This window comes from Hyaena hyaena, unplaced genomic scaffold (genome assembly GCF_003009895.1).
Source record: "Hyaena hyaena isolate Hyena2069 unplaced genomic scaffold, ASM300989v1 scaffold_5, whole genome shotgun sequence".
In the NCBI taxonomy this organism is placed as follows: domain Eukaryota; kingdom Metazoa; phylum Chordata; class Mammalia; order Carnivora; family Hyaenidae; genus Hyaena; species Hyaena hyaena.
Genome location: NW_024080637.1, coordinates 8,478,668 through 8,622,846, shown reverse-complemented (window position 1 = coordinate 8,622,846; position 144,179 = coordinate 8,478,668). Strand labels below are relative to the sequence as shown.

The 144,179-nt window shown below is 40.6% G+C and overlaps 2 protein-coding genes across 3 annotated transcripts in view; both read right to left on the bottom strand.

Annotated features, from left to right (window-relative positions):
• NRDC (nardilysin convertase) overlaps positions 1–33,689 on the bottom strand; it is a 118,394-nt gene extending 84,705 nt beyond the window's left edge. The window contains exon 1 of one of the 2 annotated variants that reach the window (XM_039238568.1): positions 33,193–33,689. In XM_039238568.1, the coding sequence (XP_039094499.1) occupies positions 33,193–33,536 (344 nt within the window). In that variant the 5' untranslated portion in view covers positions 33,537–33,689. The remainder of the gene's footprint in view (positions 1–33,192) is intronic. The other variant, XM_039238577.1, reaches the window with a different exon arrangement.
• Positions 33,690–68,215: 34,526 nt separating this feature from the next.
• Positions 68,216–140,012, bottom strand: RAB3B (RAB3B, member RAS oncogene family). The gene is made up of 5 exons (XM_039237964.1): positions 139,897–140,012; positions 130,666–130,893; positions 86,791–86,909; positions 82,957–83,081; positions 68,216–71,783 (listed from the first exon to the last, which is right to left on the bottom strand). Exons 2-5 carry the CDS (start codon positions 130,891–130,893, stop codon positions 71,596–71,598), a joined length of 660 nt encoding a protein of 219 aa, XP_039093895.1. The 5' UTR covers positions 139,897–140,012; the 3' UTR covers positions 68,216–71,595.
• Between the last annotated feature and the right edge of the window lie 4,167 nt (positions 140,013–144,179).

Genomic DNA, 144,179 nt, shown 5'->3' with positions numbered 1-144,179 from the left:
CAAAAGACTTTGAATAGACAAAGCAATCCTGAGAAAAAAGAACAAAGGCAGATGTATCATACTTCTGGATTTCAAACTATACTACAAAGCCATAGTAATAAAAAATAGTATAATACTGGCACAGAAATAGACACATCAACCAGTAGAACAGAATAGAGAGCCCAGAATTAAATCCCTGAATATATGGTCAACAACACTCAACAAAGGAGCCAAAAATACCCAATGGGGAAAGGATAGTCTCTTCAGCAAATGATGCTATAAAAACTGAAGAAACATGCAGAGCAGTGAAATTGGACCCCTACCTCAACACCACTCACAGAAATTGAAATCAAAGACTTAAATGTAAGACCTGATAACATAAAATTCCTAGAAAAAAGGTAGGAAAGAATTTCACCAATACTGGTCTTGGCAATGGTTTTTCTTCTTCTTCTTCTTTTTTTACATCTATTTATTTATTTAAGTAATCTCTACACACAACATGGAGCTCAAACTCATGACCCCGAGATCAAGAGTTGCACATTCCACTGACTAAGCCAGCCAGAAGCCTCCCTGGCAATGATTTTTCTAAGACAACGCCAATGCACAAACAACAAAAGCAAACAACAAATGGGACAAAAACAAACCCAAAACATTCTGCACAGCCCAAGAAACAATTAACAATTAACCTACAGGAGAAAATTTTTACAAACCATATACTGAATAAGGGGTTAATATCCAAATATACAAAGAACAGGGTCAACTTAATAACAAAAACAATTCCATTTAAAAATGGGAAGAAGAACTAAAGAGATACTTTTCCAAACAGAACATCAAAATGGCCAACAAATACATGAAAAGATGCTCAACATCATAGTTATCAGGGAAGTACAAATAAAAACCACAATAAGTTATTACCTCGCACCTGTTTGAATAGTGATCATTAAGAAGACAAAATACAAATGGTGGAGAGAATATGGTGAAAAGAAAACCCTTAACATTGTTGGTAGGAATACAAATTGGCCCAACTACTATGAAAAACAATATGGAGGTTCCTCTACCATGAAATCCAGCAATTCTACTTTTGGGTATATAACCAAAGGAAACAAAAGGAGGAATTCAACAAGATACATCCACTGCCATGTTTACTGCAGCATTATTCATAACAGCCAAGATATGGAAATAATCCAAATGTCCATCAAGGGATGAATGAATAAAGGAGATGTGATATGTACACAGAATGGAATATTCAGCCATGAGAAAGGACAAAATGGATAGACGTTGAGTACATTATACTAAATGAGGTAAGTCAGAGGAAAAAAACAAGTACTGTACGATATCACTTATATGTGGTATCTAAATAGGTTAAACCTGTAAAAAAGAGAATAATGGTGGTTGTCAGAGGATGGGGGTTAGAGATGGCAAGTAAGAGTTACAGCGTTTAAGGGAACAACGTTATAATGAGTAGCAAATAAGCCACAGTGATTTTACTCACAGTATAATGAATATAGACAAAAAATACTGTACTATAATTATGTAATGCGCCAAATCTCACTATATTAGCAATCATATTACAATACAAAAATGTATCAAAGTAACATGCTATATGCCTTAAACTTACACAATGTTACATACCAAGTTTATTCAATAAAAAAAGAAACAGTCAATCTAGCAGAAACTGGAAAGAATAATGTGCAAAGAAAGATGACTTAAGATGAAAGACTGAACATATAGATTTATCTACTTTCATACCAAAAATCATATTTAAAAAACAAAAAAAGTTGTAGTTATATTTCATTTTGGTTTTGAGAATAAAATCATGACAGACTCAGAAAATAGAAAAGGACACTGTTAGCAGATCAGAAATTTTTAGAAATTATTAGAAGATAATATGTAAATTTAAGTAGACTAATGGAAAAAACAGTAAAGAGAACTGCAGGCCTACCTAAATATAAGTGAGAAGACATTAGTTCTTCCCAAGAAGCTCTGGAAGAACCCTAAACTCCAGACCAAACAATGAAAGTAGGGAGAGTCTCAGGGCAAGAAGCTCAATTATCCATTGAAATGGAAACAACCTAAATGTCTACTGACAGCAGAATGGAAAAACTGTGGTATGTTCACAGAATGTATTTCTTTTTCACATAATGGAATATTATAATACAGGAAAATACATAATCCAACAAAAAGCTACAAATGTGGTAAATCTTAAAAATATATTAAGTGTACAGGTACCTGGGTGGCTCAATCGGTTAAGCGTCCAACTCTCAGTTTCAGATCAGGTCATGGGATTCTCTCTCTCTCCCTCTCTCTGCCCCTTACCCTCCACACTCTCTTGATCTCTCTCTCTCTCCAAATACATAAGCAAGCTTAAAAAAAAAAAAAATAGAGGCATGTGGGTGGCTCTATCAGTTAAGCATCTGACATCAGCTCAGATCATGATCTCACGGTTGGTGAGTTCGAGCCCCACATAGGGGCTCTGTGCTGACAGCTCAGAGCCTGGAGCCTGCTTCAGATTTGGTGTCTCCCTCTCTCTCTGCCCCTCCCCTGTTCATGCTCTCTCTCTCAAAAATAAAACATTTTTTAAAAATTAAAAAAATATATGAGTGTAAAAAGCAGATCACAAAGGACTATATACCATATGAATATCATTTATAGAAAAAACAAAGGAAAAGTAAAGACTATATTGTTTAGCTATACACATACATGCGATAAAACTTCTTTTTAAACAAAAGAATGATAAACACAAAATTCAAAATAGTCATGAGGGCAAACAACATGGGAGGGTAGAGGAAGAGCATGGGGTGGAAAAATGAAGTAGATCTTAGGGGTTTTTTTGTACTTTTAATTCTTTTAACCTTTATTTTTGAGAGACAGAGAGACAGAGCATGAGCTGGGGAGGGACAGACAGAGAAGGAGACACAGAATCTGATGCAGGTGCCAGGCTCTGAGCTGTCAGCACAGAACCTGATGCAGGGATTGAACTCCCAAACTGTGAGATCATAACCTGAGCTGAAGCAGGATGCTTAACAGGCTCTGAGCCACTCAGGTGCCCCTGAATTCAGTAGATCCTAGTCTTCAATTGAGTAATAGGTTATTCATTTTTGGGTTTATTATGTACCATAAAAGCTGCATGTTCTCTTTTATATATATTAAATATTACAGTCTTATAAATTTCTTAAGTGACAAAGGAATTTCATTCAGTAATAACTAGGCCAATCAGATCATGCTCCTCTGTGCCAAATAATCAACCCAACAGCAGTAGGATATATTAAAATCAAAGAGCTATTTTCTAAGAATGTGAACAATCTGTCAAGAAATGAATCCTAGGATAAATCTTAAGAGACACAATCTTCGAAAAGCAGACAAAGGCATGTTAAAAAAAAAAAAATCGGAGGCGAGGGGGATGGGACACCCTGAATAGCCTTTGTAAAGTGCTTTTTTTTTTTTCTGGCTTAAAATTTTCAAAACCAGAAAAAGGGTGGGAGTATTCTACTTTCAAAATAATCCTAAGCATTCCACTTTCAAGACAGATCACAGGAAGCCTGGGTAGCTCAGTGGGTTAAGCATCCAACTCTTTGATTTCGGCTCAAGTCACGGTCTCCCAGTTCCTGAAATTGAGCCCTACATCAGGCTCCACACTAACAGCATGGAGCCTGCCTGAGATACCTTTGCTCCCTCTCTGTCCCTCCCCTCGTGCACATGCTCTTTCTCTGTCTCAAAATAAACAAACTTAAAAATCTATCCTCAGCAGCCTGAAAAAGCAGATCAGGTGTGTTATGGGCTAAATTATGTTCTCCCAAAGTCATATGTTGAGGTCCTAACCTCTAGTACCTCAGACTGCAACTATATTTAGAAATAGGACATATAAAGGGACATAACTAAGTTAAAATGAGGTCTTTGGGGTGAACCCTAAACCAATTGGACTTATAAAACATTATACTTATAATATTTATAAGATAAAGACATTTGGACACAAAGACACCAGATGTATGTACACAGATGAAAGGTCACATGAGGACAGAACAAGAAGGCAGCCACCTGTAAGTCATAGAGCCTCAGAAGACACCAAACTACTGACACTCTAATCTTGGGACTTCTAGCTTCCAAAATTGTAAGAAAGTAAATTTCTGTTGTTTAAGGTACCCAGTCTGTGGTACTTTGTCAGAGCAACCCTAATAACTGACACAAGGCACTTCCCTTTTCAAAAAACCCATCAATGGATTTCTTGTCAGACTTGCAATAAAATCCAAAATCCTTACCAGAACCTAGAAAGCTCCACATAATCTGTCTACCCACTACCTCTCCAACCTGCTTTCCCACCATCCTTCCTTCATCTTTTTTGCTCTAACCAAATGACTCTTATTTCAAGAACATTCCAAACAAGGCTCTCATACTAGGGCCTTTGGGCTTGCTACTCCCTCAGTCCTAAGGCTCTAACCCAAGCATAGTATTTGCATGGCTGTTCCACAGCAAGTCTTTGCTGAAATGTCCCCTTTTCAGAAACTTTCTCTGACCACACTATCTAAAATAGCACCCCAATCTCTATGCTCTTTTATCCTGCTTTACTTTTTTCTCAACAGTTGGTTCTCTCTTTTCTTCCTTCCTACCTTTTATCCCTCCCTTCTTCTTCCCTTCCTTCCTTCCTTTCTATTGTCCACACTTTTAGAATGTTAGTTCTGAGGGCAGAGCTCTTCTTTTTCTTCACAGCCATATCCCCAGCACCAGAGACATTGCTTGGCACTTAGGAACCATTTAAAGATTTGTTGAATGAACAGAAGAAGGTTAATGCCCGATACATGGTAGGTACTAAATATCTGCTAAATGAAACAAAATATCAGAAAAAAATCTAACATCTAGTTTTATAGAAACAAATAAAAGCATGTGTACAGGGGGCACCTGGGGTGGCTCAGCTAGTTAAGCCTCCAACTCTCGATTTCAGCTCATGTCAGGATCTCACAATTTGTGGAATCAAGCACCATGTCAGGCTCTGCACTGAGCATGGAGCCTACTTGGTCTCTCTCCCTCTTTCTCTAACCCTTTCCCTTTTACTCTCTCTAAATAAAAAAAAAAAGTATACACCTGTACACATTAAATGTATATAAAGGTATAACAAAAGAATTAAAAGAATAGAAACCAAATGTAACATACATATGTAAGGAGAGGAATAAAAGTAGAGCAGAATACAAAGAATTTCCATGCTTTATAATTTCTCTATAGTCTATCACTTCTGTACTTTTTCAATCTTTTGTAATAAAAGTATGTTCAATTATTATTTATAAATAAAAATAAATTAATAAAATTCCAAAACCCTCGAGTCAACAAATTAAGAACACATATACACACAAAGCTCTTAGCTTTATAAAGGGTTATCTTTCATAAATCAACATCAAATCCATTTAATGAGCCATGGGGAAAATAATGCTCTTTATCATCACTTTTATTCAACACTGTATTGGAAGTTCTAATCAATGAAAAAAGATCCATTAAATAAATAAATAAATAGGAATTATGAGGCAAAAATATTGAAAGCTAAAATAATTCACTGCAAAATATATGATTACCTAGAGAACGCAAGAATTTAGAAAAACAAAACAAGGAGCACTAGGTGGCTCACTGGCTTAAGCATCCAACTATTGATTTCATCTCAGGTCATGATCTCAAGGTCCTGAGACTGAGCCCTGCATCCGGCTACACAGTGGGCATGGAGCCTGCTTGAGATTCTCTCTCTCCCTCCCCCTATACCTCTGCCTCTCTCTCTCTCTCTCTCTCAAAAGAAAAAAATGTATATATTAGTATGAAACAGAGTTGCACAAAGTATCCAAATCAAGAACCATGAACAAAAAAATCGTGAATTTTCCTGTTTATCAAATGTAACCAATTAAAATGAGATTTAAATATAAGACTCCATTCACAAAAACAACAGAAACTATAAATACCTAAATATATACTTATTAACAATAGTTAACATATTGTGTTGACTTACAGGTCTTAACAATGTAATCTTCACAATAACTCTAATGAGTTGTTATTATTCCCATGTTATATATGGATGAAGAAACTAAAGTATTAAAAGGAGTTTTTATTTGCCCAAGCTTAGCACACACTGAACCCAAATAACCTGGCACTAGTATTCATTCTTTTCACTACTACTCAACACAATTAACATGAAGAAAAGTAGAAAACTGCAGAAGAAAATAAAAGACATGACTAGTCATACCATGCTGGTGAATGAGAACACCCAATATTGTAAAGATATAAATTCTTTCCCATATGAAATCTATAAATTCAAGGCAATTCCAGTAAGAAAAATCCCAAGATTTTTTGTGGAACATGACATACATGCTGATTCTAAAACTCATGGGGACAAGAGTCATAAAAAAGGCAAGAACAGTCTGAAAAGGGAAAATGAGAGGGAACAGCCTTACCAATTATAAAAATATAAATTTTTAAATGAATTAAAATCAAACAGTCTACTGGTACAGGAACACTTACAGATCAATGAAAAGACATTCTAGAAACAGCAGTGTTTATAAGACTGCTGCAACACCCTGTTTTGTGATTCATAAATGATGCTAAAACAATTAATTCATTTAACGAGGGGAAAAAAAAAACATATCTACCTCCTTACACTCAACACATAAATTTCAGAGATTATAGAACTAAACGGAAAAAATGTTCTAAAAGTATCTTCTTTTTTTTAATGTTTACATTTGAAAGCACACATGCATGCAGGGGAGGGGCAAAGAGACAGGGAGCAGATCCGAAGCGGACTCTGCCCTGTCAGCACAGAGCCAGATGCAGGGCTCAAACTCAGAAATCATGAGAACAAACCCTGAGCCAAAGCCAGATGCTAAACCGACTGAACCACCCAGGTACCCCTAAAAATATTTTTTTAATGTTTATTCATTTTGAGATAGAGAGAGAGAAAGAGGCAAAGAGGAGAGACACAGGGACAGAGAGAGACAGAGAATCCCAAGCAGGCTCTTCACTGGCTCAATCTCACACACTGTGAAATCATGACCTGAGCCAAAGTCAGATGCTTAACCGACACTTAACCAACTGAGCCACACAGGCGCCCCTAATTTAAAACTTTTTCAAACAAAGCATCATAAACAAAACAAAGAGCAAACTGCATACAGGCATACCTTGGAGATACAGGCTCAGTTCCAGATCCCATAATAAAGCAAGTATTACAATAAAGCGAGACAAATAAATTTTGTTTCCCTATACATGTAGGCTATGTTTACTGCTATCACCTATTAAGTGTGCAACAGCATTGTCTAAAAATATGTATATACCTTAATTTAAAAAGACTTCAAGGCTAAAAAATAATCATCACCCAAGCTTTCAGGGAGTCGTAATCTTTTTGCTGGTCTTGCTTCAATGTTCATGGCTGCTGACTGATCATGATGGTGGCTGTTAAAGGATGGGTTGGCTGTGGCAGTTTCTTAAGACAACAATAAAGTTGATTCTGCATCAAATGACTCTTCCTTTCACAAAAAATTTCTCTGCAGCATGCAATGTTTGACAATATTTTACCCACAGAACCTTTTTTTTTTAAATTTTAATGTTTATTTTTATTTTTGAGAGAAACAGAGACAGTCCAAGTAGGGGATGGTCAGAGAGAGAGAGAGACACAGAATCGGAAGCAGGTTCCCTCTGAGTTGTCAGCACAGAGCCTGACGCAGGGCTTGAACCCATGAACCATGAGATCATGACCTGAGCCAAAGTCAGATGCTTAACCAACTAAGCCACCCAGAAGCCCCTATCCACAGAACTTCTTTAAATTAGAATTAATCTTCTCAAACCCAACTACTGCTTTATCAACAAAGTTTATATAATAATCTAAATCCTTTGTTGTCTTTTCAATAATCTTCATAGCATCTTTACCAGGAATAGATTCCATCTCAAGAAACCACTTTCTTTGCTCATCCATAAGCAGCTCCTCATTCATTCAAGTTTTATGATAAAGTTGCAGCAATTCAGTCACACTTTAGCCTCCACTTCTAATTCTCTTGCTCTTTCTACCACATCTGCAGTTATTTCCTCCACAGAAGTCTTAAACCCCTCAAAGTCATCCATGAGTGCTGGAATCAACTTCTTCCAAAATCCTGTTCATGTATTTGCAGTTACTTTGACCTCTTCCCATGAATCACAAATGTTCTCAATGGCATCTAGATGGTGAATCCTTTCTAGCAGGTTTATTTACTTTTTGCCCATATCCAAAGGAGGAATCACTATCTATGGCAGATATAGCCTTACAAAATGTATTTGTTAAATAATAAGACAAGTCAAAATTACTCTTTGATCCATGAGCTGCAGAATGGATGCTGTGATATCAACGCGTGAAAACAACATTGATCTCACTGTACATCTCCATCACAGCTCTTGGTGACTAAGCGCATTGACAACGAGCAATAATATTTTTATTTTTTTACTGTATGTTTATTTTTGAGAAAGAGAGAATGCAAGTGCACACAACCAGGGGAGGAGCAGAGAGAGAGGGAGACAGAGAATCCCAAGCAGGCTCGCACTGTTAGTGCAAAGCCCAACAGGGAACTCTAACTCACGAAATAGGATATCATGACCTGGGCCAAAGTCGTATGCTCAATCAACTGAGCCACCCAGGCACCCCAGTAATATTTTTTAAAAATAATAATAAAATTAAATGAGAAGTAATTTTTTGAAAGAAATCTTTTCTTTTTTCCCCCTGAGCAGGTCTCAAAAGTAAGCTTAAATATTCAGTAAGCCATGTTGTAAATAGATGTGTTATCATCCAGGCTTTGCTGTTCCATTTATAGAGCAGAGGCAGAGTGGATTAAGCACAATTCTTAAGGGCCCTAGGATTTTCAGAATGGTAACTGAGAACTGGCTTCAATTTAGAAATCACCAGCTGCATTAGCGCCTAATATGAGAGTCAGCTTGTCCTTTGAAGCCAGGCACTGACTTCTCTATAGCTATTAAAGTCCTAGATGGCATCATCTTCATCTATATTGAAAATATTTAATGTAGGCACTTTCATTAATTATTTTAGTTAGATCTTCTGGATAACTTGTTGCAGTTTCTACATCTTGCTACTTCACCTTGCACTTTTATCTTATGGAAACAGCTTCTTTCTTTAAACTTCATAAGCTAACCCTCTCCTAGCTTCAAAATTTTCTTTTGCAGCTTCCTCACTCCCCTCAGCCTTTATAAAATTGAAGAAAATCAAGACCTTGTTTTGGATTAGGCTTTGATTTAAGGAAATAGTCTATCCAAACCATTCAAACTTTCTCCCTTATCAGGCTGTTTTGCTTCCTAAAGTAGTACTTTTAACTGCATTCACAATTTGGCTAACTGGCTTAAGAGATCTAGCTTTCAGTCTATCTCAGTTTTTAAATTTTTTTAATGTTTATTTTTGAGAGAGAAAAAGACAGAGTGAGAGCAGGGGAGGGGCAGAGAGAAAGGGAGAAAGAATCTGAAGCAGGCACCAGGCTCTGAGCTGTCAGCACAGAGCCCAACACAGGGCTCAAACTCATGAGCCGTAAGACCATGACCTGGCCCGAAGTTAGCTGCTTGACCGAGCCACCCAGGTGCCCCAGTCCGTTTTTGACATGACTTCCTCAATAAGCTTAATCACTTCTAGCATTTGACTTAAAGTAAGAGATACAAGGCTCTTCCTTTCACTTGTACACTTAACTGTAGAGTTATGAATTGGCCTAATGTTCATACTGTTACATCTCAGGGAACAGGAAGCCCAAGGAAGAGAGAGGCAGGTGAAAGACCAGTCAGTGGACTAGTCAGAACATACAACATTTACCAACTAAGCTTGCCATCTGATATGGCCACACTTTGTGGCATCCCAAAGCAATTACAACAGTAAAGATAACTGATCACAGATCATCATAATGTAATAATAATAAAAGTCTGAAATACCATGAGAATTACTGAAATGGGGCACAGAGACACAAAGTGAGCGAATGCTGCTAGAAAATGGTGCTGAAAGACTTGATTGACAAAGGGTTGCCACAATCTTTCAATTTGTAAAAAAAAAAAAGCAGTATCTATAAGGTACAAAAGCACATTAAAATGAGGTATGCCGGGGCACCCGGGTGGCTTAGTTGGTTAAGCGTCCGACTTTCACTTGGGTCATGATCTCGCGGTTCGTGGGTTTGAGCCCCGCGTCGGGCTCTGCGCTGACTGCCAGCTCAGAGCCTGGAGCCTGTTTCAGTCTGTGACTCCCTCTCTCTCTGACCCTCCCCTGCTCACGCTGTCTCTCTCTCTCTCTCTCCTAGAAATAAATAAAAAAAAAACATTAAAAAAAAAAATTTAAAAAAAATAAAAAAATAAAATGAGGTATGCCTGTGCTGAAAGAAAATGTCAACAATATATAAAAGTTCCTTCACATCAATGAGCAAAGAAACAAAACTACGGAAAACAGGTCTTATTTTTTATTTTTTTTTTTATTTATTTTTTGGTGAGAGAGTGAGCATGAGCAGGGGCAGAGAAAGGGAAAGAGAGAATCCCAGGCAGGCCCGATGCAGGGCTCAAACTCACAAACCATGAGATCATGACCTGAGCCAAAATCAAGAGTTGGATGCTCAACTGACAGCCACCCAGGTGCCCAAGGAAAACATGTTTTACAAAGATATACAAATATTTCAAGAAGAACTACAAGACATCCAATAAAATGATGCTGAAACTCACTAGAAATCAAAGATAACCAAATTAAAACAAAAATAAATTTTTTGTCTAGCAAATTAGCTAAATAAATAAAAATTACTGCTATCTAATAGCAGTAATGACAAGGGGAGAGAATATTCTCACCTTGTGGCAACCCTGTTTGTGGGAAATGGGTTCTGCTTACATAAATGGGTTACAAAAAAGCGCCCAAGGTTAGGTAGCAAGATACTGTAATGGAATCACGAGTGAAATTACTTTCCATCTAACGTCAATATACTATTGTACTTTGATCACAAATTCCACTTGCCCCCCCACCCAGACCCTTTGCTTCTTACATATCCAAGTTAATGATTACTGATTGTTTTCCCCACATTTACGTATGTAAATCTTGTTTTCTTTACATTCACCACATGAGTAATAATCTTGTAAGCTCAATAAATACAGATAAAACCCCTGTTCACCACTCTTGTCTTCTCCCAGACATTTGTCTCTCTCATATTCAATTCTGCCTCCACTCTCTTGCTGGACTCCTAGTCTGCAACATTGTTTATAAATCTCAATTGGTATAGTGTTTTTATAGGGAAATATGGCTATACCTATTTTCTTAAAAGGTGAGCTCTATATACTTCTAATCTTGTAATTTTGTTTCAAGGTATCTTATGAAAACATTCATATACTTCATAAAGATATGTCAACAGTGTTCACCAAAGCAACATTTGATAGAGAAAAACTGGAAATTACCCAAATGTCTACAGATAAATGAATGTGAAAATAAATTATCCTAAAGCCATAAAATAGCATATTACTTAGCCCTCAAGATCTCATTTTCTCATATAGAGAGAAAACAGTGATGCACGTTCTAGCCTAAATTGCTATGTTTAGGCCTAGATAGTGCTAAATCCTTTTAGGTCAAAAAGGATACTTGGAGGGCTAACTGTGTAGTTACATTAACTTGTCATTACTTCCCCCCAAACAATAGTCTCAAATACTTACATGTATATAAGATGTCACCTATCTCTAAGAAAACTTCTCCTCCTCTAGCTTATTCAATTTGTTTTCCTTTGATTTCATTCTCCCACTGCTCCTGTACTGACACTGAAGACTGAAGTAGATGATATTATTTTCTCCTTCATAAAGTATCCAGCCACTCACTTTTATTTGTTCCATAACAAGCTAACCTTTTGTTAGGAAGCCCACTTTCACTCACTAAAATTACCAGTTAAGAGCTTACATATTTAAATCCAAAAATACTTGAGACCACATGGTGAAGATAGGGAGGGTGGTGACGAGTTACATAGTTGCAAAGTAAGCCCTCCCAAATACCCTTTTTTTTATTTTTTAAGTTTATTTATTTATTTTGAGAGAGAAAGAGACAGAATAAAAGGGGGAGAGGCAGAGGAGAGAGAGAGAGAGAGAGAGAGAGAGAGAATCTCAAGCAGGCTCTGCACTGTCAGCACAAAGCCCAATGCAGGGCTCAAACTCATGAACTGTGAGATCATGCATGACCTGGGCTGAAACCAAGAGTCAGACACTTAGCCAACTGAGCCACCCAAGTGTCTGTCCCACAAATATCCTCTTTTAACCTAAAGAGATTTAGCACTGTCTGTTTAGACCTAGAATTAACAATTTGAGGTTAGAGCCTTTATCATTAATTACAGCATATTTGGAATTTTAGACATCTTTGCAGTTGAAAACTACATGCTTGGTCTAAGAAATCAATAAAAGCACTAAAAAAGTTTTAAAAAAATCAAATCCCTGTTTACCCTCGCCTATAATTCTAGGCCAGCTGTAACTTTTGAGTTATAACAGCCCACATACTAAAACTGATATGACTGGCCTGAGTCAACTAAAGCCTTCTTACCCAAGCAGCATTAGTTTAAAGCTAACCATACAACTGTTGTTGTTGTTGTTGTTTTTAAGGGAGGTAGGGGCGTGGGGAGAGACCTACATGGTACAATACAGTTCTTGCAAATAACCGAGCTCAAAAACCTCATGTCTCTTTACTTGTTAAAACACAATACCAAGCTACTCTATTTAGGATGCATCAGAGGTACATTTTGCTCCCCAAATGGCAGTCCTTCCCCATTTCTCAAGGTTCCTCATCAACTGAAGAGCTGTTAGGTTATTAGTTGTGACTGATTATTTTTAAAATGGCCCCAATTATTGACATAGCTAATATTCCCACAAGAGTCAGAGACTATTTCTCCCGATCCCTTAAATCTAGGCTAGTTTTGTAAATTTTGTTCTATATGTTGTGGTGAAATTGATGTGTAAGTCCTGGAACCTAGGCCTCAAGATGTCCTGCAGCTTCTGCCTTTACTCTCTTGGGACTCAGATGCCATGTAAAGTAGTACAAGCCAGATTGAATACTGAAAGATTTTGTGCAGAGAGAAGGTCCACTTTCTCGTTGTCTTCACTAAGGCCCCAAATATGTGACTGAAGCCATCTTAGATACTCTAGCTCCACTCAACCTACTGAATGAATGCAGCACACAAGTGACCCCAGGCACAAAAGAGGGCCTAGCTATCCCACAGAATTTTAAGAAATAATAAATCATTGTTGCCCTGAGCCACTTAAATTGTGAGGTAGATTGTTACACAACAATACCAATATAGTGGGAGAAAAATGGTTGAGCAACACCACTTCTGGATATAAAGCAGGGACTCAAACAGGATTTGTAAATCAATGTTCAGAGCAGCATTATTCACAAAAGCTAAAAGGTGCAAACAACGCAATGTCTGTCATTGGATGAACAGATAAACAAAATGTGGTAAATGCATACAATGGAATATTATTCAGCTTTAAAAAAGAAAGAAATTCTGGGGCACCTGGGTGGTTCAGTTGGTTAAGCGTCCCACTTGGGCTCAGGTCATGATCTCATGGTTCATGGGTTCATGGGTTCAACCCCCATGCTGGGCTCTGTACTGACAGCTCAGAGCTTGGACCTGCTTCAGATTTGGTGTCTCCCTTTTTCTCTGCCCCTCCCCCATTCAAATTTTTTTTTCTCTCTCTCTCTCCCCCTTTTTCTCAAAAATGAATAAACCTTAAAAAAAATTTTAATAATACAAAAAAGGAAAGAAATTCTTACACAGGCTACAACATGGATGAATTCTGAAGATATGCTAAGTGATATAAGGCAGATAGAAAAGAACAAATATTGTATAATTTCACTTACATGATGTACCTAGAGTAGCCAAATTCACCACAAGAAAGTAGAATGGTAGCTAACAGGGTTTGGGAGGGAGGAGGAAATGGGGAGTTATTGTTTAATGAGTTCGGAGTTTCAGCCTGCAAAGAGGAAAAGTCCTGGAGATGAATGGTAGTGATCGCTACACAACAATATAAATGTACTTAATGCTACTTAACTATACACTTAAAAATGGTTAAAATGGTAAATTTTGCTATGTATAGTTTACCAGGTTTTTAAAAAGCACCTCTCTTCCCCACTTGATTTCATAATCAAACAAGAGAAAGATACAGAGAATAGATAAATGAAGAAGAAAATGTCAGCTTTATCTTTGATAAAAAGGTAGGATGGAGAATGTGGCTTAAGAGTGGTTCAGAAATGGCTTGCTAACACTATGAATTAAAGTTATCCACCAGAATAGAACTATTTCCCCCCAAAAACAGAGCTTGTCCTGCACTGGGTTTACTTTACTAGAAAAGAATATACCAAAGTACTGGCTGGCCGCAGGCTGGAAAGAGGTGAGAGATGAACAGGTTAAATCACACATGCCCCAAGTAATTCTATTGCACTCATTAATCAGGTAAATCACTCCACCAGTGAAGAGGAGAAAGAGGTAAAGATAGAAGTTAAGAGTTTTTTGTACCCTGAGGGAGGGGAAGAAAGGCTCCACATGGGTCCACTGCAGAATCCTTGGCTGCAAACCCCTTGCTTGTGTCCCCAGCCCATCCTGGCTCTTGGATTTTCCCATAGCAAAGTCCCTGCATACTTAACTAGTATTATATTATATAATAGTTTCAAAAAAAAAAAAAAAGAAGAAGAAGAAGAAGAGAATTAGAAAAAAAATTTTTTTTGAGAAAATTTCCTGGCTGGAGTGTCTGGGCAGCTCAGTCAGTCGAGCTTCTGACTCTTGATATCAGCTCAGGTTGTGATTGCGTAGTGGTGAGATTGAGCTCCACACTGTGTATGGAACCTGCTTGGGATTCTCTCCCAATCTCACTCTCTCTCACTGCCCCTTTCCTGCTCACATGCACGTATGTGTGTGTGTGTGCATGTGTTCACACATGCACACATTGTCTCCCTCTCTCTCTCAAAATAAACAAACATTAAAAAAGAAAAGGAAAGAAAAGAAAAGAAAAATTTCCTGGAACTGAAGAGCATACATTCTAGACTGACTGAGGAATAAAGGTACAACAAAACAAATGAATTAATCGTTACCTGATAATGACTGACCACAGTTGGAGAAGCTTTATTTTTTTTATTTTTTTTTTCACAGTTGGAAAAGTTTTAAAGCTCTGGCAGGAAAGTAGGGAAGAATTCATGTTAGATCACAAAGAGCACTAAACAAAAATAGTAAGGCATCTTCAATATAATACCAAAAGTATACACAGCAAGAGAAAAAAATAAAACCTCATCAAAATTGAAAACTTTGAAAAACTTTGCAAATCATTTATCTAATGAGACGCATAACTAAAACACAAAAAGAACTATTACTACTCAATTAAAACAAAAAATAAAGATGAGCAAAGGATCTGAATAGACATTCTCCAAATAAGATACACATAGTATAAGAGAATAAGATGACCAAAGTGTACATGAAAAGATGTTCAACATCAGTCATCAAAGAAATGCAAATCACAATGAGATACCACTTTACACCTACCATGATAACTGTAATCAAAACTACAATGAGCTATCACCTCACACCTGTCTGAATGGCTAAAATTAGCAACACAGGAAACAAAGAGGTGAAGGCCAGGATGAGGAGAAAGGGAAACCCTACTAAACTGTTAGTGGGAATGCAAACTGGTGCAGTCACACTGGAAAACAGTATGAAGTTTCCACAAAAAGGTAAAAATAGCAATTTTATGATCCAGCAATTACACTACTAGGTATTTACCGAAAATACTGATTTGAAGGGATACATGCACCCTGATGTTTAAAGTATTATCTACAATAACCAGATTATGGAAAGAGCCCAAATGCCCACCAACTAATGAATGGATAAAGATGTGTGTGTGTGTGTGTGTGTGTACACATTTATATATATATGTATATATATATTATATATACGTATATATACTGGAATATTACTCAACTATACAAATGAATGAAATCTTCTCATATGCAATTACATGATGGAGATAGAGAGTGTTATGCTAAGTGAAATAAGAGAAAGACAAACACCATATGATTTTACACGTATGTACAATTTAAGAAACAAAACAGATGAACATGGAAGGGAGGGGCAGACAAGAGAGAGGCAAACCATAAAAAAGACTCTCAACTACAGAGAACAAACTGAAGGTTGCAAGAGGGGAGGTGAGCAGAGAGATAGGTTAAATGGGTGATGGGTATTAAAATGGACACTTGTGGGGCGCCTGGGTGGCTCAGTCGGTTAAACGTCCGACTTTGGCTCAGGTCACAATCTCACGGTTTGTGGGTTCGAGCCCCGTGTCGGGCTCTGTGCTGACATCCAGCTCAGAGCCTGGAGTCTGTTTCAGATTCTGTGTCTCCCTCTCTCTCTGACCCTCATCTGCTCATGCTCTCTCTCTCAGAAATAAATAAAACATTAAAAAAATAAGATAAAATGGACACTTGTGATAAGCACTGGGTGTTGTTGTGATAAGCACTGGGTGTTGTTGTGATAAGCAACGGGTGTTGTCATGTAAGTGATGAATCACTAAATTCTACACCTGAAACTAATATTGCACTTACGTCAAATAACTGGAATTTAAATAAAAACCTGAAACTTAAAAAAAAAGTTACAAGTATTGGTGAAGATGCAAAGAAATTGGAATTCTTTTACACTGCTAAAGAAAAGTATAAAATGGTAGAGCCACTTTGAAAAATAGTCTGAAAAATCCTCAAACAGATAAACAGTTTCCATCTGGTCCAGCAATTATACCCCTATTTATTATATACCCCAAATAAACGAAAACATAAGTTCACACAAAAGCTCATATATGTGTGTGTGTGTGTGTGTGTGTATATATATATATATATGTTCATAGCAGCCTTACTCATATAACCAAAAAGTGTCCACCAACTGATGAAATAAATAAAATGTGGCATATTCATACAATGGAATATTACTCAGAAATAAAAGAAATGAGGTTCTAACACATGGTACAACACAGATGAACTTTAAAAACACACTAAATGAAAGTAGCCAATCACAAAGGATGAAATATTATATGATTCCATTTATATAAAATGTCTAGAATAAGTAAATCTAGAGAGAAAGAAAGCAGATGAGTGTTTGCCTAGGCCTATGGAGATGGGGGACTAGGGAGACTGACAGGTAAGGGGTGAGGGATTCCCTTTTGAGGTATAAGAATGTAGTTATGGATGCACAACTGCAAATACACTAAAAGCTATTAAGTTGTATTGTGTGGTGCGTGACTTATTATCTCAATAGGCTGTTCTTAAAAATAAGGCAGTTAGGGGCGCCTGTGTGGCTCAGTCGGTTAAGCAGCTGACTTCGGCTCAGGTCATGATCTCATAGTTCATGGGCCCTGACAGTTTAGAGTCTGGAGCCTGCTTCAGATTCTGTGTCTCCCTCTCTCTCTGCCCCTCCCCCACTCACTTGCACAGGCATGCGCGCGCTCTCTCTCAAAAATAAACATTTAAAAAATTTTTAATAAATTAAATAAGGCAATTAAATAGAAAACAGCTGTTCAAGAAAGAAAATATAACTATAGTAGACTACATGTCTCAGGGGCGCCTGGGTGGCTTAGTCGGTTGGGCGTCCGACTTTCGCTTAGGTCATGATCTCGCGGTTCGTGGGTTCGAGCCCCGCGTCGGGCTCTGTGCTGACTGCCAGCTCAGAGCCTGGAGCCTGTTTCAGTCTGTGACTCCCTCTCTCTCTGACCCTCCCCTGCTCACGCTGTCTCTCTCTCTCTCTCCTAGAAATAAATAAAAAATCTTTAAAAAAAAAAAAAAAGACTACATGTCTCAGTATACACAATATTTGGATACTATAAATACTGAATACTGTTTATCAAAAAACTTGCATGTATTTTAGAATAGAGAAAGGGAAGAGAGAGTTAGATATAAATTTCATTTTCAGAAAGGACCTAACTAATGAAAAATAAAGTATTTATTTTAGCAATATAATCAACTAGATTAAGATTTGTGTCAATAGTAGAAACAGTAAGAAATCATTGTTTTGTCTACATACATGAAGATTTTTTTGACAAATCCTCCTTGCAAATAAAAAATATGAACTTCTAGGACATTATATAATGAAATAAGAAATCAACAAAATGGAATGTAATAAAGATCCCTGAAAAAATATCCATGCATATATGAAAACCTAACATATGACAGTTAGCATTAGAGAAAAAAGGTATACCAGGAATTAAGAAACTACAGCTTACAGCCTTTAAACTGTTTCTTACTTTTTTTAAAACAGTAAAAAAATCCAATGTAAAATATTTCACAATACATTAAATTCCCTGAAAATCAAATTTCAGTCCCCATAAAAGTTTTATTGGAACATAGCTGCACTCATTGATTTACCTATTGTCTATGGCTGCTTTCTCCTTATAAAGACATTTGTGGCATTTTCATGTTGTGCACTGCTGCTCCACACTGTAAAAACTGCAGCAATACATTTATCACTCACCAGCATTTTTTTTTTTTAGTTCTTTTTCTAAAATAGTTTATTGTCAAGTTGGTTTCAATATAACACCCAGGTGCTCATTTCAAGTCCTACATATATCACTCTAAATGCAACTTTTTAAAACATATTTTTAAAAATGCGTTATTTATTTTTGAGAGAAAGACAGTGTGACTAAAGGAATGGCAGAGAAAGAGACACAGAAATCAGGCTCTGAGCTATCAATACAGAGCCCAATGTGGGAACCCACCAACAGCGTAATCATGACCTGAGCTCTGACGCCCAACTGAGCCACACCCAGGCACCCCAGTGCAGTTTTTAAAGTAGCAATACATATTCATCCTGTCCAAATAAGGAAAGGGAAAAGTGGCATTCAAATGTCACACTTTTAGTGTGGATTTTGTTACCAACTAAGAGCAAAAGGCTGTGTTTATATGTGTTTATATAATATATAATATTACAGCTGTGCTAAAAGAATAAAATATTATTACCAAGACTTAGCACTCATCAAAGTATTCACAGCTCACAGAAAAGCAACAATTGGAAAAACTGGAAAATTGAAAATAAAATACCTCATTACAGTAGAATTTCTTCACAAAAATTAAAGATGAAAATGAGACTGCAAGTTTCTGAGTAGCTCCATTAGTTAACCAAGCAAGGAAAGTTATTTACCAATGATGAGCTGGATTGTTTTTGTAACAGCTGAAGAAATTTATAAAATTAATTATTAATTAAAAGACTATTTGCAGGTGCCTGAATGGCTCAGTCAGTTGGGCATCCGACTTCAGCTCAGGTCATGGGTTCGAGCCCGGCGTCGGGCTCTGTGCTGACAGCTAGCTCAGAGCCTGGAGCCTGTTTCAGATTCTGTGTATCCCTCTCTCTCTGACCCTCCCCTGCTCACTCTCTCTCTCTCTCTCTCAGAAATAAACATTAAAAAAAATTTTTTTAATGAAAAAATTAGGCAAATGATTTCAAGATTTTGACTCTCGATGTGCCAAGAGATGTTACCAACAACTCAGCTGTATACTTGAGGAGTCACTGCCAAGTTTGAAGTGACTGAGCAATTAGCCTCCATGAATATTTTGAAAGAAAGAACTACAGATAAGAATATTTTCAAAGGGGTTGAGAAAACATGAGTACACTATAACTGGAAGTGGGATCTAATATATATTCCCCCTAATATTGGTAAAATAGGTATGGAGCAGAAAAAAAGATTTAGTTGAACAAATTTACCTTTTGTGAGGTGTTTCAAAGTCTATGATCATTCATGATCTTATTCGTCAGCAGTACTTTACAGAGATACTATTTGTATCTATCATGTATTAGTGAGACACTAGTGTCATTTACTCTTATAGACTTTACAATCATCAGTTCTGTGAACTTTTGTTAAAAACAGAGGCTGAATATCTTGAATTGCCCTTACTGTAGAGCAGTGTGATGGCTTAGCAATGGGAACATTTTATTGTAATTTTTGAGCTCAAGACTGAAATTTTCTGAAAAAGAAGCGCCTTCAACCACTGTTGTCAAAAACCAAATGGCTTTGGAAATTAGCTTTTGCTGAAGGCTCCATAATGGGTTTTTTCTTAATTTTTTTTTTAGGTTTTATTTATTTCTGAGAGAGAGACACAGAATGAGCAGGGAAGGGTCAGAGAGAGGGAGACACAGAATCTGAAACAGGCTCCAGGCTTTGAGCTAGCTGTCAGCACAGAGCCCGATGCCAGGCTGGAACCCACAACCATGATCATGACCTGAGCCTAAGTCGGATGCTTAACAGACTGAGCCACCCAGGCGCCTGGCTCCATAATGTTTCTTAATGAATTCAACCCAAAATTACAAAATAGCACTTATGCAAAACATCTTATGGTAAAGTCATTTCAACAACAACTAATGTTATCTGAATCACAAACAATGGCAAACTACTTTATTAAAACGGGAAGCCATATCTCCATTACCACACAAATTTGCAGCAGTTATGTTTTCCAAGCAAACTATAGTTCCAACAAGTTTTTCAGACTTTGGTGCAAGCATAAAGTAAATTTCCATATTTCAAAGTCCTTTTAACTGCAAAGACTCCATCTAATTGAGAAGGTTCCTCCTAGTTTTCAATCAGAAGTGATTAATCTGCAACGCAATAACATGCTAAGGGGCAAAAAAAATCACAAGAATCCAACAGTATTCTATAAATGCTTTCCAAGAAACAAATATGCTCAATTAAAAGCATATACTCACAGACTGATGTCAATATTTAGCAGTAACTATCAGGATGAAAACACATTTTCAAAGATGAAATCTGTAAAATCTCATTACACATCAGTATTAACAGATGAACATTCATAATCAACTTTGATTACAAGAAACACTGTGAATCCCCCAAAAACCAAATGTTATCCCAATAAAGAGAATTCCACTACGGGCACCTGGGTGGCCCAGTTGGTTAAATATCTGACTCTTGATTTTGGCTCAGGTCATGATCTCATGGTTGTGAGATTGAGCCCCACATTGGGCTGGTGCTGGGTATAGAGCCTGCTTAAAATTCTCACTCCTACTCCCTCTCCGCACCCCCACCCCCACCCCAAAGTGTATGTTCTCTCTCTCAAAAAAAAAAAAAGGAAAAAAAGAAAAAAGGAAGAAAACAAAGAATTCCATTCTCCTTACTAGTAAATCTGTATTATCAAGAAACTACTATTACTATATTATATTTTGAACTTAATACAAATTGTATTTAAATCTGCAGAGGAGCGGGGCACCTGGGTTGCTCAGTTGGTTAAGCATCTTAATTCAGGTCAGGTTTGATCTCATGGCTCATGAGTTCAAGCCTCACATCAGGCTCTTTGCTGACAGCTTGGAGCCTGGAACCTACTTTGGGTGTTCTCTCTCTCTCTCTCTCTCTCTCTCTGTCTCCACACCTCACCCACTCATACTTTGTCTCTCTCTCTCACTCTCTCTCTCAAAAATAAACAAACGTTTAAAAAAATATACCTTTTAATTTGCAGAGGGGCACCTTGGTGGCTCAGTGGGCTAAGTGTCATACTTCAGCTCAGGTCATGGTCTCACAGTTTGTGTGTTCTAGGCCCGCCTCAGGCTCTGTGCTGACAGTCTAGAGCCTGGAGCCTGCTTTGAATTCTGTGTCTCCCTTTCTCTCTGCTCCTCCCCCATATGCATTCAGTCTCTCTCAAAAATAAACATTAAAAAAATTTTTTTAATTTGCAGAAATTTTGGGGGTGTCTGGTGGCTCAGTCAGTTAAGCATCCAACTTCAGCTCAGGTCATGATATCACTGCTCATGAGTTCAAGCCCCACCTCAGGCTCTGTACTGACAGCTCACTGCATGGAGCCTGCTTCCTATTCTGTGTCTCCCTCTCTCTCTGCCCCTCCACTGCCTACACCCTCTTTCTCTCTTAAAACTAAATATTTAAAAAAAAAAAAACTTTAAAATTTGCAGAAATTTTTAAAAATTGCAGAAATTTGTTTTCTCCCTTGTTATGAAAGTATCTACATAATATCTTTAATTTTCCCTCTTAACTGACAAAGCCCAAAATGTTTACAATCTACCCCTTTACAGAAAACATTTGGTGACTTCTGGGATATAGACTTCAAAAGGTGTACTTGGATAACTGGTTGTTCGTATTTTTTAAAAAGTGATAAAAATTAGACCCATATCCAAATATAAAAAGCAAAACTGTAAAACTTCTAGAAGAAAATAAGATGAAAACAATACAAACCATAAATATAAAGATGAAATACTATGATTAAGTGTTAAGACTTTATTTTTTTTTTTAAATGTTTTATTTATTTCTAGGAGAGAGAGAGAGAGAGAGAGACAGCGTGAGCAGGGGAGGGTCAGAGAGAGAGGGAGTCACAGACTGAAACAGGCTCCAGGCTCTGAGCTGGCAGTCAGCACAGATCCCGATGCGGGGCTCGAACCCACGAACCGCGAGATCATGACCTAAGCGTAAGTCGGACGCTTAACCGACTAAGCCACCCAGGCGCCCCAAGTGTTAAGACTTTATAAACAAAGGGTAAAGATAAGCTACACAGACTTACAGAATTTATTTGCAACTCATATAACCAACAAAGGATCAAAATATGTAAGGAATTCTTAGAAGTCAATTTTAAAGAGGAAGAGAAGGAACATGTTCCTCCAATGAGAGGGAATGGGCAGTTCATGAAAGGAGAAATCCGAATGGCCAGGAAACATGAAATAATGCCTGATCTTATTAGTAGTAAGATAAAATGCAAACAAAAGGACTTTTGAAAGAGAAAAATATTTCCTACAGATCAATTCTCAATAACTTTAAGTCTGATTTATTTATTTTTGAGAGAGACAGACAGACAGACAGACAGACAGGAAAGGGAGAATACCAAACAGGCTCTACACCTGAAACAGGGCTCGATCTCATGTGCATGAGATTATGACCCGAGCTGAAATCAAGAGTCGAACACTTAATTGACTGAGCCACCCAGGAGCCCCTCAATAATTTTTTTAAGTCTAACAATATCAAGAGTTGGTAGGAAAGTATAGAAGCAGGAACCCTAATGCTCTATTGGCATAAAAGTAAAATAAAACAGTACAACCAGTTATAAGGGTATTTTGGCAAAATCTAGTAAAAAATGAGTTGTTTCAGGGGAAAAAAAACAATTGTTTCGGGGCACCTGGGTGTCTCACTTGGTTGAGCTTCCAACTTCGGCTCAAGTCATGATATCCCAGTTCATGGGTTGGCGCCCTACATCCAGCTCGCTGCTGTCAGCGTGGAGCCCACCTCAGATCATTTGTACACCCTGTCCCTCAGCCACTCGCATTCTCTCTCAAGAATTAAAAAAAAAATACAAAAAGAAAAAACCCTTTTCACTTACAGGTGAACTCTCAAATGTGTGCCCAAGAAGTCATGTATAAAAATGCTCACTGAATGGGCACCTAGGTGGCTTAGTTAAGCATCTGATTTTGGCTCAGGTCATCATCTCCCCATTTGATAGTTTAAATTCCACATCAGGTGAGCCCAAGCCCCACTTTGGGTGAGCCCTGCTTTTCTCTCTCTCTCTCTCTCTGCTCCTCAGAGGACTCTCTCTCTGTCCTTGCTCACTTGTGCCCTGTCTCAAAAAAAAAAAAAAAATGTTCACTGAACACTAGAAACAACTTAAATGTCCAACAATCAGAGAAAAGATAAATTGCAGCATAATCATAAAAAAACATAAGAGACAGCTGGGAATAATCTAAATAACCAGAATAGGAAAACAAATAAATTATGATATATTCATACAAGATATTACTAAAGAGCATTTACCATAAACTAGAGTATTACACTTTATTAACACTGGCAAATCTCAAAAGCAATGTTAAACCAAAGGGGAAAAAAAAAAAAAAAGGCAGTTTCTGAGACATCTAATATGACAATTTCTTTTTTTTTTTTTTTACAAAATATTTATTGTCAAATTAGTTTCCACATAACACTCAGTGCTCATCCCCAAAGTGCCCTCCTCCATGCCCATCCCCCTCTCCCCCACATCCATCAGTCCTCAGTTTTTGTCAGCATTCAAGAGTCTCTCATGGTTTGCCTCTCTCCTTTTCCCCCACCATTTCTGCCCTTCTTCTCCCCCTTGTTCCTCCATCAAGTTCCTCCTAATCCTCCTATACGTGCAAACATATGATATTTGTAATATGACAATTTCTATTTATATGTCTTAAAACATGCAAAAACAAGAATACCCACTGTTTGTAAATAAATGTATATTTGATAAAAAGTATAAAAATATACATAGAAATTATATTTATCAAATTCAGATAATGGTTAATACTGGGAAAAGAGGGTAGGGAATGAAATGAGAGAAGCAGTTATAAAGAGCTTCAACCGTATTGGTATGGTTTTCTTTTTTTTTTTTTTTTAATGTTTATTTTTGAGACAGACAGAGCATGAGCAGGGGAGGGGCAGAGTGAGGGAGGGAGAAACAGAATCTGAAGGAGGCTCCAGGCTCTGAGCTGTCAGCAGAGCCAGACGCAAAGACAGAACTCACAAACTGTGAGATCATGACTGACCCAAAGTCAGACGCTTAACCAACTGAGCCACCTAGGCATCCCAGTATGGTTTCATTTCTTAAAAAAAAGATTTTTTTTTATCTGAAACAAAAGTGAGAAATAAATGATAAAGAAAACAAAAACTGAAAATTTTATCTTTATGTAACAATGAGGGCAGAGGAGAAAAGGATGAAAGAGTCAGAAATGGAAGCAAGACTGAGACAGGCACTACTGTGGGCACTAGGAACACAATAGTTAACAAAACAAACTCCTTGTTCTCACAAACCAGTAAATATATAGTGTATCAAGTGGCAGTAAGTGCTATGAAGAAACATAACCATAAGAAAGAGTATAGGCATTGGGAACCGGAGTAAAATTGTTATTTTATACAGGGTTCTATTTAAAGCCAATGAAATTGGAGGAGATAACGCAGGGAGCAAAAGTAGCCAGGGAAAAGAAGAGGTCTGAGAACTGAGCCCTAAGCCCTCCAAAATTCAGAGGTCAAGGAGATAAGAAGGAAGCTTTGAGTGAGGCAGAAAGAGAACTAGAACAGTGCTGACTGACCTGGGAGCCATCCGAAAAAAGCCATTTCAAGAAGGAAAGAATGATTAACCATGTCATATGACACTGAAAGGCCAAGTAAGATAAGAACTTGAGAACGGATCAACTGTAAAGGATATTGGTGATCTTGAAACAGCTATTTTGATATAGTAATAGTGGCAAAAGACAACTCTTGAGTTCAAGAAACAATGGGAGTGTCACCTATACCTCAATTAAAAAAAAAATTGGGGGGCATCAACGTGGCTCAGTCAATTAGCGTCTAACTCTGGCTAAGGTCATGATCTTGCAATTTGTGAGTTCAAGCCCTGGGACAGGCTCTGTGCTGACAGCTCAGAGCCTGGAGCCTGATTTGGATTCTGGTCCTCTCCCTTGCTCTGCTCCTTTCCCCTCCCTTCCTCTCTCCCTCCCTCCCTCTCTCTCTCTCTCTCTCACACACACAAAAATAATAAACACTAAAATATTATTTTTAATTTTTTAAAATGATGCAATGGAACATATTAATGGCAACGAAAGATATAAATCACATTACATGAAAAATATATATATTAAAATGGACATTATCTCAAAAAAAGAAAAAAAGAAATAATGAGAGTAGGTGAACTGCAAATTTCAAGTACAGACAATTCTTTTAACAAGCTTTGTTATAAAGAAAACCAAGAAACTTGAGTAGATGGAAGGCATAACTCAGAGGATGTGGAACGAAAAAATGTCTTTCCCCTGAAGACAGGAATGATAACAATATATATGTATACTCATGGAAATGATCCCGTAAAAGACGGAAAATGATAATGCAGAATGGAAGGGGAACTGACTGCTGGAACTGATGGACAGCATCAATAAAGATTGGACAGGGCTGGTGCACAAATGAAGAAATGGGTCTTAAAGAGAGGTACAGACATGTGATTCATTAGTAACAGAAGAAAAGGTAAGCAAAGACTCAAAGAGACAAAGTCAGATAAGGGGGAAAGATAAATTTGACTTAAAATTTTTAAACAGCTTGAAAAAAACTGCTATAGGGGCACACAAGAGTGTAAATAACTCACATGTGGGAGGGGAAGACTGAACTAAGGATTCACAAGGGGCACCTAGCTGGCTCAGTCAGTCAAATATGCAACTCTTGATCTTGGGGTCATGAGTTCGAGCCCCACACTAGGTGCAGAGATTACATACATATATACATACATACATAGGATTTACAAAGGAGGCAATGCTTCAACTTACAAGGCAAATATGACCAAAGACTATAGCATGTCCCAAGAAAGCGTACAAAACAGCACAACAGAAGATGAAGCTAGAAAGAAACCAAAAATGGAGGGGCTTGGACCTTATCTCCAATGGTAAGAAGTATGCTTAGATGGAACCAAATGAGAACACAATCCATTTACACTAATCAGTGCTCAATACCTGCTCAGAATGTGTTTTCACAGAACAGCATTTTAGGCTATCATGTAATAAGAGCATTACCTAATAAGGTTCCCATAAAAATTAAGTGAGATAATCTATGTAAACTCCTTAGAACAGGATCTAGTATATAGTAAGCACTTAACAAATTCCAGCTATTATTATTAGGACAAGGAAGAATACTGTTGATGGTAGTAACTACTTCCAACCTTTGTGAAAACAGTTAAATTCTGGTCCAACCATATAATTGAGTCCTCCAATGCCCTCCTCCCCCAAAGTACTAGAAAGGGACTATACTCAGTTTCCTGTGAGCTGGACTGACTTCATTCTGGGAAACAGTATGACTATCAGACCTATGTAAGAGTGGAAGTCCCAGAATAAACCAATTGTCTTCTCTGCCAGTTCTCCCAATTACAGAAGATCTTTGAAACAGACAAGATCATCAGAGGTTACCCTACATATCTACCAAACTCATTAGGACTGAGTTCATTCCCAAAGGACTCTATAAGGAATAAGTAGGTAGAGAAGATTTGACAATCTATCTCATAAAATGGCAATGATTAAATTATGGCATATCCACACAATGAACCACTAGACAAAGTATGTATATTGAAAAACAGTAAGAAAATGTTCATCACATCGTTAAATATTATTATACAATTTTTTTAAATGTATAGCAAAAGAGTATAATTCTGGCACAAAATACACACATAGACCAATGGAAAAAGAATTGAGAGCCCAGAAATAAATCAATACATGCTTATATGATCAATTAATCTATGACAAGGCAAAAATATACAATGAGGAAAAGACAGTCTCTTCAATAAATGGTGGTGGGAAAACCGAATAGCTACATGAAAAAGAATGGGACCAAACCACCATCTTACACCATTCACAAAAATAAATGCAAAATGGATTAAAAACCTCAATTTAAGATCTGAAACCATAAAACTTCTAAAAAAAAAAAAACAGGTAGTAATTGCTTGGACATCAATCTTAGCAATGCTTTTCTGGATATGTTTGCCCAGATAAGGGAAAACAAAAGCAAAAATAAACTGGGACTATATCAAACTAAAAAACTTTTGCAAAGAGAGAGTAAAACCATCAACAAAATGAAAAGGCACCCCTCCTGAATGGAAGAACATACTTGGAAATGACATATGCAATAAGGGGCAAATATCCAAAATATATGAAGAACTCTTACTCAACACCAAAAAACAATCTGATTTAAAATGGACAAAAAAGGGGCACTTTGGAGACTCTTGATTTTGGTTTAGATTATGATTTCTCAGTTCATGAGATCTGTAGGCTCTCTATGTAGGCTCTGTGCTGACAACACAAAACCTGACTGGGATTCTCTCTCTCCCTCGCTCTCTCTCTGTCCCTCCTCTGCTCACACACATGTGCACTCCCTCACACTCTCTCCCTCTCTATTCTATGTCTCCTCTTCTCTCTGCCCCACCCCTGCTCATGCTCTGTCTCTGAATAATAAATAAACGTTAAAAAAAATTTTTTAATAATAATTGGGAACATACTGGGGTGCCTGGATGGCTCAGTCAGTTAAACATCCGATTCTTTATTTCAACGAAGGTTGTGATACCACTGTTATGGGATCGAGCCCTATATGTAGAGCCTGTTTGGTATTCTCTCTCCTCTCCGTCCCCTGCTTGTGCTCTCTCTCTCTCAAAATAAACTTTAAAAAAAAATTAAAAAATAAAGTAATTGGGAACATATTTAGCTAACATCTGAGTGCTAACTATGTGCCAAGTACCACAAGCTTCTACACAAATACGATATCACCATAAATATTATTACTACTTGTATGATTTATATTTTTTCTTCTGTAACCTACCCAATCATACTATTTTCCCTGAAAACCAAGTAATTATGTCTTTAATTGGCCAGGAAACAAACTTTTTAAAGTTTATTTGTCTTGAGAGAGAGCAAGTGCGCGAGCCCATGCATGAGCAGGGGAGGGAGACACAGGAATCCAAAGCAACCTCCAGGCTGAGGGGTCAGCACAGAGTCCGATGCAGGGCTTGAACTGGAGAAATATGAGAACATGACCTGAGCAGAAACCAAGGGTCGGAGACTTAACTGACTGAGCCATCCAGGCACACCTGGCCAGGATACAAATTTAAGCTAAAAAATTTCTGGCAGAATATCCCCACAAGTTCCATGAAAACACGTAGCATATGAGTGTTCATGCATTTAACATTCTACAAATATTATTTGAGAACCTACTATGTGCTGGACACAAAGTGAACAAGACATGGTCTCCATACTCACTGATTTTAGCCTCGCGAAACTGAGTTAATAAGAGGAAAGAAAAAAAGTAAAAAGTAGAATATATTGGGGGGCCTGGGTGGCTCAGTCGGTTAAGCGGTCGACTTCAGCTCAGGTCATGATCTCACAGTTCATGGGTTCAAGCCCCACGTCGGGCTCTATGCTGACGGCTAGCTCAGAGCCTGTCTTTAGATTCTGTGTCTCCCTCTCTCTGACCCTCCTCTGCTCATGCTGTCTCTCTCTCTCTCAAAAATAAATAAAAAACATTTTTAAAAAATTTTTAAGTAGAATACATCAATTGGAGAAAGACTAGTGTCTTGTATCAGTGCACACCATTTAAACACCATTCAATGCACAATTTAATTACCTCTTAAACCAGTCTTGCCACATCCTATGGATCTGAACTATTCAGATTCATCTTAAAACACTGGTTTACTGGTCATTTTCAGGCTCAAGAACCCACAATTTCTCTTAGTATTTCCCAAATATATTTCACCCCTTCTCATTAGGTATTTCAACCTTCACCACTAAGAGACTCCCGTTTCCCATTACAACTCTTAAAGAATCACTTAAGTAAACCTCAGAGCTTACTTTACAGAGCAAAAAAAGTCTATAAATCAAGAATGCTTCCAGCACCTAACTGCCTGCATCCATACTCATTACACCTTTCTCTATTTTCAGTGAAGAGATTTCCTTTTCTCTAAAACCAATCCCTTCATGAATATTCTTGATCTTTTATCCTCACTACTATCTCAGGATTTTGTATAATACCCTCTATTATCTCCTGTATCTTCAACCTCTCCCTCTCTACTGATTCCTTTTTTCCCTCAGGCAATAAACATTCTCAAGTCTCTTCTGCCTTAAAAAAAAAAAAAAAAAAATCTCCCATATTTTATCCTAAAACTTCCTCTCACCCCTTCCCCTTTAAAACCAAACTTCTTTTAAAATGTCTATCTCACAATCTAAAACTTCTCACTTTGTGACTCAGTGAAGTCTAGCTTCTGCCTCCCTACCATTCCTTTAAAACTGGTTTCACCAGGTACAAATAATTTCTTGGGTCTCCACAAGATTGTTCTCAGTTATCGGGGAACCTGGGTGACTCAGTCGGTTTAGTTCCAAAAGAAACATTTTAATTTTTTTATGGGGGAGAGTAGAAAGAGGGGGGCAGTGAGAGGGGTACAGAGGATCTAAAGCAGGCTCTTCACAGCAGTGAGCCTGACATAGGGCTCCAACTCACAAACCTTGAGATCATGACCTGAGCTGAAGTTGGGTGCTCAATTGACTGAGCCACCCAGGTGCCCCCCAAAAGAAACATTTTAGTTCGAGCCCCAGTTGGGATCTGTGCTGACAGCTCGAAGCCTGGAGCCTGCTTCTGATTCTGTCTCCCTCTGTCTGCTCCTCCCCTGCTTGCACTCTGTCTGTCTCTCTCTCTCAAAAATAAATAAACATTAAAAAAAAATATTTCTAAAGAATGTTCTTCCTATTCTTACCAGCCCATCAGCCCACTGACTGAAGAAATCAGTCTAAGGAAAGATATAACAAAGATACTTTTATTAAAGTCATATTAGTACGTTGCCCCAGTGTTTTATTCTTATTTAAGTCACTCCAAACTTCCTAAGTGCTCTTTATTATTCAAATAATTTACTACTATTCAAATAATTTACTATTTAGATTGTACTAATTCTGCCCATCTAGAATGTCCACTTTACACCAATAAAGATTGGAACAGTAGTTCCCAATCTGAAGTCCCTTAATTCTTCCAGATAAGAAGGAAATCAACATTTACTAAACACTTATACAGATCCCTAAAGAAAAACAGAATAGATGTCCTGGAGGTATGTTTAACATTTCACAAAAGCTGAATACAAATTACACAAATACATAAGTAAAATTCCATAGGCTATTACTCTATTACTTTATAAATGCCGACTGGTAAGCAAATCTTTCTAGGCATTATTTCACCCTAATAATCATTTAATCATGTCTGCCTCTGGTGCTTATTCACACATTCAAAAGATATATAATTATAATAAGATGGATATGTACTGTAATAGATGATGTACAAAATCCTACTGAAATACATTTAAAGGGGGGATTGGTTCTACATATAAAAACTTCACAGAGAAAACATCTGAGAGGGTCCTAGAAGGATAATTCAGCTCTCTGAGCTGCAGATGCCTCATGTCTGTTTCTGGCTACAAAAATTCATAGAATTTCACTTTAGGTTGGATAAGTCTTTAAAGATCATCTAGCACTGAGGTTTTCCACCTTTTTTTTTTTTAAGTAACAACACCTTTTTTTAGAAGTCTAATTGAAACTCTCAGTATATAAGATAGATAAAAGCGGACTTGCTCTTTAGAAAGGAGAAAGTCACTGGAAAATACTTATTCTAATCAACCCCCATTCATTTTAAAATAAGAAAACAAGACAGTAAGAAGAAAAATGATTTGACAAAGGACCACATGGAGATAGAAAGGCAACGATATATTCAAAGAATTCTTCTTAAATATTACCTTTTTTTGTAAATCTTTCCTAATTTTCTCCCTAAATGCAGTTTATAACTCCTTATATTATTCCCCAATATATCTAGCATATACTTACATTATGGCTTCTGTAAAATTTTAGAGCCCTAACTTTACCTATTTTTTTTTTTTTAACGTGTTTGTGTGTTCCTCTTCTACACTGGAAGCTCCCTGAATGCAGGGGCTGCCTTAATCATTTTTTGTATGCCCACCACCAAGAACAAAATTAAGTTATATCCGATCAAGTTTTAGAAAAGATTTAAGATAGCTCAGTGCATGGCACAAAGGACTTTAGTATTTGTCAAATAAATTTGCCAAAACAGGTCATTAAATGAAATAACATATCTAAAGCAATTAGAACAGTATTTGACACATAGTACATATTCTTCAAACATTAGCTGTTAATATGTAATTTTATGTAGGCTGAAAAAAACCTGAAGCTATTACTAAACATTTAATCTGGAAACTAAGCACTTTTAATCAAGGTTTCAATTCGCTCATTCACATATTTACTAATGTAAACACATCTTTGATGAGAAAATGAGAAAATTTAGCCCATCCATAAAGATCTGTTGACCTTGCAGCCTGGAAAAAATAGTACAAAGAGTTGTGTACTGTTAATCTCTCTAGACTTGAAGCTAAAGGAGAAATTCGGCCAGTCTTAAACTAGAGGCTAAATCACCTCAGTTTCAGTCATCTTTCAAATGGGAGTGATGGGGAATGTAAAAGATTACCTCCAAGGTTCTTTCCAGTTCTAACACTGTAGAGGCTTCTAACAAATTGGGACCCATAATCCTTCACCTTTCAACTCAACAGGAGGAAGAACTTAATAAAAATCAGTAAATGGTGTACTGGATTTGGTGTCAAATGGGCAAGGTTTCTAATCAATTGTTAGTTTGCTGTGTAATTCTAAGCAACAAGCCAACTCTCTGGATCTCAATTTCCTCAACCCGGAAAATGAAGTTGTTGGAAAATATGATCTCTCTTTAAAATACATCATAGTCACAACATTCTATGAAATAAGCTATCTCGGGGCACCTGGGTAGCTCAGTCTGTTAAGCGTCGGACTTTGGATCAGGTCATGATCTCACGGTTTGTGGGTTCGAGCCCCGCATCGGCCTCTGTGCTAACAGCTAGCTCAGAGCCTGGAGCCTGTTTCAGATTCTGTGTCTCCCTCTCTCTCTGACTCTCCCCTGCTCACGCTGTCTCTCTCAGAAATAAATAAAACATTAAAAAATTAAAAAGAAAAGAAAGAAAGGCTACCTAAGAAATATTCAGGTAGGGAACGGGCCACCAGTTATTAGAGATGTTTAGCGCATTCCGGCATAAAACAAAAAGCAGACAATTTCAGGATTAGATGAAACCTCAAAAGTCTTTTATGACTCATCCAACTCAGACCGACGTCCTCTCTGGTACACCTTGAAGAGGTCACCCAAACAATCTAGTAATGAGGAACAACCCACAGAAACAAGCCACTTCATCGAAGGCCAACTATGATGCCCAAGTTCTTTTACTGAAACCACCCTATGCTCTAATAACTTCCACCCATTTCAACCCTTTCAACCAAGGGCACCTAAAACATTTATGGATAGTGATAATATGCCCCTTAAATATCTTCTCCAAAACTCCCAACTCCTTCAACCTTTCCTCATAACCTAATACCAAGAACTCCCTCACCATCCAGCTTGCCTTCCTCAGAGAACCCTCCGTTCTTGCTTTAGCGAATGTCAAAATAACTCGAACAGCCCTTCCCATTCTGAAATCCTGATTCCTCGGGAACTCAAGATTTCCCACTTGTCCAGCTGACAACACATGGAAGCCCCTAACTGCCCTCCATCCAAGGAAGCACCTGGGATGGGAAATGTGCCCCTGTTGCTCTTTCGGGGGAGACAGAAACAGTCCCTGACGACGCCAGAGAGAAGCCCCCCCACCCGGCTCTCCTCCCGGATCCCGGCCTCCTCCCTCACCGGTACTGCTTGGGGTCGCTAGGAGACTTGACGATCTCAGGGTCTCCTGCATTATTAATAGACCCCCTTCGTCCCTCCTCCTCAGATTCATCAGCTCCTAGACGGGCAACACGGCCGCTCTCGCCCAAATCCTGTCCGTTGGACTGGAGGTCAGGACAGCTGCAGGTAGACTTCGCCTTGTTCCTTCCAGGCATGGTTAGAGTAGGAAAGGGTCTGGCAGCAGCCGAGTTTTCGCACCGACCCCGCGCTTGGATTCTCCACAGCACCGCGAGCTCCCACCCGGCCTCACACCACAACTTCCTCCTGGTGGCACAGACTGCAGCAACCGTGACTCTCCTCAGCATTCACCACCAAACCAGAACGATGGGCATCCCGCTCGCCAGGGCCAACCTCCTCCTCCTACTCCTCCAGCCGCTCCTCCTCCTCCGCTTTCCAGAGGCGGCGGCGGCCGGCGCTGGTGCTGCCGCAGCCGCTGGGGAGGACAGGCCTTAACCCCTCCCCCAATCCGGTCTGCCTCACGCCAACTTCCCTCAACCCCCCGCCCTCCCGGTCTCCGATGACGCTACTGATTCTAGCCAATCAGTAGGCAAGAAGAGAGGTCACGCGCATCCAAACAACCAATGGGAGCAGGGAATAAAAGGAACCAAAGCGACCCGGCCGGATTTTCGGAGCACCTGGAAACCTAGGGTGGGCGGGGCTAGGAAGTAGAGGCGGAGAGAGTAGCGCGGAGGACGACGGGAAGGAAGTGCTTGCGCCGCGTTTATGACGTTTCCGGGAGGTAGTTTTGAAGCAGCGGCTGAGTAATGTTCCGCGGCTTTGAGAAAAATATTCCCCTGATGGGAAAACCGAGAAACGAGTGAAGAAAATGAATTCCCAGGTTTTTTCCCCCATCATATATTTTGTGTATTCTGCCCTTCACACCCGGAGCGTAGCCTTAGGGCGTGACTCAGTATATAATCGGAACGCCGGAAGTATTTTTCGCCGCCGGATGGGAGCTGCGAAAGAGTGAAGCTAAGCTGAATGCCAGAGATAGCCGTTGTGGTTTTTCGCTTTATCGCTTGGCAATCCTTAGTGCTATTTGCCCTCAGAGCCCAAGAAAGTGCTTGAAAGACCAGTGTACTTGTGCTCATTTTTCCATACGAAAACGTTAGCTCCCCCACACCCTAGAGCCCAGAGAGTTAAGTTCAGCTTTTATTAAGTAGCCACAGCTTCTCTGACTGCTGCCCCCAAGTACCTTTATCCAAAGTTTTTTCTGCATGTAATTGCCTTTGGTGGGCCATCATCTAAACATCATTAACTGACATGTTAATGAGGTACAATTTATTGACACCGTGAGGCAAAAAGATCCTCACACATAAAGGGAATAAATACGTATAATGAATGGAGAAAGACCAAGCAGAGGGAGGGATTCATGGCTGTTAAAGGTATTTAAATTTCTCTAGGCTGCCTGAGCTCCAGACAGGGAATGCAATCTGGAGCAAACAAAAATCATTTTCTCTATGAGCCTGCATTCTTTTCTTTTCTTTCTTTGTTTCTTTCTTTCTTTTCTTTTTTTTTTTAAACTAAACTCTACCTGTAAGGTGGAGCTCCAACTCAGGACTCTGAAATCTGGAGTGACATGCTCTCCCAGCTAAGCCAGCCAGATGCCCCTGGGGTTTGCATTCTAACGGTAATGGGGGGAGGGGGAGGAGACAGGCAATAAAATCAATGATTTTTTTTATTTTTTCATATTTATTTATTTTTGAGAGGGAGGAGAGAGACAGCGGTGGAACCGGGGAGGGGCAGAGAGAGGGGGAGACAGAATCTGAAGCAGGCTCCAGGCTCTGAGCAGTCAGCACAGAGCCCGATGTGGGGCTCAAACCTACTAAACATGAGATCAGGACCTGAACTTAAGTTAGATGCTTAACCGACGGAGGGGCGCCTGGGTGGCTTAGTCGGTTAAGCGTCCGACTTTCGCTTAGGTCATGATCTCGCGGTTCGTGGGTTCGAGCCCCGCGTTGGGCTCTGTGCTGACTGCCAGCTCAGAGCCTGGAGCCTGTTTCAGTCTGTGACTCCCTCTCTCTCTGACCCTCCCCTGCTCACGCTGTCTCTCTCTCTCTCCTAGAAATAAATAAAACATTAAAAAAATTTAAAAAAAAAAAAAAAGATGCTTAACCGACGGAGCCAACCAGGCGCCACTCAGTGACACATTTTTAAAACAATGATTGCTCTGAGACAAATAATGGAGTGTAGGCAAATAAGGAATTGGGTAAGTTCATTGCCAGGAGTGATGAAAACCTGAACTAGGGCAGCAGGTGAGATAAAACTGAAAAACATATTGTTCAAATATCCCAGTTTATTTTCATACATCTTTTCAGGAAGATCATCTATCAGTTTTTAAGCAAGGAACTCCTCTGGACTTCTTCCCTCCTTCAGGTAAATGGTTTTTCTTGTACACCCAACCCCCTGCTTAGCTTCCCAGTCAGTACATTGTAAAGAAATCAGTAATGTTTGTTGTTGAATACTTGAAGTGACATGTCTATTTTGAGGGTGTTTTGTTTGTTTTTACTGACCAAAGCTGTAACTTCATAAATAAGGAATCTTCCAATTCAGCCAGTAATTAGAATTTTGTAACTGGGAACAAAGAGAGGCCATATCTAAAGTGTGACCTGGGGGTGCCTAGCTGGCTCAGTCAGTGTAACATAGACTCTTGATCTTGAGATTATGAGTTTGAGTCCCATGTTGGGTGTAGAGATTTAAAAATAAAATCTTAAAAAATAATAATAAAGTGTGACCTGTTAGTTTTTCCCTTTAAAAAGAGCCCTCTGAATCTTACAGTTGACCTGACTGTAGAGATATAGTAATACTTTATATTTACATATAAAGTTGTTCATTCAACCAACAAATTGAGTTCCTAATATGTGCCAGGCAGGTACTGAGAATAAAGATACTGGAAATTACAAGAGAACTAGTGGGAGAGACGGCATACAATGTTTTTCTTTCCTTTATTTATATTTTAGTCAGTTAATATACAGTGCAATATTGGTTTCAGTGATTCATCACTTACAATACCCAGTGCTCATCACAAGTGTCTTCCTTAATACCCATCATCCAGCTAGCCCATCTCCCATTCACCTCCCTCCACCAATCCTCAATTTATTCTGTATCGTTAAGAGTCTCTTCTGGTTTGTTTCCTTTTCTTCTCGTCCTCCCCTCCCCCGCATTCCCATATGTTCAACTGTTTCTTAAATTCCACATATGAGTAAAATCATAGGATATTTGTCTTTCCCTGATTGATTTATTTCCCTTAGCATAATACATTTTAGCTCCATCCACATCATTGCAAATGACAAGATCTCTTCTTTTTTTTGATAGCTGAGTAATATTCCATTGTATATATAAACCACATCTCTTCTTTTTTTTTTTTTTAAATGTTTTATTTCTGAGAGAGAGGCAGTGTGAGCAGGAGAGGGTCAGAGAGAGAGGGAGACACAGAATCCGAAACAGGCTCCAGGCCCTGAGCTGTCAGCACAGAGCCCGATGTGGGGCACGAACCCACAAACCGCGAGATCATGACCTGAGCCGAAGTCGGACGCTTAACCAACTGAGCCACCCAGGCGCCCCAAACCACATCTCTTCTATCCATTCATCAGTCAGTAGACATTTGGGCTCTCTCCATATTTTGGCTGTTGTTGATAATGCTGCTATAAACGTTGGGGTGCATGTACTGCATTGAATTTGTATTTTTTTATCCTTTGGGTAAATAGTTAATAAATAAGCACACAAGTTTCTAAATTTATCATTGTGAATAGCTCTAAAAGGAAAAATACAGAGGGACCTAGAATAGTAAGAGAGTTTCTCTAAACAATAGACATTTAAACTTAAATTTGAAAAATGTGTAGGAATTGGTATAGAAATTTATAGGAATAGACTTGTTCAAAAGCTCTGAGAAAGCAAGTTAATATGGCTAAACTGTCATAATCAAAGAGCACAGGGGAAGTAAGTCAGTAGCCAAAATAATACAGAACTTTTATAAGAATAAAAAGAAGTAATTGCATTATCTATTTTGTGTATCACTGTATTCCTAGCTTCTAGAATAATGTCTGGCACATTAAAGATAGTCACTAGGGGCACCTGGATGGCTCTTTTGGTAGAGCATATAACTCTTGATCTGGAGTTCATGAATCTGAGCCCCATGTTGAGTGTAGAGATTATTTTTCTTTTTTTACAAATAGTTTATTGTCAAGTTGGTTTCCATATAACACCCAGTGCTCATCCCCACAAGTGCCCTCCTCCTTGCCCCTCTCCCCCCTCCATCCCCACACCCATCAGTCCTCAGTTTGTTCTCATCATTCAAGAGTGTCTCATGGTTTGCTGTGTAGAGATTACTTTAAAAAATTTTTTTAAATACCCACCAAATAGTGGTTGAACAAATCAAACAGGAAAACGGGATCACAAGTGTTTTCCAAGTAAATCACTCTGGTTGATATGTGGAAAATTGTTTGGATGGGGGAGGTGAGGGCAAGACTAAAAGTAAGAAGAGAGAAATCAGCTAGGAGGGTATTAAAATAATATAGGCACTAGAAAATGATAATTTGGATTTTAGGATTGATGGTAGAGATGGAGAGATGTATACAGGTACGTCAAATATTTAGAAGGTGGAGGGGCGCCTGGGTGGCTTAGTCGGTTAAGCGTCCGACTTTCACTTAGGTCATGATCTCGCGGTTTGTGGGTTCGAGCCCCGCGTCGGTCTCTGTGCTTATTGCCAGCTCAGAGCCTGGAGCCTGTTTCAGTCTGTGACTCCCTCTCTCTCTGACCCTCCCCTGCTCACGCTGTCTCTCTCTCTCTCTCCCCTAGAAATAAAAATAAATAAATAAATTTTAAAAAATAAAAAAAAATATTTAGAAAGTGGAATTGACTGCTTTGGGATAGTAATGGATTTGATGTGGTAGAATAAGAAAGAAGTGTCAAGTATAACTCCCTGGTGTCTTATTTTCTACATGAGTGTGAAACAGACCAGGGACTGGACTCAGGTCCCCTCAATCTTGACTGCAAAATCTAGTGTTCTTTGGCTTCCTCCATAAGCGGGGGGGGGGGGGGGGGGACAAAGCAAAAATTCTATGCCTCTTGAGTAGCATATCTTTCAGGAAAGCAGAGGGAGGATGCTTACAAAAAATGAGGATGCTTACTACAGAGACTGATGAAGACTGGACCAAACCAGTCTGTGCCAAAAATGGATCCCAGTGCTGAACTTTCACTGACGTTTTCTCTCAGTAGAATAATAAAAATCGTGCTGGTGGTGGAGATTTAACATGTCAGTTAGATATGGGACACATGAAGAAACATGACCTTTAAATGTACAGGTGCTAATAAATCCTAGCCTCTGCAGGCTTAGACATCACCCTTTTCCCACCCAAGTCTCTTTAAAATAACTCTCCCTGACCTCTCCTCATGGAGTCAACCTGAGGATTTTTTCCTTTGTGCTGTCTCCTTTCTGTCAAGCATAAGCCACAGTAAAGCCTTGCCTGAAATTCCCTGTGGCCTCCTATCTATTTCTATTGTTTAGAGAGCCCAAGATAGATAATGGTGCCATATCTCAGTGAACAAATTCTGAAAGAGGGACAGGTTTTGAAGGAGAAAAGCATAAGCTCAGTTTTGGATATATTAAGTTTTAGTCATTTGTGTCCCATTCAAAAGAAAGAAAGATTAGGTCTACAGCTCAGAAAAGAGGCTTTAATTTGAAATGCCAATTTGAAGTTTATCAGCTTATAGGTGGTAACCAAATCCTATTGAATAAGATCACCCACACTGAGACTCCAAAATGAAAAGAGAAAAGCTCCTCAAGCTTTGAGGAGCTTTAAGCAAATGAAGAATTCCCAAAAGTGACAGAAGGAGCTACCTGAATGGTAAGAAGAAGACCAGAAGAATGTAATATTCCAGGAAAAATACCTCTTTGATGCTTGGCCCAATACAATTCTAACCCGATAGCAAATGTCAAAGTGTCATAATAGATGAGAACTAGCAGAGTATCACACAAGTACTTTAATCTGGTCTCTTCAGATATAAAGAGAAATACCCAGAGAAGTGACATTCATAAGCAACCTGTGGCACAGCCAGAACTTCCAAACCAGAAGTATTGTTTTCCCATTTAAAATACAGCTAACCTGGGGCACCAGGGTGGCTCCATCAGTTAGGCATCAGACTCTTAGTTTTGGCTCAGGTCATAATCTCACAGTTTGCAAGATGGAGCCCCAGGTAGGACTCTGTACTGATAGCACTAAGCCTGCTTGGGATTCTCTCACCCTCCCTCTCTCTTTCCCTCTCCTACTACCTCCCTCTCTCAAAATAAATAAACTTTAAAAAAAATAAAATAAAATACTAACCCTTGAACATGCAGAGGTTAAGGACACCAAACCCTCCCTCCCTGTGCAATCAAAAGCTTGCATATAACTTTTGACTCCCCCAAAGCTTAACTACTGATGGCCTATTGTTACTGACCAGAAGGCTTACCAATAACAAAAACCGTCAATTAACATATCTTGTATGATATATGTATTACAAATTCTTTTTTTTTTAATGTTTTATTTATTTCTGAGAGAGAGACAGCATGAGAAGGGGAGGGTCAGAGAGAGAGGGAGACACAGAATCTGAAACAGGCTCTGAGCTAGCTGTCAGCACAGAGCCTGACATGGGGCCCGAACCCATAAACCATGAGATCATGACGTGAGCCGAAGTCGGACGCTTAACCAACTGAGCCACTCAGGTGCCCCACAAATTATATTCTTAAAGTACGCTCAAGAAAAAAGTTATTTAGAAAAGCATAAGAGAAAATACATTTACAGTATAGAAAATCTATTTACAGTATACTGTAGTTATCAAACAAACCCTGCATAAGTGAACCCAAACAATTCAAACCATGTTGTTCAAGGGTCAACTGTGGTTTAGAAATTTGCCATTCCTCAAACCATGAGAGACTCTTGAATGCTGACAAAAACTGAGGACTGATGGATGTGGGGGGGAGGGGGGGATGGGCATGGAGGAGGGCACTTTGGGGATGAGCACTGAGTGTTATGTAGAAACTAATTTGACAATAAACTATTTGTAAAAAAAAAAAAAAAAAAGAAATTTGCCATTCCTCATTTAAATATTCATAATTATTGTAAAGTATTCCTTAGAGAAAACTGATAAGTTATTACCATTTTATAGGAAATAGAAATATTGGAAATTTTTTTACAGCTTGAGATCCTCAAGAAAGTTGAAGATTTATTAAAGAATATGAGTAAAAATAATTACATTATTTTTTCTGTAAAGAAAGAAAGAGAGAAAGAAAGAAAGATCACAGGGATACCTGAATTGCTCAGTCAGTGGGGCATGCAACTTTTTATCTCAGGGCTATATTCAAGCCCCATGTTGGGTGTAGAGATTACTCAAAAAAATAAAATAGTTAAAAAGAAAAAAGGAAAGAGGGGCGCCTGGGTGGATCAGTCGGTTAAGTGTCTGACACTTGATTTTGACTCAGATCATGATCTTGTAGTTTATGAGATCAAGCCCAGTCGGGCTCTGTGCTGACTGTGCCCCTGTCCTGTTTGCACATGCACAAGCTCTCTCTCTCTCTCAAAATAAATAAACATTTTTTTAAAGGAAGGAGGGAAAAAAGGAAGAAAGGAAGAGGGAAAGAAAGATAAAGAAAGTTGAAGTGCACAGATCATAATTTTTAGCCTCATTTACACAGGACTTCTCAGAGTATTTAGATGCTTTCTTCTATCTTCAGCCACCCTACACTCCTTCCCATTTTTGCCTCAAGGATTTCCCTCCCATTAGGTTTGATGACTCCTCCCTCCCTGATGAGAGATCAGAAATTATGAAAATTAAAATCATCTCATTTGTATATTTGGTGCTTACCTCTCAAAGTTATTTTACTCAGTGCGATGGCTGTCTACATCCCAGAGGGATAAATCTGAGCCCTACTACTAAAAATTCAAAGGTAAATTATTTTATTAACCTCATTACTGCCTTTATTTTCGAGATTCATGATAAATCAGAGATATAAAATATTAATTCTAGGTTGAATAGATTGGTAGTATGCTGTGAGCCCATTAAAGCTCAAGCCCAAAAGTATCTAATTTACTTTGCATCTAAAATTCCTCCATTAGTGGTTCATTATTCTCTTTAGAACTCCTTTTAAATGCCAATAATAACCTTGAAAGGAATGGAAAAACTACCACCGTTTTGTGAATGAATTTGATTTATCTCCCTGTTTTTGAAACACACTGTGGGAAATTTGAGATCACCATGAACCCGGGGTGGGTGAAGAGATTGCTAAACGTGGGAAGAAAGGCACAGAAAGAGTACGTAGGTAATAAGAGAAATATTATTTAGTTTAAAATTTTGTCCTGGGCCCACACTCTAAGCAATTATGTCTCTGGAGCTCTAGTTATTAAGTGTCCTGTCCACTGATTGCTCTCCATATTTGGTAGCTTTGTGTCTAGGTCAAGAAGTAGGCATGTTCTTATGCAGTCTTCTCTTAGGAGACCAGTGTGTGTACAATATACCAAGAAATTTATGTGACCATAAAAATCATTTTTGAGGGGCACATGCCTGGCTCAGTCAGTACAACATGTGATTCTTGATCTCAGGTTGTAAGATTAAGCCCTACATTGGGCATAAAGATTACTTTAAAAATAATAAAATCTTTGAAAATAATTTTTTCCTGTACTATTAACACAGTTCTAGGAAGAATTTGGTATTCAAACTTCAAAATAAATTAAAAGTCACTATAAAAAAGCCTTTATGTCAAATGAAAGGTTATTCTATCACAAATCCAGCTAAGGACTCTCATCTCTGATCTAAAGATACAGATTTTGAGACTGCCTGAAAGAGGGAATGTGAAGGCACAAAATGATATTTAAAATATATAAATCAGAAATCAGATCATATTATTTCCCTTTTTAAAACCCACCAGTGGCTTCTCTTTGCACTTTGAATAAAGTCTAGCTGCTTGCCATAGCCTATAAGGCCTACTTATGATTTCTATACTTCCTCTATGTTCACAGTCTCATCTACTGTTCTACCCTTTGCTCCATTCACAGTGGTTTTCTTTTTTTTTTTTTCTTTTTTTTTTAGTTATTTCTAGGAGAGAGAGAGAGAGAGCGTGAGCAGAGGAGGGTCAGAGAGAGAGGGAGTCACAGACTGAAACAGGCTCCAGGCTCTGAGCTGGCNAGAGAGAGAGGGAGTCACAGACTGAAACAGGCTCCAGGCTCTGAGCTGGCAGTCAGCACAGAGCCCGACGCGGGGCTCGAACCCACGAACCGCGAGATCATGACCCAAGCGAAAGTCGGACGCTTAACCGACTAAGCCACCCAGGCGCCCCCACACTGGTTTTCTTAATGTCTTTCAACACACTAGAGTAGTTCTTGCCTTAGGGCCATTATATCTACTCCAATGCCTGGACTGTTCTTCCTTTAGATTTTGCATCATTGGCTCCTCTTTGCCACTCATATGTCAGCTCAAATATGACCTCTTAAAAGAGGCCTTCTCTTACCATTCTACCTAAAATAGTCCTCATTATCTGAAATCATGTTATTTGCCTATAAATTCTACCATATCCCCAGCATTGAAAATAGTGTCAGGCAAATAATGGGTATTCAATAAATACTTGTTGCATTAATGAAAGCATGATACAGGAAAAAGAGGAGACCATTGAAGTTACAAGGTCCCTAGGGAGGCAGAAGAGAGAGATTAGCCTTAAAATAGAAAGGAACACCTTTTCCATTGGTCACAGAGGGAAAGACTCACAGATAGGTACAGAAGCAGCAAAGATTTTAAATGTTGTTAGGAGGAAAGAAGGGGTAGAAATTTAAAAGCCCCCACTTTCTAAATAAATAAATGCCCTCACTTTCTTTTTGAAATGTCATTTAAAGTCATTTCTGGGAATGAGAGGATAGGTAGTGATGGGTCCTGCTTCCATGGGAATCAGTAAGATATTTGCTTTTTTTGTTTGTTTAAATTTCACATATTTTTTAAAAGTTTATTTTGAGAGAGAGAGAGTATACATATGCGTGCAAGCAAGGTGTTAGGGCAGAGAAAGAGGGAGAGAGAGAATCTCAAACCTTTGGGCTGGGTTCCACGACCATGAGATCATGACCTGAGCCGAAATCAAGAGTCGGACGTTTAACCAACTGAACCACCCAGGCACCCCTAAAATTTACACATCTTGAAGCCAAGCCCAGTTGGTAGTTTTCATTTCCTGAGTTACAATACTTTGTGCAAAGCATTTTATTTACATTAATGCATTCAGTCCTCATAACAACCTGAGTCTGCTATTCACCAGCTTACAGATCAAGAAACTGAGATTCAGAGAGTTTTAACAACCTGCACAAAATCACATGACAGGAAAGTAGTATTATTAAAATTCCAAAGATTTTATTTATTTGTCCCTTACATCCTGCCCGTCAAATACCTAGAATAAACAGACTTCTAATTCATTAATTTGATTATATGATATTGCCTGGTCAACCCCCAGTCCAGTTTTTAAATGTAATATGCAACATCACAAATGTAACTTACATTGCTGAAAGAACAGTTCATAACTATCATTAAGAAAGTATATGGCTTTCCTTCAGCTTCCTTCCTTCCTTTCTGAATGATTATATCTAAAAGTCATTTGCTTAGGTGGGGCTAAGCAAAGTAGGCCCTACACTCAGGGTATGGAAAAGCTGCCTGATGAGAGGTATTGGAACATGAGCAATGTGAGAAGGGTGAATATGTGGGCTGATGGTGCAGGATGTCAGAGTCCAAGCAAAGGAAAGAGGGTGAGGGTGATGGCAGCAGTGGCGATGGAGATGGGTTACATACAGAGGTGATTTATCAAATAAATAAATGTATTGAAGATAATGGGAGTTGGTTTTCTTACTGAAGAGTGATGAGAGAAGGTAGTTACAAATATGGAAAAGCAGAAATTAGAGTAAACTCTGTGGTGTTCAACTGAATTGTAGGTATCAGTGTGAACTCAAGATTTTCAATAGGTAGATACGGAAGTAAATATAGATGTGCGTAGATGCCTATGTGAGCATATATATATACATAATGTATATTTTCTTTTTTTTTAAACTTTTTAATGTTTTATTTAGTTCTGACAGAGAGAGAGAGAGAGAGAGAGAGAGAGACAATGTGAGCAGGGGATGGTCAGAGAGAGAGGGAGACACAGAATCTGAAACAGTCTCCAGGCTCTGAGCTGGCTGTCAGCACAGAGCCTGACGCGGGGCTCGAACCCACAAACCGTGGGATCATGACCTGAGCCAAAGTCGGACGCTTAACCAACTGAGCAACCCAGGCGCCCCTATTTTCTTTTTTTTTTTAATGTCTTTTATTTATTTATTTATTTTTAATTTATTTCTAGGAGAGAGAGAGGGAGAGACAGCGTGAGCAGGGGAGGGTCAGAGAGAGAGGGAGTCACAGACTGAAACAGGCTCCAGGCTCTGAGCCGGCAGTCAGCACAGAGCCCGATGCGGGGCTCGAACCCATGAACCGCGAGATCATGACCTAAGCGAAAGTCGGACGCTCAACCGACTAAGCCACCCAGGCGCCCCCAGGCGCCCCTATTTTCAAGCCATGTTTGTTGACTGGGAGCAGTGACACCCCAACAGCAATAAGCATACTTAATATCTCCATCTTGATTTCTAAATGCTGTTCTCCACTAAAAGGCCATTTTCCTCTAAAAAGAATTGTGGCTTCTTGGAGAAATAGCTGATTCCAAGGCTAGGGTAGCGAAGGTACAACATGAACCTGCAACATCTTATATGCCAGAAAGTAAGGAAGTATTCAAAGAATTATGAGAACATGTCAAGAAAAAAATTATGAGAACATGTCAAAAGGACACAGAGGACAGCTTGAAGGGGTCCCCACAGGACCAGAATGGGACAATTTGAGAATCAAAATAAATAACAATAGCGACAGATTATAACCCATCGTATAAAATAGTTATCCATGCATCTAAACTGATACAAATAAACCAAAAGGCATAGAAGAAAGCTTTTTGTTAAAATGGAATGCTAACAGTGAATGTAGAAAGGTGATGGAATTAAAAATATTATCATTTGGCAACCACACTAGTTGGTAATAATTAAACCAAGAAGCATTTATGTATGCTAAGCCACTTGGTGAACATTTGATGAGGTATGGGATATATATATATAGCCTCAAAGTACCTCCCTACAAAATACTTATTAAGAAGGGGAAAAGAACAACTTTATGAAAACGGTCTGGCAAATAGCACTTAATCTGTGAACAGTTAGCATCAGTAATAGGAAATTTGAAACTGTTACTACCTAATGGTATGCAACGAGGAAAACAAACAGCATCACTCTGTGCTATGGTTGCTAAAAACGTGTAACCTGAGTCTAATTGAGAGGAGACGTCAGACTAACCCAAACTGAGGAACATTCTATAAAAAACTCACCTATAATCTTTGAAAGTAGCAAGGTAATGAAAATCAAAGAAAGACTATGGAACTATTTTGATTAAAGACTAATGAGGTAAAGGGGTGCCTGGGTGGCTTAGTTGGTTAAGCGTCCGACTTTCGCTTAGGTCATGATCTCACGGTTCGTGGGTTCGAGCCCCGCGTCGGGCTCTGTGCTGACTGCCAGCTCAGAGCCTGGAGCCTGTTTCGGAGTCTATGGCTCCCTCTCTCTCTGACCCTACCCTACTCATGCTGTCTCTCTCCTAGAAATAAATAAAACATTAAAAAAAAAAAAGACTAATGAGGTATGATAATTAAATGCATCACCAAAAGGCTATTATGAGGGCAATTGACTAAACTTGAGTGGCGTCTGTGGATTAGATTATAGTAATACATCAATGTTAATTGACTGATTTTGATAATTTATGGATGGTGAAGAATCATATGGGCAACTTACTCTCAAAGATTTAGAAATTTAAAAAATATTTTTGTACTGTTCTTATAACCTTCCTGTAAGTTTGAAATCTTTTAAATTAAAAAAGGAAAAAATATTAGTAAGGGAGTCCAAAAGAATACCTTATATTTTAAATGTAAAATGTCAATGTCAATGTCTGAAATGGAAAATGTGATTCCTGGAATTGTGGATAGAAAACGTTGTTTTGTGGGCTTAATAATGGCAATTATTCTCCATCTAACCACATTCTTCAAGATCCTGATAGAAACCTGCCTCCTCCTGGAAGCCTTCTTTGAATCTTCCAGCCTACACTCATCATCCATTCCAAACCAGAACTCAGGACACATATTTGTTGCATTACTTCCTTGGCACTTAATCATATATGACCTTATTACTTCTCTTATACTATTATCATACATAATTTTTGAGTTCTTGTTTAAATCTTTTCTTGAATATCTCATCTTCCTAATTCTAAGTTGTAATCAACTTAGGAGCAGACACCATATATGATCTCCTTTTCTTCCCAGGGTACCTAGCATATGTTTGTTGCTTTGTTTTTTATTGAAGTATAGTTGACACACAACATCACATTAGTATCAGGTGGACAGCATAGTGATTTGACAACTCTATAGTTACAGTACCTAGCATATGTTTTGAAATCGCATTTCCACATTCCAAGGACTGTTAAAGAATAATTCCTTGCATCCTCACTGTGTATCAGGCATTGTAAATAGTAATTCCTCACATATATAGAATGCTTTACATTCTATGCAGCACCTACACTTCCATTATCTCATGTTTTTCTACATAACTCTGTGAGGTAGGTGCTGCCACCTCACATGCCGTGATAAACATGCTCAGAGAAAAGCTGATTCCCTGGAAGTCAGAGTCACTTAATAGCAGAATTGGGATGCCAAACTTGGTCTTCAGATTCCAAGTCCAGAGTTTTTGCATAGAAAACAGGTAACAAGTCTGGATACCTTGATAGTCATAGGTATTGTATTAATTTTCTATTGCTGCTGTAACAAGTTATCATATATTTAGTGGCTTACACAACACAAATACATTAGCTTATAATTCTGTAAAATAGAAATCTAACAAAGGTCTCACTAGGCTAAAATTAAGGAGTCAGCAGGGTTTTATTCCTTTCTAAAGACTCTAGAAGAGAATCCATTTCCTTGCCCATCCAACTTCTTGATGTTGGTCATGTTCTTTGGCTCATGTTACCCTTTCTCCATCTTCAAAGCAAGCAACAGTGCATCTCTTTTTGCTCTTGTTTATAATTACATCTTCCCCTCTCTCTTCCATTTATAAAAACCCTGTGATTAAGTTGGACCTACCCAGATAATCCAAGATAATCACCCTATTTTAGGGTCAGATGATTAGCAAACTTAATACCTTCTATAACCTTAATTCCTCTGCTATATATCCTAACATATTCACTCATCTGCTATATATATATGCTATATATCCTAACATATTCACAGATTCCAGAAATTAAGACATGGGCATCTTGGGGGCCACTATTCTGCTTATCATGTGTACATTCTTCAAAGTATTACTTCCCCAAAATTCCCTGAGCACTTTAACATCCTAAGTTATGATATGAGTATTCTTCCATCTACTAAATATCAATCATCAGATTCTTCATTTACTAATACATTATTAATTTATAGAAATATTTTTTTATAAAAAATGAGCTGGAGTTTGATTTATAAAAATTAATATTCTTTGAGTCCACTGCTTCTTAATTCAGTAAATAAAGAAATTGAGACCAGTGACATTAAGTAACTTGGTCAAGGATACACACCTAGTAAGTGGCAGAGTAGGAATTCAAACCAGTCCTTTGCAAAGATCAGAGCTTTTCCATTATATCATTTTTCACCAAGAATAGCTCCTCCAAGGGCCTAGTGCCTTAATTTAATGCCTGTGACTTAAACATCAATCTGTTCTTATCCATCATTCACTTTTTATGAACTGCCTTGCAAATGTAAATCTTTGTGGAAGATTAATACAAATTCCTCCAGTAGCTGATTAAATAAGACGATGGCTGTATACATATGTTGTAAAGGGAAAAATGTATGTGATAGATGTATGCATTAGTGTATAAGTAAGACAGTTGTAAAAGAAAGGAAAGGTTTAGAAGAGGCTGGATCAATTCCTGACTCTGCCACATATATGATCGTGGACAAATCCTGAACTCTGGTAAATGATCTTTACCTTGGTTTTATGATCTATAAATTATTTATAGAGTTGCTGTAAGAATTAAATGCCATAATTCTTGAAGAGCACTTATGACAGAGCCTGGCCCAAAGTATGTGCTTAAGAGCTGTTGACAAGTATACAGATCCTGACAGCTTCTTTACCAAATTCACAAATTGATTCTGGAATGGGTGATTTTTTTTATCAACCACAAGGTGGAGGTAGAGACACAGGAATGTACGTCTTGTTTATCAGGAATTTTTATCTTAGAGGGGTAAAAAGAGTATTCCATCTGAGTCTAACTGCCTTTAAGCCATCACACAAATTCCTCCATTATGGAGGAATTTTTGTTTGTTTTTTCTTTTTCAGAGAAAGATAGACAATGGGGCGTTCAACAGACATCCTTTAATAATGTGAATTTGGGGGCATCTGGGTTGGTTGGGTGTCCAACTTTAGCTCGGGTCAAGATCTCACTGTTGGTGGTTTGAGCCCCATGATGGGCTCTATGCTGATAGCTCAGAGCCTGGATTCTGTGTCCTCCTCTTTCTCTGCCCCTCCCCTACTTGTACTCTGTCTCTCAAAAATAAATAAAACATTTTTTAAAAATAATGTGAATTTTAATTCCATCTGGAGAAAATGTGGTATCTGTTCCAGAAGAGATGACTGTACAGTTATAAGAAAAAATTTTTACACTAATTTTCTTCTTCCTCATTCCAGAGGCAAGAGGCTGTTTTTGTCTATACTCTTTGGTCAAAAGGGCATACTTACCCTTTCTCCCAAGAAGCCCACTGGGTCCTCATGAAAATAGGACTCCTAGAAATCCATCTTAGCATTTCAGGAGGAAACTAAAAAGCTTTTGCACAGCAAAGGAAACCTTCAACAAAATGAAATGGCAACTATGGAATGAGAGAAAATATTTGCAAATCATATAGTTGATAATTGATTAATATCCAAAATATATCAAGAACTCATACAACTTAATAGCAACAATTAAACAAATAATCCAATTTAAAAATGGGCAGGGGAAGGGGAGCCTGGGTGGCTTAGTCGGTTAAGCGTCCGACTTTCGCTTAGGTCATGATCTCGTGGTTCGTGGGTTCGAGCCCCGTGTCCGGCTCTGTGCTGACTGCCAGCTCAGAACCTGGAGCCTGTTTCAGAGTCTGCATCTCCCTCTCTCTCTGACCCTCCCCTGCTCATGCTGTCTCTCCCTCTCCTACAAGTAAATAAAAATATTTAAAAAAAGAAAAAAGAAAAAGAAATGGGCAGGGGACCTGAACAGACGTTTTTCCGAAAAAGACGTGCATATAGCTATCAGTTATGTGGAAAGGTGTCCAAATCACTAATCATCCAGGAAATGCAAATCAAAACTTCAATGAGATATCACCTCACATCTGTTAGAATGGCTAGTATCCAAAATAAACAAGCAAATAAGAAATGAGAAATGTTGGAGTAAAGGGAATCCTTATGCACTGTTGGTGGGAATGTAAATTGGTATAGCCACTATGAAACAGTATGGAGGGTCCTCAAAAAATTAGAGAAATGATGATTCAGCAACTCCACTTCTGTATGTTAACCTGATGGAAATTAAAACACTCACTTGAAAAGACATCTGTACCCCTACATTAATTGCAGCATTATTTACAATAGCCATGATGTGGAAACGATCTAAGTGTCCGCTGATGGATAAATAAATAAAGAAAATGTGGTATACATACACACAGACACACAGTGGAACATTATTCAACCATAAAAATGAAGGAAATCCTGCTATTTGCAACACAGTTGGACGTTTCTTTCCTTCAGTTATCCACAGTACTTTGGTTATCTATAGCATCTTTATGGCATGTTTTTAACTGTATCTGCTGTTAGGTTTAGTGGTTCATATGTCTCTCTCCCCTATGAAGCTCCAGCAGTCAGGGACAGAGTTGTAGAATCCTGATTCATATCCTTAGCTTTAGTTACTACCATAACTTGTAGCCTATAGTAAGTGCTCACTAATACTTACTGGATGAATAAGTAACTCAGTACTCCCAGGAAATTATTTCCTGAGTTGTATCTCAATTTGACTTTCCTGATATCTTGAAGATAAAAACAAATTACTCTGCTACTTTATTACTTTTCTTGTTTATTGACACACTGGTTGCTTAGTAAATATCTATTAAATAGATGAACTAACATCAAGTAATTACAGTAAACTGGCAGCCTAGCACAGCAGAGGTGGTAAAGTCAGATTAGCCGGATTCAAATCAAGGCTCTAATGCTGTGAGATATGGAGCAAGTTACATATTTTCAATGAGCTTCAATTTCCTAATGTGTAATGGAGGATAACAGAACTTATCTCATGGACATAAAAGAATTGTGAGAGCTCAATGAGATCATGCTGGCTGGCTCATAGTAAGGGGTTAACAAATGTCATCCATATAGTGCCAAGGGAAGGGAGATAACTTGGAGCCGCCGCAGTTGTCGTCGTCGTCGTCGTCGTCTTCTTCTTCTTCTTCTTCTTCTTCTTCTTCTTCTTCTTCTCCTCCTCCTCCTCCTCCTCCTCCTCCTCCTCCTCCTCCTCCTCCTCCTCCTCCTCCTCCTCCTCCTCCTCCTCCTCCTCCTTCTTCTTCTTCTTCTTCTTCTTCTTCTTCTTCTTCTTCTTCTTCTTCTTCGTTTAAGGCAGTATGTGAAGCCTAGTATACAGGGCATTACTCTGAGTCCAGCCTCCTCAACCCTAGGCAAATGAGTAAGTCTCAAACTTTATAGGACTTAAGAAATAACTAGGGAGATAGTTTAAATATCAGAAATGCAGATTCTGAGGCCCACATTTTGAGGAACACTGTACTAGGTCCTGAACAGATCAGCTTGATAACTGAAATTGGCTTGATATTGCTACCAGTCTCTGGCTTGGGACTGAACTTTTCCTGCTTCTGCATTGACACAAGTTAGCTCCAAATTTCAGTCTCTCCTGATCTTCTGCAGAGCCAATGTATAACATTGTCTGCTCCTGCCAGACAATTCCTCAATGATTACTGCCCCCAACATCATGCTAATTTCCATCACCTTACTTCTGCTAGTTCCTTAGTCTGAAATCCTTTCTTTTCAGACTTTTCTATTCAAAATGTTCATGAAGATTTGGCTCACACTACTCCTGCTCCTGGCCCCATCACATGTACCTCCTCAGAAGCTCTCCTTGGGTATCTTACTTGTAACTCTTTCTCCTTCATTCCTTGCTTGTCCACCTGTGCTTCCTTCAAGCATTGATTTAAGAATAAATAGAATGATTCCTGTGAAAAATAAAGTCTTTCCATGTTTATTTTCCAGGAGGGTATTCATCTTATATTAGTGAACCAAGAGAGTTGAGTTCACAGAACTTGTAACTGATTCCAAAGCTGCACCATGTTGTCAGCATCTGGTCTCCATGAAACTAACGAGCCTATGTGATATTTACACTAAAAACTAATATGATAATCTAAGTTTTTTAAAGCTCAGAATTTCTGTTAAAGAATAAGAAAAGTATGGTGGTAGACAAAATAATCTGTTAAAGGAGGGGTCTTTGTGAAGGTCCTAGTTCCAGAAAGTCAGACCTGGACTTTATCACCAACATCTTTGTAACCCCCTGCAGTACCTAGCAAAATATTTTGCACTAAGTAGGTACTCAGTATGTGTACAGTGAAATCATGGCCTGCTGATCCAAGTTCTTGATTTTGTTGCCCCACTAGATAAACACTAATGTCTAGAGAGTATGATTTACTTACATGATCAATTGTTTAAATATGAGATGAAAGAGAAAGTATAAAGGTATGCCCTGTTATGTACTGAATTGTGTCCATCCAGAATTCATATGTTAAAGCCCTAACTCCCAGTGTGAGTGTATTTAGAGACAGGGCCTTTCAGGAAGGAGTTAAAGTTAACTGAGGTCATAAGAGTGGGGCCCTAATCCAATATGACTGATATCCTTATAAGGAAAGACAGACTCCAAGGGATATATGTAACAGAGAAAAGGCCATGTGAGAATACAATGAGAAATTGGCCATCTGCAAGCCACAGAGAGAGGCCTCAGGGAAAACTAAACATGCTCACACTTGATCTTGGACTTATAGCCTATAGAAAATAGGAAAATAAATTTCTGTTTAAGCCACCCAGTTTGTTGTAGTTTGTTATAGCAGCCCTAGCAGACTAAAGTAGACCTTATTCTACTTGCTTTTTTAAAAAAATTTTTTTTAATGTTTATTTACTTTTGAGAGAGAGAGAGAGAGAGAGAGAGAGAGAGAGCAAGTGAGGGAGGGGCAGAGAGAGAAGGAGACAGAATCTGAAGTAGGCTCTAGGCTCTGAGCTGTCAGCACAGAGCCCAAAGAGGGGCTCGGACTCACAGACTGCGAGATCAACACCTGAGCTGAAGTCTGACCCTTAGCCGACTGAGCCACCCAGATGTCCCAGACCTTATTCTACTTTCTAATGAGAGCAAAATTTTCCCTCAAAGTGTGCTCAGTAGAAAGAACTTCAGCATGGTATTAATGGCGGTCTAGAAAAGAGATTGTTCAATAGTCAAATAAACTTGAGAAACATAGGGTTGAACAAATTAAAGCTGATTTTCAGGATCTTTAATTTGCTAACATATATTCTGATTCTCCAAGAGGACAAAATAGCATGTAGCATTTCCAAACTTGCCTGACTCTAGAAACACCTTTTTTTGAGAAGAGAGGGGGCAGATAGCAGTCTTACAAGACCAGTATTTTGTGGGAAACAATTTGGAAAATACTTATTTAAAATACTTATTTATAGTTTTGGGGAAACTGGCTGGCTTGGTCCATGAAACATGCAACTCTTGATCTCAGGGTTGTGAGTTTGAGCCACATGTTGAGTGGAGAAATTACTTAAAAATAAAATCTTAAAAAAAAAGAAAACAGTTATTTTAGTTTTGTTTTTCTTATCCTGATTGGCTTGTTCTTAACTGTCCCACTGCCCACCATCAGGATCTAGACAGATGTTCAAGAACCTTGGAGAAGGGAGTAGGGGTCTGCTTCAAATGAATTATTCCTGGAATGGGGAATGACCCTCCATGGAGGTCTGCCAAGTTTGTTCCTTTGTGACCAACCCAGAGTAAGAAGTGGTAATGATCAAACTCAAAGAAAGAATAGTTAAAAGGGAAGGGCTAAAATCTAACCTGATTTTCGACAAGGAAGTCAAACTACACTGGCAACCAAGACCTTTGTAAATACTTCTTATTTTTTATTCCTTTTGTATTTCCCTAAAATTGTTGGTAATAAAATCCTTTACAAAAAAAATGACTCTTTGAGCTTGCAGCCTAAAAAAGAAGAAAGATGAAGACAGAGTATATTTGATTTTGTAGCTCGATTGAGAAAAGAATGAGGTGGAAGGGTGGCAGAACACTCCAAACACAGAGTGTGGTGGGAACCACCTAGAAGAGAGAAAAGGAGACAGAGTCTGTGATGCTTGTAGCAAGGAAGGCAGAATAAACAAAGTCTTTTCTGACTTGTGCAATGGGATTTAGAGGGTTTCTTTTTTTTAAGTTTATTTATTTATTTTGAGAGAGAGAGTAAGAGAGAGAATCCCAAGCAGGTTCCGTGGGGTCAGCACAGAGCCAGATGCAGGGCTTGAATTCATGAACGGTGAGATTATGACCTGAGCCAAAACCAAGAGTTGATCACTTAACCACTTAACCAACTAAGCCACCCAGGTGTCCTGGAATTTAGAGTTTTAAAAAAAAGTCTGAGTGGAGATTTCTTGACTCTATCATGGATGGGGGTATCCTGTACTAAAGTTAGATATCCATTGGGTCAGGATTTAACACATTCGTATTTAGTACTTTATGTGTCAATACCATTCTAGCAAAGAAACAAGACGAAAATCTGACCTCCCAACCTTTCATCCTAGAAGGAGTCTATTATATTTTATTTTTGTTATAAGATATACATACAAAAGGTTATCCACAACACATGGGATCATATTAAAGAATAATCATAAAACAAATACACATCTACAAACAGCCCAGCTTAAGAAATAGGATACTACCAGTACATAATGAGTCCCTCATCTGGCTTTTTTATATCATGTTTCCCTCCTGCAATACACACAGAAGTAATTACTATCCTGAATTTTGTGTTAATAATTTCTTTGCTTCTCTTTGTAAGTTTTCTCACACCATCTGCACATCCTTAAACATGATTGTATCAGTCAGGTTCCTGCCAGAAAACATACGACACACTCAAATTAGGATATAAGGAGGCAGGATATTGTAAGAATACTGTAGGGTACTATCTGGAGGCTAGTAACAGTGCTCTTTACCACCCTATGATTGAAGGGAGAGAGGCGAGAGGAGCTACCAAAAGCAAGAAATAGTGGGCTGTGTCAAAAGGACCACTTGATAGGAGCTGTGACTTTGAAAGGAGAGAATCCAGCCAGCTCACGAAAGCCCACGGTGAGAGTACCAGAAAGTAAATACCTGACCTCACTCTAGTCCAGTTCTCCAGTCTCCTACTGATGCCTACCATCAGCCAAACCTGAACAGAAACCAGGAGGCAAAAAAGCCCTTTGATCCAGTCTGTGCAACTTAGCCTCCTAGGAATAGAAGTGTGGAAAGTGAATCTGGAGGGGCAAACGGAAGATAGTCAGCCTAAATATGTTGCTTATTTTGCTTTTTTAATTTTATCTAAATGGAGTCATACAGTATGTATTTTTTCGTGACTTGCCCTTTCTGTTTATACATTAGAGAGTTCAAGTGTGTAGATATAGTGCGTTCATATTCAGTTCTGTGTAATTTCCCTTGGTATGAATCTTCTACAATATATTTATCCATTCTACAGATGGTGGGTGTTTGAATTGCTTCCAGCTGTTTGTTTTCACAAACAATGTGGCTGTAGATATTCCTATGTGTATCTTTTGGTGTACAGATTCAAGAATGCATATATGTATATAGAATCTCAGGTAATAGGATGTGTACAAGTTAAGCTTTAATAGATAATACCAAACTATTTTCCAAAGTCATAGTAATTAACACTCACTAGCATTAAATTAAGGTTCCTGTCACTCCAACATCTCACCAATACTATTATTACCACACTTGCTAATTTTTGTCAGTGTGATAGGTGGGAAATACTATCTTCTTGTAGTTCTAATTTTCATTTCCTTGTTTCCAACAAACTTGAACATCTTTTTACATGCTTACCGGCCACATATATGATCATTTTTTTCTTTTGCTCATTTGTCAGTTGTATGTGTTATAAATATCAATGTCCCCATTAGTGCCTTGTTTTTTCACTCATAATATTGTATCTTTCAGTGCATAGTTGTTAATTTTAACATAGTTGAACTTATACTTTTTTCCCTTCATGTAAAATCTTTGGCTACCCTTTAAGAAATCCTTCCCTACCCTGAGGTCATAAAGGTATTTCCTATTCTGTCTGAAAGGTCCATTGTTTTACATTATACTATAAGCTTTAAGTCTTTCATAGTTATTTTTTTTTTTTCCGAGAGAGAGAGAGAGGGAGGAACAGAAAGAGAGGAAGAGAGAGAGAATTGAAAGCAGGCCAGGTCCAGTCCAGAGCCCAAGTGGAGTTGGACACTTAACCAAATGAGCTACCTAGGCGCCCCCATATGTAAGTCTTAAATCTACCTGAAACTGATACTTGTGTATGGTGTAAGGTTGGAGTCAGATTTAATTTTTTCCATACAGATAACCAATTATTGAATAGTCCATTTCTTTCTAACTGGCTCCGAATGCTTTCTGTGATAAATTTTTTACTTCAATATATGTATTAGTTTTTTCCTGGATTTTCTGTTTATTTTGATAGCCTGACACAGTGCCTGAGAGTCTATTCTTAGGGATTTCAGCTCCTGAAGACTTATTTATTAGCTTTTCTAGATAAATTATATATTAATCCAAGATTCTTCACATCATCTCAAAAGGAGAATGGTTTATTAGTATCTATCAGGATCTGAGAGTGTGGTCACTTTAATGTAAGTGAGAGTAAGACAGAACGGGATCTAAGGCAACATGAAGACTCTGATTACCTGAAATGTGCCCTTTGCAATGGGAAGCAGATGAAGGAAGATACAAAGGGGTGAGCCTGATCCTAGTAGCTAAGGAATATTTATGCAGATCTAATCTGCCAGGATGAGCAAGTGTATGGAGCAGAAGTATTTCTAGAACCATATTTTCAATACATGCAAAGAAATCTGCTTATGTGAATATATATATATATACATAATGTTTTATATAGATAGATAGATGTTGAAAAATAGCTACTCTTATTTTTAGAGCTGTTCTTTTAAAGTCAGTTAATTGAGTCATGCATAGACAACCCAAGTATTTAACTTAGACAATTACCAGTTGATTCACAGGCCTCGTCTATATCCACCATGATGGGCAAGAAGACACCATTAAGGAAGGCATAGAGGCTTCCCTTTCAATAGGCACAATTGTAATCCAGGCAGTTCTTGCAAAAGCCGGAACCTTGGAAACACAGCTCTCCATAGGTGCCTGATAGTGGACTCTGGATATTAGAGCTCACTTATCCTTGAAGGAAAACAGGGAAAAAGGTTTCTCTAACTTAAGCAGATGGTAGTAGTATTAGGAAAGGATTTAAGTAAGACCTTTGGCCATGAAGGACTTTAAACTTGTGACCACCTAAATGAACATTTCCTTTGTCTGGTCCCCTCTAGAACTAGCTTGGCTGCTGATTTCTCCATGCTCCCAACACCCTTCCAAAATACCATCACCACCACCCACCCTTCAGCTAAAAATCCAAGATATCAGCAACTGCCTTGTCCAGGAATCATCCATCTGTTCAGAATGAGCATCCAATTCCCTTCATTTAACAAATGGCCATTGGACACCCTTAACGAGCCGGCACCTGTGGGAATCAGGGGATTGAGAGAGAAATAAAGCCCTCTTCCCTGACCTCCAGGAGCTCACTCTTTAGTGATGACAAAGAGAAATTGGCTGGGCCCCAGAACAAGTTTATTTCTTAAAGAATGCCCCAGTAGTGTTCCATAAATCACCTGCAACTGACAAAGCCAGAGGTATCTGAAACATAAGCAGTTGAGAGAAATTCTTTCTTCTGCTTCTGTTATCACTGAAGGGTGTTGCTTTGGGTTTATCCCATGTGATGTGATGGGAGCTGGGTCTCCAGCATCTCCACCTGTGCTTGCCACTAGTGTGACTCCTTGACCAGGCTTCAGAAGCTCTTCAGGATGTAAAGGAAGACAACACCCCATCCCAGAGCTATACTCAGCCAAGAGTTACCTTGCTCCCTTTTCTACTTTATAAATAGACCCTCATAGCCATTTCCCCAGGCACAAGCTTGCCCACAGGAAGACAAATTAGATGTAAATTTCAGTATCACTGCCTCACAGACCCTAAACTATTACCCCTCTTCAATGCTGTTTTGATTTTTGAGTCAGACTAGTGGCTCTATCTCTTTCCATTATCTTGGTGATTTTATTCATTCAAAAAAGATTTATATTAGGAGACAACATAGCATTGTGGTCAAGGGCAAGGACTCTGGGGTTTTAATCCCTGCTCTGCATTACTAATTGTGTAGCTTTAGGAAAATTAAATATCCTCTCTATTTCCTCATCTATAAAATGGGGATGATAATAGTATCTACTTTATAAAGATACTAATGAAACCTATCTAGGGTCAGGTTTACCTTGGCTGGCTCTGCTGGTGGAGTGTGAGACTCTTGAGTTTGGGGTTGTTAAGTTCAAGCCTCCATGGTGGGTGTAGAGATTACTTAAGAATAAAATCTTGGGGTGCCTGGGTGGCTCAGTCAGTTAAGAGCCCAACTCTTGGTTTTGGCTCAGGTCATGATCTGTTGGTTTTGAGAGTTCAAGCCCTGCGTCTGGCTCTGCACTGATAGGTCGGAGCCTGCTTGAGTTTCTCTCTCTCCTTTCCTCTCGTCCCCTCCCCTATTCATGCTGTCTCTCTCAAAATAAACTTAATAAAAGAAAATAAAATCTTAAAAAAAGAAACCTATCTAATAAAGTTGTGAAGATTAACTTGATGTATATGGAAAGGGCTTAGAATAGAGTAAGCACAATATAAGTGCTAGCTAGTATTGACTATCACCTATGTACCAGGTACCAATGTAAGCTCTCATACTAATGCCTTTAATCCTCACAATAACCCTATGAGGTTGGTGCATTTTACAAATTAGAGGTTTATAACGGAGGTTTTAAGTAAAATAGAAGTAACTTGCTAAAGGCTCTGAGGGTACATGCAGTGAACAAAACAGGCAAGGTCCCTGCTATCATGAAACTTTGGTTAAGCAAGTAATATAATTTCATTGTGACTAAAGCAATGATGAAAATAAAACAAGATGAAGGGGTATGATAGTGTTGGGTTATACTTCTCTGAAGAATGACATCGTAGGGACTCATTGCCCTTCCCTGTCACTGGCCTGTGTTCAAACCACCCTGGTTTACCTCACATTTCACATTTCAAGAACTCTGAATATTATTAATGAAACTATTGGAGTTTCATTTCCTTTGTGTAAGTACATCTCCAGACTCCTTATACACCTTTGCCTACTGTTTGCCTGGTTTATTTCACAGAAAAATATACTTATTTCACAGAAACATGTGACAATCTACTCCCACAAGTAACTGGGAAATTACAGTACAGCACAGTAGATTTATGGCAAAGGAAAACAAAGGGGGATGTGGTTTCTTAGAGGAGATACCTAACTCAGTTTGGGAGCCAGGAGTAGAGAGAGCTGCATATGCAGAGGCTCAAATATAAAGTGTGCCCCCATCCTCTTCTCAAACCAGGGAGAGGTGGCCTCTCATTTTATTGGCAGCCCTCACTCTATGAACTACTAACACTTGAAATTAATGTTTATTCTCTGTGTGGAGGTGAAGGTAACAGGCACTTCCAGGATACTCTTTGGTGGTGGTATCCATGAGGAGGCCCAGATATTTCTGCTGGGATCTCCTAAGCACCTCAGTTGTCCGTATCTTCTACCAGAACACAAGGGTGGAAGAAAACCTTTTTCTCAAGGTGGCTGCTAGCTCATGTAGTACCTGTATTAGTTTCCAAAGGATGCTGTAACAAAGTACCACAAACTGGGGGTGCTTAAAACAGCAGAAGTGTATTCTTTTTTACAGCTCTGGAAGCTGGAAGTCCAAAATCAAGGTGTTGGGAGGGTTGGTTTCATCCGAAGGCTTTGAGGTAGAATCTGTGTTGTGCTTCTCTTCTAAGCTTCTGGTGGCTGCCAGCAAAATCCTATTTAGCCCCTGCTGCCCTCCTTGACATGACACCCTATTGAGTCATATATACTGACCCTGACTGCTCTGCACTCAGCTGGCTGCCTTGGGTCTGCACCCCCATCCATGCCCACTTTACTCCTTCTATTCCCATATCCTAGGGGTAGAACCCATTTTTTGTTCTCCTCTGTCCATTTTTTTTTTAAATGTCTCTTGTGCAATGATCTGATTCTGTATCTCCTGTGAATAGCTGGTATTTTTGCCTCCATTCTCTTCTCTTCTGGAAAAAGCACCTTACTTTTCTTTTGTAGCAACCATTCCTCTCCCGATCTGAGTTCATCTTGTTTGAGTAGTACTGACCCCTGTCTCCAACTCCACAGATGGAGTTGGACAAGATCTAGGCTTAGCCAATCAGAACATCTCACTTCCTGTCATAATTGATCCCAGAACTTTTGCCAAAACTATTAAAGCAAAGACTCTCTGTCTGGATGGCTATATTGGTAGGGTAAGCCTGGAGCTGACTGAGAATGAAGCCAACCCAGAGAATCCTGATAATATCATTTAATCACCCAGTTCCAGATGGGCCTGAAGCTAAATATACCACTGGACTTTATAGTAACATGAGCTAACAAATTCTCCTCCCACCATGACCTCTTTTTTGCCTTGTGATTACTTAAAATGGGGATATATCACTTATAATCAAAAGAATCTTGACTGAATGCAGCATCTGACACTTTGTCACCCCTGATCTCCATTTCCACAGCTCTGCATCCTTTCTGGCCCCAGGGTCTCTTTGCCTGTATCCTGACAGATGAGTAGGAACTAACCAGGCCAAAGAAAGGGAAAGGGCTTCCTACCACACTGTAGTGAGAATGGGTGAAGAACTGGACTGCATTTGCAGCCTTATTAGACTTGTTATAGTTTTGGGGGGTTGGCAGATGGGGACTGGGTTCTGCTGCTTTATGGAGCTGTCAATTGTCTGCATTTTGTTTACTTTTCTTGTGGGCTCACTACTTTCTCTCCAGCTCAGCAGCCTTGTTTCCACATGCTGTCCAGCAGTATAGCTTAATCCTTTCTTGGGGGTCCACACTGCTCCTTGATTCTCTGCATCCTCTTCATCAGCCAGTATAGAGCCAGGACCCACATGATCTCCAGAAGTACAAGCTGATTGGCTGTCCTTGACCTCTTGCAGTGCCAGCCCTTCCACCTTGAAGTCTTCCTTGACAGTTAATCCATCCTGATTTCCCCCTATCCTGAGTTCATCAAGAATACTGCCTTGTAGGGGCGCCTGGGTGGCTTAGTCGGTTAAGCGTCCGACTTTCGCTTAGGTCATGATCTCGCGGTTCGTGGGTTCGAGCCCCGCGTCGGGCTCTGTGCTGACTGCCAGCACAGAGCCTGGAGCCTGTTTCAGAGTCTGTGTCTCCCCCTCTCTCTGACCCTCCCCTGCTCACGCTGTCTCTCTCTCTTGGAAATAAATAAAAATATTTTTAAAAAAAAGATTAAAAAAAAAGAATACTGCCTTGTATTGTGACTTTCATTACACTGATGCTGGACCTGTTTTCCCAATTCCATTCCGAGATCTCAGAAGTCTACCCCCAAAGTTCTTAACACAAACCCAGGGAAGAGTCACTCCACAAATGATGTGTAGTTCAGATGAACTTTAATGCACATAACATCACTGCCATTACAATAAGAATAGGAGATACATTAAAATAAGCCAGTTTGTATCAATGAAACATATCAACACAGAACAGGGAGGCAGCACAGATATTTGTAAGCGGGATCTTCCTTTTTGTTACTGTGTACATGTGTGTGTGTCTTCACATTTGTACAAACTCACAATACCACCTAACATTATATATATTTCATATACCACTGAGAATAGGTGTCAGTATACATAATATAGGAAGAATAAAAAGCATAAAAACATCTTTTTACCTAGAATCTTACAGGGAGAGTTATGAGAGTTACTATTCCTTTTTCTGCTCAGTCCTATAGAGGGAGGACTCCAATTTTTGCTAATTGCTCCTCCTGAGGAATTCTGCTCAGCCTATTATGGCACATCTCCTAGGCTGGCATGAGACCAGCCCAGTCCCTGGTTGAATAAATTAGAAAGAGCAACTGGGGGAGTTGAAGCTGGTGTGCACATTAAGTAAGATGACATTTCTCTGTGTGACTGCCAAGACCATCAGTCTCTCCCCCCATGATATGAGGAAAGCCTCTGCTGTAAGTTTTCATTGTATTAAGGGTGTGGGGGTGGTGAGAAGAGTGTGTGTCCTCTCCTTCCTTCTCTTCCACAAGCAGAGAGGAAGCCAGATGTAGATACAATTGATAAAAATAGGAAGGATTCAGGATCAGGACTGCCTACTCCTTGGGGCAGACTCTACCTTGTTCTGAGACCAACTCTTGAGCCATTTGTTGCCTTCTTTGTGTAGTCTTGAGCAGGTTGCTTCACTGATACAGGCCTCAGTTTTCCTTATCTGAGTACTGGGAATAATAAAACCCATACCACAGGGTGTGTCAAAGACCATAGAAGCTTCAAAGGGAAAGTGTTTTGAGAACTGTGAAGTGCTGAACACACAATTGATGATTTCCGTTATAATATACTGATCATAATAAAAATGGACTCTACGGTCTGCCCCTCCAGGGCTCCAACCCCATACACAGATCACTGCTCTGTTCATCTAATCTCAGCCTGCACTGGATGATTCTCTTTGACTGATGTTAACGTCTAGAACTTTCTCTACAGCCAACCCAAACTCTAGGTGTAAGGCATGTTGAACCTAATATTTCTATGTGAGGTTAGCTTCCTAGGACCAAAATATGGGGGGAGAGGAGGAAGTTGGTAGAGGTAGAAGAGACCCTTGGAAATGGCTCTGGATGGGATAAGCTCAGTTTCATTCTGGGATGAATGATGCTTACTCCCACCCCCTTACAGTGAGTGGCTCTATCTTATATGTCCACAACATTTCAGTTTCTAAAAATCAACCTTTATTTGACTCTCACAACTATTTTGTAAAATGGGCAAGATTATTAATCTCATTTTATAGATGAAAATATCTTTGTCCAAGGTTACACAGCTAGTATGTTGCAATACTCAAACCCAGGTCTTTCAGAATCCTGTTTTTCTGAGCGCTGGGGGGGCGGGGGGGGGCTTTTTTTTTTTTTTTTAAGTAAACTCTATCCCCAATGTAAAGCTCAAACTCATGACCCTAAGATCAAGAGTCACATGCTTTACCAACTGAGCCAGCCAGGTAATCCTTGATGGGACATCTTTTGACAAAAGCTCCAGAAAACACTGCCTGATTGGAATGACCTTGTGTAGTACAGTAGTGGACACTAGATGCTCAGCACCTACTATGAGTATCAGGCACCACACTAAGGACTTTACACCCATTCCTACATTTAATCTTTCAACAACCTCTCGAGGTAGATATTATTCCATTTGCATATGAAGTAATTGAAGCTTCACGCATAATTTTCTTAAAGTCATGTCACACAACTATTTAGTGCTGAAGATCCAAGGACTGAACCCAGATCTGCTGGACTACAAATCTTAAGCACTCCACTATGCTACTACTTTCTCAGTCCTGATCCTGGAACTTGACATTTGGGGGGACTGGAAGATAGATGCGAATTTCTCAGCCCTTTAGTTTCCAGGCTTCCAGCTGTATGACAGAAATTGTCCTCAGAAAGATCTTGCCCAGGTCAGCCTGGCACAGGTTTGGTGTTTGATAGATTAATTCCCCTTTGAAGTGAATGCATTTCTGGCTCTTAAATATGGCTGTCTGGTGTCGCTTCTCAAACACATATGTCTGTGCTCCATTCTCAACAAGTTTCATCAGAGAGACTTGTTGTTCTTCTTCCTCTTGTTGAACTTTAGGAACCTCTGGCCTGAAACAGGTAGGCATGGACCATCCAGATGCATTTAATTGCTAAGATGCTTTCTGGAAGCCTCAGAAGCCAAGGTCACAAGCCTGAGATGAGGGGCGTCACACAGTCTTGGCTATTTTCATTGTACCCAAGAAGAAAAAAAGGCTTTCATAATGAAAGGATTCTTGCCAAAATTCCGTTTGCCACTTGCAGCTCTGACAGAAAATGGCTCTAAAATCACAGAGCATTAGTGCCAAGAGCCTACAGAAACCATCTGATCTAAACTTATGAAGCCTAGAAATAGAGAGTGACTTAATCAAGGTTGCACAGCCTATTGGCTTTACCCCAGTCCATTGGCAAAAACCATGAAGAGATGCATCAGAATCTGAAGGGAGCTGGGAATCCTAATCACACCCCTCAGGGACTTGCTGATTTACTTTGCCAGACATTAGTATTTCTACGGCATGATTTTGTACCAAGTAAAATAAAACTCTTACTCAAGTCTCCCAGAGATTTCCTATTTGAGTATTTGCTTTTCGGCCACTTTAAAATGATAGAAGAGAAGCAGGCAAAACAAATGTCACACAACTCAGTCCAGTCAATGGTATTCTGTCAAGAAGGTGGGTATCACTGAGTTGGCAGACATAGGAACAGATGTGGAGAAAGAGCAGCAGTGGTGCTCCCTGTTTTGTCTAGCTTCTGAGTCCCTGGAAAGTCAGACTCTGTGGACAGTGACCTAACTACAGGAAATTTTGTGCTGTCATCAGTGTTTGTAGAAAACTACTTCTCACCATGAGAAATCCCTCTTCCTTTTACATTCAGATACATGAAGAGAAAGTGGTGAAGAGAGTAGGTTTTAGTTTGAGATTATACAAAGTCTTTATCAGAAAGCCCTCAGAAGTGAGGTTTTTCTGAAAGATCCAGTGTTTAAAAAAATAGAATTATTACACTTGGAGCTGGGAGTATGTATAAAGGAGAAAACTGAGAACCAAAAAGAGAACAATGTATTTTTGGCCATTAAGTGTTAGGAACTTAACTCCAATGAGCAAAACCAAATGGGGGCTTTATTAGGAACACATACTGAGTTGTCTAATAGAATCAAAAGAAGATGTGACATGCCAAACCTCAAGAAGCCAGAAGCAGGGCTGGGAAAGCCACAGGGCACACTTTCTCATCCTATGCCTATGGTTCTGTCTGCATGATGACCTTGTTTTCTCCTACCATAGATCAGCATTCTACACATGGGTTGGGAATAGCATTCTACATCAGCATTCTCACAGTGTTAGAGCACACATCCTCATAATATTTGTCAGAAAAAAATATTTGGAATATTTGGAAGAAAATAACTCCAATTTTTTCTTTTTAAATCCTAGGGAAGAATTCTGCTTGGCCTTACTTGATCACAAGCCCCCTTTACTGGTAGTCTTCACTAGAATCACCTGGTTTGGATGAAAGAGCAGTAGTACCACGAAAGAAGAGATTGCTTTTCCAGAAGAAATCCTGGGGAGAATTGATATCTGGCTATTACAAGAAATGATTTACCAGGGGTCCAACAGTAAGTTAGGGGCAGACTCGGGGCTAGAAAGAGAATTGATAAAATAACCATTAATGGGGCACCTGGGTGGCTCAGTTGATTAAGCATCCAACTTTGGCTCAGGTCATTATCTCATGGTTCATGGGTTCGAGCCCGTGTCGGGCTCTGTACTGACAGCTCGGAGCCTGGAACCTGTTTAGGATTCTGTCTTTCCCTTTCTCTCTGACCCTCCCCCAGTCACACTTTGCCTCTCTCTCTCTCTCTCAAAAATAAATGTTAAGAAAAAAATTTTTAAATAATTAATAATAATTGAAGTTTCTGGATTATTTTTATGTGTGGTTTGAAGTAAACCTCAGTGCTTTGAACTGTCACATTTATTTATATTTTTAAAATATTTGTGTTTGTGGAGGATGGACTATAGGGGAGCAAATGTGGATTAGGGAAACTGGTTAGAAGCTTTGTGGTACCTGTCTAAGAGAGAAACGGCTTGGACCAACATCATGGTAATGGAAATGGAGAAAAGTGGGCACTTGAAATATATTTTAGAAGTAGAATCATAGGACTTGTTGCTGGATGTGGACAGTAAGAAAAAGAAAGATAAGGAATTAAGAATATCAAGGTTTCTGTGAAGACTAGGGTTGAAATAAATTTGAAGCAGAATTAAGAGTTCCAGTGTGGATATTTTTTTTTAATGTCTTATTTATTTCTGAGAGAGAGAGAGAGAGAGAGAGCGTGAGCAAGGAAGGGTTAGAGAGAGAGAGAGATACAGAATCTGAAACAGACCCTAGGTTCTGAGCTGGCAGTCAGCGCACAGCCCCACGTGGGCTCAAAACCACAAACCGTGAGATCATGACCTGAGTTGAAGTCGGACACTTAACCGACTGAGCCACCCAGGTGCCCCCAGTGTGGACACTTTAAGTTTGAGCTATGGAGATGTCTAATGGGCACTTATGTACACATGTCATTACCAAAGACTTGGCATCTAAAGCTGCAGAACTTGATGAGGTCTTCAAGAAAGATAGTATAGCTACAGCAGAGGACCCAACTGTTCTTTTTTTTTTTTTTTTTTTAAGATTTTACTTTTATGTAATCTCTTCACCCAGCATAGGGCTCAAATTTACAACCCCGAGATCAAGAGTTGCATGTTCTACTAACTGAGCCAGCCAGGTGCCCCTCAACTGTTCTTCAAGCTATCCTTTATGCATATAACGAATCCTTCTGCTGCGCTTCCAGCCAGAAATCTCAGGTGGGAATCACAACCATTATTATGGTTAATCCCACAGAATGAGAAGCCAGATTCATCCCTCAGGGAGCAGCTAAGAAGTAACCAAATGAACGGTAAAATATGCTTCAAAATCCCATGCAGATTGTTGTCATTCCTCCAGAGTAGACCCTTTGGACAACTAAACAGATGGTAAGACTGTCCTGCTGTAAACCATTTTGACATTTCTCTTTGGGGATAGCAGGTTTTAAGACCCACGGAAATTTACCAGACTTGGTTTCAGAAGACTTAGTGTTGTTTCCTTTGGTGGGTTGAAAAAAATGGTGAAAATATTTTGCAGCTCTTCCTATCAAGAGATGGCATCTATTTCTCCACCCCTTATATGTGACTTGGATTAGTCAGTGGGACATTAGCAAACATGATACAAACAGAGGCTTGAAAAGTACTTCTGCACTGGAGTTTGCCTTCTCATGGTGCTGGAAAAACTTCTGCCACCACGTGAACAAGTCTGAGGAGCTTTCTGGAAGATGAAAACACATGCAGAGATATCTCAACCACCCTAGTCATCTCAGCTGGGACCCTAGCCATGTGAATGAAGTCATTCTAGGCCATCCAGCCTTAGCCAGGAGAATCACCCAGCCAACCCAGAGAATCATGAACAATAATAAATGTTTGTTGTTTCAAGTCACTAAGTTTTGTAGTGGTTTGTTATGTTCCTCCGAAGACAATAATTAACTCTGAACCAGGCAGTCTAAAGACATTTCACAAGTACAGGTATCCTTTCTCTCATCATTACTCTTTTGGAGGATTTGTGTTTGATCAGGCATCAAAAGTTTGAACTGAAAGATGAAAGCTTGAGGAATGTAAAGCAATGGTCAGTGGAGTCTTCCTAGGATTCCTAAAACAGCTCCACAAATGTAATTCAGGTTTTCCAGTTGTGTTCTCATAGAATGGTGTACCTTTCCTTCAGAGCACTTTGTGATTATATTTGGGTGTTTTACAATGTCTAGACTAAACCACAAGCTACTAGACTATAAGCTTCATGAAGGCAAGGATTGTATTTAATTTGCCATTGATTATATCCTGGCACATACTACACACTAATTTATTGAATGAGTAAATATGAATGAATAAATTTGAGTTTTGCCTCCTTCATATAAGGGACCTAGGCCTTCAAAAACATCACTTAACAATATTCATGTCTCATGAGCCTGTCTCTTGCATGCACTCCCAGGCATAGGCTGAGCCTCCAACTGTGGCAGGTAATCAGGGGTAGTAGAGATGCAGAATCTGAAATCAATGAGATCCCAGGACACTGGTTACTGTAATTCCTTCTTACCCCAAACTATTGGTAAACAAACTCAGGCAAACATTCCTCAAGACACTCTGGAAAACTTGATACCCCAGCAAAAAGCTTTGGAGCAGCAGGTGATGTGAATGGGAAAGTCAGGTCTGGAGAATATTCATATCGTTCTGTGGACATTACAAGGCTGCACTCAAAAAGTAATTGTGAGAGCAAAGGATTGTCAGAGTTAATTAAACAATCTCAATTGGGACATTGGAGTCTGTCACTACCACAACCCCATATACCCTTCATCTGAGACACAACCTGAAGAGAAATATTGAATGAACACGAGTCAGCCAGAGGTGGATTCAAATGATACTACTGATTTAAACATGTTAACTTTCCCGAGGCTGTTTCCTTGACTGCCAAATTGGGATAGTATCTCTTAGAAACAACACTTCTGTTAGACTATATGCACCTTCCAGATAGGGATAATTTGTTTTCATATATATTTATCTAGTGTTTAATAGTGTCAGGCTCACAGTAGATACAGAATAGATAAATTTCTACCTAGAGATGATCCAAGATCTAGTCCTGACTCTATCACTAATACACTTGCAGAGTGACCTTAGGAAATTTCCTTTTCCTCCTGGGACCTCAACCTTCCTCTTTGTATAATGGGGAGCCTGGACAAGCTTGTCTCTAAGCTCTTTCCAAATCTAATATTTGAGTCTGTGGCCATTCAGTAAGTCTACCCCATTGCTACTCCCAAAGTTAATTAATGCTACAGACTTAGGAGACAATAATAAGTCATGAATCACTTTGTATTTACAGATACACATGCATTTAAAACAGATTCTGTGAATAGCTACAATACTGTATTGCACATTTGGCCTACTTTTGCCTCTTTTGAGGTCAAGAGGTTTTTTTGTTTTTGTTTTGTTTTGTTTTGTTTTTGTCTTCTTTTATTTGGATTGTTAAGCAAGATGAAAAAACCAGGACAAGTTGCCACTAACACATATTATGCAGCTTGAACCTTGGTGGCTAATTGCACTATTACTGTGATTGATAAACATTGCACTGTAATCAGCTGGAAGCTCCTGCCTTCCATGCAGCAGAAACGAGGTCACAGAGCAGGGCTGGGGGACTACATCTAGCAAGCAGCTCTGTTGGTCTGTTGCCCAGTAGAAGAGTTTGCCACCATCATATTTAACTCTTGATTCTATCTGTTATGAAAGATGATTGCTCTCAAACTGGTCCCTGAGTTTAACAGTTTTTAAGTAGAAAGTTCAATATTTGCCTGGATACCCAGTATGAGAGAAAAGATTATTGGGTATATGTACTAAAATAGTGAAATGTTATTAGGAGCTCAGTCTGAAATCCTAGTACTAGGGTAGATGGGTATTCCTGCCCAGAAAAATAGTAATTATCCCTGACCTGTATTGACTTGGGAGTGTAAAAAGTACATCAAGAATCACTGCCTGTGAAGGGATCTCATTTGTCCATGGTCGGAGAAGTTAACCAAGTCACTCCTGCAAAATGCCCCATTGCTGGAGGATGCTTAAAGCATTGCTTGAGTGTTAGGTAAGAATTTCCTGACAGAGGCAGATACAGGGACTTGGTCCTGAAAAACACTGGACAATTTTTGCTCAGGCTCTTGGGACCTGATTGCTTCAGAGACTGACTCCTTTCCAGAAGCATTAGATATCCATCATCTTGAATTTGTCTGAATAGCTGAGTAATTTGTTAACAATTAGAGACAAAAGTCTTTTCTCCAGTGGACTCAGAATCTGATGGCCTTGGGATTGAATCCTAACAAGGTTCTAATACTTGCTAGCTGTATCATTTTGGTCAAGTCTCTTAATCTTTTTGGGTCATAGTTTATCTATAAAAAATATCATATAGAATGTGGTAAAGAGCACATACCTTGGAGCTTACTGCCTGGATTTGAACCCCAGCTCTACTATTTACTCATTATGTGACCTTAGGCAAGCTAGAGAACTTTTGTACCTTACTTACTTCATCTTTAAAGGAGGTTGATTATAGTGCATCCCTCACAAAGATATTGAGAAGATAAATAATTTAATATATGCACAGTGCTTGGAACAGTGCCTAGTATAGAGTAAGCATGACCTCAGTGTTAGCTACAATGACATTGGGGTGATAGTCTTCATCTCTCAGGTTCATTTTGCAGACCAACTGAAATGATGAAGGTGAAAAAAGGAGTCACAGAATTATAGTGCTAGAAGAGGCCTTAAAGATTACCCAAATAACCTCCTCATTTTATAGGTGGAAAATCAAGACTCAGAGATGGAGTGATTGGTCCAGAGTCACACTTGATTTATGGGCAGAGTCCAGGTCTCCTGATTCCAAGTCCAAGTCCAAAAGCTCTATCCTCTGAATCGCATCAAAGAAAGCAACATCTCTACAGTGTGGGACTCTGGCAGGGTGGCAGGGGGCCCTCTTACGTAGTCATTGGGCCTATGCTAGTTAATGCACTTTCCTAGGATAATGAACTGCATTTGGAATGGACAAAAAAATTGGGAGAGACTCTCCCCCTTTCCCCACCAACTTCTCAGATGGTATGTTAGTGCAGGGGGAAATGGGGATTTAGGCCAGGGCTGGGAGGAAAGGTTTTTAGGAATCAGTGCTAGTTCCATGTCATTATTTCAGCTAAAAACCAAACATGTGCCATGTCTAAACAAGCTAGAACACACTCCATTTGTTTATGGTATCAAAGGTTTTTTTTTTTTTTTTGTGGTTTTGATTTTGGTGTGGGTTTTTCCTTCAGGTGTTTAATTAAGCAGCTTCCATGAGGAGTGGTTTCACATCTTCTCTTCAGTAGATACTAAGATTTCACTTCTAGGAGAGTGAGTTTGGGATTGGGACCTTTGAATTCAGTTTTCCCATTTTTTTCAGGGTCATGCCCGCTTAGATTTATTTTGCCTTGAATTACATTTCCCAGTTGGACTACTCAGCAGTGATTGAAAGATGGGTTGGAGGAAAGGGTGAATTGGAGGGAAGACACCATGAAGAACAGCAGAACTATTTGACTAGGAGAAAAGGCAAAAGTCATAATTTTTGTTTTCAAATCATCTGAAGGTGTCAAGGGGTGGGGGCAGAGACTCTGAGGTCTCTGACAGCAGAGATGGTACAAATGGGGTAAGAAGAGGAAGAGGAATTGCCAGGGCACAAATTTCAACTTAAAGAAAGGAAAACTTTTGATTATGAGAGCTGCCCAAAGAAGGTATGCCCATCCTTGCCTAGAAGGTATGCTTTAGAAGAAAGAAATTTGGTTGTGAGGCCTGACACCACTTATCAGAGATGTGAAGACTGGAATTGACTAGTCAGACCAGGTAAGTCCAAATATTTCAAATTCCAGGAGTCTAAAAACCAAAGACCAATTTCATGGAGAGTTAAGAACCACCTGGAAAGCAACCTAATCAGAAAGTCATGACCTGTTCCTTTATCTTGCCTGTGATTCTCTTTTCTTTCTCTTTCTCAAACTCACTCATCTGCTCTTTAATATAGCATGAACCTTTGACATTTTGCAGGGAATAATCTTTTCTTTTAAATGTATTTCTGACTTAGCCTTTACTCCTTTAGCATCATTAGAGAGTCTGAGCTCTCTGGAGATTATCTCTGGCCTGTCACCACAGCAACTGCCCAGGCCCTGTGGGCATCCATGGTAATAGGCATAAGGCTTTGAGAGCCAAAGCCATAGGGCTTTGAGAGGAAGCCCCCACAGGGAGCCTGATATGAAACAAGCATGTTGTGTATGAGATTTTCTTTAATAGGATTAGCTGTGCAGGTCGGCCTCACTTACCCAGTTGGCCAGGCCCTGAAAAGTATGCATGTGTCAAGTTTTGGTAAAAGGAGGAAATCTTATTTTAAAGGAAGAAAGGAGACTCTCTCTCCAGGTCCCTGAAGTGAATCCCCTTTGTAAGATCGAGTCTTCTTTTGTAAAGTGAACCTTTACCCATGCCATGACCTGGCTGTTCTTCTGGGGCTGAGTGTCTGCAAGTGGGGTCATCTGCAGAGAATTCGAGGGGCATGCTTCCATCTCCACTGCAGGCAAACAACAGCAGCAACTCAGCTTGCTTGGGGCTGGGGGTGGACAGAGTGTAATAGGGGAAGCAGAGTGGGTGGGGTCACAAGAAGGGGAGATCAGTGGGGTGGGCCTTGCCTAACATGAGCAGTTCTGCTGCAGCAGTGGTGGGGTGTCTGAGAGACGGGTGGTCTTGGAGGTGCCCAACACAGAGGGGTCTGTGTCCAGCGAATCAGACATCTTGTCACAAATGGCATCTACCAGGCGCTCGAAGGCCTGCCTCACACTGATGTTCTCCTTGGCGCTGGCTTCAAAGAAGTCAAATCCTAAGAAGAGAAGAGAGATAATAGTAAGGATTTTTCCCTTCCTTTGTATGTTTCCTGGCCAGGACACTCTCAATGAACATAGCTTGTGCTAAGGAATGAAGCAAGGAGGTCTAATTCCATGGCAGGGGATTCTGCTTTAAAGAAATGGTACAGGGCAGGCATGACCTGCACTGGTTTTACAGTCAGATCCTGGTTTTACCACTGGGCAGCTATTTTATCACCAGCAAGTCACCTATTCTCTTTATAAATCAAGTCCCTGGTTTGTAAATAGTGATAATTTTACCCACCTCATTGAACAAGATAATGCATGTAAAGTGTATAGCCTTGTGCCTAACACACATTGGGGGGTCACTCAGTGTTTTCTGAAAGAGTGAATACTTCAATATGTGTACACAGCACTTCACAGTCTTCCAATGTGTTTAACACATCAATTATTTTATCTGATCCTCATGTCACCCCTGGGAGAAGGAGTATTTGGGCAGACCTTCTCCATTTCACTAATGTAGACACTCTGGCTTAGAGAAATAAGCTGACTTGCCCAAGATAAGTAGAGGCACAAGTTGGAGAAGCCCAGGCTTTGAACTTTTTGACTAGGGCTTTTCCTCCACTTTCCCCTGCCTTTCAATCACCTCAGCCTGGCCAGCTTTCCTTTCCTTCCCCCACCCTCCTTCTGTCTTTCTGACTATATCTTTCTCTTGTTTACAAGCCTCTTTGGCCTTTGCCTTTATCTGACTACCACCCCATCTGCATCTGGGCAAGTCACTTTATCTCTGTGAATCACTTGGCCTCTCTGAGTCTCAGGCTCCTCGATGATCAAATAGGAATAGCCACAGTGTGTTCCTGGTGAGAACAGCTGGGATAATCAAGTGAAAGGACAGATACACCACTGTGGGAAGTTGCCTGTTAGAATACAGTTTCTTTCTCCCTACTTTCATTTGCTCCTCTTACCTCCTCTTCATTCTGTTCTCCCTCTTTTATTGTCTTTTCCCACAAAGGAGGGGCTCTTTTTCCTCCTCACTCCTACTCCTTATTATCCCACTGTGGACTGAAGGTACAAACAAGACTCCTCTTCCTCCACCATCTCAGCTTGAAGGCACTCCCGGCTCCTTCCAGGCCTCCTCTGGTTGACAGCCTCTCTGTGGCCCTTTTTCCAGCCTGAGAAAGGCAAGCAGCAGGAGTATGCGCTAATCACCGACTTGTGATAAAGAAGGAGTCAGCTGCTGGCTCATTATTTTCAGGCCACAGAAACCCAGTCAACTTCAGAGACCCTTCAGCATGTAGCTTTTCCTTAATTAATATCATAAAAATTGACTCTCTGGCCTTTGACTGGCTTATCACACGTGACAGTATTTGGAGAGGAGGAGGGAGTGTATTGCTTGCCTAGGAAAGGAGCAAATTAAAGAAGTAAGTAGGCTTTAACTATCAGTTTGGATGAAGATGAGAATGCAGGTCAAGGCCACGGCACAAATCCCTTTTGAGGAACTGGCACTGAGGGGAGGACATGTCATATTGTACAGTTGGGCAGTGAGAAAAGGCCCAGGAGTCATATAGCCTGTATTTGATTACAGTCTCTGTCAGCTACTGGCTGTGTGACCTTGGGCAAGTTGCCCAACCTCTCTCAGCCTCTATTTCTCTACCTGTAGAATGGGGTGAATATTACCTACCTCATAAGGTGGTAATAAGAATTAAATGCACAAGAGTATGTGAAATTATTGTATGTGGAATACATGTTAATTCCCTTTTCCTTATATTCCTAGTTAAATTTAGTCCCAGCTTCCTTGCACCCAGAGCCTTTAGGGAAATCTTCTTTTTCCTAATCATTCAGGGTCAATCAATAAACTGAGTCTTTACTGAACATTGACTTGTGCCAGGTCTTATGTTGAGAGCCAGAGACAAAGGAAGACAGAATCTAATTGTTGAAAAGATACATTAATCAGACCCCTCACATATGCATAGTCTATAACAGTTCACAAGTACAGTTTCATTTATTTTTATTTTTTATGGTTTTTTTTTTTAATTTGAGAGAGAGAGAGAGGGCAGGTGAGCATATTCCAAGTAGGCTCCACACTGTGAGCACAGAGCCCGACATAGGGCTCAATCTCACAAGATCATGACTTGAGCCAAAATCAAGAGTCAGATGCTCAACTGACTGAGCCACCCAGGTGCCCCACAAATACAATTTTAAAACAACCTTGTGAGCAGGTGGTCAGAGAGAGCAAGGCAGGGGTTATTACTTGCAATTTACAGATAGGAAAACCTAGACTGGGAAATGGTGCATAAGCCAGGGCTCTTATCCCTCATGCCCCTTTGTCTCGCTCTCAGTTTGAATAGTGACTGAATACACTATAACATTTCTAACCCAAGTAGAGCAAACCAGAGGCTGTGCAGGAATGCAGTGGAGGGAGAGAGTGGCATGGGAAGAGAGCAGGAGGAGGCCTCCAGAAATTACTGGAAAGAGGAGTATTTGAGGCTAGAACTGAGCAAAACTCTTCACCTAACTAACTTTTCATTCTTTCAGGACTCAGCTTAGATACAGCCTCTTCATTCCCGTCTGTGCTTCCCTGTGCTACAGCACATGTTACCTTGCATGGTAGAAGTCCATTTGACAAGGAGATCCCTGAGCAGGGACTATGCCATTCATCTGAGCCCCAGAAGTGGCCAAAGGTATAGGTGCTTGGTGAGTGCTGGTTGATGAAGAGATGAAGGAAGGAGGGGGGAATGAGCATGGAGGGTGTGCTTGAGAGGATGTGGATAGTAGGGGTCATAAAAGCTCAGCTTCAACATGCATGATGACACTGACTTGAAAAGGTAGTTCTTACCCTTGAGGAGCTCCTAGTCTAGTGTGAGAGATAGACACACGGACAATATTACAGTGATAAATGCTGGAATGGTGGGAAGTATGAGGATTAGCAGGGCACAAGAGGAAGCATTTGTTATGAGGGGCAGGGAAGGCTTCTTGGAGAAACTGATTCCTATACAGATATCAGCTAGATAAAGACAGGTGATTGTGAGTGTATGTGTGAGCATATGCATGTGTAGTACACCAGGCAGGGGAAGCAGCACAAGCACAGATAATGGGGCAAAAAACAGCCTTGGTATATGTTAGAATGACCATAGTAGTTTGTTATCATTAGAGCAGAACGCTCAAAGTGATGAGAGATGAGACAGTAAGTCTTATGCAGACTCATGGAAGGCTCATATGTTATGCTAAGGAGATGTTGTCACTGTCATCTTAAAGGTACCCAAGGTATAGGAACTCTGATTCAAGTAACCAGCTCATGACCTTAGCCAGCTCATGGGTCTCTTTTCCTAGCAGGGCCACTCCAAATGCACATCCATCCAATTACTGTCAGCTTCTGGAAGGCTCTTCATTAGCAGGCCTAGATGGTAACCTTTCCCTCAGATTCATTAGGAAGGATTCTCAGGAGCTGAGAACCTACTGAGGTCAGGAAGATGACAACCAATTAATCAGACTGGCCCTCAGTCCTTTCTTCCCTCTAATTAGCTTCACAACAATATTTCTTCTATCTTTAATAAGGCCCAATTCTTAGCTGAATCTGAGATAATCCACATCCCTCCAGGATCATGTTTACCTATTCTGTCCAAAGGCAGCTGTTATAAACCCAGACTCTACAGTTTGTCCATACTGTCTGCTTCTGAATTTGACCCCAGAAGTCTATTCAAAAACTCCTAACCAACTGAACTCACCTCTCCTCATCTTGACACTGTCCTAGAACACTTCTCCACTTTTATGTTCAAATCCCTTCTCCACCTCCCTCTGATACCTCCCATCTCTGTCATGTATCAATCTTCAATTCATGACCTACTGGTCATTGATAATTTGGCAAGTGACTCACTGTGTTGTTCTCATTCTCAGGAACTTTTTAGTTTCATGTGGACAATTTATCCAACACCCTCAATTTCTCAATCATCTCATTTACGGTGACCTTCCCTTTCATAATGCTCAGCTATGCTTCTGTCCTATTTTGATTCCTATTTCTGTAAGTGGGACTGAAAGAGGCCTAATTAATGTAATACCCAGACTCATTGGCTTAACACCCAAGATCTTTCATGGCTTGGCCTCTATGTACTTCCCTGGCCCCATCTTCTTGGCTCACACCATGCTCCAGAGACGTTGACATTTTCTTATTGGGTGCCATTGCTCATGCTATTACTCTCTAGCTGCTACTCCTAGTCACCTTCACTATTCAACTGTGGAACCACTAATTCCAAAGAACCTTCCCTTTTTATTTCTCACCCACCTCCAACACTTAGGATATACAATGTACTTCTCCCCTGTTCTCCCAAGCACCTTTCACAATTGTTTCCATCAGATTCCAACAGCAAAATAGAAACTATTCTTAACATTTAAACTAGAGGAAATTGGTTATATAGGAGATAAAAGAACAAAGAGGCCAATAGAATAGTGAGGAAATCAGACATTACTAACAACAAACAAAGCAAACCTACTACTAAGACCAAAGGAAGCTAGAACAGGAAGGCAGGAGCCAGAGAAGAGAAGCCTCTACTTGAGGAGTCACCCAAGGTGGGGAGAAGGAATGTACAGGTTTCCCTTTTCCCCATCCTTAATCACCTGCCTGTGTCTCTCCTTGGCTAAATGCAGCCAAAAGCCACTGTCACAGAAGCCTGGGAAACACAGCCTGCAAATGTCAACCCCCTGGGATGGAGCAGGGGACAGGGGTGTTCGCAGGAGAAAGAGTAGAAGAGTGAAGAATGATAGCAAACAGGCTAAGGACTGACAGAGCCATCTACCCAAAGGATATTGACATTCTCTCTCTACTATTTTGTTTCCCCAGTCAATGAGCATCTTTAAGGCAGGGAACCCATTTACCTCTGTGTCCCCAGGGTCCATCATGTGTTAGACTATTGTGGCAGATTATTCACTGCCCTCTCTGTAGAGGATCTGGCATCTCCACCCATTGGCAAGCGCTCTGCAGTACCTCCTTGTGGGAGGAATATATCTCCCTGTTTCATTGACATAAAATTTGATCATGAAATTGACTTTGGCCAACAGATGTGGGCATCCCAAGTCCCAACAGAAGATTTAAGAGCCTTTGCGTGGTCTAGCCATCCCAGATTAGATCCCAGAGTAAGAAAACACATGGAACAGAGTCACAGCTGACTTGCAGCTAGCATATGTGAGAAATAAACCTTTATTATCTAGGCTCCTGACTCTAGTTATGTGTTACCCCAACAGAATCTAAAGAAATCTCACTAACACTATGACTAAGGGTAGACATTTGAAGAGAAACAATGGCAAGCTTTTGGGAAAACACCATTGGATGATGATATAATGGGAACATCAGAATTTTGAGTCCAAAGCCTGAGTTTGTGTACTGGGCCTACTACCTGATAACTATCTGGCTTGGAAAAGTTACATAATCTTTAAACGAAAAAATAAACACACAGAAGTGTGTGGCATAGCTCATTGTGTGCAAGAAAACACAAGTCTGGATTCAGCTTCTTCATAAGTATAATAAAGCTGATGAAAATGGCATTTTCCAGGCTCAGAGTGAAGATGAGGGTCACAGAAAATTGTTGTGAAAGCAACTTGTAAACTATAAGTCCCTGTACCAAAGTTAGTTACTATCAATGTCAGGGCTTTCTCCGCTACTAAGCTCTGTGATACAGGTTTCTTTTTTTTTTTTTTTTAATTACAATTTTTTAAATGTTTTATTTATTTCTGAGAGAGAGACAGAGAGAGAGAGAGACAGCGTGAGCAAGGGAGGGTCAGAGAGAGAGGGAGACACAGAATCTGAAGCAGGCTGCAGGCTCTGAGCTAGCTGTCAGCACAGAGCCCAATGCGGGGCTCAAATCCACGAACCATGAGATCATGACCTGAGCCGAAGTCAGACACTTAATCAACTGAGCCACCCAGGCGCCCCAGTGATGCAGGTTTCAATTGTTCATTCCCATTCAAAAACAAACAAACAAACAAACCCACTTAACAGGCACCTAAAATAAGCAAGGCAATGTACAAGGGTCTGTGAGGTCTGAGTGATAAATAGGTATTGTGTGAATTGAAATCATGGAATCAAAGAGGAGGGATGGAGCCTGTTTTTCAGATGGGTAAACTGAGACCCAGAGACAGGAGACAAGATGCTCAAGATCACATTGCAAACTAGTGGCAGAAACAAGATAAAACCCTCAGCCTCCAACCTCCTATTCTGGTACTTTCCCCACTACACTTTGCTGGAGTGAATGTATGTGTGTGTTCCAAGACCACATTGTAAATGAGTCTCTCCTTCCCTTGCAAGCAGAAATGCATTTCTCTTTTGCTATCCTCTCTGGGCTCTGGCCAGACCCATTTGCATTCAGATCCAGGGAAGGAACAAGACGGCCCTTTCTGTGGGGCACAGGCAGGCAGAGGCCCTAAAATGCCATGCTTCTCACAATAGGAGCCCCAGAAACTCCTCCACACTCCCAAAGATCCACTTGCCACAGTCTCGCTCATGTCCCAGGAACTTTGAGGGTATTGACAGCCTACTGCTACTCACAGCTTTAATAAAAGCTAGCAGCTGGCCATATCACTAGACTTGGCCTAGTGGGCTGAGAAAAGCTAAAGGAAAGGGAGTCCTGAAGAGGAATCCCATCAAGCAGAGTGGCACTACTACAGTGGCAAACAGACCACTGATATGTACTTAATTGCTGGTATAGCAGAGGACAGGACTGCTGTGGGAATGAGGAAGGCTGAGCATTCACCTTCACTGTTCCCAAATATGATCACATCCTTGCAAAATTCTTAACATGGTTCACAAGATCCTTCATGACTTGGCCCCTGCCTACTTCTCCACTCTCACCCCACACTATGCTCCCCTTGATTGTTTAGTTCCTGCAGTATGGCCTTCTTTCAATATCATAGGTGCTTCAAGCTTTACCCCACATTAGGACTATTCTTGATCTGGAACATGGTGCTTTGCCTCCCCCCCCCCCCCCACCACACACATATACTCACACCCACACTTTGCCTGCCTAACTTTTTCTCATCTTTTAGTTCTCAGCTTCAGTGTTACTTTCTCAGAAGATCTTGACTCTCCAGTCTAAAATTAGGTTTCTCTTTTTCACTTTCTTCATAACACTTGTAACTTATGTTACTTTTATCTGCCCACCATTCCTTCTTTTAGGGAACCACTATTTTAAACAGTTGTGGTGGTCTATAGGTCATAATACCCACCTCTCCCAGCCATTGGAACAGGCATGTGACTCACAAGTGGCCAATCATAGTCTTCCCTAATATTGAAGGGAAGGGAAAGAGAAGGCCTTTTTTTTTTTTTTTTTTCCCCAGGAGTTGAGAAGATATGAATCTGGAGCTGCCATCACCCATTTTACTCCCCACGCAGAGTTTGCCGGGAGAAGGAGGGAGGCTGAAGGGATAAACAAAGTTGAGAAATGGCGAGTGCAGTTGAATCCTGGTTCTAGTGGACTTTGCAGCTACGTGAGCTAGTTAACTCCATTTTTTAAAATTAAAGTTGATTTGGGATTTTTATCACTTGGTGTAACAAGAGTCTTAACTCATGCAGAAATTATCACAATTTTTAACAGCTTTATTGAGATATAATTCACATACCATTCAATTTGTCTATTCACAACATTTTAAATTATATATTTATTTGTAGAATTATTTGTTTATTGTCACCTTTCCATTAGGTCCATGACAATAAGGGATCATAGCTGTTTTGTTCACTATTATATGCCAAATGCTAAGATAGAACCCAGCTCAGAGGAAGTGCTCAATGAATAAATGAATATATGAATGAATGAATGAATGAATATCTAGCCTATGCTGGGTGCTTAGGATAATGAGCCAAATTAGACATAACCTGGCTGCTCTCAAGGTCTAGCAAGAGAAGTAGATGTCCAAATATGCAAATACTGGTAAGTAATAGAGGAAAACTTGGGAAATTGTACAGGACAGACATGGTTTAACTTTACATGTCCAAATATGAGTAATTCACTAAGGCTCTCTTTAATGCCTCCATACACCCTAAGAATTAATATTACTTTCATCTATTTTACTACATAAATTTGATGGATGTAAACTAATCTCTTAACTGCATAAACTTGAGCAAATTACTTACCCCCTCTGAACTTCATTTTTCAGAGTATTGGATATACCCTATAGTACATACTTTCAAGGGTTATAATCAAAATTAAGTGAATTAATTACTATACAGCATTTCATATAATGCCTGGATCAATATATATCACCTATTATTACTAAATTTATTGTATAGTGAGGTTAAGTAGTTAGGAGCACAGACTATGGAGCCAAACTACTGCTTGGGTTCAAAGTCTGACTCAACCTGTTACTAGCTGTGTGACCTTAAGCAAGTTACTCAATATCTCTGTGCCTTAGTTTTCTCATCTGTTTAAAACAAACAAATAAACAAACAAACAAAACATAACTTAGAGATAAGAGAAGTACATATGTCAGAGAGTTCTAGGGGGATTAAATTAAGTGAGTAATACTTTAAAACACTTATAATAGTGCCTGGCACATGGTAAACATCTAATAAATATTTAACCAACTTGTGTTTTAAAAATCTTAGTCATAAGCACTTGGCATGCTTGTTATATTTTTTCCAAATACAAAACTACCTCACCTTTTAAAACTTAGTCTAAGGGCCTAATGTACTGATTACATATTTTTTCTTTTCTTTTCTTTTTATTAAATAGGCTTCATGCCCAGCATGGAGCCCAGCGTGGGACTTGAACTCATGACCCTGAGATTAAGACCTGAGCTGAGATCAAGAGTCATATGTTTGCCCAACTAAGCCACCCAGGCACCTCTATATTTTTTTTCTAATACATATCAAAGTATATACATAAAATCATCTTGCACACTTCTAATGGCGTAAGTCTCTTTGGGAAATGCTAAACTCACACAGCCAATGATTTATAGTTCCCTTAACACACAGTGCTGTTCTTTGTCTTTGCCAGTGTTGCTCCCCTGAAATGTCCTTGCTTCTCCTCCTCACTTGGCTGCTCCCACTTGTTTTCAAGACTCAGCTTGGGCATCATGTTCTCTGAGCCCCACTGAGTTAGGTACCTCCTCTGTGCCCCCTCAACCCCCAGCACACTTCTCTATCACAACACTGATCACTTGGGGTATCACTATTTCTGTCCTTCAGACCAGGGAATGCATATCCTATTTCATAGCATAGTACCTGGCATAGAGTAGGCGCTCAGAATGTCTTAATTGGACTGAAGTAAAATGAAGTAGCCAAATACGTAATATAATAAAATTTAATCAAAACATACTTTTGCAGTATCCATACAGAGCCAGGCCATATAGTAGGCACAGTGGGCACAAAAATAAACTAGACTCATTTCCTGTCTTCACAGAACTTTAGGGAGATGGACAAGTAAACAAGTGCACCCAAGTGTGGTAGGGACTGTGACTGCTGTGTGCCTGAGGCACATTAAGTGGGGGCAAGAAGAAAAGAGCTCTAGGGGCCAGGAGAGGCTTCAGAGAAGATGTGAAGCTTGAGCTGTTTTGAAAAGTGAGTTTAGATTTACCGGCTGGATGACAGTAGGGCATGGGGAGTAGAAGAGAGCATTCTGAACAGATGGGGGATAGTCAGTCCAGGGTAAGTGCTGGGGGCCTCCCCAGGGACAGCAGGTTGAAGGCATAAAGTGATAGCCTAAGGTCACCCAAACATATGCTTGACCACATGCTTACTGTTCTGTGAACCAGGGGGATGGGTAGAGGCACTTTCTGGACCCTGTGAACTTCTGTGATGGAGTAAGAACAGCAAAATCCAAGATAACCTGACCTCCCTATTTATTAAACACCTACAGTTTGCTAATTTCTATTCTAGGCCACCCTTGGGAACAGAGGAGGGAAGAAAGATGTTTGAGACACCCCCATACGTATACTCATAATATACATAATATAAATATATGCCACACACAACTCACATTTGTATGTTATACAATTTTCCCACCTACAAGCCCAAATACCAATACTCTGGAGACTATGAGGGAAAACAACTTTAAACTTCCTACTCCTCAACACTTACAATACCTAGGTTGTGAGACATATTTAGGGAGGCTGGCTAAAAGTTAAGAAATATATCCTTTCTTTAGAGTAAGTTTTCGCCAAGGCGATCCTACATTGAACTCCAATACAGAAAGGAAAAGTAAGGAAAGGAAAGGATAAGGAAAAGGAAAAGGAAACGGAAAGGGGAAGGGAATGGAAAGAAAGAGGCTGCTCCTTTAAGCAAGTATAGGTAGGAGTTCTGCTGTGGGGCTATTGAGACACACCTGAGGTACCTAGGTCTCAGTGGAACACAAAGACAAAAGTACTTTGGAAAAAGTCAGAGCATCACTGAGCTGCATACTTAAACCACACTGTTTCATTCCTTCAAACAATTACTTTTGTTGTGAACTGTGTTTTGGTGAAGAAGCATCAGTTTACATGGAGACAAACACTAAGACACAGGGTTGTGGTTACTATAAGGATGTTTGATATTAAGGACATTGTCACATCCAGCATATAGAGTGTGCTCCACAGTGGCCAGTGAAGAGAATAATGGGTTTGTTTTTATTTTATTTTGGAGGGGTTGTTTTTATTTTAAGGACCATCTTGAGACGACATAATTGATTATGTTTCTCTTTGCATGGCTGGTAGAAAGCTCAAAGCCAGTATTTTTGACCCAACTCTTACACATGCCTGGGAACTTAAAACATACATACTTAATCTCACCTCTAGCTTCCTCTTATTTTCCTCCTACCTTTGCTTTCCCTTTTCTTTAATTTTCTAATTTTTTTGATGTATTATGATGATTAAAATTTTTTTAATGTTCATTTATTTTGGGGAGAACAAGAGAGGGCACGAGTAGAGAAGGGGTGGAGAGAGGAGACATAGAATCCAAAGCAGGTTTCAGGCTCTGAGCTGTCAACACAAGGCTTGACGTGGGGCTTGAACTCACAGACCACGAGATCATGACCTGAGCCAAAGTCAGATGCCTAATGAACTGAGCCACCCAGGTGCCCCTTTTATGATGATTCTTATAAGACCTCAATACCTCAAAGCCTTTGTGGAAGGCACCGATTAAAAAATTCACAAACACAATATACCGCTAATGTCACACTTAGTGTAAACATGCACACACACACACATACACACACACACACACTGTGCACATACCAAGCTGCTCTGCAAGGAGACGGCCCTTCTCAGTGGGAACAACTCTCTCTTCCTCCATGTCACACTTGTTCCCCACCAAGATAACCTGTGCATTGTCCCAGGAGTAGGTCTTGATCTGAGTAGCCCTAAAGAGAGGCTGAGAGAAGACTGTGTTAATGACATTGTGCTCTGGTGGCAAGGCCCCTGAAAAACTCAAAGACACGGTTTCCCTTCCAGAGGGGAGGCTACACCCAAGTTATGTCAATTAACTCAGTTGAGGACAGACAGATACCTGCCCCTGCTGGCTGTCACACGTGCTGACCCCTAAGCCCTGATTGCAAACCTCACTCAGCTCTTAGGAGCACTCCTCTAATACATCTGCCCATCCCTCTCCTCACCAGGCAGAGAGTTCTTTCTAAAATTTCTATCTGATCTTTTCCTGAAAGGATTCTTCTATGCCCCACCCCCCTCCACCGACTAGCTATGTGATGAAGTCTAGATCTCTCAGGTGTTCAAGAACATTCATATCCTGTCTCTCCAGATTCATCACACTGCCTCACACTTCCCACCTATCCCCAAATGCTCTTCATGGCTTGTGCCTTTGCCTATACTGGGAGTCCTTCCCCACACTAACTCATCCCCCAAGGCCCAGGGCTGATCCCACAATTCCTTGCAGGAAGCCTTCTCAGGCCCAGCTAGCCTCTCCCTCTTCCTCTGTGACTTGTAAACATTCACTGAAGCCTCAGATGATGAATATTTGTAGAAACCAAATTGTAAGCAGTGGTTTCCCTCATATAGGATGGTTATGAAACTTTTAAAAAATACTTTATGTGATTTTCAAATTTTCAAAAGTGAGTATTACTACTTACATAATAAGAAACAAAATTGTAACATAAGGAATAAAATAGGGCCCTTATATTGTGGACATATCTCTGTGTCAGGATGGGCCTAACTCTGTCTCTAACCACCCCATCAGATAGAAATAGAATCTCCTTTTGGTCCCCTACACCTTTACCATGGCACCTGTTACATTTAGCTAAGTTTATCAGTCTCTCCTTTTAGGCAAAGACAATCTCATTGATCTTTGGGGTGCTGGTCCCCAGCACAGAGCACAAAGTAGAGATGTCAGCAAATTTCTGGTGAATTAATAAACCAGCAAATGGTTAATCCTGAAGCAAATCTTCAATTTGACATTCAATCTAACTCAACCCTAACTGCAATCTGGAATCTATTACCAACCCTGTTTCTTTTTTTTTTTTTCTTCTAATAGTTTATTGTCAAATTAGTTTCCACATAACACTCAGTGCTCATCCCCACAAGTGCCCTCCTCCATGCCCTTCCCCCCTCCCCCCCACATCCATCAGTCCTCAGTTTTTGTCAGCATTCAAGAGTCTCTCATGGTTTGCTTCTCTCCCTTTCCCCCACCATTTCCCCCCTTCTTCTCCCCCTTGTTCCTCCATCAAGTTCCTCCTAATCCTCCTATACGTGCAAACATATGGTATTTGTCCTTCTCTGCCTGACTTATTTCGCTCAGCATAACACCCTCAAGGTCCATCCATGTTGCTTCACATGGCCAGATTTCATTGTTTCTCATTGCCGTGTAGTATTCCATGGTATAAATAAACCACATCTTCTTGATCCATTCGTCTGTTTATGGACACTTAGGCTCTTTCCATGTTTTAGCTATTGTGGAGAGTGCTGCTATGAACATTGGGGTACATGTGCCCCTATGCCTCAGCACTCCTGTATCCCTTGGGTAAATTCCCAGCAGTGCTATTGCTGGGTCGTAGGGGCGTTCTATTGTTAGTTTCCTGAGGAACCTCCACGCTGTTTTCCAGAGGGGCTATACCAGTTTACATACCAACCCTGTTTCTAAAGCTGATCCCACCACCAATCTTCTCTTTAAGGATGAGAAGCCATTCCTTCAAGGTATGAAATTCACCCAGCCACATTGGTTGTGGGCTGACAAAGAGCCAGGTTCTGTGCTGGGCCCTGGGGTGGGGTGCTAGGCTAGGACCAAGTTGCTCAGAGGCAAAACTGAGAGGCCAGGGCTTAGGAGAAATAGACACTCAATCTTTAGCCCCAAGGCAGGTCTCTGGAGCCATCTCTTCATGTCTCCTCATACTATTCTTCCTGTCATCTTCATCCCTCTTCCCACCCCCATCCACTCTCAGCTCCCAGATTAGCAACTCAGGTTATTCTTGGAGGAATTGTCACCAGGTGTTAAAGTCACTGTGTTCCTGAGACAGAATGAACAGGGACTGATGGCAAAAGGGAAGGAGGTCAAGGCCAACGGGAAATTAGCAGTGTAGAGACACTGAAAGAAAGAGCTAATAACTCCATGGTAGGAGGTGGCGGGAAAGATGGAGAAAGAGAGAAAGAGGAGGAGGGGAGACAAATCATGACTGAAGGGAAAAGAGGGAATGAGAAGGGGGGAAAGGGAGAGAAAAGGGAAGAGGAAAAAAAGACTAGTAAAGAGAAAAGGAAGATGGAGGGGACTTGTTAAAAGGGAAAAGAGAAAAAGGAGGAAGGGGAGTATGACCACTAGGCTGAGAAGGAGAACCAAGACCACCATGAATGACAGACACATGAATGGCACCCTGGATAGCCTGCAAAGTCACTCGCAACTCAAGGCTACAAGGCTTCAACAGTGCTTCACATAGTCATGGCAACTGTTCCTTTGGAGAAGGGAAGTCCTTGAAGGATGACTATTGGGAAAAGCGAAGTGGGAGAAAAGCTTGGCATTGGCCAGCACTACTGCTGTATTGCTAGCCTCCTCAGCCTCTCTGATTCTGAAGAAGACCATGGCACAGATGTTCCCTCTTCTCCCATCCCCGTCCTTTCCACTGATTAGGGGCACAGTGTCCTGGGCCCTCCCTCTTACCTGACCTTCCCCCTCCCTGTGAGTTATACTTCATAAAGAAAGCTGTTAGTCATTCAGAGGTTGTACCTGTGGAGCTGTGCTGATTTCCACTGTATATTGAATCTTTACAAACTTGGACTAGATGTGCTCTTGACCTCTAGCCTGGGGATAAACCTTATGGGGAAGTCATATGTGGACTCACTCACTATGACCAGGATGATCTTTCCAAAACATTAATCTGAACCTGTCGGTTTCCTGTTCAAATGCTATCACCTAGGGAATAAACTCCAAATTTCTTACCCCAACACACAAAATTCTTCATGACCTCTGCTCTTCCTATACCGCTCACTTACCTTCTCACTTTGGACATCTGTATTCTTTTCCTGGAATATTCTTTTTTTTTTTTTTTTTTTTTAATGTTTCATTTATTTCTAGGAGAGAGAGAGAGACAGCGCGAGCAGGGGAGGGCTAGAGAGAGAGGGAGCCACAGACTGAAACAGGCTCCAGGCTCTGAGCTGGCAGTCAGCACAGAGCCCGACGCGGGGCCCGAACCCACGAACCGCGAGATCATGACCCAAGCGAAAGTCGGACGCCCAACCGACTAAGCCACCCAGGCGCCCCTTTTCCTGGAATATTCTTATCTATTCATCCCCTGGCTCACTCCTGTTCATCTTACAAAATGTAGCATCTGTGTCAGAAACTCCAAGATCCCTTTCTTGGCTCCCCAAGGTGGGTCAGAGCCTTCTGTTGGGTTCCCAACAGCACTGGTGCTTCTCTTTATTGCTGCACATGTACATGATATTCTCACTGCTTCTTTACTGATCTTCCTCTCATCTGTGAGTTCTTTGAGGACAGGAGCCATGTCTGATTCACCCATATTTCCCTAGCATACAGCACAAGGCCTAGCATACATTAGGCCAGCAAATGTGGCCTAATGAATAATGAATGACTGAGGTGAATAAATGAATGAGGTGAATGAATTAATCTCATACCAATCTTGTACAGCATTGAAGGACTCCTCGTTGGTGATGTCATACATCAGAATGAAGCCCATGGCCCCACGATAATAGGCCGTAGTGATGGTCCGGTACCGCTCTTGCCCAGCTGTGTCCTGGGTAGGAAAAGGAGAGTTAGCATCCTAGAAAGTCTGCTTTTTTCCTAAAAAGTCCCCAGGAACAGGGGCACCTGGGTGGCTCAGTTGGTTGAGTGTCTGACTTCAGCTTAGGTCATGACCTCACAGTTTGTGAGTTCAAGCCCCATATCAGGCTCTGTGCTGACAGCTCAGAGTCTGGAGCTTGCTTCAGATTCTGTGTTTCCCTCTCTCTCTGCCCCTCCCCTGCTCACACTCTGTCTGTCTGTCTCTCTCTCTCTCAAAAAACAAAAAACAAAAGTTAAAAAAAAAGAAGTCCTCAGGAACAATTAACAAATAGCCCAAAGAATATTTAAGGATTACCAATTTAAAAAAAAAAATTTTTTTAATGTTTTATTTATTTCTAGGAGACAGAGAGAGAGAGAGAGCGTGAGCAGGGGAGGGCCAGAGAGAGAGGGAGTCACAGAGTCACAGACTGAAACAGGCTCCAGGCTCTGAGCTGGCTGTCAGCACAGAGCCCAAAGCGGGGCTCGAACCCATGAACCGCGAGATCATGACCTAAGTGAAAGTCGGACGCTTAACCGACTAAGCCACCCAGGCACCCCAAGGATTACCTATTATGTGTCTTTTATTGTATGTGGTGAGTAGAATAAGTTTTTTAAAACCTCATAAATTAATAAGAAAATAATTGAGGGGTGCCTGGCTGGCTCAGTCAGTAGAGCAGGCAACTATTGATCTCGGAGTCATGAGCTTGAGCCCCACATTGAGGGCAGAGTTTACTTAAAAAAAAAAAAAGAGGGGTTCCTGGCTGATTTAGTCAGTAAAGCATGTGACTTTAAAAAAAAATAAAACTAAGTCAATTAACATATAGTATAATAATGATTTAAAGAATAGAATTTAGTGATTCATCACTTACATATAACAGCCATTGCTCATCTCAACAAGTGTCCTCCTTAATGCCTCTTGTCCATTTAGCCCATCCCCACCCAGTACCTCTCCAGCAACCCTCAGGTTATTCTCTATATTTAAGAGTCTCTTATGGTTTATCTCCCTCTCTCTTTTTATTTTTGCTTTCATTATGTTCATCCGTTTTGTATCTTAAATGCCACAAATGAGTGAAGTCATATGATATTTGTCTTTCTCTGACAAATTTTGCATAGCGTAATATATTCTAGTTCCATCCATGTTGTTGCAAATGGCAAGATTTCATTCTTTTTGATTGCCGAATAATTCTTTTTTTGTACATATATACCAGATCTTCTTTATCCATTCATCAGTAAATGGACATCTTGGCTCTTTCCATACTTTGGCTTTTGTCAATAGCACTGCAATAAACATTGGGGTGCATGTGTCCCTTCAAAACAGCACTCCAATATCTTTTGGATAAATACTAGAGCAATTGCTGGGCCATAGGCAATTTCTATTTTTAATTTTTTGAGGCACCTCCATACTGTTTTCTAGAGTGGTTGCACCAGTTTGCATTCCCACCAGCAGTGCAAAAGAAATCCTCTTTCTCTGCATCCTTGCCAACATCAGTTATTGCCTGAATTGTTAATATTAGCCATTCTGAGAGGTGTGAGGTGGTATCTCATTGTGGCTTTGACTTGTAATTTCCTGATGATGAGCAATGTTGAGGATTTTTTCATGTGTCTGTTAGCCATCTGGATGGCTTCTTTGGAAAAGTGTCTATTCATGTCTTCTGTCCACTCCTTCACTGTATTATTCATTTTTTGGGTGTTGAGTTTGATAAGTTCTTTATATATTTTGAATATTAACTCTTTATCTGATATGTCATTTGCAAATATCTTCTCCCATACCATTGGTTGCCTTTTAGTTGTGCTGATTGTTTCCTTTGCTGTGCAGATTTTTACCTTGATGAGGTCCCAATAGTTCATTTTTTATTTGGTTTCCCTTGCCTCCAGAGACATATTGGATAAAAAGTTGCTGCAGCTGAGGTCAAAGGGTTCATTGTCTGTTTTCTCCTCTAGGATTTTGATGGCTTCCTGTCTTACATTTAGGTCTTTCATCCATTTTGAGTTTATTTTTGTGTATGATGTAAGAAAGTGGTCCAGGTTCATTCTTCTGAATGTCGCTGTCCAGTTTTCCCAACACCATTTGCTGAAAAGACTTTTTTCCATAAGATATTCTTTCCTGCTTTGTCAAAGATTAGTTAGTCATACATTTGTGGGTCCATTTCTGGGTTCTCTGTTCTGTCCCATTGATCTGTGTGTCTGTTCTTATGCCAGTACCATACTGTCTTGATGATTGCAGCTTTGTAATACAGCCTAAAGTCTGGATTGTGAGGCCTCCAGCTTTGGTTTTCTTTTTCAGGACTGCTTTGGCTATTCAGGGTCTTTCTGGTTCCATACAAATTTTAGAATTGTTTGTTCTAGCTAAGTGAAGAATGCTGGTATTATTTTGCTAGGGATTGCATTGAACATGTAGATTGCTTTGGGTAGTATCAACATTTAAATAATATTTGTTCTTCCAATCCATGAGCATGTCTTTCCATTTTTTTGTGTCTTCTTCAATTTCTTTCATAAGCTTCCTATAGTTTTCAGTGTGTAGGTTTTACCTCTTTCATTAGGTTTATTCATAAGTATTTTATAATTTTTGGTACAATTGTAAATGGGGTTGATTCCTTGATTTCCCTCTCTATATATTCCTTGATTTCTGTATATTGATTTTGTATACTGTGACTTTGCTGAATTCCTGTATCATTTCTAGCAGTTTCTTGGTGGAGTCTTTTGGGTGTTGTATATAGTGTATCATGTCATCTATGAAGAGTGAAAGTTTGACTTCCTCCTTGCCGATTTGGATGCCTTTTATTTCTTTGTGTTGTCTGATTGCTGAGGCTAGGACTTTCAACACTGTTTTAAAGTGGTGAGAGTGGACACCCCTGTCATGTTCCTGACCTTAGGGGGGAAGCTCTCAGTTTTTCCCCATTGAGAATGATAGTAGTGGTGGGTCTTTTGTATATGGCTTTTATGATCTTGAGGCATGATTCTTCTATCCCTACTTTCTTGAGGGTTTTTATCAAGAAAAGCTGCTGTATTTTGTCAAATGATTTCTCTGCATCTATTGAGAGGATTATGTGTTTCTTATCCTTTCTTTTTTTAATGTGATGTGTCACATTGATTGATTTGCAGATAGTGAACCAGTCCTGCATCCCAGGAATAAATTCCACTTGATCATGGTAAATAATCCTTTTAATATGTTGTTAAGTCTGGTTTGCTAGTATCTTGTTGAGAATTTTTGCATCCATGTTCACCAGGGAAATTGCTCTGTAGTTCTCTTTTTAGTGGGGTATTTGTCTGGTTTTGGAATCAAGGTAATGCTGGCCTTGTAGAAGAAGTTTGGAAGTTTTCTTCCATTTCTATTTTTTTAGAACAGTTTCAAAAGAATCAGTGTTAACTCTTCTTTAACTATCGGGTAGAATTCTCCTGGAAAGCCATCCGGCTCTGGACTCTTGCTTGTTGGGAGATTTTTGATTACTGATTAAATTTCTTTACTGGTGATAGGTCTGTTCAGATTTTCAATTTCTTCCTATCTCAGTTTTGGTAGTTTATGTTTCTAGGAATTCATCCATTTCTTCATGATAGCCCAATTTGTTGGCATATAAATGCTCATAATATTCTCTTATTATTGTTTGTATTTCTGCTGTGTTGGTTGTGATCTCTCCTCTTTCATTCGTAATTTTATCTATTTGGGTCCTTTCCTTTTTCTTTTTGATCACACTGGCTAGGGGTTTATCAATGTTTGTAAATTCCTTCAAAGAACCAGCTCCTGGTTTCATTGATCTGTTCTACTGTTTTGTTTTTTTTTTTCCAATACCATTGATTTCTTTTCTGATCTTTATTATTTCCCTTCTTCTGCTGGTTTTGGGTTTATTTGCTGGTCTTTTTCCAGCTCTCTTAGGTGTAAGGTTAGGTTTTGTATTTGAGACTTTTCCTTCTTTAGGAAGCCCTGAATTACTATATACTTTCCTCTTATGACTACCTTTGCTGCATCCTGGAGGTTTTGGGCTGAGGTGTTATAATTTTCATTGGTTACCATGTACTTTAATTTCCTCTTTAATTTCTTGGTTAATCCATTCATTCTTTAGTAGAATGTTCTTTAATTTCCAAATAGTCCTGATTTTTCCAAATGTTTTCTTGTGATTGATTTTGAGTTTCATAGCATCATGTTCTGAAAATATATAAAGTATGATCTTTACTTGATCTTAGCCAAAAGGCTGAGAAGCAATGTGTAAAGTATGATCTTAATCTTTTTGTATTTGATGAAGCTGATTTGTATCCCAGTATGTGATCTATTCTGGAGAATGTTCCATGTGCACTAGAGAAAAATGTGTATTCTGCTACTGTAGGATGAAATGTTCTGAATATATCTGTTAAGCCCATCTGGTCCAGTGTAGCATGTGACTCTTGATCTCAGGGTCATGAGTCTGAGGCCCTATGTTAGGTGTAGAGGGTATTTAAAAAGTTTTTTTAAATAATAAAAAAATGTAAAAAGAAAATAATTGAAATTTCAAGAGAAAATTGGGCAAGAAGAACAAAACTTCACAGAAGAAAGGCAAATGAATAATTATTATATAAAAAGATTTTAATTATTTTTAATTATAATTTCCATTATAGATGAGGATATAGTGAGATGAGTAACCTCACACCTTTTTCATGGAAACTTGACTCAGTCTTTCTCAAAATCAGTTTGGAAGTCTCAACTCCATTAAAAATATTTGCGCTTTTGTCCCAGAAATTTTCCTTCTAAAAATTTTACTACAAAATTAGAAAATCAGGGGCGCCTGGGTGGCTTAGTCGGTTAAGCGTCCGACTTTCGCTTAGGTCATGATCTCGCGGTTCGTGGGTTCGAGCCCCGCGTCGGGCTCTGTGCTGACTGCCAGCTCAGAGCCTGGAGCCTGTTTCTGAGTCTGTATCTCCCTCTCTCTCTGACCCTCCCCTGCTCATGCTGTCTCTCTCTCTCCTAGAAATAAATAAAAATATAAAAAAAAAAAAAAAAAAAACAAAATTAGAAAATCAGACCTATGCACAAAATATAATTGTTAAGACTCATGGGAAAGTGCTTGTATCTGTGATATAATATCAGTTTTGTAACTATATATGCAAAGAAGAAAACTGGAAAGAAGTACCTCAAAAGATTAATAGTAATAATCTCTGTATAAGAGTCAAGAATTACAGGGATTTTAATTTTTTTTGTACTTTTATTTTCTCTACAATAAGCACATATTGCTCTTATATAAGGAGATATAAATATTTTTGTTTAAAAAGCAACCAACAAAATTCTTTTTTAATAATTTTTAAAAGTTCATTTATTGAGAGAGAGAGGGAGGGAGTGGGGAGGGGCAGAGAAAGAGAGAGAGAGAGAGAGAGAGAGAGAGAATCCCAAGCAGGCTCTACTCTATCAGCAGGGAGCCCAATGCAGAGCTCAAACTCACAAACTGTAAAATCATGACCTGAGCCAAGATCAAGAGTTTGATGTTTAACTGACTGAGCGACCTAGGTGCCCCAACCAACACAATTCTTTATCTCAAGCAGATCACAGTCTAGTTGGAAAGACAGACATGTGAGCCAGCAAACAAAAATAAGACCAATAGCAAAGGGTTATTGGAGTACACTGAGATGCTTCACAAATGTCCACATAGTCCTTATATGAGGGGCCAGCCAATCTTCTCTATTTCATTACAGTTTTAGAATGCATGATACTTGAGCATATATAAAACATTTCCTCATATACTAGCTAATTTAAATTATATATATTTTTAATTTTTTAATTTACATCCAAGTTAGTTAGCATATAGTGCAATAATGACTTCAGGAGTAGATTCTAGTGATTCATCCCCTATGTATAACACTCAGTACTCCCCCACAAATGTCTTCCTTAATGCCCCTTACCCACTTAGCCTATCCTCCCCCACAACTCCTCCAGCAACACTCAGTTTGTTCTCTGTATTTAAAAGTCTCTTATATTTTGTCTCCCTCCCTGTTTTTATATTATTTTTGCTTCCCTTCCCTTATGTTCATCTGTTTTGTATCTTAAATTCCACATATGAGTTAAGTCATATGATATTCATTTTTCTCTGACTAATTTCACTTAGCATAATACCCTCTAGTTCCAGCCACGTAGTTGCAAATGGCAAGATTTCATTCTTTTTTTATTGTTGAGCAATACTCCATTATATATATTTACCACTCCTTATTTATCCATTCATCCATCGATGGACATTTGGGTTCTTTCTGTACTTTGGCTATTGTCAATAGTGCTGCTATGAACACTGGGGTGCATGTGCCCCTTTGAAGCAGCACACCTGTATCCCTTGGATAAATACCTAGTAGTGCATTTGCTGGGTTGTAGAGTAGTTCTAGTTTTAATTTTTTGAGGAAACTCCATACTGTTTTCTAGAGTGGCTGCACCAGTTTGCATTCCCACCAGGAGTGCAAAAGAGATTCTCTCCATATCCTTGCCAACATCTGTTGTTGCCTGAGTTGTTTATTTTAGCCTTTCTGACTGGTGTGTGGTGGTATCTCACTGCAGTTTTGATTTGTATTTCCCTGATGATGAGCATTTTTTCATGTGTCTGTTAGTCATCTGGATGTCTTCTTTGGAGAAGTGTCTATTCACTAGCATTTACATTTTATAGTTGAGAATGCAAAAATGCAGCCAGGGTAAGTGGCTTTCCCAAGGTCACAAAGCTGGAGACAAAAGCTATGCCTTAAATCCAGGACCTCTGATACCACTAAACCTCAATCAATTAAGGATTGATCCACAAGTTTTTACTGAACTCCAGCATGCCATTATTTGTGTATATGCTGCATCTGTTATCCACACACTTCAGAAAAACCCTGTAGGATATGTATGATTACTCTATTTTACTCCAGATAAGGAGACTGAGGCCTAGGAAGATTGCCAGTAAGTGTCAAAATTGGAACTCAAAATAAGTGTATCTGAGGGGCACCTGGGTGGCTCAGTCAGTTGAGCGTCCAACTTCAGCTCAAGTCATGATCTCGCGATTTGTGAGTTTGAGCCCCGTAGAAGGCTCACTGATGTCAGAGTATAGCCTCATTTGGGTCCTCTGTCCCCCTCTCCCTACCCCTCCCCACTTGTGCTCTCTCAAAAACAAGTAAACATTAAAAAAATAAGTCTATCTGACTCCTACACTCATTACAACTTACACCTTAGCCATGAACCATACTTTGTGTGGTATAAAAATGGACAAGACACTATCCCTGACCTGAGGAAGTCTCAGTAAAAGTGTAGAAGTAGCTAATGCTAATGAGGAGCATTATACTGATAACTAGCAATATGTGGCAATATGTCATTAGTTACAGATAAGCAGTATAAAGAAAATGTGTCACACAATGGAGCACCTGGGTAGTTCAGTCAGTTAAGGGTCTGACTCTTGGTTTCAGCTCAGGTCATGATCTCATAGTTTGTGAATTTAAGCCCAATGTCAGGCTCAGGGCTCACAATGCAGACCCTGCTTCAGATTCTCTCTCTCCCTCTCTCCTTGCCCCTCCCACCTTGTGCACACATGATCTCTCTCTCTCTCTCTCAAAATAAATAAACAAACAAACAAAAAAGAAAATGTGTCACCCAAGACACAAGTCAGCTAAGAAACATGGTGGTTTGGGGTAATTATAGAAGATGTCAAAGCAGAGATAGTGTATCAGATAGGATATACTGAGTTATTCAGTAACAAAGCAATCCCCAAATCTCAGCAGCTTAAATGAGGTTTTGTTTTTCACTATTGCTACCTATCTATTAACAGTTGGCTGGGTGCTCTGCTTTTTGTCTTCCATATTCCAAGAAAAAGATTGACAGAGCAGCTACCAGAAGGGGGAAAGTGTGTGTGAGTCATGTGTTGGCTCTTAAAACTTCCACTTCTCCCATTTCGCTAGCCAAAGCAAGTCACACACCCACATCCAAAAAAAAAAAAAAAAAAAAATGCAATCTTATAATATGCCCACAAGGAGAATCATAAATGTGGTAGACAGCGTACTCCCACTAATGGAATTTGTACCAAGTCCAGAAGCATTGGCCTGAAGATGTGCTTATTTGACAATAGTAGGAGGATAACAGGGACTTTTCTTTCTTTCTTTCTTTTTTTATTTGAGAGAGAGAGAAAGTGAGTGAGCAAGCAGGGGAGAGGGACACAAGTGGGGGAGAGAGAGGGAGAGAGAGGGAGAAGATGAGGGAGAGAGAGACAGAGAACGAATCCTAAGCAAGCTCCCATGCTCAATACAGAGCCCAATGCTCAGTCCCATAATCATGTGATCATGACCTGAGCTGAAATCAAGCGTTGGACACCTAACCAACTGAGCCACCCAGGCACCCCATCAGGGACTTTTCTAAAGAAGGATTTTCCAAGAAGTGAAGGGAAGGAAAACTATTTTGGCAGAATAAGATTTTTTGCCATTGAGTACTCCAAAAAACTGATAGCAGAGAGTAAGATGCAGGGCTCACACTCATGAACCATGAGATATGACCTGAGCTGAAGGCAGAGGCTTAATCTGCTGAGCCACCCAGGTACCCTTGGACTTTATCTTTTAAAATAAAAGATTTTGAGGCAGGGGATTAACATAATTAGATATGAACTTTATTTAGAAAGATTACTCTGGCTGTGATATGGGGAATGGACTGGAAGAAGAGATGGGAAGCAGAAAGGCTAGTTAGAAGATCTTTGCAGTAGTTCAAGTGAGTCCAAATAAGGATTTAAACTTAGAGTGGTAGCAATAGAATGCAGTCAGAACAGATTCATGAGGTATTTAAGAGATGAATTATAGGGTATGGTGATGAATTAGAGGTGAAGTGATAAGAAATCAAAGATAACAGTTATGTTTCTGGCAAGGCTCATTTTCTCCATGTCCTCAGCAATTCAGCTCTGGCCTAGACTTGCACAACCTTACTCAGCAAAACAAAATCTGTACTTACTATACCCAACATCTTTGGGGAGCATATAAATCTCCATCTCTTCCTTGTTGAGCATGGTCTTTGGGTGTCTTACTCTTCACCTCAAGCAGCTTATCAGAGTATCCTTTCTGACCACATACAATACTTCTTCCTAAGAGTTCTGGCAGAAGTTCTTTCTAAAAGTTCTCCAGTTCATAAATGAGTGAGTAGATGAATGAATGACTGAAGAGATGGATGAGTAAGTGAACACATAACACTGGGAATTTTAGGCACTACTGAGAGAAAATCAGCTTGTATACCTATGAAATACGTCAACAGTATTTGATCCACGCCACCCTCCTTGCGTCTGCTTCCTGAGCTCCTATACTACAGATGAGACTCCTCCTACCCATCTGCAGGCCAGGCCCCAGATCTTGTGCTATAGGTTTTAGAATTAAGTCACCCATCCAGACTAGTGATTTAAAGGCTCAGGCAGGATTTCTGAGCAGCTGCACTGCTAGCAGGTCTCAGCTCTACTCACTCTATGTTGTATCACTTTCCTGTGAGAGTTTTGAGTCCCCCATCTCTGACTGGAGCCTGGCCCTGTGCCCCAGCTCTTTGACAGGTGAGTCCTGTCACTCAATTGATGCCCAATTAATCAGAAATCTTGGTATGGGGGGTGTTCAGTAAGTAGAACATGCAACTCTTGATCTTGGGGTCATGAATTTGAGCCCCACATTGAGTGTAGAGGTTACATAAAATAAAATAAAATAAAATAAAATAAAATAAAATAAAATAAAATAAAATAAGACAAAATAAAATAAATCCTAGTATGGAATAATAAATGGCCTGGACATAGAACCAGTTTCATCCCTGTGCTCCTAGTGCCTAGCACAGGGCTGTGCACACAGCAGGGATTCAACCATCACTTGCTAAACGAAAGGCTACATAGTCTTGAGACTTAGGGTGGTCTCTGGAGTTAGACTTCTGGGTGTGAGTCATTGTTCTACCACTTACTATGTTACTCTGGGAGGCAGGCTTTTAAATGCCTCCTCATGATCACTGTCTCCTGGTATGTATGTTCTTGTGTAATCTTTACCTTGGGCAATTTGCCTTTTTGAGCCTTAGTCTCTTCATCTATAAAGTGGGAATAACAACAATATCTACTTCACAAAGTTATTGTGAACATTAAGAAAGTTATTATACCTAAAATGCTTAGAAAAGTTCCTAGTACATAGTGAGTTCCATAAAAGCGTCAGTTACTATTTTTGCACTTCCAGAGTTAGCCCCAGGAACCAGGCCAGCTTCCCAGAGTCTGGCCAGCTGGAGTAGACAAGTTTCATGCTATGTGACACTTCCCACTCATTCAATACTGCTGAGGGCTCCCTCCAGCCAGAGTCTCAATATGATGTTTCCCTCAAAGAGTAGCAAATGGCCTGATAGAAAGGGAATGGATGAGTGTAAAAGTTGAGCAGGTCTTGGTCTGACTCCCAGCTCTGCCATTCATCAGTTGTGTGATTTGGAAAGTTTGGTTTTTTCATCTCTCTGAGATTCAGCTTCCTCACATCTGGAGTAGAATAATAGGGGGGTGATGGGCATGGAGGAGGGCACTTGTGGGGATGAGCACTGGGTGTTATATGGAAATCAACTTGACAATAAACTAGTTTAAAAAAAAAAAGAAATATTAATGCCTACTTTGTAGGTTGTTTGCAATTAAATAAGATTTTTTTTAAATGTCTAGCTCATAATAGGTACTCAAATATGGGAGTACATATCATTTTCATTATTACTTAACCCTTCTAAGCCTTAGTTTTCTCATTTGTAAAGTGATGATAATACCAACCTTAAAGTGGTTGTGTTAAGGAGTACAGATAAGGTATTTGTAGAGCCTGGCTGAGTGCCAGGCACATAGTAGGTGTCCAATAAAGTCCATAGTAGTTCCTGATATTACTGTTGATATTGTTGTTATTGTCATTTCCCTTGAAGAGAAGCAAGGTTGGAAACAACAATCCAGCCCTCACTATGCTGTGCTTAATGGGAAGTAGCCCAGAGAACTGTTCCTGAACCTCCCTCTCTCTTTTATTTTTAAAAATCACTTCAACAAACATTGATTCCCCTCCCACTGGTGAGAGTCAGAAATAGAACCAAAGAGGAGACAGGAAGGAGGAGAAAGAGGCATGACTCACTGGCTACTTGAGGAAGGAGACAATGTCATCAAGAGCAATCAATTTACTTCTATGAAGCAGGCATTCATTGAGCTCTTTATATGAGCAGAGCATTATGCCAGAGTGGACACAAGGGTGAGCAAGCTGCCACCCTGACCTCTAGCAGCCCCATGTGGCAGACAGACATATAGGTAAAGGGGAAAGAAGCTAACATCAACCGAACACCTACTCTGTGTCCAGCATTTTGGTAAATGTTTTATATGTGGGATCTCACTTATTATTTACAGTAACAAAATAAGACTGTTAGTTGAGAATTATTATAGGCCAGGCACCATGCTAAGCATTTTTCCTATTTTACTTAATTACCAAATAACCTTGAAACACTGTTATCTCTATTAGCAGATGAGAAAAAAGTTAAATAATTTGCCTAAGATCTTGCAACCAGTTCGTGCCAGACTGAGATTCAAACCTAGGTCTGTCTGATTCCAAGGCCTCTGCCTTTCCCAGGATTCCCTTTATTCTACATCATTTCTCTTAATTGTTACAGCAGGCTAAAGCAGGACAAATTTGAGTCTCCACTTTATACATAAATTAACTGAGGATCACAGAAGTTAAGTTAATTGCTAGAGTTACAAGCTATAAGGGGTCAGAGTCAGGATTCAAATCCTGTCTTTTGACCACAGCCCGTGCATTTTCAACACAACCTATAGCTCAACCAGACCATGTATTCTTTTTTTTTTTTTTTTTTTTTACAAATAGTTTATTGTCAAATTAGTTTCCACATAGACCATGTATTCTTGATCCCCTTCTGCCTCCTAGGACAGAACCAACCCACTCTGCAGTCCCCCCACCCCACTGCCCCCAGAGAGGAGGTCTTCTAAGGCTTCCTGGGGTGAACAATCTCCCCTCCACCAGAGGGTAAGGCTGGAAATTACCCACAGAGCTTAAATGGAATCACATGTGTCTGGCGCACAGGTGCTCAACCAATATTAGTTATCTTCTTTAGCTCCCACTGAATCATCAAACCACACAGACTCTTCATTTCTTTCTGGAGTTTCCTCATGGTCGCCCACACATGCCATACTCATTTCTGCTCCATATTTCTGTTCATGCTACTCTCTGCCACATATGCCCTCTCCCAGTCCCTCCACTTGTCTTGACTACCAGATTGTTGAATTCTAAAGTTAAAAGTAAACCTTAAATATTATTCAACTTACCCTCTCGTTCAAAATAGGAATTCATTCCACAGCGTACTCATATTGAGTGTTTCTAATGTTGGATACCCACCACCTTAAAAGGCAGACATTCCACTGATGGACAGTTCTGATTATTAGAACATTTCTTCCTTCTCTTGAGCTGAAATCTGTAAGTGGTAATTTCTATCCATTGATTTGATTCTGTTTTCTGGAGACACAAAGAATAAATCTAATTTTTCACTCATGTGGCAGCCCTCCCAAAATTTAAATCCTATGTTTGTTTAGCATTTAGAGATTATAAAGTTTGTTCTTATGATCTCAGTTAATTCCCAAAAAAATCCTATGAGAGAAGAACCAAATTGCCATTTCACAACAGAGGCAACTGACACTTGCAGAGATGAAAGACAGTGAATGATGGAAAGGGCCTTAAATAAAACCAGTTCTTTTGGCTCCAAGAGACCATGGCTCTTTGCACAAGGCTACATATCTGTTTTAAATCACCTATCACAGGGACCTTGACAATTAGCAGAATAACCAGAACAGTGACCGGAACTTGAAACTGTTTCACGTGGGGAACAACTACAGGATGGAACAACAACTTAGTACTGTAAGAAATGGTATCTATTTCTGCTATCTTCAAATATCTAATGTGCTTAACAAGTTTTCCTCTTTTACATATCTTTTCTTTCAAATCTTCACTAGGTGCTGATTCTGTGGTTAGTGTCCACTAGATCCTAAAGATCAAAGGACGAGTACAACACAATACTTGCTCGAAGATTGCTTTGGAAGGTAAACATGAGTCGGATGGGATTCTGAAGCTGGAGAGGCTATTCCCGTAAAGCCCTCCTAGTGCTTTTCCTTGAGGCAACACTTTTCCTTTAGAGCTTAGCTCAGCTCAGCAGAGAAGCTTCCCTGACCATTCTGGCAAAGTCAAGTCCTCCAATTACTGCTGTCCTGGCACCATGTACTTCTCCTTTGTAGCACTCATCCCCACTCTAATTCTGTACTTATTTGTGTAATTATTTGATTAAAATTCTGACTCCCCTGCCAAACTGCAAGTTCCACAAGAACAGGATGTCTGGTTTTGCTTACTATTGTGTCTCGGTGCCCGGCACAGCACTAGCACATAAGGTGGGGGAGATTTCCAGTAAATACTTGTTGAAAGGATGAATTTATTGGGTGTCTGCAACATTTTCGATAGAGCACACTGAAATGTCAGATGGGTCTTTCTAAAATCCAAATCTCATCATTTCCCTCTTGGTGTAAATCCCTTCTCTGGCCTCCCACAGCACACACCATAGGGTCCAAACTTCTCAGTAGAACATACAGAGTGTTCAGGATCTAGCTCAGTCTTCCCTTCCAGTTCCTTCCTTTTCATACCTCCACTGAACCCACCGAGTTCCCGTTTTGCCTAACTACTGTGGGCCTTTTGCTGATATGCAGATGTTTGCCTGGAATCCCCTTCTCTTTCATTCAAAGGTCACATCCTCTCTGAAGCTTTTCCTGACCTCTCATCCCCTGACAAAGTAACTTCCCTTCCTGCCCTTTCACGGTTTGGCATTTTGTCCCTGGACATATCACATTTATTATAGTTACTGGTTTTTTATCTGTCTCCTCTTTCAGATTATGAGCATCTTGAAACCCAATCACATATTTAGCTAAATCCCAGGCCCTTGATTATAGCACTTGGGACATGGTAGGCACTTAATAAGAATGCTGAATGAAACTCAAGGGCTGACCATGAAAACTCATTGCTAACCTCAAGACTGGTTAGAAAAGGGTCTATGAGATCATACAAACCACATCCTCTTACTGGTCCTTTCCATGTTATATAGATAAGCAGGAGGCCCAGAGCAGTGACACAACCTGAAAGGTCACAGAACTAGTAAGAGGTTGTTTATGGGGCCTCCATCCCTGGATACTGCCCTGTTGTATACCTTCTCCTCCAGGCCAGACTCCTCCCTCCCTCCCATTCAATTCACTTCCTCTGGGCCCTGTTGGGAGACAGAAATGATGAGCACAGGGAGGCAGTAAGGAGAGCTTCTGGGTTGGTTCTCCCCACACCCCACACTCTGACCCACACCTGTCAAGCTCCAAGCCCTTTGTATTTTGCAGCAGCAGAGAGCGAAGGCATTGTATCCCATGGGAGTGGGAGGAAACCAGAGGCAGAGAGCTTTTCAGAGATTCTACGGAGCCTGAGAGAAGCAGAGGACTGAGGAATGGAAAAAGTGATCCCTCAGAGCTGGCTTGGTGTTGCACCCATCTGTCCTCAGCAATACAGACCACACTGTAGAGCAGTGTAAACTGTGTTTACAGTTTATAAACATTTTGTTACATCATCTCATTGGATCCTAACAATGACCTTGGATGCAGAATGTTTAGAGCCAGAAGAATCAATCTTAGCTCATGCAGTCTAACTCCTTTATTTTGCAGGTAGGGAAATTGAGACCTAGAAAGGTACAGTGACTTTCCCAAAGTCATATGCCTACTTGCTTTTTGGCTAGTCTAAGACTCAAATCCAACTATTCAGACTCCACATGATGTTCTTTTCAACATACCATGTATTATTGTCACTACTGGTTTACAGGTGAGAAAACTAAAGTCTAAGGGCATATAGGTAGTAACTGATAGATCCCTGAGGGCACAGGGCAGGAAAGAGGTCACTAGAATCCAACACTAGGGATTATAAAGCACTTCCCTCCTCGCTGTAATTCTATCTAACTTTGAGGTCCAGGTCAAAGGGCACCTATTCTGGAAAGTTCTTCGGGATCTAGCATCAAAATGTGTCATCAAGCAAATCAGAGAACTCTAGACGTTGGCGAGGATGTGGAGAAACGGGCACCCTCCTACACTGTTGGTGGGAATGTAAACTGGTACAGTCCCTCTGGAAAACAGTGTGGAGATTCCTCAGGAAACTAACAATAGAACTCCCCTATGACCCAGCAATAGCACTGCTAGGAATTTACCCAAGGGATACAGAAATGCTGAGGCATAGGGGCACATGTACCCCAATGTTCATAGCAGCACTCTCCACAATAGCTAAAACATGGGAAGAGCCTAAGTGTCCATCAACAGATGAATGGATCAAGAAGATGTGGTTTATCTATACCATGGAATACTACATGGCAATGAGAAAGAATGAAATCTGGCCATGCGTAGCAACATGGATGGACCTTGAGGGTGTTATGCTGAGCGAAATAAATCAGGCAGAGAAGGACAAATATCATATGTTTGCATGTATAGGAGGATTAGGAAGAACCTGACAGAGGAACAAGGGGGAGAAGAGGGGGGAAATGGTGGGGGAAAGGGAGAGAGGCAAACCATGAGAGACTCTTGAATGCTGACAAAAACTGAGGACTGATGGACGTGGGGGGGAGGGCGGATGGGCATGGAGGAGGACACTTGTGGGGATGAGCACTGAGTGTTATGTGGAAACTAATTTGACAATAAACTATTTGAAAAAAAAAATCCATTGCTGTGTTGTGATAGTCAATGGAAATAATTCTAACTATATTTTATAGTCTAATTGTTTAAAAAATTTGAATTCATCACTAAAGACTGATATATAACTTTTACAAAAGGTTATATATGTCCTACATTTAAACAAACAAACAAACAAACAAACAAAATGTGTCATCATTCCTTCTGGGCTGCCACAGAATGTACTTGGGACTTTATTTTAGTGGCAGTAGAGCACAGAACATTAGAGCTAGAAGACCCTTACAAGAATAATCATTTCCACAAATATTTACTAATTTACCACAAATATTTCACTATGCCAGTGACAAAGACCCATGTAATCCCTGCTCTGGGAATTCTCAGTCTAGTGGGAAGCTACCTCATATGTGACAAATCCTATGATAGATACATATAGGGTCAACTCCCTCATTTTGCAGATGAGAAGCCAAGGCCCAGAGAAATGGGTGCCCTGGATTCTTTCTTTTGGCACTAGTCTCTTACACAAAACCCTCAAACACTCAAAACTCAAAACCTCTCAAGGGTATAACTATCGATTTCCACATTTTACTTCAAGCAGATAAACCAAAGATCATAGGACTTCCTTTCATTGCTCCTCAATGTATCTGGCATGTCTTTGTGTTCAATAAATATTTATTTTATTTTAGAAAGAGAGAGAGCACACAAGCAGGGGCAGAAAGAGAGAGAAAGAGAGAGAATCTTAAGCAGGTTACGCACTCAGTGCAGAGCCCAATGCAGGGCCGGATCCCACAACCCTGGTATCATACCTGAGCCAAAACCAAGAGTCAGATGTTCAACTGAGCCACCCAGATGCTCCAATAAATTTTTTTATTTTTGAATGAATGGCTCATAGCACTTGTATCAGGGATTTGTTTCCACTCCCATCTGTATCTCCTCACTTACACTGTGGTTTAGGGGCTGTGTCTCTCATTTCTGTACCTTCTGCAATGTCTAAAGTAGTACCTGGTAACTGGCAAGTATTCAAAAATACTAAATGAACAAAGAAATGAATGAATAAGAGAAGGGCAGATAATAATGTGGTCTCTCTGTTGCCCTAAATAACAAAGATGGCATCCCCCCACACACATTCCTCTTCTTGAAACCCTGCCTTTCCTCAGTGTCACCTCGCTTCACCAATATGTTCTCTTTATCTCTCCTTGTTCCTGCTCTGTCTTTACACTAGCTCTTTATCCTCCCCTGGACCTCTCACTTCCAAGTTTCAGGTAGAAATTACTAATTATTTGCTGAACCTCTCCACTTAGTCTGAATGCCTTTATTTTTTATTTATTTATTTATTTATTTATTTATTTTAATGTTTTTATTTATTTCTAGGAGAGAGAGAGAGACAGTGTGAGCAGGGGAGGGTCAAAGAGAGAGGGAGTCACAGACTGAAACAGGCTCCAGGCTCTGAGCTGGCAGTCAGCACAGAGCCTGATGCGGGGCTCGAACCCACGAACCGCGAGATCATGACCTAAGCGAAAGTCGGACGCTTAACCGACTAAGCCACCCAGGCGCCCCTCTGAATGCCTTTAAAATGTACATAGTTGACTATTAATTATGACTTATTTCTGGGACGCCTGGATGGCTCATTTGTTGGGCTTCCAACTCTTGGTTTCAGCTCAGGTCATGGTCTCATGGTTCATGGGCTCGAGCCCCAAATCAGGCTCTGCATTGGCAGCATGGAGCCTGCTTGGGATACTCTTTCTCTCTCTCACTCTTCCCCTCTCCTATTCAAGCACATGTGTGCATGCACCATTCTCTCTCCTGCTCTCAAAATAAATAAACCTTAGGGAAAAAACTATGACCTATTTCATTTGTGTCTTCTCTAGCTCATAAGCTCTTATCAGCACTTAGCACAGATCTGAACATGTAGCAGGTATTTTAAAGAATGAATGAACATTCTTTATGAATGAATGAACCTGCTGAATGAACATCTTCCATAAAACCTCAGTGCTTTGGCACAGACAAATTTAGCATCAGAGTGGGCAACCCATTTCCTCTTCACCCGTTTTGCCTCCAAATTGACATCAGCACCATTCAGAGCATTCTCAGAAGTCTCTCAGAGGAATTTACTTAATTTACTTCCTGTATCCTTTAGGTGACTCACCCAACTCTCCTTCAGGATAGCAAGGGGTGGGGGAAGAAGTGGGGTAGGAGACGGCTAGGAGAAAAAAGAGAAGATTGGAACAAGATTATACTCAATATATTCCCAGGCCACAGCAAGTAAAAGGAAATGAGAGTCAGACCTTGTACTGAGACATTGCCAATGATAAAAATAGGAACCTTGTCAAACAATTTGCAGAAAACAAATGATTAATAAATATATAGATGATTGTTCAATATGTAATGCAATTTGAAATGACGAGATACTATTTTTAACCTATTGAATTAGTTAAAGTTACACATAATATTCCATGTTGGCAGAGATAGCGTGAAATAGGAATTTCACTAATGTAAATCTATTTAAAGGAAATAATCTAAAACCTAGGAAAAGTTTTACACACAAGGATTATCACTGATCACTGTGACATGATTCATAACAGCCCCAAACTGAAAAGTAATGAAATATTCAAACCACAGAGAACACCTAAACTTTGAGAAACCAGAGATTGTGCCTCATCCTTTTACCACTGTTTAGAGTACTCAGCACATGTAAGTGCAACAAATATTGTTGAACGCATGAATTAAGTGGATCTTGGTGCATCCTCCTTACAATGTACAATGAAGTCATTAAAAACAAATTCATGGGGCGCCTGGGTGGCTCATTCGGTTAAGTGTCCGACTTTGGCTCAGGTCATGATCTCACGGTTTGTGGGTTCGGGCCCCGTGTCGGGCTCTGTGCTGACAGCTCAGAGCCTCAAGCCTGCTTCAGATTCTGTGTCTCCCTCTCTCTCTGACCCTCCCCTGCTCACACTGTCTCTCTCTCATTCTCAGAAATAAATTTAAAAAAAAAGCATTTAAAAAATTTAAAAACAAATTCATAAAGACTTTCTAATAATATTAGCTATATTTTTGCTATAATGTTACATTTTTAAAAAGCAGGATATGAAATTGAATATACAGTGTGACTTCAATTATGATAAAAACTAATAGAAAAGAAACTGGAAAGAAACCAACCAAAACAACAATAATGTTTTTTTCTTAACGCTTGAATGTAATCTTATTTTTTAAAATAGGCATATATTTATTACTTTTATAATTAAGAAAAATTAAGCCCATAGTAAGCAGTGGCAGTTGCTTTTAATAGTCCAGGGTAAACAAAATATGGAGAAAACATGGAGGATAAATCATAAGTTGATAACTGTTGTAGATGATGGATTATGCAGTGCATGTAATAGGTAGTCTCCCCATTTGACTGCATGTTTGAAATTTCCCGTAATAAACAGCTTAAGAAAAAAAAAAAGTAAAGCCTGAAACACCATGGTGTCCAGGGAGAGTACAAGCAGTTCCATTTTTACTGAAGTATAAATTACTCAGAAGGATTCTAAGATGTCCACTTTTTCACACTTTAGCATCTCTGAAATAAGAATATAATTTACAATTGATAGCATTTTAGATTCTCTGAAATACGGTAGTTAAAATACAAGGTGAGGGAGGAATTAGGAAGTGATGCTGGAGCTACCTAGATCATCAAGGTCTTGAATGCCAGCCTAGGGGCTTGGACACTGTCTTGAAGAGAACAGGGAGCCACTGAGGGGTTTGTGGTGCCCAACATTGGGCCTATCACCTGGAAGACTTTCAGTAAGTATGTGCTAAATGGTGAGGCCACTGAGGATGGGGACACTGCTGCTTATGCCAAGGGCCTGGGAAATTGCCCTTTATGGGACAAGTGCTTGCGGCCTTGCTCTGATATCCTTCCTATCATCTCATTAGTTCTAATTCTCTTCAGCTCTGCAGGGCAGAACCATTAGGTTGTCTGATAAAATTGTCCCTTTCCCTCCAATCCCCCATGATACTCCCATTTTCCTGAAAGTAAGAATCATTTCTCCAGAACGTGAGCCCGCATCACAGCTAAATAGCTGATGTGAGTGTCCGCAGGCCTGGGTTTCACAGCACCTTCTGACATGACATTTGAATCCCCAAAACTCAGCTTGGAACCTGGCCAGAGACCTTCGTATGAACTCATTTCCAAACAGACACAAAGAATTAAAATATAGATGGCAGATAAGAGATTAGAATGAACTCCTCAGGAGGTGCTGAGTCAGTTAAGTGTTGGACTGTTGACTGTGGCTCAGGTCATGATCTCACAGTTCATGAGTTCAAGCCCCAACTCAGGCTCCTTGCTGACAGCATAGAGCCTGCTTCGGATTCTCTCTCCCTCCGTCTCTTTCTCTCTCAAAATAAACTAAAAAAAAAGAAAAAAGAAAAAAGAATGAACTCCCCAAGACTTCTAAGACTTCACTGGAAAGGTAGTCCAGTATTTCTGCCCCACCCTGAGCTGTGCTTTCCCTTGGTTTCATAGCTGCTTTCTTCGTGGAGCTGGCCGGAGTCACCATAGCAGACAAAGTCCTTTGAGGATCATTTGCATACAGGTGCCTGAGTGTTCTAAAAATAGGACAAATACAAAGTAAATGCCTTGAAATTTATTTACAAAGGAGGGGAGACAATTATCTGAAGAGGGAGGGAAACCTGTCGGAGGTGGCCTGACAATAGTAAGGGAGCCACGTGGTGCAGGCTGGGAGTCAGGAGGCCTGGGTATGATTTAATTCTACCACTAACTTGCTTTGTGGGGTTATAAATATGCCCCACTTTGGGCCTTGGTTTTCCATATTTAAAACAGGGACATTAGGGGTGCCTGGGTGGCTCAGTCAGTTAAGTGTTTGACTTCAGCTCAGGTCACAATCTCGCAGTTCATGGGTTCAAGCCCCACGTTGGGCTCTGTGTTGACAGCTTGAAGCCTGCTTCAGATTCTGTGTCTCCCTTTCTGCCCCTCCCCCCCTCACACTCTGAATCTCACAAAAATTAAATAAACATTAAAAGGGGCACCTGGGTGGCTTAGTCGTTTAACCGTCCAACTTTGGCTCAGGTCATGATCTCACAGTTTGTGAGTTCAAACCCCACATCGGGCTCTGTGCTGACAGCTCAGAGCCTGGAGTGTGCTTTAGATTCTGTGTCTCTTTCTCTGCCCCTCCCCTACTTGTGCTCTGTCTCTCTCTCTCTCAAAAATACATTTTTTAAAAAAATTTAAAAAAAATAAACATTAAAAATATTTTTAAAAAACAACAGGGGCATTAGACTAGATAATTTTTAGGGCCCCTTCTATTCCTAAGGAGTCAGGATAAATAGTAATAATTATAAGAATTAACATAAATTGAGTATTTACTAAGTGTCAGGCACTGTGACAAATATTTTTCATGCATTACTTCACAATCCTCACAACCAGCTCTGAGTGGGTAGGACAAAGGAACCAAAGTACAGAGACGTTAATTACTTGGCCAAGTTACTAAATGCTGAAGGTAGTTTAAGCCCTATGCCATACTTCTTTCCAGGATGCTAGGATGATTAACTTGTCCCTTGTTTTCTAATCTAGTAGTTTTACTGCATTATACTCATGTTACCCCTCCCATTCTTTCTCCTCAAATTCTAACCATTCTGAGCTACTCTCCAGGTCCCAAATATTGTGTTTCTCAAAGTCTCTATGTTTTCTTCATGCTCTTCCCTCTACCTAGAATAGCCGGATCTTCTGCCCTGCTGAACCAGTCCCTACTTAACCATTCAGAATTCAGTTCAAATCTCCCCTGCAAAAACCCACAGGCAGAAGTAATAACTGGTTGTCATTTGCCAAGCACTGTGCTAATTCATTATTACAACTTTCTGGGAGAGGACCCATTACCATACCCCTTCACCAGATGAGGTAACTGAGACTCAGAGGTCAAATGCTTGCCTAAGGCCACATAGCTGATAAAGGTCTGAACCACATAGCCTGACCCCACAGCCTTCCTAATCCCTATTCTACCCTCACTCTAATGAAATACTGTATGAATTGCCAAGATGTCTTATCCACAAGACCACAAAATCTTTTTAGTTTTGTTTGGTCTGGTTTTTACTTTTTAGGATTGACTGAACTGCTAGGAGGTAATTTGGAGCAGCAAACCTAAGAGAAAAAATCAGGCTAGAGTCAGAACCAAACTGGAAAAAAGAAAAAGATGAAGTCCTTCATTCTGTCTAACCTTTCTCTGCCATTTTAAATCCCTGTGGAAACAAGACAAAAATATATTTTTTCAAATATTATATATTGGTATTCAATTCTGTTCCCATCTCAGGGGTGGGATCATCTCCTCCAAGAAGCCTCTTAAAATTCTCATTCTCATCATCCCCCCTAATTTTAGTGTACCTTCAGCACTTAATTTATCATTTAACTAACCATCGTAAGCCCTGAATGTGTGGGTACTGTAAGGGGAACCAGTAAGAGCACGGATTTGGGAGTCGAACACATCTGAGTTCAAATTCCAGCTCTGCCACTTCTTGGTGTGTAATCTCAGACGAGTTATCTGACTTTCTGAGTTGATTTATTAGCTGCAAACTGGGGTTGAAAATAATATCCTTCTCTCTGTATTGTTAGAAGAATAAAATAACTGTTGTGACAGTGCTTGGGCAGCTGTAAAGCTCTGTATAAACATTAGTCATGTTCATTCAATTTACATGCCCTAAATTATTTGCTGTTCCTCCCGTGGTGTCACATCCAGGGAAGGCCTCAGATTCCGGGAGAGTTGGAGGTGTAGGAAAGTGCGAATAGAGAGAAGTCCAAGAAAACAGGGCTGGTAACTACCTGAGCAAACTTCCGCTGGAAGGAAATTAAAAGGGTAATTATGCCTCCACTGGTGGTAAATTTCCAGGCCAGCCTTTGGGCTCAATCAGTTGACGCAGCAACACAGCAGTTGGGGAGGACAGTATCCTGAAAGAACATTTTCTCTCCTCACAAAATGACTCCTCATAGGAGCCTGAACACAATGTCCAACCTTAACATCACCTCTGATTTCCTCTATTCTCTCTTTCTCTCTCTATTCTCTCTTTTCTCTCTTTATTCTCTTTCTCTTCTCTCTTACCTCCCTCATCTCTCTCTTTTGTTTCTCAAAGTTTATTTATTTTGAGAGAGAGAGAGAATCAGTGGGCAAAGTGGGGGGGTGGGGAGGGGAGACAAGGATCTGAATCCAGCTCTGTGCTGACAGCACAGAGCTCAGTGTGGGGCTTGAACTCACAAAACATGAGATCATGACCTGAGCCAAAGTTGGACACTTAACCACTGAGCCATCCAGGCACTCCCTCACTCATCTCTTTCTCCCCATTCCTATCTGAGGAAAGTGAAGTGTTCAGCCTGGAGCCCTCTTTAAAATAGTTCCTGCAGGGGAGGCTGGGATGTCCTAGAGTGCTCTGAGACAGTACTAAATGGCTGCTTGGGGTTAGGTCTCATTTTTTATATGCAGAAACATATGCAGAAACTGTGAGCCAGTGCGACTAGCCCAGGTTTAAAGGTGAGTCACAAAAGCTTGGGTTCAAGTCTCACTTAGCCCATTTACCAGCTGTGTGACCTCTGGTAAAGTACAAACACTTCACCTCTCTGGTCCTCAATGTCCTCATGTGTACAATGAGGATGACCAGACCCCCTCTCAGGATCAAATGAGATCACTGATGTATCTGATGATCTAACTGGACTGGTGTTAGATCACATGAGAGAAAAAGCACATGAGAAAGCAGTGTGCCCATTCTACAGAGAGGCTAACCCAAGAAGAGCCTCAGACCTCCCAGCCACTGAGGGGCAGAATTGACCAGAGGAGGTTTCTGAGAGAGGCAAAACTTAATCTGGGCCAAAGGAGGGTCAGACATGCTGTGTGCAGGAAGAATGACTGGCCTTGACTTTAGGAAGTATAAAGCCACACCCTGAGCACGGACTTCCATTTTACCAAACTCCATTGAATGCTTGCCCTTTGCCAGGCCCTTCTGGGCAATGGAACTGTAGACATGAATCAGACCTGTCCCTGTCCTCAGGGAACTTCAAGTCTGGGAGGAAGACAGACAAGTCCGAAACACTTGCAGTACAGCTGGTAAGTGTAGGAAGTAAAGGAAGGGCCCTTAACCTAGGCTAGGGGTGAGGTGGGTCAGGAAAGGTTTCCAGAGAAGGCTTTATTTGCACTGAGCCTTTAAAGTCAAATGGAAGTTTGCTGGTGGAAAATGAGAGACAGGGGTGAGGGGGGAAGGAGGGGAGGGAAATCCCTAAGGAAAGAGAAAGCAAGACACACAAAAAAGTGCATCCTAACTCTCACAGCCATGAGCAACGTAAGCAGGCATGACAACTAAATGCAGTATGGTATCCTCGATAGGATCCTGGAACAGAAAAGGGATAATAAGTAAAAACTAAGGAAACCTGAATAAACTATGCACTTTGGTTAATAACAAGGTATCAATATTGGTTAATTAGAACAAATGTACCATATTAATTAATGTAAGATGATAATAATAGGGGAAATTGGGTGTGAGGTAAATAAGAACTCTGTGCCATCTTTATAATTTTTCTATAAACCTAAAACTATTCTAAAAATTTAAGTGTTTTTGTTTTTTTTGTTTTTGTAAGTGCATCCTGTGTTTGGATTTGGGGTCTAGAGAACACGTGGGTGTAGTGTGCACTGCCTGAGGGCTGAGTGACTGAAGATGGAGCTGGGAAGGCAAGAAAGGGGCTGGAATGCCAGGCAAAGGAATTTATTGGATATCAGTGGACAGCCCTTTCTGGGTTTTAGACAGTGGAGGGACAGTGACCAGAGAGCATATGAAGGGAGCAAGACTGGGGGCAGGGAGATTCCTTTAGGAAAATAAGAGGAATCTGAGGTAGGAAAGGGGCAGAATGGAGTCTCACAGTTAACCCTAGATAAATGTTTACAGAACAGAACCAAGGAGGGAAATTTGGGATATAGAATTGATAATTCTCATGAACAACTGGATGACAAGGACAAAAGCTGAGAGGAATAAAGGAAGACCTTCAGTTTTGAGGTGGAGGCTCAAAAAGAAAGGGAGTATAGACATTCCCTTGGACTTGACCTCCCATCCTTTTCCTGTCTCCTCCACCTCCACCCTGGAGCCTGAGCTCAGAGCCTCTGCGTCATTAGCACAGAGCTGACAGACTTCACAGAGGAAAGTGAGAAGCATAGGAGTACAGAGAGGATAAGAATTTCCAGCTGTCACCTCGCAGCCCAAGGTGTGGGGCAATGGTGTTGGGCAATGGTGCGGGGGAAGAGGAAGTCTGTAGAAAGAAAGAATTATAAATTCTCAGTTGAATGGCCTGCCCCACTCCTGCCCCTGCCCTTCACAACACATCAGGCCATACTCAAGCAAACTAGGAGAATCTTTGAAGTCTTCAAAGGCAACTGGGCATCTCTGAGAGCAGAGTACTGCTGTTCACTCCATCTCCCACTGAAAATGGGGGTAAAGGGTCCACAACTCATATCTAATTTTTCTGCTGATAGACTATCCTGTAAACCCCACAGCTCACAATCTTTGTTTTTTTGTTTTTAAAGTTTATTTATTTTGAGAGAGAGAGTGAGAGCGTGCACACCCATGAGCATGAAAGGGAAAGGGGAAGAGAGAAAGGGAGAGACCCAAGCAGACTCTAGGCTGACAGCATGGGCCTGGATCCCACGAACCATAAGATCAACACCTGAGCCAAAATCAAGTCGGACACTTAACCAACTGAGCCACTCAGGCACCCCAAATCTTTGAAATGGTAGTAACCAAGATCAGTCACAATAGTATGATGCAAGAGAACACTCATGAATTTTATCCTGGCTCTACCGATCACTATGTGGCATTGGGCAAGTTTACTGAACACCTAATATGTTACAGGCACCATGTTGGGTCCTTTTCTTTTATTGTCTTATTTAATCTTTACTGTACTACTGAGAAGTAGCCATTAATATTATTCCTATTTTACAGTTGAGGAAACAGGTGCAGAGACATCATTACTTATCATATTGCTGGTGCCATGTTTTCATTCTACTTCTTTCTTAGATGAACTAACCCAGTCCCCCATCCTTCCTTTGAATCTGCCAGAATGTGCAGCAGCAACTACTATATACCATTCTATCGGTGTTGTACAACTTTGTATGTCCATTAAAATCACCTGTGAAATTGTAGCGGGGTAGAGTCAGGGAAGGGAAGGAGAGCAGATGAAAAGCTAAGAGGGGATAGTTTACAACACATAACCCATCCCTTTCTGGGTGTTTGCTTGGAGGCTCCAAATTTCAGCCATGATATTGACACCTGTGAGGTCCCTGGGGTATCACAGGGCAGTGGGAAGAGTGGGGAGGGAAGCTAGCTGTGAAAAGAATACAGGCTCCACAGCAGACGGCTCTCATTTTGAATTTCTGCTGTGTCATTTACCAATCTTAGTAAGATTAAGTCAAGTTCCTTAACTTCTGAGTCTTAGCTTTCTCATTTGTTCTGTGTGGCATAACTGTAACCGTTTTTTGAAAAATGCATGGAAAGCATTTGCACAATATATAGTTGCTTCCCAGTAAATTATAACTCTTAGCAACATTTTTATCATCTATTGAGTGCTTTGTAAGCACTCAGGCCCTTACCCATGTGAAAATATAGCAAGAATAGTAGGGGCACAGGGCACAGGACATATGGGGGTTTTAAAGACAGACTTCAGGGGCGCCTGGGTGGCTCAGTCGGTTAAGTGTCTGACTTCGGCTCAGGTCATGATCTCGCAGTTCGTGGGTTTGAGCCCCGCATAGGGTTCTGTACAGGCAGCTCAGAGCCTGGAGCCTGTTTCAGATTCTGTGTCTCCCTCTCTCTCTTCCCTTCCCCCGCTCATGCTCTATCTCTGTTTCAAAAATAAATAAAAACTATTTTAAAAAAAAAAACTTCAGTTCAAATCTGGACTCTGTCACTTGCTATTTGTATGAATTTAAGTAAGCTACCTAACTTCTCTGGACCTCAGTTTACTTATCTGTAAAATAGGGACAATAACAGCACCTAGCTCATAGGGTTTTGTGAGGATGAAATGAGTTGACAAAAGCACTGAGCATAGGGGTACCTGGTTGGCTCAGTCAGAGCCTTGATTTCAGGGTCATGAGTTCAAGCCCCACACTGAGGGAAGAGATTACTTTAAAAATGTCTTTAGCACTGAGCACAGATGGCCATCAGCCAGTGCCACTGGTAGCTTATGCCAGCCCTGTGAGAGGTATTATTAGCCCCATGGTGCAGGTGAGGATATTTTATATAAATGGTAGTTGGTGTTTATTGCCACAATAATTATTGATGTGTGAAATCAAGAGGGAGGCAGTCCAAGTAAGAATGGCACCTCCACCAGCCTCTTGACCTCTAAAAGCAGGGACCAAGAGGAAGCAAGGCCCTATCCCTCTTCTCCCTACAACCACTGTCTGTCTTGGTGCCATATGTCTGCATTTTAATTTCTTATGTTGGACCTTTTATTCCTCTATTCGTGTCAGTCATGGCAAGCTGTGCAAGCCTCTCAAGCCATCCTTGATCTCTGGACTCTGAGTCCCATACAGCTCTGCACATTATCTTTTCCAACCCTCCTCCCTCCCCTTCCTGCTGACACTTTTCCCTCTGCCTTCTGAAACCCACAGTCAGTCATCACAGAAATCTCTTTTTCCTCAGCCTCTTCTCTGAATGTTTTCTTCACCCCCTTGCTGTGACTGAAACCAGCTTTCCCTAAGGCCACATCTTCCCCTAACACCTCCAAATTGATAGTGCCTTCCTCTCTTACCACCTTTGAATCTCTGGGCCAGGAGGTGGGATAGATATTGCTGCTTTTCATCCCTGCTTTCAGATCATTTTCTTTCACTCCTTCCAAAATCAAATAAAAACACCTTCAGCTTTGAATCTCACATCATGAAGACTGTGCCACCCATTTATTTATTCTATAATTTTGTCTACAATTTGTCATTGTTACTCTCATAATTCTTGGTGATTTCAATATCCACAGAGATGAGCTTTCCAATATCTTGGACTCTCATTTCCTTGAGCTTCTTTCTTCTAGTAATGTTCATTTCTAATCCCAGCCCATCCACTCACCCTCGTCATCATACCCTGCACCTTGTCATTGCCAATAGTAATTTCTAGTCTCCCATTTTCTGACCTCTGTGAACTTTCTAGCTCATTCCTTCAAGCTCATCAACCCCTATGATCTTTTCACTGTCCTCTACTCCCCTTATGTCATAACCTCCCTCTCTGCCCAGCTTGAATCCTGTGGCCAATCATACAATGGCTTCCCTGAACACACCCCCTGACTCCCCTGGCTTTCTATTGCTTTGTCCATACTCAGCAAAACAATACTTTCATTAAAGTCAACTCTCCACCTACTCTGTGACTGTATCCACAGGGCATATCATGGTTGGACAGAAACATACAACCATGCTTCAAAATCACGAATTCATGAATTTAAATTTATGATCACTTTTTTCAAGTAGAGCCTTAATGCTAATGAGCAATCAAATTACATTTCCCTATTCACTCTTCCTAGATGACATTCTCCTTGAATCTCCACACTGCCTGCTCCTCATCCTCACTCACAGCTGACAACCTTGCTTTCTACTTCATCCCAAAATTGTATCCAGGAGAACCCCCACCAGCACATGTAGCCCCTGGCCACACCTGTGCCCAGCCTCTCCGTTCTCTCTCCTGTTGATGTGGATGCACAGTCTGTGCTCTTAGCAAGGGCTCACCCTGTGCTTGTGATGCCACTTCCTCTCATCAATTCAAGGATAGTATCCCAGTAATTGTCCTCCCTCTCCTATAGCACGAGATTTCTGTTTTTCTTTCTTTGTTGGTTGCTTGGTTGGTTGATCTCTATTGGATTGTTCCACCAGCACACAAACATATGGTACTTCTACCATCTTAAAAAACAAAAAACAAAAACCTTTTCTGACTCACTTTTCCCTTCCGCTTCAGGTACCACTACTCATTTGAGTCTTTTTTCCTTTTTTTAAATGTTTATTTATTTTTAAATTTTTAATAGTTTTTAAATTTATTTTTGAAACAGAGAGAGACAGAGCATGAGTAGGGGAGGGGCCGAGAGAAGAGGGAGACACAGAATCTGAAACATGCTCCATGCTCTGAGCTGCCTGTACAGAATCCAACTTGGGGCTCAAACCCACGAACCATGAGATCACGACCTGAGCCAAAGTCAGATGCTCAACCGACTGAGCCACCCAGATGCCCCTATTTATTTATTTTGAGAGAGAGTGCACTTGAGTGGGACAGGGGCAAAGAGAGAGAGGGAGAGAGAGAATCCCAAGCAGGCTCCATGCTGTCAGCACAGAGCCCAACACAGGGCTTGATCTCAGGAACTGTGAGATCATGACCTGAGCCGAAACCAAGAGTCTGACGCTCAACCGATCAAGCCCCCCAGGTACCCCTCCAACAGTTTATTCTATATCTCCATTCAGTTTTCCACAGGCTTTTCAAACTTGACATAACCAAAACTCAGCCCCAATTGTCTTCCCCAAGTCCTACTCTCCCTGCAGTCTTCCCTTCTCTGTTAAAGGCATATTCAACCTTCTGGTCACTCAGCCCAAACCCTTGGCATCATCCCTAACTCCTTGTCTTCCTTCTGTCCCCACTACCAATTCATTAGCAAATCATGCAAAGAAATATTTTCAACATATACCCAGAATCTGACCATTTTTACTAACACCACTACTAGCACTCAACTTCCAGACATGTTATTCCTGGCCTCGATTATTACAAATCCTAACTATTTTCCCTGTTTCTGCCCTTTGTCTGTTTATAATTTATTCTTGAAATAGGCATAATCCTTCCTCAGAGCAATATTAAATATTGAAATGTAAGTCACTAAAATATTCTGTAGTAGTGGTGGTTGCACAATTTTAGGAATAGTAAAAATCATTGAACTGTATACTTTAAAAAGGTGCATTTTATGAGATATGAATTATACCTCAATTTTTAAAATATATTATGAAATATAACATAAATTGGATCCTGGAACAGTAAAAAGACATTATTTGAAAACTAGTGAACTCCAGATAAAGTCTATAGTTTAGTTAATAATATCGTACCAATTTTAATTTCTTAGTTTTGACAAATACACCATGGTTATTAAGATGTTAATACTAGGGAAACTGGGTGAAGGATATATGAGAACTCTCTGTACTTTCATGGCAAATTTTCTATAAATCTAAAATTATCCAAATATAAGGTTGATTTTAAAAATGTTAGTCAGATCATGTGATTTCTCTGTTCAAAACCCTCCTGTCTTATTCTGAGTAAAACCCAAAGCCTTTCCTTAATTTTTTAAGGAATGTTCATATGGTCCATAGTGGCTGCACCTACATTCTCACCAACAGTACACAAGGTTAGAACACTGAATAAGTGAAACAACGCTTCTGATTTCCCCACATTCTTGCCAACACTTGTTTGTTTGTTTGTTTGTTTGTTTGTTTGTTTTAAATAGCTATCCTAACATGTGAGGTAATATCTAGTGTTTTGGATTTGCGTTTCCCTGATGATTAGTAATGCTGAGCATTTTTCAGATACCTAGTGGCCCATTTGTAGGTCTTCTCTGGAGAAATGTCTTTTCAAGTTCTTTGATAGAACTGCCATATAATCCAGTAATACCACTTCGGGGTATATACCCCAAAGAACTGAAATCAGAATCTCAGAGGTATCTGTAATCCCATGTCCATTGCAGCATTATTCACAGTAATCAAGATATGGAAATAACAATTAACAACTATCTATTGATAGATGAATGGATAAAGAAAATGTGGTATACACATACAATGGAATATTATTCAGTCTTAAAAAAAAAGGAAATTCTGCCATTTGCGATAACACAGATGAAACTGGAGAACATTATGCTAAGTCCATAAGTCCATTATGCCAATCACAGAAAGACAAATACTGCATGATTCTATTTATATAACATATCTAAAGTAGTAAAATCCATACCAGCAGATAATAGAACAGTGATTTCCAGGGGATAGGGCGAGGGGAAAATGGGGAATTGTTTAATTGGTATAGTTTCAGTGATACAAGATGAATAAGTTCTAGAGATCTGCTATACAGCATAGTGCCTACAATTAACAATACTGTATTATGCACTTAAAATTTTATTAAAAGGGTGGAGCGCCTGGGTGGCTCAGTAGGTTGAGCATCTGACTTCGGGTCGGGTCATGATCTTACGGTTTGTGGGTTCAGGTCCAGCATCAGGCTCTGTGCTGACAGCTCAGAGCTTGAGCCTGCTTTGGATTCTTTGTCTCCCTCTCTCTCTCTGTTGCTCCCCCACTCACTCACTGTCTCTCTCTCCTTCCAAAATAAACCTTAAAATATTTTTTTTTAATTTATTAAAAGGGTAATTCTCACCAAAAAAAAAAAAAAAAAGATTTGGGGAAGAGGACACAAGAAAACTTTTAGATGTGATGGATATGTCTATCATCTTGATTATGGTGATGGCTTCACATATGTTTGCATTTGTCCAAATTAATCAAATGGTATACATTAAATATGTACAGTTTTTTGTGTATTAATTATACATCAATAAAGCTGTTAAACTGGAAAGTCCAGAGGCACCTGAGTAGTTCAATCGCTTAAGCATCTGACTCTTTTTTTTAATGTTTTATTTATTTTTGAGACAGAGAGCACAAGCTTGGGAAGGAGCCAAGAAAGAGGGAGACAGGTTCTGAAGCAGGCTCTGTGCTAATAGCAGTGAGCCTGATGTAGGACTCGAACTCACAAACTATGAGATCATGACCTGAGCCAAAGTTGGACACTCAACTGACTTAGCCACCCAGGTGCCCCAACAGCCTGACTCTTGGTTGTGGCTCAGGTCATGATCTCACAGTTCATGAGTTCAAGCCCCCCATGGGGCTCTGCACTCACAGTGCGGAGCCTGCTTGGGATTCTCTCTCTTTCCCCTCCTTCTGCCCCTCCTCTGCTCACTTTATCTCTGTCCCACCCTCTACCTTAAGAATAAATAAATTTTTTAAAAAACCTCCAAAGTCCAGTTATGAAATAAATAAGTTATGGGAGAAAGAACACAACATAGGGAATATGGTCAGCGATATTATACAGACAATAGCTATACTTATGGTGAGCACAGCATAATGTATAGAGATGTTGAATCACTATGTTGTACACCTGAAATTAATGTAACATTGAAGGTCAGTTATATTCAAATAAAAATTTTTTCACTTTCTTTTTTTTAATGTTTATTTATTTTGAGAGAAAGATTAAATTTTAAGTAACACTCCACTTCCCAGTGTGGAGGTTCCTCAAAAAATTAAAAATAGAACTATCCTATGACCCAGCAGTTATACTACTAGGAATTTATCCAAAGGATACAGAAGTGCTGATGCATAGGGGCACTTGTACCCCAATGTTTATAGCGGCACTTTCAACAATAGCCAAATCATGGAAAGAGCCCAAATGTCCATAAACTGATGAATGGATAAAGAAGATGTGGTTTATACATTATACAATGGAATACTAATTGGCAATGAGAAAGAATGAAATCCTTCCATTTTCAACAGTGTGGATGGAACTGGAGAGTATTATGCTGAGTGAAATAAGTCAGTCAGAGAAAGACAGATATCATATGTTTTCATTCATATGTGGAACTTGAGAAACTTGACAGAAGACCATGGCAGAATAGAAGAGGAAAAAATAGTTTCAAACAGAGAGGGAGGCAAACCCATGAAAGACTCAAATACAGAGAACAAACTGAGGGCTAATGGGTTGGGGGGGTGGTATGGGAGAGGGGAAAATAGGGGATGGGCATTGAGAAGGGCACTTGTTGGGATTACCACTGGGTGTTGGATGTAAGTGATGAATCATGAGAATCTACCCCCAAAACCAAGAGCACACTATATACAATGTATGTTAGCTAACTTGACAATAAATTATATTTATAAATTAAATAAATAAATAAATAAATAACCCTCCACTTCAGGGGCACCTGGTGGCTCAGTCAGTTAAGCGTTCGACTTTGGCTCAGGTCATGATCTCATAGTTTGTGAGTGAAAACCCCAAGTTAAGCTCTGTGCTGAAAGCTCAGAGCCTAGAGCCTGCTTCTGATTCTGTCTCCCTCTCTCTGCTCCTCCCCTGATCACACTCTCTGTCTCCCTCAAAAACAAACATTTAAAAAATTAATAAAAATAACAGTCCACTTCCTATCTCCCTTTTCCTGTCACATTTTTCCCCAGAACACTTATCATCATAACATACACTGTATATCTTGTTTACTGCCAGCCTTCCCCCTTACTTATATCTAGGGGAATGTGGGATAGGGGATTCTGTTACTTTTACTGCTGGATCTGTAGCACCTAGAACTATGCTTATGTGTACAATGTAAATATTGCTGAATGAGTAAATAAATGAACAAGCACACAGATGTTTTCTAAGTAGGGAATGTCTACACCATATGGCAATTGAGGCAGAGGCAGGAGCTGTGACTGGTACATATGGGAGAAGTTCAGTCACCTCACCGAAAAAAACCACTGCACAAAGCACACTACAACTCATGCCCTCCTCTAATGTCAATCCTCTTACCTGGGATCTCTCTATCATAGCCTTCCTTCTTTCCCCATTTTGTAGTGGTCCCTCTACTGCTTCCCTCCTAGAAGCCTTTCTTACCCACTCTTACGGAACTCTTTCCTTTAAACTTCCATTACATTTACTCAGCACCACATATCTTAATTTATTATGGTTTTCTAAATTGTTTTATCCCCCAAGCTGTGCCATCAGGACACAGCTCTGGTGGTCAGCCACCAACTACTGCAGACTTAGCTCAGGACTCAGAGAAAGAATTCAGGTAGATGTTCATCAAGTCCTAAAAGATGCAGAGTCCAGCTCAGATAACATCCAGACTTCTGGTGCCACAAATCAATCTCTGAGAGTACCAGAGTTAATAATAACAAAAACTACCAACTAATGATCACTTACTACATCCTAAGCATTATCTTATTTCATTCTCTCAACAACACTATGTAGTTGTTACTAAAATTATCCTTATTTCAAAAAGAAGAAAGAGAAACCCTGGGCAGTAACGGACATAAACAAGGTAACAGTGGCAGAAATGGGTTTGGAGCATGGATCTGGCTCACTCCAAAGGCTCTGCTTCTAAGGACAAGCTGCACTGCTTCCTGAACATGCAAATCATTTCAGGGAATGTCAGAACATTGCCTCTGAGTCAAAAACTGAGGTCAACCTGGATCACAGACCTAGATGAATGGGACAGACAGCTCTGCCTCTGAGGATGTTATTATCTGCTACACCTGACTTTCATTACAATAAGGCCACCTCCTCAATGAGCCCCTCCCTGATGCTGTCAAGCTGCGAGGGAGCACTCCCTCTCTGAACTCCCTTAAAACTTCCTGTACCTTTCAAGGCCTCATTCATGTCTATAGCACCATTGAGAATTTGCATGCATGTTATATTGTCTTACTGCACTGAGTGCCCCTTAGAGGTAGGGATGTTGTCTCACCAGTCCCTGCAAGGCCTACCACAGCCAGGCATATAAGAGGTCCTTAAAAGTGACCATGCTTTTGCAAACAAATGTCTTTCTTTCCTTTTGCTTGTAAAGATCTTCTCCAGCATTAACCTGAAAAACTCTGACTCATTTGCCAAGACCCACCTCCAGTGTCCACTTCTCTGCGAAGCCTAAAATAAAAATTCCCCAGGCAGAGGTAGCAGCTCCTTTCCCTTTCCTAGAGCACATTCTTCATCCCTTTATTAGATCATTCATATTGTGCCATAGCTGTTTATTTGCCCTCTTATGACAGTGCCTGGCATGTAATAGGTACAGGGTTATTGAATGAATGAGTATGCAAATTGCTTGTAGGTATTATCTTTTCTCCCACACCAATTTGGGTGGAGGTAAAGGGGTAGGGGGTTGCCCTAAAGAACACATGCCCCTGGAATAGCCAATCAGGACTTCTGGTTAATTCATTTGCAAGTTGCAAAGGCAGCTGAGGCCTGCAATTCTGGCTTGACATCCCATAGTCTTTGTTGTGATTTTAAAAATCAGATTAAACCTCTCCAGCAGCTGGTTCCTACAGGCTTTGGGGAGATGAAAGTGTCAACATGTCTCTGCAGCCACACCAGGAAACTTGCTGCCTAGAAAAATCAATTCTGATTATCATGAGAGCTAAGCATGAGATGTTGTACTCAGAACTGTCTCCAGATTCCTGGAGCAACAGGGACCTGTCAGAGCCCTAGTGTTCTGTTCAGCCTCCAGCCTCTTCTATGCTGCCCATCAGTCTCTCTGTGGGTCCCCAGTTTATATTCAGGTGGCCAGATTTCACCTTCCCAAAGTGGGAGGAAGAATACTGAAATGTGTTAAGAAACCTTGCTGTGGGCCCTTAGTAAAGTCTGTATCTCTCTGGACCTTAGCTTCATGTCTAAAATGAGAGACTAAGGGGGTACCTGAGTGGCTCAGTCGGTTAAGTGTCTGACTTCAGCTCAGGTCATGATCTCACAGTTTGTGGGTTCGAGCCCCGTGTCGGGCTCTGTGCTCCTCTGTGCTGACAGCTCAGAGCCTGGAGCCTGCTTCAGATTCTGTCTCTCTCTCCCTCTCTCTCTCTCTCTGCCTCTCCTCTGCTCATGCTTTGTCTCTCTCGTTTCTTAATAGTAAATAAATGTTTAAAATATTAAAATACAATACAATACAATACAATGAGACTAAGATGTGATAAGCTCTGAGCTCACAGGCTTTTTGGGACCTAACAATGTGACAGGCATTCTAAGCGGGCAGTGTAAGCCTAAGATGCAAACAGTGCCTGTTTCAGGCAGTTAGCAGAGGGACTAACATCAGAGGAGAGGGAACTTAAGTTAGAGCCTCAATGGATGGGGGCATTTATATTAGATCTTTTCCATGTTTTGTTTTGTTTTATTGCCTCTCTCATTTATCTATTGATTTTTGATGTGAAGGGGTTTTTTAGGTTTTGGAATTGGTTTGTTTAGATTTTATTTAAATTTCAGTTAGTTAACATACAGTGTAATATTAGTTTCAGGTGTACAATAGATCTTTTCCATGTTATTAATAGATGCTGTGGTAGTCAGAATAATAGCATCCCAAAAGATACTTACATCTTAATTCCCAGAACCTGTGAATATGTTACCTCTTACGGCAAAAGGAACTTCATAAATGGGATTAAATTAAGATTTTGAGATGGGAGATTATCCTGATTATTCAGGTGAGCCCCAAATAATAAACCTCCTTATAAGAGAAAAACAGGAAGGTCAGAAAGAGGGGGGGGGGGCTTGAAAGATGTTGCATCACTGGCTTTGAAAATGGAGGAAGGGGGCCCATGCAAAGGAATGCAAGTGACCTGTAGAAGCTGAAAACTGAAAATTAATGGATTCTTCCCTGGAGCCACCAGAAGGAATGCACACCTGCCAATATTTCAATTTTTTTTAAGTTTACATACTTCTTTGGGGGGGGTGGTCAGATAGAGGGAAAGAGAGAATCCAAGCAGGCTCCACACTGTCAGCACAGAACCCACTGCGGGGCTTGATCTCATGGACCATAAGATCATGACCTGGGTGGAAATCAAGAGTCAGACGCCTAACCACCTGAGTCACCCAGGCACCCCCCCAACACTTCAATTTTTAAGCCAGTGACCAGTGACACCAATTTTTTCTGGCCTCCATAACTATAGGATAATAAATTTGTGTTGTTTTAAGCCACTAGATTTATGGTAATTTGTTAGAGCAGCAATAGGAAATGAATGCAGATGTCCATGAAACTGCTGCCCCATATCATACAATCCATTATTATATATTCTTAAGTTCTTAGAAAAAGCCAATCACTCTTGATGTCCTAATTTGTTTCCCTTAACCAGAACAAGAGAATTATGCTATTCATTTTATTTCACTTCTGGAGCTCACAGGTAAATCCAATCTCACTAGTTTCTGGAGAGCAGAGAATGTGTCTCCTCATATTAATTTCTCTATCTACAATGTAAGCCACAGTAAATATTTGTTAAAAGACTACATAAGAGCCACAATCCTTCTTAGCCTAGGTCTCTGGTATGATTATATTTCCCCACATTCCTAAGCTCCATTGCATTTACTGTAATCTTATATTACTGGTTCTAAGATATGACATTCCCAGATTTCATATTCACTGCTTTTAATATTTATAAATGATTCCAAAACCATTTGGTAACCTAAATTGCATTAAGGTGGCTGTGTGGGAATAAGGTAGTTGGCTAGTGAGTAAACCTAGCTGACTCCCAACAGCCCTATACTCACCTGGTCTTACTGTTCTCAGCTCCTGGTTACATAGAAAGTTAATTACATAACTGTGAAATTCAGGATTCCCAGGAAATCTCTTAAGACTCCTCCTATTTTTCCTGGCTTTCATTACTGTGCTCAACCTCCTTTTAGAGCAAATGCTTACCTCCATATATTTCTTTAATTATAAAAAGAGCTGTTGGGGGAGGGGCCTTCCTTTCCTCCATGAGGAAGACTGAACATGGAGATAGAGGCATCGACTATAGTCCTGGGCTGCAGGCTTTAGGTCTGAGGCATCAGTAAGTCTGGGCAACATGGACTTTGACATTGGGTACATTGCATGAACAGATTACAGCTAGCTACCCATGCTGGCCTGTGATTGGGTTTCTACATCTATCTGACTCCAGAGTGAAATATTAGCAAGCTCCACTTCCCTGAAGATTTGGGCCATGTGCTTCATCTTAGCTTTTATCAGAAATAACGCTGTCATATAACTCCCCATCTTTCTGACTCCTGCATCTCTCTCACTTGGTTCCAAAGTTAAGTGGGGAGGAAAAGGAATGTGATTTCTTGATCACCCTGGAACCTTAATAAAAACTACTGTTTGTTGAGTGCTTCCCCCATGCCAGGCAATATATTGGTGCTTTCTATACTTTATCTTTTCATGACCAACACAGCAAAGCAAGTAGAATAATGGAGGTACACACAAGTGCCACAGTGACTGAGGGCTTCAGAGGAATGACTTGCAAAGAAAGAAAGATGATAGGAAACAGTAATACCATAAGAGGCCCAGAAGTAAGGATAGTGACCTGTAAATCCTCCACAAAACAGAATTCTTAAGGCAGGTCACCCAAAGCCTCACTGGTGGGAGTAGGCAGGATATACCATCTTTCCACAATGGAGACCCCTGCCACCATGTTCCCTAATAGAGATAGGCCTGAGGTGAACTGGTGTGGTGAAGGTCATCAACTAAGCTAGCCTTTTAAATTGTGAATAGAGGGGTGCCTGGGTGGCTCAGTTGGTTAGGCTTCCAACTTCGGCTCAGGTCATGATCTTGCAGTTTGTAGGTTCAGGACCCATGTCGGGCTCTGTGCTCATAGCTCAGAGCCTGAAGCTTGCTTCAGATTCTGTGTCTCCTTTCTCTGCCCACCCCCATCCCTCCATGTCACTACCAGTCTGTCCCTCTCTCTCAAAAATAAAAATAAAACACTAAGAAAAATATAAATTGTGAATAGAATTTGACCCTAAACTCCAGCTGCAAGCCCAGGGTTGAGTCACAATTCAGTGATTAGAGTTCTAAGTCCCAGTGCCTGAGTTTGAAACAAGTCTATTCTTTTCCTTCAGGGTCCTTCCCACAGATACAATTAGGTATTTTTTATTGATGTACTTAGTGTCTATCTCCCCTCCTAGAGGGTAAACTCCAAGCAGGCAGAAAGGGTGTTTTCCCACAGCTAGTACAATGCCTGACACAGAGCGAGCACCAGGTAAATGTCTACCAAATGAATTAAAGAATGAAGTTTACAGTTTGTCTCCACGCAAGTAATTTCATGTCTCTAACCTTAACCACCAATTCTTTAAGGAGATCACTACCTCCCTGGGTCAGAGGGGAGGTGGGAAAGATACAAAGAATGATTGAAAGCACATGTAAGAAGAATTCACATAGCTGACAATATCTAAAATCCTCTGATCTCCGCAAGGCTTCATAGTTCTCTTTAGGCTCTCCTTTGCATTTCCTCACTTGATCTTCACAACAACTCATGAGGCATGAAGAACAAGGATTATTTTCTCCATTTGATAGTTAGGGAAAGAGGCCCATGGAGGAAAAGGGTCATTCCAGATCACATGACTGGAGGGCAGAGCCAGGACTGGAACCCAGGACTGCAGAGTCCTAGGTCAGCTCAGTCCTCCCACAGACCCCAGATTCTTTTCTTGACCAGCACCAGACCCAACAGTCCCTACAATGGGCTCAAAATGGAAGTAGTGGTAGGCCCTCTCCTGCTCATCTCTTCCCACAGGCCTCCAGTGGTTGCTTGGCAACTAGCACCAAGCAGTAAATGGCCTCTAGTCAGGTCTGTTGCTGTGGAGTTACCAAGGCTCCCTCCCTTCACACCTGTACATACTCTCACTCCCTATTAATGAGACTTTCCCCTACCCCCACTTCCCCAGTAAGATTCTCTTCTCTGATCCATAATAATTAACCTCTCATGAAACAGAAGGGGCTCTTAGGGACCTATGTATCCAGGGACCCCAGGGAACAAAGCACTACCAATACCTTCATCATCCAACATCCTCCAGAGATGATAGAAACTCTTTTTGCAAATGGTCCTGCTCAGCAATGCTCATAATCTCCTCTTCTTCCCTCTCCTCCTTCCACCCTGACAATGCCTTTCTGAAATCCCCTAAGAGATCAAATTGACCAGAGAAATTTAATTGAACATTTCAGACAGTGCTAGTGCTGTTCCAGCACTCCTGGAACCACAGGTGGAAAACCTGGCAAGGAGAACCCAGTCACACTTTGCATCTGGATCAGGAGCAGAGGGAAAAAGGAATCTAACATTTATTGTGTTCCTAATATGTGCTAAGCACAAGACTAGGCTATCACATGTACCTCTCCCCCATCAACAAACCTGTGAGCCTTTTACAGTTGAGGATATTATCTATTCATAGAAATAGAGTGACTTATCAAAACTTACATAGCTTTAAAAAAAACCCACATGGGGCGCCTGGGTGGCTTAGTCAGTTAAGCGTCCGACTTTCGCTTAGGTCATGATCTCGCAGTTCGTGGGTTTGAGCCCCGCATTGGGCTCTGTGCCGACAGCCAGCTCAGAGCCTGGAGCCTGTTTCAGAGTCTGTATCTCCTAGAGATACAGACAGTCTCTCTCTCCTAGAAATAAATAAAAATATTTTTAAAAAACCCACAGAGGGGTGCCTGGGTGGCTCAGGTCATGATCTCATGGTTTGTGGGTTCGAGCCCTGCATCGGGCTCTGTGCTGACAGCTCAGAGCCTGGAGCCTGTTTCAGATTCTGCATCTCCCTCTCTCTCTGACCCTCCCCTGCTCACACTGTCTCTCTCTCTCTCAGAAATAAATAAGACATTAAAAAAAAAAAAAACTTAAACCCCACAGAACTTTTGTTTACAGAAGTAAATATATGTAAGTAGATATGTATACATATATAAGCAGATATGTGTTCTTCCTTCTTCCTAAACAATTAATTGATCATCAGATTCTGTAAATTCTAGTCTAAATCTCTCTCCTTATTTCCATCCCTTTGGTTACTTTGTCACTGTCTTGATATTATGTTCCAAATATCTGTATCTCCTAAAACTCATACATTAGCATCCTAATCCCCCAGTGTGGATATATTTGGAGATGAAGATTCTAAGTTAGTGATTAAGGCTGATTGAGGCCATAAGGGTGGGGTCCTGATCTGACATGATTAGTGTCCTTATAAGAGGAGACACCAGAGAGCTCCCTCACTCTCCATATATAAGCACCAAGAAAAGGCCATGTAAGCACACAGCTAGAAGGAAGCCATCTGCAACACAAGGGGAGAGCTCTTGTCAAACATCAACCCTGCTTGGCACCTTGATCTTGAACTTCCAGCCTCCAGAACTGTGAGAAAATAAATTTCTGTTGTTTAAGTCATCCAGTCTGTGGTATTTTGTTATGGCAGCCCAAGCAGATTAGTACACTTAACTCAGGCCCTTATAACTTACCCAAACCACTGGTTTCTTTGCCTTATTTCCATCTATTCTCCAAACTGAAAGAAGAGACTTTTCTAAAATGCAAATCTGACTTTATTAAAACCTTTCTATGGCTCCCCACTGTCTGGTAATGGTCTCCAAATTTATACCCTTTAAGTAAAGCCGTGTGAGCACATATGCACAATATTTGTATATTAGATTACACATACATATAGATCTATTTGTACACAAAAGATGTTAAAACTCATAAAAATGACAAATATTTCAATGTTCACATTTTAATGTATTTATGAACAGTACAGAAAGCTTTTTCTCTGCTATAGAAAAGCACACATGCACAAAATCTCGTTGCTAATTTTTTCTTTTTGCAAAAGCAATGTGATTGACTATGTCAGATCTAATTAGATCATCATTGATTTTACCTCAAAACATAGATGACAATGAACTTATGCTGGGAGTCAAAGAAACATCAGTTCAGCCATTATCCGTGCTCACTTGGGCTCACTATAATTAGTATAGTCTTCAGGCAGAGGTTTCTTCGCAGGACTCTTTTAAAGTCACATATCCATTGTGAGGGTTTATTTAGTTAAAACTGGGTAGTACGGTCAATAAATCCACTTAACCTGGGGCAGAGAAACTGCAAAAGCTAACAATGCACTGAACATAAATGAAGGACTGAGGGAGCCACCACTGACAATCTCTTAGAAGGGCAGACTATCTTCTCCTACCTGAAGATTTTTTGAGTGTAGGATACGTACTTGGAGATCCAATGAAGACATTTGGGTCAATCCATATAGGAAATATGAGTAAACATTTATTTTATGTTCATAGACTTAAAAAAGAACTCTAATAGTTTCTTCAGCTCTCTAAAGAATCATCAGGTATGGGGGCGCCTGGGTGGCTTAGTCAGTTAAGCGTCAGACTTTCGCTTAGGTCATGATCTCGCGGTTCGTGGGTTCGAGCCCCACGTCGGGCTCTGTGCTGACTGCCAGCTCAGAGCCTGGAGCCTGTTTCAGTCTGTGACTCCCTCTCTCTCTGACCCTCCCCTGCTCACGCTGTCTCTCTCTCTCCTAGAAATAAATAAAACATTTAAAAAAAAAAAAAAGAGTCATCAGGTATGTAAACTCTCGCCCATGTAAACTTCTGTTTTCTGTGCAAGGTCTCCCTGACCCTCAAGCCACTGCCTGACAGCCTCTCCAGCAAATTTCCCTCTCAGCACCCCTCCCTGCTCTTCACAGCCTTGTTCCAGTTCCCTTGTATTGCTCACCACATTCCAATATCCTGTGCATTGTCTGCGCAATATCTGTACATTGGCTGCCAGGAAGACGTCAGGTTACGCAAGTGGAAGCAGTCAGCACGTAATAGGTACTTAATAAATGCTTATTGTTCTCACCATAAGACAGTTAAACCAAGTGGTAGTTAAACCAAAGTGGTTCTTCAATTTTAGCCTGGAAGGCTTATTATACTACACATTGTTAGGCCATAGCTCAAAGTTTCTCATTCAGTAGGTCTGAGGAGGGGCCTGAGAATATTTCTAATAAATTCCCAGGTAATGCTGATGCTGCTGACCTGGAGACCACACTTCTAGAACCAATTAACTGAGTGGTCTTTTTAGCTTCTCATATTTCTAATAACTCATAATTCCTCAGTGATTTTGATAAAGACTAAATGAACAAAATAAACTTTTATCTCTATATAAATTAATACTTAATATTATCATAAATGTAAATAAGGGCTCTATAAGACCTAACATGCACAGTATAGAGAAAAGAGCACAAAACTTGGAATCAGAAGGACTGAGTTGGAATCCTACTTTGCAAACTGTGTGGTTGACCTAAGGCAAGTTAATTACTGACTCTGAATTTTTTTCTTCTATAAAATAAGAGTGATTAAAGTAATATCTGCCCCTTGGGGTTAATTGGAAGGTAATAATATATGGAGATAATTTATAAAAAGAAAAGTACTGTATACAGTCAATAAGATATATGCACAATACATTAAGTTGAATGGAGAGATCATAAATAACACGTGCTTTGAATACTAAAATCACTAATTTTCAAAATATCCAATCCTGGTACTAATTCATTATTGAAAAGCATATGATCTATATTTTGCTCTATCATATCAAATATGTATGTATTTTATTAGTACCACTGGTAAATACCAATAATAGTAGCTGTGACTGCCAGCTTCTAAGATGGTCCCCAATGATCCTCACCTCCCAGGATTCATACCCTTATGTAATTTCCTCCTACCCTGAATCAGTGACCAATAGACTACTCTAAGGCTAAGTAATAAGAGACATTGTCACTTCCTCTCTGGTTTCTTGGATCTCTCCCCCTGGGAGAAGCCAGACCCCATGCCATGAAGGCACTTAAGCAACTCCACGGAGAGAACCACATGGGAAGGAACTAAGGTCTCCTGCTAATAGCCAATACCTGATATGTGAGTAAGCCACCTTGGAATGGGATCCTCTATCCCCATTAAAGCCTTCAGACTACTACAACCCAAGCCAATACCTGGCTACAACCTCATAAGAGGCCACACAAGACAGAAACCAAGCCACCCCCAAAGTCTGACCCACAGAAACTATGTAATAATAAATTATTGTTATTTGAAGCCACCAAGTTTTGAAGTGATTTATTACACAGTAATAGATTATGGACACAGGAGCTAACATTCACAGTGCATTTACTGCATTCCAAGAAGTATGCTAAGCATCAACAGCCCTATGATGTAAATGCTAGTATAATCCCCAAAGAGGAAAGGGTGGCCTAGAGAGGTTAAGTAATATAGTCAAAATTCTTTAACTAATAAGTGGCAGAACTGGAAGTTGAATCCAAATTTCTAACCCCAGAGCCCAGACTCTTGGTCACTCATTTGTATAGGGAGGATAAAGCCTCTTAGAAAGTTATGCAGCAGAAGCAACTGAGGCCCCTGAAGAGAGAAAACTTCTATAAAAGCAGCAAGGAGCAGTACAGGGGCCAGGTCTTCAACAGCACTGGTGCTTGCTGCCATAAGACCCAGAAGTTCCAGACTGGCCCTGTCCTCCTGGTCTTATATTAGCAGACCAGTCACCCCCCAAGACAATCCTGCACAAGATGCTCAGGACTCACCCAGATCTGCAGCTTCACCCGCTTCTCATTGCGGTACACTGTCTTCACCTTGAAGTCGATGCCCACAGTGCTGACGAAGGCTGGGGTAAAGGTGTCATCGGCATAGCGGAAGAGGAAGGAGGTTTTGCCAACACTGCTGTTGCCAATGATGAGCAGTTTAAACATGTAGTCAAAATTCTGGTCAGAAGCATCTTTGACTCCAGCTTTACCATCGGTCACTGAAGCCATCTGTAGGAAAGACCAGTGGTCACTCAAGACACACCTCCAGTGTCACCAATCTTTAATGGTCACTCCACCATTCACATACACACTCTCCACCCAAGCATCACTGAAGAAACACACACACCACAGAATCACTCCAGTACTGCACCTGCTCCAAATGTTGTCTCAGAATTGGGGTGGAACCAAATTCCTCCCATTCATTCTTTCAGCAAATATTTATTGAGCACGTTGCTCTGGGTCAAGCCCTGTGCTGGGTATGGGGAATACAAATATGAATCAGACATGGTGCTATAACCTCTGAGTGGCCACAGATTAGAGTAAAAAAAGCACATAAACACAGGGTAACAAGGCAGTGGATAAGTGATAGAACAGAGGGAAGCCTTGGCCCAGGAAGCCCACAAGAAACATCTAACATCTAACCCAACCTGGGAGGCATGTTGGTAAGAAGAGTCTCCTGTAAGAGGCAGCTCCTGAGCTGAGTTTTGAAAAGAAAAAGCCAAAACAGTAAACACAAGAATATTCCAGGAAAGGTCCAGCACAAGGCTCTCATTCCCCAGTTTCAAAAATTTCATGGCTTCCCACAGCCCTAAAAATCGAGCCCAAAGAACCAACTAACTAAAAAATAAAGTTGATCTTCTTCTAAGCCTTCTCCCTACCAACCAGTCCCACTTTTACACCAAATTATATACTTTACTCTAAATAAGCCATGTTATTTCTTGCTTTATCCCTTTAGACATGTATTCTTTCTGTTTACAACACTCTTAATAAACTCCTATTCATCCTTATAGATCCAAATGAAATCTCACCCTCTGTTGTGCAAGACAGAGACACGCGCTCCTGCTTCTATGCCCCCAGAGCACACTAACCACACTGGTACCATTTCGAAACTGTTTACTATTCCAGCTCCTTCTTTAGACCAAGCATCTTGGACTTAATGTACTTCATTTCTGCATCTCTAGCTTCTAGCACAAGTACTCATACATAATCAGCAATCAGTAAATGTGTGCTAGATTAATAAAAGTCACTCATTACTCAGGGACTCAATCTCATCATCTGGAAAATAGAGAGGACAATTTCTGCCCTGCTTTTCCTACAGGGCTGTTGTGGGGCCCAATGAGATAACACTAAGACCTTAATGAACTGGTAAAGCCCACGTAGCTGTGAACATAAGTCATTATTATTCCAAATCCTTTAAAGCCCAGATCCTTTGTTTATTTATTTGTTCATTTTCTCACTCATCCATATACTCATCAGCAAGTATTTATTTATGTGCCAGGCTTTCCCTGAGACCACAGCTGCCTCAGACCTGCCACCATCCTCTCTTTTCCGGAACACTTTGGATTCAAACCCCATAAGCCAGCACTTGGTCCCATAGTCTTATTGGAGTGGCAAGTACCCTACTTCTCCACCTGCAATCACTCCTTATGCTCAGCACTGGGTTCTTGGGCTATGTAAGCAGTTAAAGGAGGGTAGGAGAACAGCCCTAATGTGAGATAATGTCCAGGGTGTCACTCTCTTTAGGAATTCCTGGTTTTGTTTTTAAAAGGAAAAGAAAGAGTTGGCTGGTGGATTTAGCTCTTTGGGCCTCTTGGTTAGCTGTAAGGAGAAGGAACTGACAAACATAGAAGGTTTAAAGGTCCCTTAAAAACAAATACCATATGTTTACACGTATAGGAGGATTAGGAGGAACTTAACGGAGGACCATGGGGGAGAAGAAGGGGGGAGATAGTGGGGGAGAGGGAGGGAGGCAAACCATGAGAGACTCTTGAATGCTGAGAACAAACTGAGGACTGATGGGTTTGGGGGGGAGGGGGGAGATGGGCATGAAGAATGGCGTTTGTGGGGATGAGCACTGGGTGTTATATGGAAACCAACTTGACAATAAACTACTTGTAAAAAACATAAAAAATAAAGGTCCCTTAAAGAAAGGCCAGACAAATACATGGGATTATTAACAGCCCTTTAATAATACTTTCTTAAATGTGCCTCCACTAGCTTCCAATGGACTCTGTTCTTCCTTTCTCTTTGATCCCAGCTCTCAAGCCTTTATCTGAGACCCTTGGCCCCACTTCTATAATCAGTCTGCCCCAGGACAACGCTCACTAGTGGTGGAACATGCCCAGGACACCTGGAGCATTTACATGGAAGAAGAAAGTGAGATTGGAGGGGAGGATGCCATTGCTTGCTTAAACTCTCATTGCCCTCGCTTTTCAGCTTTTCATGGTATGAGATGCAGAGCCTATTTCAATAATTGGCAATTCAAAAGAATTATGCTTTTTTTCTACCTAAAACAACAGAAGCAACCACAACAACCTCACACCTTCCTCCACTCTGCTGCCAGTCATTTTTGTTTGTCTACAAGACAGAATTTTTGCTTTGAAAGTATAAATTCATTATAAGAAATTAGAAAAGAACACAAGAGGGGTCCCTGAGTGATCCAGTTGGTTAAACATCTGACTCTTGATTTCAGCTCAGGTCATGATCTCACGATTCTTAAGTTCGAGCCCCAAGTTGGGCTCTTTACCTGCAGCATAGAGCCTGCTTAGGATTCTCTCTCTCTTCCTCTCTCTCTGCCCCTTCCCAGCTTATGTGCTCACTCTCATTCTCTCTCTCAAAATAAATAAATATATAAATAAAAAGGAAAAGAAAAGAACACAAAAATGTAAAAAAGAAAATTTTAAATTACACGATACCCCATCCATTCAGAAACAGCCATTATTAACATTTAAGTGCATTCTCTCTCTTATTTTTTTTCTTTTTTTTTTTTTTTTTAGAGAGAGAGAGAGAGCACATGAGTGGGGGAGAGAACATGGAGGGAGGGAGAGAGAGAGAGAGAGAGAAAGAGAAGGCTTTCACACTCAGGAAACTTTTTAAGCAGGCTTCACACTCAGCCCAGACCAACGTAGGGCTGGATCCCACAACCCTTGGATCATGATCTGAGCCAAAATTAAGCATTAGACACTAAATGACTAAGCCACCCAGGTGTTCCTGCCTTTTTTTCCTTCATTACTTTCTCATGCAACAAAGTACCATCTGTTTTTAAATTATATCTTATTATTTGTTGATTTAAAAGGTAATACATGCAGACAACTTCTCCTTTGCTATCCTGCCTGCCTCTCCTTTGCAGTGTATTCAGTAAACTTCTATCTCCTTTAATAAACAAACAAAAAAATAAATAAAAGGTAATACATACATTGAAAATAATTCAAACTTTTACTATTTGCAAGCATTATCTTATTACCGTCTGTAGTTGCCATTCTTTTCTTAATATTTACTTAAAAAAATAAGTAATATGTAAAGGTTTATAGTGCTTTCCACCCCTAACTTCCAGTCTCTGGTCCTCTCCTCGGAGGCAAACATGTTACCAATTTATGCACCCTTCAGAGATAGTTTTTGAATATATATAGAAGTCCATTTATCCTTTTTATCTATATATAAATGATAGTATACCATATATCCTTGTTTATTTCTTCTATGTATATTTCACTTAACATTATATCAAAAATATTTTTCTGAGACTTCCATTTTTTCATTTTTTTCAAAAACTAACAGCCACAATAGTTTATTTACAATTGAGACCTTTAAAACTCTTCAAAATATCATTTCAATTGACTACATTGTATTCCAAGGATATGTCATATGACTAATTCTTAATATTGTACCTTTACTTTTCTATTCTTAATGATTATAATTTAAATCAAAGTGGTCATGTCTTTACATAAATATGTTTTCAGTTTTCTATTACTTCCTTAAGAAAGATCCCTAAAAATGGGACTGCTGGTCAAAGACTAATTTTACTGAAACACAGATCTGATCCTTACCTCAATTTCAAGTCCTCTATCTTAGTCTCTAAACTGGGGAGATAAAATTGGAAGAACAGAGATTATAATTCATATTTAATCAAGAAAGAAATTGAAGACCAGAAATTGAGGATTTGCCCAGGCCTTACAACTAACAGTTGAGACTAGACCTAGTAATGTGCATTGTTATAGGAAAGTTCAAAATCCCTGTTCTTTTATTCTTCAGTTGAAGTTTTGAGTAAGTCATACTACCCCTCTAAGCCACAGCATTTTTACTTTAAAAGAGAGGAAATACCTCCTCTTCACAGAGTTGTGAATTGTTCAACTCTGTGGTACATATAGAATGAACAATTGCCATATGTAATTAATCTAGCATGGTTTCTTGGCCTATGAGAGGTACTCAATAAATATTATTTCATTGGTCCCTTTAATTCACTTCTGTAGTCAGATCTTGTTCAAATGCCTTTTCCCTAATCTGGGCTATATTATTGGAGTTTGTTTTACAATTAGCTGTCTGCTGCTTCTTCTGGATTCATCTGAGTATTATTTATCCTTACACCCTGCTAACACTGGACTATAGCAAATCTTTAGGGTATGTTACTCCTTTCTTTTATAATTATAATAATTATTATTAATGTTTATTTATTTTTGAGAGAGAAATAGAGCACAAGAAAAGGAGGGTCAGGGAGAGGGAGACATAGATTCTGAAGCAGGCTCCAGACACTGAGCCAGCAACATAGAATCCAATGTGGGGCTTGAACCCACCCTCCACGAGATCATGACCTGAGCTGAAGTCGAACGTTTAACCAACTGAGCCATCCAGGCACCCAATGTTACTCTTTTCAATAAACATTTATTGAGCGTTTGCCATGTGCCAGGCTATTAATGCAAATGTCATATTATTGGCCTTCATTTTTTCTGAGTTTACACACTTAGGTTTCTGGAATAAGAAGGGACTTGGGGGGTGGGGGGCGCCTGGGTGGCTTAGTCGGTTAAGCGTCCGACTTTCGCTTAGGTCATGATCTCGCGGTTTGTGGGTTCGAGCCCCGCGTCGGGCTCTGTGCTGACTGCCAGCTCAGAGCCCGGAGCCTATTTCAGAGTCTGTATCTCCCTCTCTCTCTGACCCTCCCCTGCTCACGCTGTCTCTCTCTCTCTCCTAGAAATAAATAAAAATATTTATAACAAAAAAAAGAAAAAAAAAGAAGGGACTTGGGTATGGCAGCTGTTTACACACTTAGGTTTTTGGAATAAGAAGGGATTTGGGTGTGGCAGCTTTACCATAACAAAAACCTTGACTCCTGGTCCTAGCTTTCCCATAACTCAATGTATGCACTTGGGCAAGTCACTTAAACTCTGAGCCTCATTGTCCTCATCTATGATATGAAAATATTACCTACCTCAGAAAGCTGCTGTGAATTTTAAATAAGAGAATGCATATAAATGTGCTTCATACACTGTGTTGAGAAAAACACATGTGGCCTCCTGGAGAATCAGCAGCAAAAGTGCCTGCCTTTATGAGCTATGCCTGCCACAAGGAGTGAGGCAAGACTAAAAACTAGTTTAAATTCCTGATCTGATCCACTTCTCTTCATTGTACAGGTTTAAAAAAACCCTGAAGCTCCATAAAGAGAAGTGATTTGTCCAAGGTCACACAACAAGTCAGTTGGAGTATCATGACTAGACCTTCTGTTAGTGACTCCCAGATTAGATGAGGCTTAGGGAAATTAAAAACTTCAATAGTTTTAGGATGAGTAAAGAAGCATCTCCAGCACCCTGAGCAGCTCCTTCCTAGTGCTTGCCTTACTGTACTATCAGCATCTGTTTATGTGCACACAGCATAGCTTTCCCAGTAGGTGGTGTGAGAATAGTGAACGGCGGAGGGCAGAGAGGTTTAGTTGCAAGGCACATTTAAATGGAAGGCCCCAACCATGAGAGACTCTTGAATGCTGACAAAAACTGAGGACTGATGGATGTGGGGGGGAGGGGGGGATGGGCATGGAGGAGGGCACTTTGGGGATGAGCACTGAGTGTTATGTAGAAACTAATTTGACAATAAACTATTTGAAAAAAAAAAAAATAAATAAATAAATGGAAGGCCCCAAGGAGATCTTTTCAGGAAGGTGGCAGAGGCTACATAGACAGTTAGAAGAAAGGCAAAAAGCAACCCAGCAGGCAACTGCCTGAGGCAGATATGAGCAGACAGGTCATGCACAGTGGTGAGTGCAGAACGCATTTGTAAGATAAGCATCAATCAGATCTTCCTGTCTTTTGTGACAGTCATATAAATGATAGAACTGGGTAGCTCACTGTCTCCATGACAAGCAATAAAGATGAAGGCCCAGGGACCATCTGGGAAGGCATCTCTAGTCCCAAGCTGGGGGAAAGAAGGAATGGCCCCTCTGAGAACTGGTATGAAAAACAAGGCTTTCAGTCTGATAGGCAGCAAAAATAAGCACCTAAGGAAGAAGGTAACTTCAGCTAGGAAAGAGTGGAGAAAGGAGGCAAAAGCCCTAAAATCCAGCAAGAGATCAATTCGTTACATGTAATGAAGAGGTGAACGGATGAACTTCTCTTTTGATGGAAAGAGCACAGGATTTTGTCCAAGAGACCTGAGTTGAGCTCTGGCTCTCTCAGCACTTGTAAAACCTTAGGCAGATCAGTTTTCTCATCTATAAAATGAGTTAATAAAAGACTTCCTGGCGAACTGTTATACGAATTAAAACCACTATAAGGGAGAGTGCTTTATAAGCTCCTTAAAAAAAATTTTTTTTTGTCTTAGGTAGTGGCAATAGCTTGGGTTTCCAAATCAAACAAACTAGATTCGGTTTCCAGGTCTATCATTAGCTGTGGGACCTTGGCAAGAAATTTTACATGACTAAGACAGTTTCTTCATTTGTAAAACAAGCATCATTGGGAAAATTATAGTCAATGTTGGTAAAGTATCTAGATAATATATGACATATAGCCAGTGCTCAATAAATATGACTCCATCTTCTCATTGGGAACATTTATTTAGTGAGGACAGGAAGGAAGTTGGGCAAATGTGGACCTCACCCTATTGTATGCAGCCTCCTCCCTAAAGCCAAACTCTACTAACTTTTCTAATTCAATCTTTCTGTAGACCATTCCCTAATGCAGCACCACCAGCCCAGCCTAGGCCACCTACTTACCGTTTCTCCAGGTCTTTCAGAGCCAAAAAAAATAACAACCCAGTATCATGATAGCTACCATTTATTGCACACCTACTAAATGCGCAAGTAGAGTAGGCACTCCACTAAGTGCTTTCAGTGTATTCTATCTTGCACAGAGTGTAGGCACAACTGCATATTAGTGGCCTCTCTCTTTTGTACAGTGCTTTATAGTTTATGAAGCTCTTTTCACCCATGTTATCATATTTGCTTCTCACAATTCTTGGGGAGGTGGATGAGTGAATTGAGGCAGGAGCATCAGCACAGGTCAATTGTTCACTGAATGAATATTCACTGAACACCTACTGTGCACCACACCCTGTGCTGTACTCTGGGGAGAGGAAGAGGAACCATAAGGAGTTCTGAGGTTGGGTGGGGGGAAATCCTTCAAAACATCCTCTGTAGGTTACTGGTACCTCTTTTCACATCATATTCCTTAAGAAACTGGAGATTCACTTAGTGGACTGGAGATCATGTTAGAGTTCTGGCTTTTCCCATAGTGTTTCCTCTGACAGGAACACATTGTCCTCCACTGCTAGCTAAATAGTTCATTATCAGAAAGCCTTCCCTCACCCATTGTCTTCTGGCAAAATGTCTCCTCTGGCTAACACAGTGCCAGGACTTCCCCACTACCATAGTCAGGGCTTTTCATGGAATTCCATGATTTTTCTCCCTTTATAGGCACAGAACAGGTGGGCATCCACCTGTACACACACACACTCCTTTTACTTTCCCCCACCCCTTTCCATCTGGATTCCAGAAAGTTGGGATGGAGGGTCCTGTCTTTCTCCTACCCTCCTCCACACCTTTATTAGCTTCCAGAGGGTGCCACCCTGCCCTCCCTAAAGTCCCTTCCCACCCTTGGACTTGGAAGAGAGGGAGCCAGTGGATGAATTTTTCTTTCCAAAATTGTCTTCTTGTCTGTGATCCCAGGTGTAACAGAGTCCAGTGACGCCCCCCCCCCCCGCCCCCCTTCAGCCTTCTTGGTAGCTAAGGCACTGCTAGCACCTGGGTGCCTGTGGGCTCCACTATGGGCCATGTTATCTTTCCACCCTCACACTACAACCCACACCTGGCTTCCTCTCCAGCCTGACCCAGCACATCCACTACCCTCACCTTTCCAAGCTCTCAAACAGTTCCTCCACTCCCAGCCCCCAGCCCCCTGCTCTATGCCACTGCCTCTCCACCCTCCACCCCTAGCCAGAACTCAGGTGCCCACTGCCCATACCGAAGGCCACTGCCCTGTCCCTCTACGGGCTCCCTGCCCCCTTCCTCTGCAGTTGGGGTAGATCTAGCCTTGCCTCCCACCTTCCCATTCTTCCTGGATTCCCGCCTCCGAGCCCCACCCCCCAGGCCCCACTCACGGTTATCCCCCGGGCCCGCACAAGGCTGGCCTCTGGCTCAGCATCCTTTTCGCTCCCAGCTCTCCATTCACATCCCCTCGTCCTCTTCCCCTCTCCCCGACCAGCACCCTCCTTTGCCCAGCGCCCCTTCCCCTCATCACCTCACTCCTCTCCAGCTCACAACGACCCCCACGGATCCCGTCTCCCGCCCTTAGCTCTCCACCTCCACGCCACCCCCTTGCCCTCACTGTCCTCAAAGCCCTCGCTTCAGCTCCTGCTTCATGCTCCTCGACTGCCTGGCACCCTCTTCCCGCACTGCCCCTCTCAGTCCCTCTTTACATCTCCCCTCCCCCAACGCCCCGCGTTTACCCCCAGCGAGCCCCCACTGCGCTCCAGCAGCCGCTCGTCCTTTCCTACCGCCTGTCGCCCCCTGCCCTAGGAGCTCCCCTCCCCGCCCTCACAATCTGGTAGACTCCTCCACCTCAGCGCCGCTCCGCAAGCTACGCACCTCCCTCCCGGCCGTAGTGCCCCCTCCTCAGCGGCCTCCCTCAGCCCCTTCTCCTTGGTGTCTCCTACGCTGCCCTGCACTCCTCAGCGCCCGCCGAGTGTCGCCAGCGCCGCGAGCCCGGGTCAGTCCCACATCCTCCCCGGGCGGGGCGCCCGGGCCGCGCCCCTTACCTGGGACTCCGGGTGCGGGACGAGCGGCTCGCTCCTGGCAGTGTAATGGGATTGGAGATCTAGCGGCACGCGGCGGAAGGTGCAGCCGGGTTCCCAGAGCAGGGAGGTGCGGCGCGGTGCGGCGCGGCGCGGGGAGGTGCGAGGCGGGTCTGGCGCCCACCGCAGCTACTTAGGGCTGAGGCTGTAGCTACAGCTCGGCTCCGCTACGGCAGTGTCCAGGCCCCACCCACGCCCCGCCCAGGGGCGTGGTCGGTGTTAGCTCCTCCCCGGGCCCCCGATGCCTGCGGGTGCAGGAAATCTGTGGTGTGTCTTGGGCTCCCCGGGCTCCTTCCCACGAATTCACGGATATCTGAGTGACTACCGTGATTTATCTTAACTGTCACGTTTCGTTCCATAGACTGAACCTACTACTATGGTGATCGGAGAGCTTTAATAATAATGTAGATGATGATGGGTACCCAGCTTTGCCATTCCCAAAGCACTCTCCTGTCATATGGCTTCATTCTCACAAAAGCGCAAGGAGAGAAGCAGAACCTGGACCACTGACTAAAAGAGAAAACTAAGTCAGAAACCCGGGCATTGTCCTCTACCCTATGCACTCCTTCACGCGCTCATCCCATCAGTCTGGTGATAACGCCCACTTAACATACCCTCTCCCTGCCCTTCCTCTCCATCACCACTGCTCTCACCATGGTTCAGACTTATCACTTCTTGCCTAGCCTAACGTAACAGCCTCCCAATACAACTTCCTGCCTCGACTTTCCAATTAATCCTCCATACCTTGAGTGATTGTTCTAAATGTCACCATGTTACCGTCAACCTTATTAAAACAAAACAAAAAGTTTCAATGGCTCCCCATTACTAGCAGTAGCTTGGAGTGAGAAAATGTTATTTCCCGGTCATTAGCAAGACCCAGTTCTGTCAGAGGAGGCAGGTATAGGAGGCAATTGGCCTCCCATCCTGACCTGGAATTCACTTTAAGTATTCCCAATGTCATAGGAATCAGCTGCCAGCTTTGATTTAGAATCAGTGTCTTTTTCTACTCTTCCTCCATCCCAAATCTTAGAGGTCTGAGTCAGATACCAAAACCATTTCCCCCCAAGTTCCATTATGACCCTACATACAATTTGTCTCCCCAACCTGGGAAACCACCTAATTGATAGCCTCTGGTTGTCTAACTTCTCTCTGACTCATCATTATACATTTCGAGTTTCTCCATCCTCCTCCCTTTCACTCACCTTCTCCCTGCCCACTTCCCTGGCAGGTCTTTCCACTGTGCCCTCTTAGAACACTGTTCCTTTCTTAATAAACTCTCCTACACCATTTGCTTCTTCAAAGAGTTTTCTTCTTTGCATTTGTTGAAACTTGACCTTCTTCCAGGATTCTTCTTGTAGCCCTCTGGAGACTTCTCACTTTCCCACTCCCCACATACCAAAAACTAAGTCAGCCTTGCCACATCTACCCTTGTACAAAAAATTCCTTCTTCTTTGCTCTTCAACCATACCACCTTCTACTCCTCATCATTGCAAATATCACTGACCCCTAGTTGCTCCTTATGCATTGGAAATCCCAACCTCTGGCTTGTGGTTATACCGATTAACCCCTGTCCTGACCCCTGAGTAGCCATGTGATTTTTTGATCTTTCAGTCCTTGGTCTACTCCTCACATCACTTTGGCCACTGTCTCCCATGGCACACCCTGAACTTCTTACTAATCCGGAACTAGTGCTTCTGTGATCTCAAAATCAAATATCCTATACTACCTGCTCCCTCAGGTCCTGTCTCCCATAAGGCCCTAGTTTACTCACTTCAAAATGGGTATCATAATAATGACTATTCATTCTCCACAGGAATGAGTTAACATACAAAACCATCCTTTTAAAGTTGTGAAACAATATGAGAACAGATGGTGTTGTGTTTATGTAGCTTCAGGTCTTCTGATTAGTTTCTCTTTCTGCTTCCCCTGGAAGGCCATGTAGTAAGCTGGAAGGAGCACAGATGTGGGGCCAGCTAGATCTGGTTTTCAACCCTTGTTCCACCGCTTGCTTGCTGTGTGATCTTATGCAAATTACATAATTTTCTGATACACACACCTCATCCTCGTTTGTATTAATAGCAATAATGAGAGCTACCTCTCAGGGTCATTTTGAAGACTAAATAAGAAAATGAGATAGCTACTGGAAAGCACTTGATAGAGTGCTGGGCACATAGTAAGCACTCAATAAATAGGAAACACTGTGATTATTTCACCAGAAAAAATGCTATTTTTAGCCATAACTGCCTTCCAAGAAGGATAGACCCTAATGTACAAAGATCCTTTTGTCTACTTAGGGCCTTGAGATGTGTAGATATGTAAGTGTGGGAGGAGAAGGGGGAACACTAGATTGTTCTGGGTAGAAAAGGGAGGAGAATTTAGAATTCATTTGGCAAAATGGAAGGAAGAGGCAATAAGGAGAACTTGAAGGGGGAAAGGAAAAAGATGAGTAGGACAATCAGGGCAGAGACTAAGAGAACACAGCCCTCATAGAATTTACAAAACTTTCCAGGAAGACTTAGAACTTGTAAGGATTATAAAATGTGAAAATTGAGGTTCAAGTCCATTGCAGTTAGATCTTAAGGAGGCAGAGAGGCCATTTCTGGCAGTTGGGTTATACCAATTATGCCCCCCAATAGCTATCTCCCTATTAACTAGCAGGTTACCACCAGTTCAAATTATATTGAACTGCCTTAACTTCCAGATCAAAATGCTTCTAGATCTTCACTTCTCTTCCAGTTCGAAAAGAACAGGAAGAAAGACCTATTCTACCCCAAAAGTCTACCTTTTGTCTTTGATTACATTGATTGATAGCTATAATCATTAAGACCTTAATATGTGATGGGCTCATTCACATCTTTTATCTCATTTAGTTCTCAGTATAATTGTGCCATATATGGATTGTCATCCCTTTTTATAAATGAGGAAACAGAATTCAGAGAGTTCCAGTGGGTTGCCAAGGTTACATGTCTGGTAAATGGCAGAATCAAATACAAGTCTTTCTGATTCCAAGTCTAAGACCCTTTCTATTAGACCCTAGAATTGTGGTTGTTCAATGGTCAACACCATGGTTAAGAGTCCTACAAATAAAATTTCCTTAAATCTTTTCTAACTTCCAAAGTAATCAACCTTTTCCAGCTCCTAATTTTTACATGAAATATAAAGTTGATGCTTTCTGTTGAATAATAATCAATCACTTAGAGAAGGTAGTATCATAAGTGTGGATATCATTTGTAATGTTCAAATTTTTACAAGGTTCAAATCCACACCTCAGTGCAAGCCCCTCATGACCAACCTAGAAACCTAGATGTGTTGACAGGTTAAGTGTTTTCATCTGACCTCCTCAACAGGTTGCATGAGCTTCCTCATGCAATGAGAGAGCTTAAGCAGGTGTCGGAAGGTCACCAGAACCTATGAAGCAGCTTTAGAAACATAGGGTTCAATCAGAGGAGTGATGGAAGACAAGACTGGGAAGAGGCAGGGGCCAGGTGATCTTTTTTTTTTTTAATGTTTATTTTTGAGAGAGCACAAGTCGGGGAGGAGCAGAGAGAGGGGGACAAAGGATCTGAAGTGGGCTCTGTGCTGACAGCAGCAAGCCCAATATGGGGCTTGAACTCATGAACCTTGCATCTAGTCAAGGTCAGACGCTCAACCAACTGAGCCACCTGCCCCAGGGGCCAGGTGATCTTAAGGCCTCATAAATCATGGCAAAGATTTGAGAATTTACCTTACAAGCAAAAGGCTTTAAGCAATGGAGCAACCTAGTTATATATACATATAATAAAGAATGCTCTGGGGAACCTGCATGGCTCAATTGGTTGAGCATCTGACTCCTAATTTCCTCTCAGGTCATGATTTCAGAGCCATGAGATGGAGCCCTGCTCTGGCTCAGTGCTGACAGCACAGAGCCTACGTAGGATTCTCTCTCTCTCTCTCTCTCTCTCTCTCTCTCCTCCCTCCCCCACTCACTTGGTCTCTCTCAAAATAAATAACTAAACATTTAAAAAAAAATAAAGAGTGCTCTGACTGTGGTGGGTATGACAGATTGAATGGGAAGGGTAGGGAGCGGGGTGACAGCATTCAGTGAACAGAAAATACAATTAGAGATTGCTCTGATAATCCAGGTGAGAGAAGAGGAGTACTAGAACTCATATCCTAGCAGTGGGGAAAATGAAGAGTAGAAAGATTTGATATGTATTTAGGAAGGATTAAATGTGAGATATGAGGGAAAAGGAACTGGCATAACTAAC

Coding starts and splice junctions, on each gene's coding strand:
- RAB3B (XM_039237964.1), bottom strand. CDS start 130,893: ATGGCTTCAGTGACCGATGGTAAAGCTGGAGTCAAAGATGCTTCTGAC. Junction 83,082..86,790: donor TTCAATGCTGTACAAGATTG/GTATGAGATTAA, acceptor GCCTCTCTTTAG/GGCTACTCAGATCAAGACCT. Junction 71,784..82,956: donor TCTCCTTGCAGAGCAGCTTG/GTATGTGCACAG, acceptor TTCTCTTCTTAG/GATTTGACTTCTTTGAAGCC.